The sequence below is a fragment of the Tyto alba genome, unplaced genomic scaffold (genome assembly GCF_018691265.1).
Source record: "Tyto alba isolate M040663 unplaced genomic scaffold, T.alba_DEE_v4.0 Super-Scaffold_27, whole genome shotgun sequence".
NCBI classification, from domain to species: domain Eukaryota; kingdom Metazoa; phylum Chordata; class Aves; order Strigiformes; family Tytonidae; genus Tyto; species Tyto alba.
Genome location: NW_024881301.1, coordinates 33496185 through 33640363, shown reverse-complemented (window position 1 = coordinate 33640363; position 144179 = coordinate 33496185). Strand labels below are relative to the sequence as shown.

Below are 144179 nucleotides of genomic sequence, written 5' to 3'. Positions count from 1 at the left end.
CCTCCCCTGAATCTTTTCCAGGGCTCCTCAACCCAGAAATCTATCTGCAAGGCTCTTGAGAATCACACCCTGAACTCCTGTCTCCTGTGGCTTCTCAGCTTCAAATTCACCAACTAACTTTTGTGCAACAAGGTGATATCCCAAACATTGTATTATCAGTATTTCTTGCCCTTGTAGGTTTGAATGTGTCCCTGGCCAGCTGGCAGTCTGGTCCACTGTCCAGCTGTCTGCTCATATTTTCAGCTGACAATCTAGGGCACTGAAGAGGGATTTGGGGAAAGAGCCTGAAATGCTGAAAATGACTGTTTCAGATGTTCCAAGTGGATTTTTAAAACAGTTTTACCCTGTAGAAAAGTTTGTGTTTTGAACTCTTCATTCTCAATCGTCTGAATTTTTACAAATGCAAAATCTCCTGGGAAATGAAATTCCAGGTACTGCATGGTAGCAAACAGCATCATGAACATAACACTGTTATAGCATGGTAGCATCTCCCAGTAAGAAATGCAGATGTAATGACAACTAGCATAACTAAAACTTCCTAACATTTCTTTTTTAGACTCACTTGCTAACGTATCAGTGTTTGATTAGTTTATTCATCCAAAGAAAAAGGCAGAAATAAGGGGGAGAAGGGAGGACAGAACAGAAATGGTAACACCCATGGTGCTGGATGCAGATAGGTAGGATGTAAAGCCAGGTGGCAAGTAACTTAAATGTTTCAAGGTTGAGCTAGCTGAGGGATGGTTCTCAGCAGCTATTTTTGAAATGTTACAGGAATTGTATGTTCAGTTAGGCAGCCTTGTAGGTTCCACATACCACGGAGAGTTGAGCCAGGTCTGAGCTTGCAGATGAATACCTGCCTACAGACAGCAGCTGAGGACAGTACATCAAGAGCCAGTCAATCGCTGGGAGTTTTTCTGAGTATAAAATCACAGAAACAGAATCATTTAGGTTGGAAGGGGGGGCCTCTGGAGGTCACCCAGTCCAAACCCCCACTCAAAGCGGGGCTAACTTCAAGGTTGGGCCAGTTTGCTCTGAGATTTGTCCAGATCAGTCTTGAAAATCTTTAAGGATGGTACTTGTGCCACCTCTCTGGTCAAGCTCTTCTAATCCTTAACCGTTCTCTGGGGAAGAAGCTTTTCCATATGTCCAGTTGGAGTTTTTCCTGCTGCATCTTCTGCCTGTTGCCTATTGTCTTACCACTAAGCTTCCTTGAGAAAAGTTTGCCTCCATCTTCTCTGCAACCACTTCTTGGGCTGTTGAAGAGAGCAGCTGAAACCCCCTTAACAGTCTTTTCTCTAGGCTACACAAACCCAGTGCTCTCCTCCCCTCCTCGTTCATCAAACACTGTTGCATCCTAACCATCTTGGTGGGCCTCTCCAGTTTGTTGGCAGATCTTCTAATGGGGGACCCATGCTGGACACAGTACTGCAGATCCAGCCTCACAAGTAATGAGTAGTAGAGAACACTCATTACCCTCGACTCTCTGGCTTCTTCATGGCTGTTTTAAATTTCAAGAAGTTTATGCTGCTACATTTATTCTAGAACTTTCTTGGTGATTTTTCATGCCTCATAACTTTGTTTTCATGTTCTGATTTTTCAAATTGCTTTTTTCTTGATGACAGAAAAAAATCTGTGCAGCTGTGCAAAATGTGCCAATTTACTGAACAAGAAGATATAACTAACTTTGCGAAGTTATCTTGCATACAAAAAGAAAATAAAATGAAATGCAAAGATTTTTCAGTAATCATTGCTTAAGGACTTCTTATGTGGTGAGACACATGATAATGTAAATTATTTTGAATGATGATTTTTTAAAATATCATATTTAATGTGTGGATCATCTTTAATGCAAAGATACATATCTTATTTTCTGACTTAAAGTACGTACCCCTTAATGCAAAAAGGGACTGGAACTTGTGGGAATGCCTCACAATCTCTATTCAGGGGAACAATAAATTGCTCTAGAAATATGGGTTATGGAGGTAGAAAATATGTTTCTCAGCTCTGTCTGCAGTACAGAATGAAACCAAAGGGCATGGCTACATTGTGGTAAAAAAAGGAACAGCCAGAAGCTCCCAGCTTCGTCCACTGCCTACTCACATATGTCCTGCAGGCAAAGAGGGTTTGAGTTTGAGTCTTGCTGACTGGTTCAGTGTATAATGGATCTGATCTTGGGAACAATCTCAAAATACTAGTGAAACAGCAGCACAAACTGCTTCTCATCTTCTCGCCTGAGGTCCTGTCTGAATTTCTGAGGGGGGCTCCCTGCCTTAGCTTGAAATCCTCTTAAACCTTCAGGTTAGGATTTTGGATATTAGCATTTCTGATCCCAAGGGGGGTTGAATCCAACTAACTTATTTCCCCTCCTAGAGAAAAAAAAAAAAAAAAAGAATAATGGAAAGGATAACTATGGTAGAAGGCTAGATGGAAGGTAATGTGTTTTCTTAGGTTTGGTCTGTTGCTAAGAGGCCTCTAGATAGCCAGGGTGGCCACAGTATGTGAAGCGTTTGATGTAAGGCCCTCACTATGCTAACAGTTCTCTCTTTGCAACAGGTTACCTACCACACCAATGAAAAAACTCTAAACTGTGGAGAAAGAGGAAATATTACTATCTTACTTCTTTGAGCTTTCACCTTCTCCCACAATTGTCATCTGGAGCTGCGTGTTAGTGGCCCATAATCAGATACCCAACTTTTCTGAAGAAACCTCCTTCTGTCTTCTGTAATGTCATTTCTTAGTGCCTGTAGGATCTTGAGCATAAATCCACAGAAACAATGAGTCGACACTTTCTTCCTGAATGGCTGTTTACAAGGGCAAAAAGAAGCCAACACCCCCACTTTCCAAAATGGTTGAGCATTGCTACTGTTCTTGTGCAACTTTAATTGCTACTATGGACATTTTAACACCACCTCGAGTTTTGCAGTCTCAGTCAGTCTGTTCTCTGTTTTTAAGCCTGTTATTTGCAGAGTTACAGACCTTATGGTGTTTATAGTAAACTTATTTTTTTATATATGTTTCTATATCCTATAATTTCCTAGCTTTGAATCTGAGGGTTTTTTTAGAAGTGTAGAGGGACAAGTGCACTCAGCAGATCTGAAGTGAACTACACCTTAGAAATATGTGTTCTTTTACACCTTAGTAATATATTTTCATGGGGAGAAAGGGGAGTTTAAATTGATTGCTGCAGAATCAGCTTAGATTATCTGGATTTATATTTTTTATTGTTATGGTAAAAATAATAACTTACAGCTTGTGAAAGGTGCCAGATTGGCAGCCTTGAAGTTAAACTGATTGTTCCATTATTTCCCAGCTGCTCTCTTTCAGCCTTTCAAAGACATCTGCTCTTTTCTAATCTCCCATAGCTCAGTTTTTCAGATGACTGCTAAGGCTTCTGAGGCAGTGAGAGCCACTTCTCTAGGCATCCTTAGATGATGCTTATCAGGCTTGCCTAATTTGAAGATGTCTAATTTATTTCATTAGGTCTAACTTATTTCATTACTCTATCTTGTTCTGTCTCTGGACCCTGAGACCTTTTCATTGATACTATGTGCATGAACAGCTTCATCTTTTTAAAGAGCTAGTTCATCTTTTTAGATACATTAATTACTATATAGAGAGGACAGATTGAAATGAAGTAATAGTCAATCCAGCTTGAAATCATCTGCTGATTAATTTCCCTTTAATATATTTATCAGTGTTTTATTTGGGCCATTCAGCAAGGTAAGAACAAAATGCAGAGAATGATTTCTTGTTATTCTGTAATTCTATTGCTAAACTGAATCTCATTTTGCACCTATTTCTTCCTTATACGCTTGGGTTTTTTTACAATCACTGTAGCAAACAGAAGATATTTCCACTCTTTCTATGAATCCTTTTTCTGCTTAAAAGTCCACCAGTGAAGGACCACCAACATGGTTAGGAGGCTGGAGCTCATGCACTGTGAAGAAAGGCTGGGTGAAATGGGTTTGTTCAGCCTGGAGAAGAAATGCTGGGTGAGATCTAATCGCTATCTTCCAATATCCAGCAATAGAAAAGACAAAGCCACTCCTCAGAACAAAGTGACTGGACTCACAGAAAAGGGTACCAGATGCAGCAAGAGAGATTCCAGTTGAGCATGAGGAAAAATTTATTTCCTACAAGAGGAGTTGAGCACTGCGGCAGGTTGCCCAGAGAGGTGGTAGATCTCCATCCTTAGAGATCTTCAAAATTTAGCTGAGTAAGGCCCTGAGCAAGCTCATCTACCCGGGAAGTTAGCCCTTCTTTGAGCAGGGGGTTGGACCAGCTAACCTCCAGAGCTAATTCAAACCATAGTCTTTTTGTGATTCTAGGATCACTCCCTGGATGAACGCCTTCAGCAATGTACAGACACTCACAGCCCCCTGAAACACTTCTGTTCAATACACCTTCAGCCACCCTCTGGCTATTCAGACATCAAAGTTTTGCATTTAGCAATTACGGAAGCATGTGCACATGCTTAACTCAAGTCAAACCAGACTGCAATGGTTTAACAACACAGTCACTGGATCCCCTACTATATACAGTAGTCTAGTATTGCTAATGCTTTTCATTTACTGTAATTCAAATTAATTCAGTGGAATCTGCCAAACTGCAGTAGGAATAACTTTATTGTTAATTCAACTATATCATAAATCAGAGGATAAGAGAGGACTGAGTTGAAACCGTTGATTAAATTGTTAATGTTAGTTTGCTATGGTAGAAACAAGCCTCCGCTTTGGCTTTGTCTATCACCACACCACATTGTTACCTCAGTAACACTACAGAAGGTACAAGGCTGGTGAATTGTGTCCTGTGTTTCAAAATGCTTTATGCCTAGCTGAAGGAAGCTGCAGTACATGAGTAATATGAGGCATCTACAAATCTGAATTGTTCATTTTCATTAAATTGTATGTTCAGCTGTAAATGTTACATTGTCTCTAGAGGCAGAGGATGAGTTGTACATAATGACTATGAATTTCAGATAGAAAAGGTAGATCTGAGCAATTTTAGAACACTTTTCATTTCCTGCAAAAACAAAACCAAAGCAAAACAAACAAAACAAACAAACAAACAAACAAACAAAAAACATGAAATGAGGGCAGGATTATCTGGTTACTAGACAGCACAGGAAAGCACATGTTCCCTTTGACTTTGGCCACGAGATGACCATCCACGCAAACAAGTGCCACCCCAGTACTGTGCCCAGGCCTGAGCTTTGACCAAAGGGAATATAAGACATTGCCAAATGTCATGTGATAAAATGAGGGGGTGCAGGAGATTCAGTTTCTCAGTTATCTCATTTCAGAAAAGAAGTGTCGGTACAAAAGGAACAACAGCCTGTGAGGCACTAATCCTGGCAGGACTGCAGTATGTTTCAAGGAGGTTATGAAGAAATACTGGTGTCTAGGGAAGAAATACTGGTGGAAGGCATTGATAGCAAGTGTTTGCATTGTTCTAGATGGCTCATGAGACCATCTCAAAAACAAATGGTCTATGGAGAGAAGTAATACATGCATGTGCTAATGAGCATCCAGTAGGTCCCATGTGATGTCAGTCACTCCCGTGGAGGTGTTTCTGATGCTCTAGAATGTCTTAAAAACAGTCAGAGTCGATGTTAAGGCAACTGAATCTTACTTCCCTGTGGGTGGGACTTCAGTATTTGGCTAATAGCAGAACCAATTCAGTTTCTTTCGGAAGTTTTCTTTCTGAAAAGTTGTTTGGTGGGGTTTTTTTAGCAAGGTATGCAACACTGGTATGCCTTGCACTAGAAAAAAAGGTGAGCTAAAGAAAAACCTAGAAAAAGTGTGTCAATTAACAACAGCAGTCATCACAACTGACAAACAATTTATTTGCTTCCTATGGAGAATCCAGTTATTCTGCTTTTCACATCCAAATAGGATTTGAATCCATGTTCAGTGTTCAGGAAAACTCACAGAATACCTCACTCAAAACCCTTAAATAAGAACTAACTCCTTAATGTTTCCTGTGACAAACTGCAACAGGTCATGGAAGTTACGTGCTTTATTAAGAACTGATGTCACACAAAATGATTTGCTGAGTTAAAATATGAAATCTCTGATCATGCTTTTACAAAGGCTGTGCTGTTGCCTCTGAGAAGAAATAGTAATGATAATGTAATACTAATGGTGAAAAATATTTTTTTTTCTGAGGAGTCTGAGCACAGGGCAAAGCATTAGCATTTTGTACTCCAGTCTGCCTTGGTACAGTGCTGCGATAACAGGGTAATGCTGTTGACCTTTGTGAACTACATTGAAAGGAAAGCCAAACTCAGCTTAATTCTTTCTTGAAGTTCATAGAAAAGCACATTAAATCAGATTTAATCTGAAAAGGTAAACATTACAAAATAGGGTATTTTCTGTGATATATTATTTGTAGCATTCCAACTGTCTACAAAAAGCTGATGTAATTTTCCATTTCTCTAGATTAATTTCCAGGGTATGCTCTGAGGCAAATGAGACTATGTTTCAAATTGACTCTGCCCACGAAACCGAGAACAAAGGACCATGGAAACAGTAGAACAAGTTGGGTTGGAAGGGACCTGGGGAGGTTGTTCAGTGCAGCCCCCCTGAACCATGAAGGGCCAGCTTCAAAGCTGGAGGGTCCAAGTGGGCCTTGGGAATGGCCCAGGGTGGAGGTCCACTGCCTCTCTGGGCAACTGCTCCAGTGCTTACCCACTTCTGCAGGGAAGGCATTCAGCAAAATGTAGTTAAACAGAAGTCGGCTGGCCCTTTACACAGCTGTATTGAAATACTGTATTGTCCTGAAATACAGTATATGTGTTTAACACAAAAACACACCCACAAAAAAAAAGACAGTAAATGGGAGGACAGAAAGGTCACAGTAGGAAATGTGTGATTACCAACAAATTACCATTGATCGGCGAGAATGTACAGAGATTTATACGAATGATACTTTTTGTCAGTCTAACTGTTGAAACTGCCAATGGAGGGGCCTTACTGTGCAAAAATGAACAACAGATGCTGATCATAAAAAGAAGTTAAAAGTTTCAAATAGCTGGTAGGACAACACTTGATTGTATGGTTGGTAGCACCAAGCAAAGCTGTCAGCTTGTTTCCAAGCAAGGTCTGGGGACAGGAATCTAATAAATGCATGATGATGACTGGAAATCCACTGTATTTGCCTCCAGACCTCCAACTGAGCTTGAAGGTCGCAGATAGAAAGATCGGCTCTAGCTCCAGAGCTGCTTACCCCGTTACATGTGGAAGATGTGTGCTAGAAGCAACAAATTGCTCTCATGCATGGCACATGTAAGAGATGGCCCAGAAACAACCTGTCCAAAGATGCTGAAGCATATACAGCCCATGATAACGGCTGCACAAGCTCTCATTATATAAATGTTCTTCAGAGGTGGGTGACCTTGTTTGACAAACTGTTTAAAGACACTGTCTCCCTGCACCCCTGAGGGATGTAGGATGGGTCTTCAGGAGCTCAGGATGCTGAAGAAGCACTTCAGAGTGGAGCAGTGTGCATGAGCAATGCTTCCTCAGAGGTGGATGAGCAGAACCATTGCAAAAGCCGTTTCCTCCAATAGGCACCCCTAAAGCACTTTCCTGGCTTAGGGGAAAAGCTTTTTTGACATGGCTATGAATGTACTCTTAAAAGCTCTGCCTGCTTCTTCTTGTGCAGATGTGTCCATTCACAAACCACTCTGTGCTTCCTATCAAGAAAGTGAAATGAGCTGTGAGCCCCCGGGGAGGCTGCAAGCGAGAGAAAGAATCAAAGAATCATAGAATACCAAGTTGGAAGGGACCTCAAGGAACATCTGGTCCAACCTTTCTTGGAAAAAGCCCGGTGTAGACAAGATGGCCCAGCACCCTGCCCAGCTGAATCTTAAAAGTGTCCAGTGTTGGGGAATCCACCACTTCCCTGGGAAGATTATTCCAATGGCTGATGGTTCACATTGTGAAAAATTTTCCTCTTGTGTCCAATGGGAATCTCCCCAGGAGTGACTTGTACCCATTACCCCTTGTCTTTTCCATGTGACTCGTTGTAAAAATGGAGTCTACATCTTCTTTCTAGCCACCCTTTAAACACTGGAACATGGTAATAAGGTCTCCCCTAAACCTTCTCAAGGCTGAGCAAACCCAGTTCTCTCAGCCTTTCCTCACCTGGCAGGCTTCCCAGTCCCTTGATCAACTTTGTGGCCCTTCTCTGGACACTCTCCAGCCTGTCCACATCTTTTCTGTCTAGCAGGGATCAAAACTGAACACAGTATTGCAGGTGTGGCCTGACAAGTGCTGAGTAGAGTGAGAAAATTACTTCCGTCTCTCTGCTGGTGATGCCCTTGTTGATGCAACCCAGCATCTGGCTGGCTTGCTTTGCCGCAGCAGCACGCTGTTCACTCATGTTGAGCTTGTTGTCCACCAGGACCCCCAGGTCCCTTTCCACAGAGCTGCTCCCCAGACAAGTAGATCCCAGTCCAGGAAAGCTTCAGGGAGAAGTGATGAACTGGGTGGGAAATGGAAGGGCAAAGGATAAGCACTAGGAGAAACTTGGGAATCTGGGGAAGATTGCTGTGAGAAATGGGAATCCTGCAACATGTAGAATAAGCAAATGAAGAAATTGCAGCTGGCTGTGGATGAGAGGAATGTTAGAAGGAATTTGAAGATCAAACATCCAATGTTAAAAGGAAAATATGCACTTGGGGCATTGTGTGTATGCATAGTGGCTTTCCAGGGTTGAACAACACATTTAAGCATTGATGCAGTACTGGTTCCAGCTCCTGACGGAAATGTGTTCACACAAGAGCTGATCTCTTGAGTGCTTAAAGGGAGCAATTAAGGCCATTACTTGCAAGCTACATGATTTCTTAATGGCAACTGCCTCTGCAGACAGTGTTGAAGACAGGCCAGTTCTGGGCTTGGGAGTAATGATGAAGTCTTATGAGGATGGGAAGTACCAGAACAAACTAGTGGACAAAATAGGAGGTGCCAAACCAAAATGTCACAGAAAAGAGCAGCCTGTTTCAATAGGCCCAGCTGTTGTGTGTTCAAGAGCTTGGAAAAGACATAAGCCTGACACCGAAGAGCTGCACATGAAATGGTGTTATAGTATATAACAAATCATAAATATTAATGCATTCTCTATATTCAGTGTTTATTAAATAGATGTACTGAAATTATTATTGATTTAAACTTATGTTAAATACTTATTTCATTTATACTTTAAATCTATTATTTTAAAATTTTACTTATATCCTTATTTATTAACTATATGTATTATGTATTATAAATTCTATCACATATACTATATACTTCATATGTATACTGTTATATATTTATATAAATTATAGCACATAATATATGCATATGTTAATATAATTATCTATTAATATACTATATATTGTTAAATTACATAATAGTTTAATATTACATATTTGATATTATGTTTTCTAGATTATATAATATAACGTAAACAGTTTTCCTAGACACATTTACATATATTGCATTATACATTCTATCTATATAAATATGCATTACATAAAGTATAAAAGAATATATATTACATATTAAAAATTTTAATTTCTCACTGAAACCTGATTTTGAGCTAGAGGGTTGAAGATATGCAAAATCCTGAGTGTCTCTTTCATTGTGGGGTTTGTTTTTTTTTTTTTCAGATTAGAAAAAAAAAGCTTTCTGGGTGATCCAGAGAATCAAGGGCCAGTAAACCTTTTTCCTGTAGCTGGCAAATAGGTTTAACTGATCATTTGAAACAAAAAACAAAAAACAACAACAACAAAAAAAACCAACAACAACAAAAAAAAAAAACTGATGATAAAGGACAGCATAATTAATCATTCAAAAAACTTCGAGGAAGTCCTTTCTTAGCAGCTATAAAAATGCAGAATCTTCTCATGGCTACAAATCTGGTCATCATACAGAAAACAGAGTAGGACTGAAAAATCAATTTTCAGCATGGCAAAAGATTAAAATCATCAAAAAGTTAAAAAACATTAAGCTTCAACATTTGATATGCATAACATTATTTAATGTTGGAAATTTGGAAAGAGGATGTGAACAGTGAATTAACAAAATCAACAGAGGCCACATGGCTATTTGTTTTAGTTAAAACCTGAGAATATTTCAAGGCAAATTGAATGAAGAAAGAACCTAATGAAAAACAAGTAAATGGAGGATACCATGACAAATGGCCCTCCATAGTGAATAGACAGCAAAGAGCACTAGAGAGAAAAGATAAAATTCTTCAAGCACTTTTTTGAATTTTAGATTGAGGACACCAAAATGGTGGTGAGATCTGGGCACCGCTGTTCACATCTCAGGGGAGACCTCTGCTTGATGGGTGATTCCAGGTGGATAGAACACTGGGAGGTCACGTTGGGACATGAACTGTGAAAATGTAACAATACTTTTCTCTCTTTTTGAACTGGTTTTATTTGCTTCTCTCAAATACGGGCTCCTCTCAGAGGTGTTCATGAAAGAAGACAAGAGCCAGCAGTCACGATACTCACCAGACAGGAGGAGTGGCTAAGCACTGGAACAGGCTGCCCAGAGAGAGGATGGGACGTCCACCTTGTGAGATACCTGGGACTCAGGTAGACAATGCTGTAAGCAGTCTGATCTGACCTTGAATTTGGCCTTTTTTGGAGCAAGGGTTTGAACGAGATCATATCCATTCAAGCCTGAATCATTTTGATCCCCAAGACAAGAGTCTGACACTTCCATCTGAGCCATCAGGATACAGGATTAGATGACAGTCTCATGGAGCTGGCCAACTCATTTGTACTCATCTCAACATTTCTATATTATATAAAAAATACAAACCAGATACCAGTTTCCAATCTGTCCTAGCACAAGATAAACCAGTTGTTTTTATTGCATGTCATGAACACAGAATGGAATTTGCAAGTAATATAGAAAGATTATGAGATATAATATATAAATATCATCAGGCATTATTTAGGCCTGTATATTTGTACAGCATGTTCAGAGTCTTTGAATGCCCTGGTAATAAAGTTACTGACTAGCCAAAGCTGTTATAACAATATGAAAACTAAGATTCCTTTTTGATCAGCTTTGAGCATGTTGAAGTTTCAAGTAGGATCAGGTACAATAATAGACAAAAATCAGAGTTAACTACAAACTGTGAAGATTTGGACACGAGTCAGCAATGTGCACTCACAGCCCAGAAAACCAACCATACCCTGGGCTGCATCAAGAGAAGTGTGGCCAGCAGGTCAAGGGAGGGGATTCTCCTCCTCTAGTCTGCTCTCGTGAGACCCCACCTGAAGTGCTGTGTCTAGCTGTGGGTCGTCAGCACAGAAAGGACATGGACCTGCTGGAGCAGGTCCAGAGGAGGGCCATAAAAATTATCAGAGGTATCAAACACCTCCCTTATGAGGACAGGCTGTGAGAGTTGGGGTTGTTCAGCCTGGAGAAGAGAAGGCTCCGGGGAGACCTTACTGCAGCCTTCCAGTACTTAAAGGGGGCCTACAGGAAAGGTGGGGACAAAGTTTTTATTAGGGGCTGTTGCAGTAGGGCAAGGGGTAATGGTTTTAAACTGAAAGAGTGTAGATTTAGACTAAATATAAGGAAGAAATGTTTTACGATGAGAGTGATGAAACATTGGAACAAGTTGCCCAGAGAGTTTACCACCTCTCTGATGCCCCATCCCTGGGAACAATCAAGGTCAGTTTTAATAGGGCTCTGAGCAACCTTATCTAGTTGAAGATGTCCCTGCTCATTGCAGGGAGGTTGAACTAGATGACCTTTAAAGATCCCTTTCAACCCAAACTATTGTATGATTACCATCCTTTTCAGTTGCTCCCTGAAGGAGTGCACAGGTCTGAGGCAATGCAAGTGCCTTTTGGCATCCTTCAGTCCAACAACCAGAATAAGAGCATTCAGAGCAATCTAGAGAAGCCATCATAGAAGCCTTCATATCGTCCAAATGATACGCCAATCCTGTTGAAACCCACAATTAATTCTGACTGATTTCCACAAGGCCACTTTCTACTTTCTGAAATAGTCGGATCCCTTTACAGTAAGTAAAATTTTATTTTTACTTGAGTAAAAAGCATGTTTCTGACTAGTGCTGATAAAATGGACGGGGTTTTTAAATTACTTTTCTCTCTGAAAATGGATGACAAGGTGAAACTTTCTTTTATGTAATTTCTCAGGTTCAATCCAAAGTGTTACATTGCTCAGGAAGGAAGAGACCGATGTATGAAGGGAGGGTGAGGTATTTCCTATGAGCTGAGATTTAATTGTGTGAGTCCCCTTTATGGATTTTTGCCTTACTGATAGAAACTGTCACCCAGTGAGAATACAGGAGTGAGGTGAGGTTGTCTGTCTCAGATGACTTCAATTTCTTGTCAGCTGATCTTCTGAATTTGCTCCCTTTGGCTAGATTGGTAACACCTTTGCTTGTTGCTTGGTGTTAACTCTGCTTTCCTTTCTGTGGAAAACATAGGCACGATTCATGTCAAAATAAAATATGGTGTGATAAGTGTGATTGTTGTACCCTGTGTGGGTCTGAAATGTTGTGTGATCACTATAACCTGTATAATAATTGTGATGAAAGTTGGAATCAAATCAAGAATATGCAAGAATAAAAGATAGATGAGTGTGCTTCTTGCTCGGAACAATGTAACCACTTCTTAGAAACTCCGCCTTGAGCTGATGCAACCTCTGCTGAGAACAGCCCGCCGAAAGACAAAACCCCGCCACTTTCAAAAGATCCGATAGGAGAACGCGCGCCAAGAGGCAGAGACCTCCAGACTTTCAAAGGACCCAAGAAGGGATGGCCGTGTACCCCAGCAACTCAAATGATCCAACGGAGGAAGAGCAGGACGACTGTCTGGTAAAGGGGGATTGGTCAAGACGCAGGTACAGGAGTATAAAAGGCACTGCTGTTAGAACTCGGGGTGCGTGTGGCAGAGCTGAGACTCCCCGCGCACCCAGCGCTGCTTTGCTTATTGCTTCTCACCCTAAATTGATTGAACCCAAATAAAATTGTATGCTTATTATGAAACTGGACTTCAGTCAATTAAATCATTTCCTCTTGCCTTATCTTGCCCTACTCTCCTCCCTCCATTTCTATCCCACCACAAGGAATCTGATAGGTTTTTTCCATTAGACAGCAGCAGATGATTTAGTTGGAGAAGGCAAGGAAAAAACTGAGAAGAAAAATCAAACTTTTCAATATGTAGTCCATAGACAAAGATCTCTCTGGTCAAGGAGCTGTGAAAAACAAACAAACAAACAAAAAAAAAAAAAACAAAACCAAAACCAAACAAAAATCAACCAACCAAACAAAACATCAAGAAAAACCCAACAACCACACAGTCTCCTATTGCTTATTTCCTGCTGAGGTCAAGAAGGTAAGACTTCATATTTTCTTACAAGTGGGTGGATTTCATCAAAGATACCTAAACGCTTCTCTTCCAGACTGAAAGAATTTAATTTAATTGAAATAATGCCTACAAAGGACTACCTTTTGACTAGTTACATGCATCAAAAAGGATAATCTCTTATGTTACTGTTGTTGACTAAACTTTGACAGCATTGTCATTTACTGAGCATTGGTATCCCTGGTTTGGCTGAGTCTGTCAGGGAGCCAAGGGCAGGACAGGTTTGTGGGATCTGAAAGCAATGCACAGTGGCAGGGGGGGTCTGTTTAAAAAAGACTGTTTGCCCTTAGAGTAAACTGTAAAAAGTTAAGTATGTTCCTAAGGATCCTTTGAAGATATTTTTCAATTGGAAACAAGGGAGTCCTATCCTTTTACTAATTTTTTCTTACACAGAGAAAAATCTGGCCAAACATTTAAAAAACCTTTGGTGCTTTGCCCTGTTCAGTTGAAGCTGGATATGCTAGCTGTTTAACTTCATGAGTTAATGAGTATACTTAAAATTTCATAATTTGTTTCACAGCATCAGTATTAGAGGACAAAGGGAAATAAAATGGGAAATAAAACACTGCTTAAATTTCTCTATTACATTAGAGCTATTGTTACGTCATGACAAAATCTCAGATCACTTGAAAAAGTGTCCTGACAAGAGATTTTATTTCTTGAAATTAATTTTAATGATAGAGATGTCATGACCAGGTTATAAACCAAGGGTGTCTACTCTTGGAGTCACACATTAGCTCTAACAGGAGATAGCTGTCACTATTGCTCTGATCCAGCTTTAAACCACACAAAGGCAGCAGCAATAATTATTTGTGCTCATGAAGCTAATAACACACAATTTATTTGTTACACTGGCATCTTCCCACTTTATTTCCAGCTGTTACATTACACAAAACTCACCTAAAAACATATTAAATCAGGTATAGAACTGCAAAGTAGATTGGAGTCATGCAAGTTACAGATGCCTGCTAGCTGATGAGAGAGGGAATACACAAATGTTTGTGAGTCCTTTCCCTCCTAGTAGCACTTGCACATTTTTATTTAACAGGAGTCCACACTGGCCCATGATGGTGTCAGTGACATGATCCCCTGGGTATGATCCACATCTACTCCAAATCTCTTGGGCAAACAGTGGGAAGGTGGAAAGGTATATTTAACCGAATGGCTGCTCCAGACATGTGAAATAACATAGGAGAAAGAAGTATAAAGAAGAATTTTCTGGTAGTCTTTCAAATTTTTAGGAGAGGTGACAGGCAACTCAACATAGATACACCTTGTTTGCAAGAGACCATGTAAAGTCTGGGCACTGCTGGTGCTCACTGAAATCAGCAAAACTGCTTTTGCAATGCTTAACATTCAAACCAACTGCACTTCCAGTATTACTCCATTTTGAGCAGTGCAGAGGATAAACGAGCTGAATGACACCACTGTTCACTGTTGCAATGTTAACAGCTGTGCTCTGGGGCTAGTCACTTTGAATACATTAGTCCTTTGTTCGAGCCCTTTGTTTTTCCAAGTGCTCTGACTGCCCTTGTGAGGGAGGGGTACTTGACAACACAACTTTATCTCAGAAACAGGGTCAAAATAAGTGCAATCAGAGAAAGCTTTCCTATCCAGAAACAGTGATGTGAAGCCTACCAGGGAGCAGGGAAGACAAATCCAGGCCCCTAGTCTGGGCGTCTTTGACTTTACAAGGTGGACAGGGGAAATATGTGTGTTGACCAGATTGGGATTTATTGTGCCGCAGAATGGGGACATCAAACGCAAGCAGATGAACTGCACTGTGATATATTCCATGTGAAAGTCCCTGACAGAAATGCCACCAAATTCCTTTTCGCCTCAGATGCTAATTTGCAGAATGATTAGAGGATGCAGGTAAAACCAGGGCAAGATTGAGAATGGAGACTTTGGCCCTAGGAATTCAAGAATAGCTCACCTTAGCAATCATGAAAGCCTTGCAGTGTGAGGCAACTTCAGTTACAGTAACTTGCTTTCCAGAATTCAGAGATTTTTCCTGCAGCAGATCCCATCTGTAAGCTCCAGGCTTGCATTACGTGTTTTCCTTCCTTCTCTCTACTGAGGAAAGTATTTTTGAATCTTGCATTGCATAGAAACAGACAACATGAAAAAACAGTTAAGCTTAAAGTTCTTCAGTGAAAAGAGAACTAAAAGTTCTCTGAAAACACCTGTTTACATGGAAAATATTTATAGCAGTGGACTGGTAGCTGGTGCATGGATACAAAAATTTTAATGTGGATATACTAATTAGTGACACCTTCAACAGGTGTTTGCACAACTTTATACACCTACATCCATGCAGTTAAGTTAGAGCATAGGGTGCTTTGGAAGGGGGTACTTTACATTAAGTATGGAGTCATGATCAGCTGGCCCTTCCTGGAGGTTAGCAGCTTTATGGATCAGGTAGAGCTTCAGAGGCATATTTTTGGCCATGAAATTTGTTTCCCCAATACCTCTGAATAGCAAACTTGTATAATAGAATCATAAAAATGTCTAGTTTGGAAGATACCTGTGGAGATATCTAGTCTAAACTCCTGCTCCAAGCAGGGCTAACTTCAAAGTTGGATCAGGTTACTAAGGGCATTATCCAGTTGAGTCCCAAAGATCTCCCACAATGGAGATTACTTTATTTCTGGGCAACTTACTATAGTGCTTGCCTGTTTGTAAGGTTAAGAGTTTCTTCCCTCCACCCAACTGGGACCTTGATTGATGCAACTTGTGTCTGCTGCCTCTTTCTCTTTCGCTCTTCAACTTGGAGTATGGCTTCATCTTCTCTGTAATCCCTTTCTAGGCTGTGGAAGACTGCAATGAGCCCCCTCTCAGCCTTCTCTCTCCAGGCTGAGCAGAACCTTCCCTCTCTCAGCCTCTTCATACACATCACAGGCTCCAGACTGCTAGCTGACTTGGTGTCCCTCCATAGGATTTCCTCCAATTTGTCAAAAAGTGCCATGTTCTGGGGGGACAAAACTGGACACAGAACTCCAGATGTCAACTCACCAGTGATGACTAGAGGAAAAGAATCGCTTTCCTTGACCAGTTGGCTATGCTTTTGATGGTGCAGCCCAGCATGTGGCTAGTCTTCATTAAGACAAGGGCACACTGTTGATCCCTTGTAAATTTGCTGTCCACCTAGGCCTCTAAGTCCTTTCCTTCAGAGCTACAAGCTAGCCACACAGCCCCAAGCCTCCACTGATGAATTGGGTGGCTCCATTCAAAGTACAAGGCTTAGCACCTGCCTTCACCAGCCTTCATGAAGTTCCAGTTGGCCCATTCCTTCACCTTCTCCCGGTCCCCCTGAATGTGAGCGCTGACTTCCAGGATATCAATCACTCCTCCCAGTTTGGTGGGATTGCCATAAATTCTAATAATACATTATAAAATTATATTTATGTAATAATTAAATAAGAACAATGTCATCCAGTATAAGGCATTATACTGTGTTTGTACTGTTATACATTCTCAGAACTAAATGATACTGGCATAAATGAATAAATGGTTTAAATTTCTTTTAAGGATAGACTGCTTTCATTCCCAAAATGCATGCTAATCCATATCAGCATGGATTTCGAGCTCAATTTGAAGTCTTGGTTTTGTTGAGAACTTCAGAAGGGGAATCTTTAGTAAAGTCTATGGATCTTGTTAATGCAAATGGCAAGTGAAGAACTCTTCTAAATCACACAGATAATTAAGATTTGGTTCAGTTACATTTCACTGATTTTGCCAAAAGGACCTGCAACATACTTCAAATATTTCTGTTAGTAAACCACAAATAATTTAAAACACATGAGGTCACTGAATTAGAAAACACAAGGATATTTGACAGCAAAAGATAATGAATGCTAAGTGTGGTGGCAAACACTACGTCTAAAATGCAAAGTTTTCAGAGTATAAGGAGTTATCTCTGATTCCCATTTGGTGTAACACAACTGCAATGAATATTTATTACCAACTTATTTAGCAGCATGAACAAAAGGAACTGTTACAAATAAGCAACACTATGGCAGTTTCACTGCTGTTAGCTTGATGTTCTTGTCTGAAGTCAATCAAAATGAAAGACAAAGCAATCAGGGAAAAGACTAAGTCAAACATCCAAATCACACAGTTTCTATTTTTGTGTTAACTACCACCATCACTGATTTGTCCAAGACTTATTAGTGTGAGGAAGCTGTTGGTGAAATTTGACAGGTGTCAACATGGCATTTGCATGCTTCAATTGGAATGCAGGCTTTAAATGTAAATTTACATGACTTGTTTTAATGTTTCCTTAGCATATCAGTAAAACTTTGAAGTGATCTGAAGGGGGATAAAATTTACAAAGCAGAGCAATATACATTTAGGATACAATTAAATAGTCAATAATGAGGGGGTGGGAGGGTGGAACAGAGAGGCAAGCTCTGTCTTTATATCTTCTTGCAATGTCCTCCTGGCTGCTTTTGCTGCAGTATCTCACTTCTACCTTTTGACGTGCAAACGAAACCACCTCTCCAGTGCAGTTGTGCTGATAATAGCAGGTGACTCACTTTCAACTTATTTGTCCTCAGACCTAGTTTGACAGCCACTTTAGTCTTCAGAGAGAGCAAAGCAAAACTTTAAGTGTGTCACTAACTCACACAAAAACCTCCAGTGCATATTTAGTAAACCATCTGCTCTGCAAATATAAACTCAGGTCAGAGATGTACTGAACCCTTTGATTCAATACAATAAATATATACGTTTGCAAAGTATTTGCAAGATCAGTAGATGAATACAAGACAGGATGTACATTGCCTAGGTAAGCTCAGAGGCTTGTTGCCCCCAGCTTCCCACAGCTGGCATGTCACAGGGCAGTGCATGCTCTTAGTGCATGTGCATATGCTTCTCCATCTCTCTCGTTCACTTAGATCAGGGCTGCATCCTCCCCCAAGGAATGCACCGGGGAAGACTGGAGGAGATACGTCCACAGGAGTTTTTCTTCAGCTTCTCTACTGTCATCTTCTGAAATGTGATGTCTGTAACAGACTATTTAATACAGGTTGTGCTCGTAAGGAAGGGGATATGTAACTGGAAAACTATATTGTATCAGCAGGTTGGCCTGCTTAATTCTGTTTGTATAGTACATAGTAGAGCTTGAGAGGAACCTTCTTCACCAGAAGTTACCTAATGAATGGAAGAGACAAACCTTTCACACTGACTCTGTGCAAATGCTTCCCCATGTAATTTCAGCTGAGTTTTCAGATGCCTAGGCACACATCACATCTGTTCATGTAACGCTAAAAAGTAAATCCTCAGTACATCAACCAAGCTCCACACCCAAGCATTCAGCTGGAAGATGGTTATTCTCTAAAAACTTAATGAACAAGAAGCGCGTTCATAATTGATGACCTCATTGGAGTAATGTAAATAACCACACTGGCTGTAATGCTAGTGTAAAACAAAGACACTATGGCTCTATGTCTGTGCCTGAAATTCTTGAGAAAATAAAAGTAAAATGTGGTGAAGAAAACCTTTAGATACAAATCCCAATTCCAGTTAGTTCTACAGTATTTTCTCTGTCCAGTCACCCTATCAAGAAAATATTTCTCTCTTTTGCAAGTCCCTGTGGAATGGAAAGTACACACACATCAGCACACTGGCCATCATAGCAATCACTGCTTGGCAGCTGTGACTCTGAATGTCTTGCTAAATGAGTTTTCTAAAAGTATATATATTACACAGTGATACCACATGTATTTATTATACTAGTAAGGCTTTGTCCCAACCCTGCTATTTATGCAAGAAGCTCCATTTTAGGATCTTATGTACAGCTTTGGACAAGGAAAATGAAGTGAGGTTTTTTTACATAATACAGTGTCATAGCACCAAATAAATAGACCATACCTATTATCTTTTTTTGGACTGGGGACTGAAGTTTAGGCTGGAATGAAGGAAGCACACTGCCTTTGGGAGAGAAAACAAGGCAAGTTCAAGAAGTCTTTAACTGCTGAGTTTTTGGTTGTTGAACTTTCAGGAACAATTTCTAAGGACACAGAAGTCCATTCCGATATAAATCATCATCTCTGTTCTTTGTGGAAATCTTTCAGTGTTTAGGTATCGAGACAGCTTTCTTCATTTAGCAAAAGCTTTCTTCATTCAACATCTGTATTCAGTCAAGTAGCTTTTTCAGATTCAAAGGAGGTCCTCCAAAAGGACATATTCTGAAAAAGACAGGGAGAAACTTCCTATATACACACCTCCCCAGATGCTAGTTTCAAATTAATCATCAGATCTGGGGCAGCAGATGGAAAATAATATTCCTGATAAAATGGGTCTAATGAGAGCTGGAGGACCTGTGCTCACTGCTAATTTTACACAAAGTCCTAATGCAATTTTTGATTGGATAAAGGTGGAATATGGATGTCTACTGTCTGCAGAAAAAATCCTCCCACTTCTTTGATATTGAGGAACTTTGACGAAGCAGATGACTGGCTGATCTATTTTGATTTTGGCCTCCTTGAGTTTAGGATCTGGGAATGACACTTGGTTTTATTTCCCAGTCACAGAAGTGAGGAGACGGCCTGATTTGAGTTCCACATCACAGCTCCAAAACTTAACATCTTTCTCAGCTGCCAGGAGTTCAGAACAAGGAGGAAGCACATATCACTTTCTAGGATACAAACACAAAAGACATTATAGGATCTTTTTCACTGAAGCTCCCTTAACAGAAAGGCATTTGGAGCAGCTCTGTAATCAATTCCGGCAGTAGGTCCTATCTGCTGTCCTTCAGCCCTCCTTGTTGCTTTTTCTGGTACTGCGTTGTTCTCCTTTGATCCCTCATTTTATACCTTTTCCTAATCAAGCCTTTTTTATCCTGTGTTTTAGCTGCCCAGTTATGTCCTCCCCAACCCATGCTTCTCTGTCTCTCAGGTTTTGCTCTCTTCCTTCCTCTCACACAACTTTCCCAGTTTTCTCATGAACTTTTTTAGGCTTGTCTGTTGCAGAGAATGTAGAACATGTCTAGCATATAGCTAAACAAAACCCATGAACTAATTTTCCCTAAAATAGATCAACCCTCTCTCTAAATCTCTTATTTAACAATGTTCCTAGCCATCTCCCTTCCGCCATGGTCAGAAGCATAATGATTCTGTGCTCCCTGCTGTCCCCTTTTTCCTGCATCTCCCCCAGCACAGGTTGCTCCTGCTATAAGCCGTCGTCTCTTCAATAGGAGCAGTCTTATTTTTGGTGCAGCAGGAACTTCATCCTGCCCTAGTTCACACAGTGTACTTTCCCTCTTTCTTCCTTGCACGATTTGTTGCTGCAGCTTATCACAAATGCTCTGCTCCCCTTCTGACAGCTTCAAAGCACTCCAGATTTTTTGATTTGCCTCTCCTACTTCTCTAAGACTCTGAGTGATACGGAGAACCTCCTAGAGCCAGAAAGCAACTGTGATTTTTAGCGACGATATTTGCTATAACTATTTAAAGCACACTTAAGAAGATACAGAATAAGTAGGTTTGAGGGAAGTGGTAGCAATCCACCCACTACGTGCCTTTTAGCTATCCCTTTTAATTAAATATTAAAGATTATGGTTCTAAGGAAGTTTTAAAATAACCCACTGACAGAAAAAAGAGGCAGGTTAAAAAACAGCAGAGGAAGAAATAATGCCCCCCAAAGAGTTACCATTCCTTCACACTGCTTTTAATATAATTTTACTGTGCTGATGAGGGAAAAGCTTTTCCAAAGGGAAATAATAAACCTTATGCTTTCTGGTGCTAGATCCCTCTCTATGTTCTCAGGGAGTCCCACTAGGGATTGCAAATTATTTGAAGTCTAACTAATCGTACTAGTTTCCTCTTTCACAACTGATAGCAAGAAAATGTTTATAAAACTGAGTAAATAAATTATTTGAAGTGTTATTCCTCACTCAAAAGACACATTCTGATGCTGGATGCACAGAACTGATACACAGTTTGAGCGAAAAAGTATATATACTGGTAGAGATGAGAAGTGTTAAGAAACCAGCCATGTCCACAAAACTGAGTGGCTCTGACCTGCACAACCATTTTGGTGAAAGCTTTGATTATTTTTCTCCCTAGCTAGCTGACAAACAGCTACACTGGCAAAGCATCTACAGGTAAACTGAGCAGTGTTTTTGCACAAATATCTGCTGTGCTGCTTCTTTACTTGCATTTGAACTCCTCTGTCCTTCATTACTCTTTTGCTCTTCTCCACTGTGTGTAGTTTTAAATCAAACTCCAAATCCCAAAACTCTCTGTAAGGTGTCCATTGTTACTGTTAATACAGAAACTACTTAACCATTTTGATTTGGTCTTGTGTTAGCCATAGAATGGAAAGCATTTTCAAACACATACCTTTTCCCCCCCTCCAAATTAGTCTCATAATCCATGTCCTGCTTTCAATTAAAGTATCTCCACAACAGATGTATCTATAAGGTGCCTAGAATTTCACAGTAGAAAAGTCATTTGAATACAGAAGTTGGCCAAAAAGATTGAATTCCCAAGGCAACAGAAACGATACTGGTGATTTTATTCAGCATGTGTCCCATACGATTTTCCATTCAGAATCCGCGTTTTTTTTAATATTTTTCTTATACCATTCTAAACATTACCTTCAGCTTTTATGGAGTCCCTTGGAAAGTTTTTTTCAATTTGTTTACCAGAAAACTTAAATCTTAATGATTAAATAATAGGACATTTATATACATCAGTGGGTTTTCTCCAATATTGGGCTCTAAGTACATACAATGTCTATTGAGTGAGAAGAAAAAAGAAAACTCCAGTCATGCAAATCATCTTATAAACCATGTTCCATTTGCCTTGAAAACTTTTACTCTGTTACTGGCATATCATTTAAAAATTAAGCAGATAATTTTTTAAGGTTGCTTTGTCCATTTCCATTCATTTGTTTTGCCATTTTGAAGAATTGACAGGCCACATGCTACTGCAGAAGGTACCAGCAGGGTAATAATGGTTCTGCTACCACCAACCAACCACTCTAAGCCCTGGTGTGGATGAGTTTAAAAAAACCACCTAACCTTCAGCTAACTGTACTGGGTTTATTTCCAAATAGCACATCACAATATCAGCATAGATAGCACATTGTAACCATTTGGGTGATTCCACTTAATTTTTCAACACTAGGACCTTTCAGCATTTTAATTCTGGTTTCATTTATGAATTAAAGGTCATATATAGAGCACAAATGAGGTCTAAATTTAGTCACAGCAGACCACAGTTCCACATAAAGACAAATCTTCAAGTTATGTTGACCTGCTAGGAGACAAAGATAAACAGCACAGCAAACATGTACCTGCAATGCACTGCTTCCCTATTAAATATTAACTGTTTCATTTACATTTAAATGAACTGAGCAGTAATGGATAAACTTTCCAGTACTGCTGTTTGGTGCTGCTGTCATGGAAAGAAGCTGAAGACAATGTGGGCTGTATGGGGGCAAATGACGCAATCTCAGCATCCGTTCAAGTGACTTCAATGATGACCATTCTCCAGTCTTGAAATGTAATCCTACACAGCATTTTTTTTTCTCTCCCTCTGTAAACACATCTGTTCATAAATAACTTAGATGTCTCCTTGACATTCATGGTATGTAATTGAAGCTGAAGTAGAAAAGGATGGATGGCGTACAGCACTGAGGAGACGTCACAGTACTTTTGTTCAGCATTTTTGTCAAGTGCAGGTTGCTAACATCAGCCATCAGAGACGGGTGGGGTGACCCACCCATATTTTTCATGGGTCTTCACCAAACTCTTAAATGTTGCTTCAGCTTCCTTTCGACTGAATGACTTTTTTGATTTGCCAGCTTTTCTGCAGATACGGCCCTGCACCAAACAAAAAAGAAAACTGTCATTAAACATGTGAACGCGCAGCTGGAAACCACAGCTCAACTTTTCAATGCATCAGGCCAAGTGGCATTCACTTACGGGTACCAGAAAGCAGGGTTTCCAAACTGGGGCAGACAAATGCAGTATTAGAGATGACTAAAATTATATGTAGTAAAGCAAAAAAAAAAAAAAAAAAAAAAAAGACATCTGCCTGGCTATTTCTTCCCAGCAACCAGTGGCTGCTGCTGTAGCCACAACACACAGCTCGCCTCCCTCTCTGCTGTGCAGGGAGCTCTGCAAACCAACGAAGGGACCTCCACCATGAAGCATGTGGTGTGCAGACCCTCATGTCCCCCCCTTATGGTCAGGGGTGCAGCCCCCAAGCAGACACAGACTGCAAGGAGCACACCAACATGCCACAGACACGGCGCCTCAGCACAGCTCTTCCCACCGGCTCCTGGGGACAGGTGGGTTTTGTGAGCACCCCTCGCAGCCCTTTTCAGCTGCAGGAGAGGAGAGGGTCCCCAGCAACCCCCTTCAACCCCAGTGTCCCCCCCTCAACACTCTCTGGTCCCCCAGGGCCAGTGGCTGTGGGTGGAGAAGGAGACAGGCTGCTGCAAGTGGTGCCAAGGTAGCAGCTTGGGGCTGAGGAGATGGAAAGAGGTTTCAAACCAGTTTTGATGCCACGGTCCTAATATAGTCCAAGGTATGAGTATCACGGAGTCAACAACCCTGGAGAACCATCATAAAAGCGGAGTGTTTCTGTGTGCTACGTCCCAGGGCTACCCGTATCTCACCCCCCACAGCCCATTGCCAATGCAAAGCGTCACTAAAAATTACATCCATCCCACAAAACACACTCCACTCTTTTTATAATCTGACCCATGAAAAATTAATAGCTATGGCATTTCCTGAAGGCAGAAGGCACCTTAAAACCAACTTGCTTCCAACCTACATAAAAAATTCTGCTTTGTTTATTACCCTTTCATGACAAGTTTGATAATAAATTAAATTATACACATTCAACATATTGCATCTTTGTTACTTTGCCATTAAATATTACCTCTAAATGCATGGCAGTATAAAATTTCAAATCCTTGTTTGGCAACAGAGACATTTACTGAGATATTAATAGCTTACCTTATTTTTCACATTGATCCATGTCAATTATCTACTAAGAGACACAAGAAAGAAATATAGCTGCAGATTCATCCCATTTTACAGCAATAATACCCTTTAAAGTTTTTACGCCTATTGGATTTGTCACAAAATAGAAGTTTACTAAAGTCACAAGTCTAATAATTTTAGTAACTGCTTGGTAGACTGCATTGAAAACCTTTTTTGGAATAAATGGTATTTGATAAGCAGATACCATATTACAGTGTCACAATTACTAAGAATCAAATTAGTACATTCTCATTTCTTCAATTTTTTTTCTCAAAATGATGCACCTGGCTGAATCTTTTACTGTCAATTTGTAATTTAAAAAAAAATTGTCATTTGTAATCACATGCAACAAATAATACTGAGAAAATAAATCAGGTATATGGAGGGAAAAAAAGGAAAAAAGAAAACAAACTCTGTCCTCAGAGTATCAAAATTATTTTTACAGGCTAAAATGAGTAAAATTAAATCTGCAGTGTGGACAAATCGTTTTGTTCTAGAAAGCTGTCACAATTTTGCACAGATACGCTCAGCGCCACTGCTATTATAACAAAACTACAGACACATGAGATAAAAAAGCTGTTTCCTACTCTTTTTTTAATAAGTCATTGTTTTTGTGTGGTTTGATTTCTTCAGAGCCTATCATAACTAAAGATTAGGAACAGCTTCTAATTCCCACCTCAATTTATTCACAGCCAATTTATACCCATTTGATTTGCACAAAAAGTAGCTATTTTACCTTTCAGTGCTTTTCCTCACCTCTCTCCCTAGTTACCATTTACAGACTAGCAATGTATTTTCTCTTTAAATACCCCTTGACTGAGAGTCTAACCAGCGAGACACCTTCCCCATCCCCATACTAATTGGGTAATTAATATTTCCCAAATAGGAATGATCTGAATGATACTCAATTTAACCCTGCTAATAAATTTTCTTAGAAAATGTTCCTTTTTAGTTGTGACAAAAGGAATCATTAAATAAAACTGGATAACACATGTTTAAAATCTCATTGATGCATTATCTTACATATCCTGCAGAAGTATGTTTGCTGTTACAAAACATGTTTTGTATTTTCTTCCTAATCTGAGCTTTTGTTGGAAACATACTTAGAGAAACACAGGAAAGGATAAAGCAAAGTGCAACAGAAGATGCAATCAGCACAGGAAATGCTATCCTCAACATCTCACCATCAAATACTTTTTAAAGTAAATATAAACTTACTCTACTACTTTATTTCTGGTTTAGGTCCATTTGCCATCTATTGTCTTATAGATACTATTTTTCACCATTTAAGGCTTTGATACCTTTCTGAATTGTGTGCATAGCACGTAGCACAGTATGATCCATGTCTTCCCAAGCTTTATTAAAGTATTAATACTAATCTGTACTTAGAAATAGGATCTTTGCATTGAGACCAGCTATTGCTCAAGTTCAGTCAGCTATGTTCTGCTTTTAAACAAGGAAAGTAAGAATTCTTTGGTGTTGCAGTAACACAGTGAATAACACCACATCATCTAAAATGGTACTGGAGCCACAGCAGATGAAATGAGAACTGTTCCATGAGTTTATTCTCGCATTTCTTTGCTATTAATGTAATGGATCATTAAATCCACTTCTAAAACGCATTCTGGTACCATATGCAGGTTGTATGCAAACTGCATCATCAAAGACCAGCTAATTCTACCCCATTGTATTCAATGTATTTCTATGTTTATACAGAAACTATGGGTGGCATGGTTAGCACTGTCTCTTATTAACCAATATCCCGCCAGCTGTTTATAATTTGGATAAAATTTAACCTCATGAACTGAAAGTTTCCCTTTTTGGTGCCTCATGTAAACCTGAGGTAAAAAGAAAAAAGGGTGGAATTTCAGTCAACTCAGTTCAGATGCTTTTGAGTCTATACTCAAGTGGTATCTACTGTCTTAATGATTTTTAGCTTTTTGCCATTCACACGAAACTCTTCCCAGCTTTAACAAAAAAATGGCATTTTGGACACAATTACAAAAGAAAGTATCAAACGTTTTAACAGGCACAATTACCAGCTGTGATTACAGTTTATTTTCAGACTGCTACTTAAACATGCAGTCATTTTAACTGTGGTCAGGAGACTATGAGCTGCTGCATTCTGTAAATATGGTAAATACAGTATGTAAACACAGTGCTGGCCACAGCTCAATTGCACACGACTGCATTTTGACCAGCCTCTAAACCACACTTGTCACTACCGCCATGGTAAGGAATATAGTCATTTGCACGGCCAGTGTTTTGATGTATCCAGCACCAAATCAAGAAAAGATATCAAGCCTATATTGAACAAGATCAAAACATTCCACAAAAGATTAAACACAACATAGAAAACCCAAGAGAGCCTTCCATAAAGATATTAATGTCGACTCTAGCTCTGAGAAGTCGCACCAGGAGCTTATTTAAATACTTGCAATACTTTCAGACACTCACAGAGTGCTTTTCATAAAGGGATAACTGCAAACCTAATTAAAATAAAGAGTTGGAGAGAACATTTCAGAATTTTCCATCTGCTGTGACTTCAATCCTTATCCAGATATAATTTTAACAAGCTAGAAATATATGAAAGGTGAAAGTAATGCCACAGTACTCAGCTGGTTTACCGAGCCATGCTGAAATGCAAGGGGACACAAGCTGCACTTGGCCTCCTCGCTCACTCGCATTCCTGCTGCGCCCAGTTTGTGCGGCATGGTGAGCAGTTGCATGCCACACATCTACTCTTTGCCCAGACTAATGAGTCTGAACAAACAGCTGATAAAGATCCAGTCTATAACTCTGAGAACTGCTAGGAGAAAGACCGCCTGGAGCACGCTCTGCTGTGGGTAGCCTTCTCAGGACCCTGGCCATACCTAGGGACCGCTCTCTCCCGCCACATTCACCAAAAGACCTGAGGTAAATCTCACACATGATTTGGCAAAGCTGGGTGCTTTTCTACTTCCCAGTGATGATGCAGTAGTCTCCACGTTCTTCCACAATCATGAACACACCAGCATATCCTCCCATTGAGAACACTATGTGACAGTGAAGAGCAGCCTCAAAAATACTCAGCATCTAGTAGCTCCTTAAAGTCCTTCAGTATCATTACCAGCAGTGTGCCATATCTCTTCTTCCTCAACAACAACATATCATGAAGTGGTCCAAAGACAGATTTAAGTCCTGTAGAGAGACCAAATATGAAACCTGAAGCTCTATATCCCTGTAATCCCACCACAGTCATGTATCTGCCCATGTCTGGCCTGTGTGTCATGAAAAACAGTCCTGACATTTTTTCTGGCATTTCCAGAATCAGGATGGCCACTAGGGGATTTCTTCAGCAGCAATGAAGGGATTTATCTCTCCTCAAACCAACTATAGTAGCTCCCAGACCAAAATCCAACAGTTTGGACATAGCACAAAGCATCAGGTGTGCTTCCATGCTGTATCACTTTTGGCACTACTTGGAAGGACAGGACTACATAATGGTGGAGGGTCTTTCACAGGATCACCAAAGTGCTGGCTGGAAAGGACCTATGGAGGTCTCTAAGTCCAACTTAGATACTTGGAGCTGAACTGTCAACACAGGTCAGCTGTGGCACTGCTTAGCCAGGTTGCAAATCCTTCAAGGTTGTTCTCAGTCTTCTCCTGATGCAAGTCCCTGGGTTACAAGGTCTCAAATTTTCAGAGATTTATTGCACACAGTCATCAGCCCTTACAGGACTGAGGTTACCCTGGACAGAGTGTAAGCCCCTGTGCTACACAACTCTGAGATGCCATAGCAAACCCTTCAGGCACATCCTGATTTTTATTTTTTCCTGGACTGGTTAACAAAAAGTTGTATTCATTGCAAGCAGTATACAGCCAACAGACTCAGAAGCTGGCAAGCCTTCATGTTGTTAGCACTGGTCTTAAGGCAAACTCCTCAGCCCTACATTCCTTTCATTAATCCTGGATATGCAAATAACTCAAGGTTGGTCTTCCAAGGGCAAATCACACTCGCCTTCCGCACATGGGGCTAAATCATTTAAGCCAGTATTTACCACTTCTAGGTAAATGTCAAGAGGTGGAAAACAAGCAAAGGGTTAGATAGGTACACAAAAGACTGTATGAAGTCACTGTGCCACACACTGCTTCTGTGGTGATGCCTCCAGGGACAGAAAGGCGTCCCACAAGGATACATCCATTTTCCAAGTCTGTTGTCCCAGGCTTCTCCATGGATGATGCAAAAACTGTGGATTTTATAAGAGCTGGAGCACACTATGAATCTTCAGTATGTAACATGTTCCACAAATATACCAGCGACTAATGGCTTTGGGCCTCAACTGTTCAAAGCTGTGTGCTTTGCAAACATACTCAAATCTTTTCTGATAAGTAACAGAGCAATACAGTGCTTAAGTGTGGACCAGTCTTATTTGAGAATATTTAAATGAGTTTTCAGAGAAAAATATTTCCACTGGCTTTAGAGAAGCATTCAAAAGTAGAACAATGCTAAACTGAGCTACTGTCATGCTTTCAGTGCAATGATTGCAATGTGTCACAACATCACTGTTAGAATGCAATACACAGAGTCTCTCCTCTCAATTACATGGTTTATAATTTGTTTCCTTCGAGTACTGATGAGGCACAGTTAATCATGTCTCAAAAACTGCACACAATTTATATTGCACTATATATAATTATTAGCTATCGCTAAAACAAAGCAGTATATAAAATGATGCAGACAAATATTGTTAATGTTGCAACATAAGTGAATTAAAAATGGGATGTTTTCCTGCAAATGTGTAATTTCTGAAGCAGTATTTCCACACCTTTTTTGGTCTCCTTTTTAAGAATAATCCATACAAAGAAGTGAAAACTCAGCAAGTTCCAGCTTTAAAGCATCCTATAAATTGCTCCTTCTGGGAGTGCGACTGTTCTTTGTCCAGGAAAAAAGAAATCTGAGTTCCAGCTGAGTAATTATTAACGCTCGCTCATCTGTGTGCAGCCTGCTGCATGTAGCTCTGAATTGAGATGAACACTTGCAGTCCCAATCCCTGTTTAACAGCTACAGAGCACTGCACTGCTCTTCCTCACTTTTCCCTAAAGTCAGCACAGAATCAGCAGCACGATTTCAGTACTGATGAGGGTTAAGAAACTCCCTTCCTGCATTTTACGGGTGGGACAAACTCTGTGTTGGCAAAAGAACAAGAAAATTTTAGCAGCTGACCACATTCTTGGAAAGTGCCTCTAGCATTTCCAGGGCTGAAGCTGCTGTCTCACAACATGGTGGACTTCTTTCAAAAAAGATGGTCCCTGTCCCCTGCCGTCAAACGGGCACCTGCTAGTCTAGATGACAAAAGGATGTTTCCTCTTTTAGTCTTCTGCTGAGCTCCCTGGACCACCTCTCTGTGGAATCAGGTACCAGCAGAGTTACAGAGGGCATGTCCAGGTGAAAAGGCTGGAAGTACGACAGCCTTTCTTTGCATCAGCCCACAGGCCCTCCACATCAGGAACCTGAAACCACCCAAGTTAAACACAGTCATGGGTGTAAACCCAAGCAAAGCAAAGCAAACCATCCTTTATGACTGGTAAAGACAAAGGAGCAACAACCCAGTTAACAATGTACATCTCCACATTTCCCTAAGTTTCACGATACTGAAAAAAAGAAAAAGCAGTAAAAAGCATACTACCTTTGGGAACATTTAATTGAGTTAAGACCAAATTCGGTAGGATTAGAGTCACAAACTGATGCACTTTTTCTCCAGCTCTTTATACAAATGTGTCAATCTCTTGACTATGATTTGTTTCATACTGAGGCACAGGGACGTCTACTCATAAAGCCCCCTCTTCTGAGTACTTGAAGTATGTATCCTCAAATGACCTTTGGAAAGAGGATTACATGTACTTCACAGGTGGGAAAGAGAAATACAGTGAAGTTATTTGACTTGCCCATGACTGTACCTGAAGTCAGTGGCAAAATCTAGAAGCTAAACTCGGATCACTTCTCCTCAGCCTAAGTGCTCTAACTTGAAATATTCTCCTCTCCCCAGTAATTATAGAACACTTCAATACTAGGTATATTTTAATAGAAGTAATCTTGTCAAATTTACAGAAATTAGTGGAAATTTTAAAAAATTTGTAACATCAATTTCCTCTGCTTTGTGATGCTTTAGCATTTTTTATAGACACGTATTATGGAAATAAGCCCTACACTTCTCACTGCAGCTGGGGGTTTGTTACCATTTGTAATACAAACCTAGAAACAGGAGAAATACCTAGTCATTCCATAGCTCGTAAAGCCTGACTATGAGAAGCATCTGAGCTCCAGGCCATTTCATAATGCAGGCTTACTCTGCCTTCCTCAGGTTTATTTTCACTCATCTTTGAATGCAGATTTGGGATTGTGACTGACTTGTAACTCTATCTAGGAGTCACTGCAGAAGTTCACGGCGTTTTGGAGAGCTTGTGCAGAAGAGGATTGAATCAATGAGGATTATCGATTTTAACAACATGCACAAAATCATGAAGCAGATAAAAAGACATTTTCCAAGGACAGACTCTGCATTTGCCCAGACTCTGCCACACACAGCTGAGGACAGGCACACTTGATGTAACACCCCTCATTTTGACTTTTAACTGGAATGGGGCAAATCAAATTGGCATCTTGGTCCTGTTTCAGAAGAGGAATCACCTGAATGTCTTAAGCGTGGTGCCCACTTACCTGTTTTGTGCAGACCAACAGGGACTGCAAATTCATTTTCATCAAAGCAAACCTATGCTTCTCCCTAGCTTACACTCTTTCAATTCCCAATGCAGTGCTGGTTTCACTGCCATGATAACAGCACCATGCTCTTCCCCTGCATCTTGTCCTACAACTTCCAGGATCTACTCAGTTACCGCTGGTTCCAGGCGGAGTTAAAGACCAACACTGTGGAGTGCTCAGCACCCTCTAGAAATGACTCTGTGCAGTATGATTCAGATTAGCCCCAAGCCACACGCTTTTCAGAAACAGGATGATATTCAACAGAAACCTGGAATTCCACTTACAAGCAAGACAACTGGACACCCATCCACATCAGATTTAACATGAGCCATTCAGATAGCATGATCACCGTAGCCCCTGAAGTTCTCCCCATTTAGCTGTGAAGTAATTGCACCTGGCAATCCTTCCATCTAATGTCAGCAGTACCTTTTTTGACAGTTACAGGAAAAGGTAACTTGTAAAATGGAAACTGCATGTGAAGGACTGGATACGTCAAGGAAAAGAAGAGATCTTCACTGACTCTCATCAGCCCAGAGGAGCTTAGATGGGAAAAAGAAACACAGCTAATACATTACTTAACCAATGTCCCACTCTGTGAGAGCAATGCCCACTCGAGGGACATGCCTTGGATCACACCTGGCAATAAGACTCCCACGATACGAGGACAAGAGTTACTGTGGAGTTACAAATCTTCGATCTGGAAGTCTCTGGTCATGCATGCAAATCCCTGGTCATTGTGTAGATGTTAGGAAATGGGCCCTTTTTTGAAGCTAGCCCGGATAAGGAAGAGTAAATCTTCCTCACAATAGAAAGTGAGTTATTTAGGTTACTCCTCCAGGAGGAGGACACAATGTTACCCCTCAGAACTAGGCTTTCTACATTTGAAAACATATAACTCTTCAACAAAGTATCTGATGAGACACCCAAATGCTACACAGTTCTTTCTATCTGAACACTTTCACTGAAGAAAATGAGGACTTCTTTTATAATCCAGGGAAGAAGAATCTTGCTCTTTTGAGCAAATTTTATTTTCTTATGATCCAAAGTGACAATTCTTTTAAATTCTTATTTAGGAGACCAGCCAAGCATTGCCAGGAAGAATTAGTTCTACCTGCCATAAAAGCATGTTTTAAAATAAGCAGTTTGTTTCAATTTAGTGATTTAACTTAATTGATGACTATTTTAACAGTAAGGATAATAGCTGAAAGTATTTAAAAATGTTCATTTTCATGCTCTGAAGAGGTAAAATGGAGATTATGTTCCCCCTGCTTTTTAAAAGAATTAAAACAGCCTCCTACTTCGATGAGTTGAAATCCCTGTGTCTTCTTTCCTCTCAGTAGAATATATTTGCATAATAATAGTGGATAGTCAGAACAGCAATATATCAAGAGTACACATGAACAATATTTTTTCCAGCCCATTCATCAGTTCCAGCATCTCAACATAGCAAATATATATGCTCCCACTTCAGCTTGAAAATCCTAGGTTTCTCAATTGCAATGACAGAAAAAACGTAGAAGGCAAACACACCTGATTTTCCTCTGTAGCTAAACAATATTCTGTTACCTCTTTGGACCAGAATTTATACTTTTTAATGGGGAACAAGCCCCATAATACCTTCTTTGTCTCTGCTGTCCTCTTTGTATATGAGTTGATGTGTTTTTCAACCATGGACCCAAAGCAACATTTCTTCCCTTGATGACAACTGGCACCATTTGCACAGGCAACTAATTGAAAGCAAAAATGAAGCGGTTTTATTTTTTAAGGTTCTAATACAATACAATGGATCCAACCAAATAATTCAAAGACCACTGTGTTCTCTGTAAATTACTGCAGCCTTTGAGATTAGCAGGTTTATTCATGGCTACAGTCCTCAAACCCAGAATCTGGAGTATGAAAACCCATGGATTTGCAATTAATTTCTACTATACCTATTTGAAAGACCTGGAGTCTGCTGACCTCCTGGACACCACACAAGTCCCATCTGCTATCTGCTCACTTATACTTTTGCTTCAAAGGATGAAGAGGGAGTAATTTAGACTATGATTAACAGCTACCTTCTGCATCTGTTTTTCATAAAATAAGCCCATTTCTGCTGTTTCAATCTGGTAGAAGTCAGCTGGGATACTCATATTTTAAAATGGAAAGATAAATCAGTCCAACAGTCATACAAGGCACATACCTCTTTAAGCAAACTAATGGGATTCCACTGAAGTATTTCTAACATTACAGTATGAGGGATGAAAGTACTATATACCAACAACTTTAATTTGAATTCAGGAAATTTTCCACTAGAAAATTAAATTATAATTATAAATTATATTTTGATCTTTATTTAAACATTATACAGAAGCCCACCACAGCAAGAATACTCGTAACTGGGGGTTCCCAGTTCTTATTTAGTATGTCCTTACAAAATTGTTATGCTCCTTCTTATTTACTGGAAGAATAAGGGACTATTTTCCTCAGAACGAAGAACTTTTTCCTTGACATAATCTGCAGAGTCACTAGTTACCTGACAGCTGTCTTTGGCTGGCAGTCCTGTCCCTAGCCTCCACGAAGAGAACAAGGGACTCATAAAAAGGAGGACAAGGCAGTTACTGGTCAGCACTACTGCAAGTTTAAGTCCTTTAAAGTTCTCAAGGCATTAGGTGCAGCTGTGTTAGTTCTCAAAAAAAAAAAAAAAAAATTCCTGATGCATTATTTAGACATTGGCATACATAGCTTTGTCCTCTTTTAAACTCCCACCAAATCAGCATCAAATCATTCCTCTCCAGTGAGAAACAACATGTCTACTGGACATAAAATCCCTTCCCACTTTTGGACAAAGTCTGCTCCTTCTCATTTGGGACCATATCATGCGCCATGTTTTCAAACGAGAAAGATGACTCATCCCTGAAACATGGGCACTGGCCTCAGCCATGTGCGTTACTTGGGGAAGGCCACGACAAACCTTCCGCTGCTTCATCACTTTCCTATGACTGGCACGGCTCCCCCGCTTCCTTCCTTCAGTTATTGACATTATCGCGACAATGGCACTGTTCTCAGGAAGTGGAGAGTAACACGCATTTCTAAATCTCTCTCTTAAATCATCAATAAACCTTTTCAAGGGGTGGTGCCAAGAAGGAGTAATGCTCAACAGGCAACTTCCACAGCCTGGATAGACAGACAGACATGGGAGGCTTCGCCTAGACAGGCGTGTCGAACAGTTGCCTCCAGGACAACAAACAACTGGTATTTAAATTATTTTGTTAGCATCACCCCACCTCCTTGGCTGACACCCAGCTCTGCAGCAGCTCATGGCTGCCATTTCGCTGGTTCGGCAGGGCCAAGCTTTCTCCCATGATGATGGGAGCCAGCAAGCAGCTGCCTTTGCAGGAAGCAAGTACAAAGTCATCCCCTTAAAACCAAGGCTACAGTTGAGTTAAGGACAACACCAAATTTTTTAAAATAAGATTCTGGATCCCAGACAGATAAACAGTCTTAGGCCTTTGATGCACTGAGAATTCCCCTCAAGATACTGACTAGAGCTGTGTGAATAATTGATTTTCTCAGCTGAATAGCTGAAGCAACCAACCAAACAAACCCCAACTTGTTTGTTAAATAACTCGTTTTTCCCTCCAAAACTGGAGGGAAAAAAAAAAAAAAAAAAAAGTGCAGTTTGGAACTGTTGAATTGTTCCATTCAAAGAGAAATTGTCTCTCTTCCATTTCAAACTTTTTTTCCAAACAAAATCTGAAAAGATATCTGAAAGTGCAATACTAAAACTAGATTCGTGATAGGAAGCAAGGATATGCATCCTCCCATAAGGTAGGTCATCTCTCAAGCAACATCACCTGAGGTGTATGGTTCCTGCTTGGTGAAATTTGGAGAAACAGCTGCCCTGCTTTAAAATCCAACCCCTGGGAGACATGCTCAGGTTTGGGAGCCTGGACCCAGGTTTCCCTGCATACAGGGACAATGCTGAAAAGTAACAGAAAAGTGCTACCCCTTAATTTCTGTGTTGCACACTTATGTCTCCTTATGGACATAACTCTTGAGTGAAATGCTTCACCTGTGAGATGTCACAATGACTTCTCTCCATTTTCCTTTTGCTCTGCTAAAGGGTCTGTGAAATCCATTAAAAAGAAATCTGAATTTGTCAAGAATCTTGACTGCCTGAAAGTGCATTTTCAGTGTTAGTATTGTCTGCTTTTTGATCACTCTGTCAAAAAACCCAAAGTCATATATGTTCATAAGTCACTATTAGCTCTGACAAAGTGCTGCGTTTCTCTCCAAAGAACCAGCAGAGAACAGCAGCGTTACAGTCAGCTTGGCAGAACGGGACTGATGAGGAACATTGAATGAAAACACCCACCTCGGCTCAATCACTCAAATTGCCAAAAGGAGGAACGTATGCGGGCGGGAGGTTCTGTCCTGTCTACTCACAACGGCGCCCTTCCAGATGCGTCACAGACACAAGTATTCACAGCGATTTCAGGCTACATCATGGCGCTGTGAACTGGCGACATTTCTCCAGAAGGTCCTGTTTACCCACTGGTGCAGGCAGCACACCATCTCCCGCTTGGCCTCGCAGCGGCCACCATTTACTCATGCAGGGTCATTCCGAGGCGCTTAGAGAATGGACCTCGGCCTCCCAGCCTTTCTGATTAATAGCGAGCGCGCTGAATATTTCATGCTATTGCAGGGTGCAGGCTGTTGACAGAAATTACACGATTAACCTGGTGTAAGCCATCGCTATTTGTTCAGGACGGCTCCTTGCGGGCACCGAGACTACCCACAGCACAGCCAGAGTTACCCAACACCAGCCCTGCAGATCCGCAGCTCTCTGCCTTGGCTCTCAACGTTTCGGCAGCAGGATTTTCATTTGTAAAAAAAAAGAGTAAGAAGTAGATTGCCTATAAAATGAAAAATGAAACGGGGGTACGGGAGCGCTGGTTGTATTTTGAGCCTGATTATGCAATGTAGTCAGGATTACATAACAAGGGGAGTGCAATTACAGAAACACAGCTCCCATGATGCGGAGCCCGGCTATGATGACAAGCTGGCAACCCATCATGGATTGCACCTCTGTAACCCACAAATTAAATTTAAATTATTGAAATGCGAATGTTATAACTATTTAACTATGAAGTTACTGGCAGCAATTTATTACTGCCTTTTTTTTTTTTTTTAATCCCACCTGCATTCTCTTTTCTTGTAATTAACTTCATAAACTTCTGGAAGAATGTTACTGGAACTCTTGCATTTTAAATGTGTTTATTAGTGATGCACATATAAACATACTCTGTTATCAGAAACTGCTACTACTTTCTGGAAATCTCTTAAGTGGTTTAGGGAAGAAAATCATCAGATTAGATAGCTTAATATTTATTACTAATAAAACAATTTAGTGGTTTTCTTCACTGAGACATTTTATGATCCTAGTAAATCTTAATTTAAGCCTTTTACATTCAACATCCAATACTGGAGAAAGATGCTGTTAAAAAAAAATGAGAGAATTTAGCACTGTCCTTTTCTAAATCCTTGTTTAAAATAAAGAGAACTACAACCTCTATAAAAAGAGATGGGTTAACAAATAGTGAGGTGTGGTAAGAGTAGCTACAGAACTTCAGCATACCCCAGGCTCAATGTCAATAATTAAGGCACTTTTTTATTACTATTATTACCCTGGTAGAAGTTTTTTATACCCCAAGGTGACCTAGGAAATGACCTCTTCAAATGAAGTGCAGAGAAAAGTATTATCAACTGATTAAGAAAAGGAGCAGTAGGCCCAAATCAAACAGAAAAAGGAGGAAAAGCCACTTACAAAAGAGTCTGTTAAATAATCAAAATTAATTTTCAGTCTTAAGAGAAACCAAGCATCTACTTCTGCTCATGCAAGTAGCTCCTTGGAGGCAAACAGGAGTAGCCTAATTTTTAAGCAAATGAAAAATATGTTATTATTTACTCTTTCCCCCCCTCCATGCCAAGATATGAATTTAAGAAGTTCCTTAGCATCATTTACTGACAGAGGTGGAGCTGTGCATGTCCCCTGGGTTCAAGGGCACTCATGAAGTGAACAGGAAAATCACCCTGCCACAGCCACATGTATATTTGCCACTATAATAACCATAAAGAAAGACTGGCTACGAGTTCCACCTTCAAGATTTACCCATTTATTAAAAATGTCTTATGAACTACTTTCCTTCTAAGTTTATTCGGAAGGAAGAAAAAAGAAAAAAAGAAAAAAAGAAAAAAAGAAAAAAAGAAAAAAAGAAAAAAAGAAAAAAAGAAAAAAAGAAAAAAAGAAAAAAAGAAAAAAAGAAAAAAAGAAAAAAAGAAAAAAAGAAAAAAAGAAAAAAAGAAAAAAAGAAAAAAAGAAAAAAAGAAAAAAGAAAAAAAGAAAAAAAGAAAAAAAGAAAAAAAGAAAAAAAGAAAAAAAGAAAAAAAAGAAAAAAAGAAAAAAAGAAAAAAAGAAAAAAAGAAAAAAAGAAAAAAAGAAAAAAAGAAAAAAAGAAAAAAAGAAAAAAAGAAAAAAGAAAAAAAGAAAAAAAGAAAAAAAGAAAAAAAGAAAAAAAGAAAAAAAAGAAAAAAAGAAAAAAAGAAAAAAAGAAAAAAAGAAAAAAAGAAAAAAGAAAAAAGAAAAAAAGAAAAAAAGAAAAAAAAAGAAAAAAAGAAAAAAAAGAAAAAAGAAAAAAAAGAAAAAAAGAAAAAAGAAAAAAAGAAAAAAGAAAAAAAAAAGAAAAAAAAGAAAAAAAGAAAAAAGAAAAAAAGAAAAAAAGAAAAAAAGAAAAAAAGAAAAAAAGAAAAAAAGAAAAAAAGAAAAAAAGAAAAAAAGAAAAAAAGAAAAAAAAGTACAAAATGCATTGATTCAGCTCAGACAAGATCCCGTGCCAGGGAAACGAGGCACCTCTCCCAGAGAGGAAAGCTGGCAGGAACCATCTAGCTGCTGTAACTGCAGTACATACCCGAAATTACTGGTTCCTTTGAGACAGGCAGATTTTAAACGGGTACAACTTTGCCAGCAGCTCAGGCAGCAGCTCCAGGTGTGAGCCGGTGCCACATCTCTGCCCTGGGCACCAAGCCCCTAACCCGGGAGCACAGGGGTCTCCCCTGCTCCCCCGAAGGATGCCACGCAGGACAGCACCAGACAAAGACCTTGGGGCAGCAGCCCCAGCATCGCGCCCTACGCCAGCAGCAGCGCTTCGCACAGGAGACCAGCAAGTATGGCCGACTAGTAGGTGAAGGGCAGGAGATGGAGGACTCGAATCCCAAACCGCACTGGAGCCCCTTTTGCTTTGGGGCCCCTCGGGGAGTGGTGGGCATGACATCTCGGTGCCACACGCAGCAGGGCCAAGCCCAAGGACAAAAGACGTGCAGGCGGACACATGGACACACGTGCTCCTTGACCCCTCCCCTCCCTCCCCCTCCCGAGCTGCCCCCGTACCTCTGCTGCACCTGCCTGAGAAGGGACCTCGGAGGAGAACACGTGTGTCCCTGTCTCCTCCCCACCAGTGACACCAGGTCCTCGGGGGGGCACACCTGTCACCCCGGCCTGGCCAAGGTCAGCCACAGGTGGGGCCTGACCCGCTGCCCTTTGGGGTTCCCATCCAAACACGCACACGGGTGCACCCCCCCACACCCACGAGAGCGAGAGCCCACGGAGCCCCTACCTGCCCCTTGACCAAGCTGGCCGCAAACTGCCTCATGACGGCCTCGACGGTGTAAGCGCTCGACCAGCCGCGGGGGGTGAGCAGCTCCATGCAGATGGCTCCGCCGTCGAGGACGTAGCCGTTCTCCAGGCGGGGGCTGAGCACCCTCATGAAGGGCGGCGAGAAGGGGAAGTTGTCGGGGAAAGTGAGGTTGAGCAGGATGTACTCCGTGTTGGTCTCCTTCATGTCCTGCCACAGCACCGAGTCCTTGTCCACCTGGTGCAGCTTCACGTTCCAGTCGAAGAGGCTCTCGTCCACCAGCTCCACCGAGATGAAGCGGTCGCTGAGCCGCGCGATGTCCTGCAGCTCCTTCATCAGCCGCCGGGTCCGCACCTGCGTGCAGTGCTGCTGCCGGCCCGCGGGGGCCAGCGGCCCCGACCCCGACGGCAGCGGCACCAGCGGTGCCGGCCCCGACCCGCACCCCGACCCGGGGCCGGGGCCGGAGCCGGGACCGGGCCGCTGCGCCGCCTCCTTACCGGCGCCAGGCTCCCGGGCCGCCTCCCGCGGCTTCTCCCTGCCGTCTCCCGAGCGCGGCTGCGGGGGCTGCTTGGCGAGCTCCGGCGCCTTCTTGTTCTTGTGGCCCCCGGGGCTGCTCTCGCTGCTGCTGCTGCTGCTGCTGCTGCTGCAGCCGCCGCCGCCGCCGGGGGGGCCCTGCGGCTGCGGCTTGTTGCTGCTGTTCTTCTGGTTGCCCCTGCCCCTCAGCGAGGAGCCCTGCTGGCTGCTGCTGCTGCGGTGGTGGTGGTGGTGGTGCTTGGGGTCCTCCGTGTCCCGGTTGTGCAGCCGGATCAGCCCGATTTTCCGCAGCAGAGTGGCCATGTTGTGCGCGGCTCTCCTCTCCCTTTATGCGTGGCGGCGGTGCGTGTGTGTGTGCGTGTGCTATTATTATTGTTAATTTAAAGCCCTGCTCGGCGGATTTGCTGTTCGCGGGCAGGGAGGCCGGCGGCGAGGGCCCTCTCCCGCCGGTGTAGGCGCAGGGGCCGGCGGGGAGGGAGAAGGCGGCGGCGGTGCCGCGGGGAGGGTGCGCGGCCGCCGGCCGCCGCTCAAACACCTCCCCTCGCTAGGGCTGCTGCGGGCAGCATTGCAGCAGCGGGGCTGCTCCCGGGGATATCACGGCCCCGCTGCCGTGGCCATGATCCCGCGAAAAGGGGGGGGGGTGAAAAAAAAAAAAAAAAGGAGCAAGGGGAAAAAAAAAAAAAAAAACAACAACAAAACCAACCACAAACCACCCGCAAGGGAGAGCCACCCTCCCACCACCACCACCGCCCAGAGCGGGCGAAATCGCCTGCGCTGCAGATGGCTTCCCCCACCACCTTCGGCTCCCACCCGGCCAAGCCAATCCCCGGCGGGCCGGTCCCCGCGCCGCGCCGCGCCGGGCACCTCCCCCCGCGGAAGGGGGAGGGTTTGGGGGGGGGGGTGGAGGGGGGAGGGGGAGGTCGGCCGCCACCGCCTCCGCGCTCCCCCGCGGCGGCGGAGCTCCGGACGGGGCGGCGTGGGGAGAGGGGCCGCTCAGGACGCCCCTGCCGTAGCCCCCCCTACGCGCTGGCTGCGCGCCCGGCGGCACCGCCGCGGCGGGGCGGGGCGGGGCGGGGCGACGGCCGGCCAGCGCGGCGGGGGGGGGGGGGGGGGGGGGGGGGGGGGGCCGGGCTGCTCCGCACCACGCTGCGGCAGCGCGGCCCTGGCGGGGGCGGGGACAGCCGCGCCTCGCCGCCGGGGGTGGGCCCGGGAGCGGGTAGCCGCCACCCCGGGAGGGACCCACGAGTGCTCAGGTAGGTATTGCACGCGCGCGCGCGCGTGTGTGTGTGTGTGTGTGTGTGTGTCGTCGCTCACATGGCCCGAAACTTGCACAGCGGCATACTTAAGACTTTAGCGCACATGTACGCGCGAGAATATAGCACATCTATGATGCAGGTGCCTAGAAACCGTAGGGTCATGTGTAAGGAAAGTAATTGCATTAAATGCATATGTGTATATATATTTACGGCACATACACCTACCCACCTAATCACATATCATCGTATATATAAAGCATATACCTATAAAAATCAATACGTGAACATGGTTGAAAAATAGATATTACTCCAGCGGAGACTTCAGCTGACACAAGAGGAAAATGTTTCACAGTAACAATCGGCCACTGGAATAATCTCCCCAGGGAAGTGGATGCCCCAGCGCTGGACATGTTTAAGATTCAGCTGGGCAGGGTGCTGGGTCATCTTGTCTAGACTGTGCTTTTGCCAAGAAAGGTTGGACCAGATGATCCTTAAGGTCCCTTCCAACCTGGCATTCTATAATTCTATGATATAAATACATACATGTGCATATATTTGTGCATGTGTGTATTTCTGTATTTTTTATGTTGCTAATGATGTGACGATCTTTGTTTCTTCAGCGCAGCAGGTACACATATCCCATCACTCTTATTCCTGCTCACCTCCAGACCAGGTAGGTCCATCCTCCTGGGACTCTCTAAAGCACAGGAAGGACAAGCTGATTCCAAAAACCTCTGCTTCCACAGCCCTCTTTATCTTCAGAGACTGGAAAATAAAAAGAAAGCGATAAGTGCTTTGAACTGGGGAGAGGTGAAGGCAAGGCCCAAAGCATGACTACATTTGTTGTGCAGAGGACATAAAACAATGGGCAGTGTGTGCATATAGCAGCATTATATTCCATAACACCTTTCCCAAGCAAATACCCCCTTTGCCAGGAGTGGCCTAAAACACCGTTTTCTATGATTTTTAAGAGTAGCCTGCGCTAGAAAAGGGCTGCTGCGCTCCTGTAAAGAGTTCCAGAGGAAAATGTCTGGGTTTCTTGAAAGCTATCTGCAAGGCACATTATGTTTTTACCAAAAAATTGGGTAACTGATTCGCTTCCAAAAAAATGTTGGGATCAGTTCACTTTTGAGCTTTTTTCCCCCTTTCTTCTTCCTGTTACTTAAACCACTTAGTTTTACCAACAGGTCCATATTCAGCAGGTGACCATTATGTCAAACTAGGCAGTGTGAAATGTAGTCTCTTTGCCAGGCTTTACAAATGGACCCAAATGATAGATCAGTCTGATTTACCATGGATTAAAAACCTCGCTGTTTTTAAAATCAGGATCCTAGAAGTATAATTATATTTGTTTTTCAAAGACGGCATTACTGAAGGTTCAAAATCATCTTAGTGAAATTATTGAGAAACCTTCTTACTAAAAGGTTGTTCGTAATTTCATTTATTTTCTCAGTTTGTGCAATGCACACAAAGAACAAAAATCAGTATTTATTTATTTAAAAATCTTACTTAATGATATAGCAAGAAAATGCACTGTACAAAATCTGTATTTGAGGAGATCACAACAAATGTAAACTGAATTACGGGCCACACAGCATAAATGAGGAGGAGGAGGAGGCAGAGCAGGGCTCCAGGGCCCAGGCAGGGCTGTGCTGATGGTGGTTGCACCACGATACCATGGGACTGGCAGGATGGCAGCACTGCTCTTCAGCTCCTTCAGGGCAGCAGTGTGTGGGGGAGCAGGGGGTGGAGGCCTCTCTTGCTCCCAGAAGACGCCATGGGGAAAGGTCAGGAGATACTAGTGGAGCTGACCCACGTGTGATACCTGCTGCCTCTCTCACTGGCTTGCTTTGAACAGAAAGAAAATGAAGAGCTATGAGCTAACTGGTGGCCCAGGAAGCACAGATGCCCCAACGCTGTCCCTGTTTGCTCCTGCCCTCCATGCCTCTAGGCTGCCCAGTCCAAAAGCCTGTGTGTTGCAGGAGATATTTGCTGATTTTCCTTCCCTGAGAACATCTGCAGGTGAAATACTGTTGACAAAATGTTTCCCAGGGGGTCAGAAGTCTTGGGGAATGTGATGTGGGTGGCTTAAAGCATCTGGGAATGGTCTGTCCATCTCATGTTCCTCTCCTACCTACCTTTTCTCTATAGCCCACTCTGCCTGAGCAAATGAGGAACTTCCAGTTTACAGGATATTGGAAAGTGTGTCCAAGCCTTCCCCCAGTAACCTTCTGGAGTCCCAGACATGCTGCCCCTCTTGAGCTATTGATGGCCCATCCCTGAAGCTGGGAAATTTCTGGAGTGCAGGCAAGCTGCATGCAGATATTTTGTGGTGCGTGATGCCTCCAGGTAACAATTAATCTGTGCTTCGATGGGCAAATGACTGGAGCAGGACTTGCAGGGGTAAAAGTGAAAGCACAGAAGGAAATTTCTCTTCCTCTTGCTAGTACATGGAGCAGGGCACAGAGAAACGTGATGGGGCAGGTCGGGAAGCTGCTCCTGCTCTGGTGCGAAAGCCTGAGGTCACAGGAACTTCACCGGCAGTGTCAGTCCTGGCGGGCAGTCGGGCCGAACAAGGCGGTCGGTGGTTGTCCCCGGTTGGATATCTAGGTCAAGACAGGGTGGTGGAGCACATATGCTGAACTGAACCAGAATGCCAATTAGCAACTCAAGCCTTTGCATTGGCTACATTAATGTTTTAAACTGAAAGGTCTCTGCATGGTGTTCCTGTGACAGTTGGCAGCAGGAGCTGCTATCATAAATTTAACATGATGAAAGTTATTTACCTGTCTCACACAACTGCTGAAGTATCTACCCAGCGGTGAAGCCATAAAAAAGAGCAAGGCCTCTGCAAAGGGAGACCAGAGCCAAGCAGCCCCTCCATGGCTTTGCACCATTGTTTTGTAAAATGGTACGAGATTAATGATGGAAGTGATGAGAAAGCTGTTTCAGTGATATGGAAGGTGTGCTAGGTGTGCCCGGCCGAACGGCGTCCTGCTGTGACAGGTGACTGCTCTGATCGTGCTGGAGGTAGGGAAATCTGGTACAATCTGTGTCTGTACCATCTGCAGGGTAAAAAAGCTGAAGTGATGTAGTGAACTCCTCTTTTTCATACCCAGACTTCCTCAGCAAGGGAATTAGTTGGTTAGTCCAGGGTGGACTATGGATGGCTGCAAGGCTAGGGCCTTGAAGCAAAACAGAGTAAAACAGGTTGCAGAGGAGACTCCTCCTTTATCATCTAAGCTGTCTTTATCCACATATTCATTGACTAACAAAAAACTCTGAACAAATTTTGTTTGTGATCTCTCTTTACAGATTCCTCATTAATGTCTGTGTCATAGTATCTTACATAATAGAAACATACCTATTACCCCTGTTCATTATTATACATTCCCACCAGTTTGCCAGGTGCAGGAGTCAAACAGAACTAGCCTGCAATCTCCCAAACACGGAGCTCCCATCTTTGCCTGGGAGCAGGACTGGCTGATCCACTTACAGTACATAAAAACATCCTAGAGTGATGCAATGACTTCAGAACCAGGGAGGTAAAAGGGCATCTGGGTATGAAAAACAGACTGACCTCTGGCAGATATTTCTCCTACATATTTAGCTGGAGAGCTGCTTTCGGGCTCAGCCATTGTACACTGGTTAGTGAAACAGGACAGTGTTCAAAGCTCAGGTCTAGCAGCAACCCTCAGCTTCATGCAGAGCATACTGCAGCTGATGAAGGGCATCTCAGACTTCTCTTGCATCAGAGAGGCATCCGTCACTAACTTGAGATTCAGAGCTCTGAACTCCTATTGCAATACCAGTTTGGTGTCGTTTGGGGCTACCAGGAAGGTGGTTTTTCTTCCAGCAGGATAATATTGGCCAGTGATTTTCTCATTTTTACTGAATTTGCAAAAAAGGAGTTACCTGGGGCTCAGCGAAAAGCTCAGATGTGTATTTGCTTCCACTTAAATGCAGCAGAATTTTAAGGCCTGTGTTAGATAATGTTACTTAAATTGAACAAGTGCAAATAATCATTTCTGTGACGAACAGGGGAGCAAAACACACATTTTAGGAGAATTAGAATATCTTGTCTTGTTCAGCATAGGCCAGCAAAGACTGAATAGGGGTGTGGTAACACTTTATAAATACATTTGAGAAGTAAATATCAGAGAGGGATATTGACTTAATCACAGGATCAAATGGCTGTACTGAGAGTAATCCTGAATACAGTTGGAAATCTAAAGGCTTCCAGCTATCTGATGAATGAAGGGCTCGAATACTCTCCTGAGCACTGGAAGCAGTAGTTTTCAGTCTTGTAGGATGGAGCCTGAGAAGCTTATGGACATAACTGTACAACACAACAGAATAGGAAAATGCCTGAAGATAGAAAATTAAACTTATATTATGAGTCCCTGGGCATCTGATATGTCAGTATCCCCAAATGTGTGAGAAAATAGATTAGATCACTGTCAATTTGCATTATACTTATAATAATTCCATGCCTCAGGGTTTCCACTGGAGTTGGGAAAGATTTTATTATATTCTTCTTGATGCATGATTTGTCCTCTACCAGTCTTTTTTGCCTTCATCTGCAGGTCTGCAGATAGATTGTTATAGGTGGCATTAAAATCTAATGTTTGTGTCCTTCTCATATACTCAGGATTAGGCCAGGCCCTAGACCTGGAACTCTAAAAGTTATTTACCTAGATCAGCTTGACAGGCACCAATGATTTCCATTATAACATGGGACAGAGCCTCCTTCCTAGAATCAAATGGAGTTTTATTCAGTGAATTCTTTGTAAACCTGCTAACACACACTTTTTCAACAAGCAAGCTATTTATTCATATCTCCCTCCTTTGCCTGACTGAGTTGTCCCAACATTTACCAGTATCTCCCTGGGCATCTCTGGTTATTCATCATTTGTCTGCCTCCTTTCATCCTCCAAAGTCACAACGTCAATTATTTTTAAAAGGATATTCAGAGGAAAGGCATTTCCAGCAACAAACGTGAATGAAGAAAGACACAAAAATGTTCACTCCTGGAATGTAAAAGCCTGTAGAGATGCATGTGCAGTCCCTATATTGCTGTTGACATATCCTCCAAAATTACCTTCCTCTCAATGTTGGAAGTCCATCTGGCATTTCTAATCTCTTTCAGTGAGTTAGATAAACAAAATACTTGAATTAACCTCCACTCCGTGGACATGATAAGCCCAGGTAAATGCAAAGGATACCCAGGTAGATGAATAAATGAGGTTAAAGAATAGCCGTTATATCACAGCAACAGCTTTTGAGAATGAGTGAGGTAAACAATATCCCTGGAGAATATGACTGTCTGTCTGCTTTTTAAATTTGCACAGCATTGGAAATGTTCAGGAAAGGCTTTTTGTGGTCCTGGTGTTCACCTTCATGTACTGCTACTTACTGACTAAGAGATTTGCATCCAAATTCTTGCATTCATAGACAAATGCAAGATATGGTCAGTAATCCTGAGAAAAGTCTTACTGTAAAGCACAGAAATCACTCATCAGTTTCTCCCAAAATAAAGGTACTTTACCTTGTTCTATCTTCAGCCTTGACATCTGGCCACATTTTCATCTTATGGTATCACCTTTACAGTCATTCTGTAGCTGCTCAGTAAGTAAGCTGTATCTCATGGAATGTCTGGAAGGAATGGTAACTATATGATGGTCACTCTACTCTGGATGCAAAAATTCTTGTTTGTCATTGCAGACAGTGACTTTCTGGATTTTCTGGCTAAAATTTCTAAAGGTCTGATATCATGAACATTTCTGGGCTCCTACATATAACCAGAGCCATCACTGAGGCCTTACAGCTCTCCTGCTTTTATCTGGGGGCAAATAATATGCATCTGAGCCCTAGGTAGCCCCTTTTTTTGCAGAGTCTCCAGCTAGCTAGACTCAGCTGCAGTCCGCTCCACCTGAAATTGAGGACTGTTGCCAGACCCATTTCACTGGTCAGTGCACAGCAGCTGAGCCTGGAAGCTGCACTCTGGGTGCTCCAGTACTCTGGGGCACAGCATCAAAGGGACACACAAATGTAGCTTATTATCAGCTCAGAGCACCAGGTTAACCCCCAGCTAGACAAAGGCACTAAGACTCTAGGTCACCTAAGTAACAGATGGATGTCAGTGTGAACCACACAAAGTTAACACAGGGAGACAGTCAAATCCATTGAGTCCAACATTGAAGGCAGAATGCTGTAATTTCAGTAATTCAGTCTCAAATACTTCATGGTGCCATCAAATAACTTTTGGCTCCTGAAGTTTTAAAACTGCATCACAGGCCTCTTGCTCACCTGAAGTGATACGAACAGGATAAAGTTCAATAGTACAAAGTGCAAGGCACAAAGTCATGTGCTGAGGGGCCAATGACAAGGAATTTTTACATAAATCTGGGGGAGCAAAGAAAGAAGAGATCAAGAAAGAAGAGTGTGTTGGTAAAAGTGATAAGAAGAATGTGCTGCCAGTGATGCAGCTTTAAAAAAATAAGTGATATAACTGAAGATGGCACTCAGTGAGGTACTTTTAGTAAAGATGGGGAAGTAATAGAACCTTTGTATAAGATGATGATAAGATCACATTTGTATCCCAGAACAGCACACTCTCATCTTTAATGCCTGCTAAACACTTTTGCTTTGACTCCAGTCAGTCCCTTACCTTTGTGTTCCCTTAAATCTCACCATATTCTCTCATTTTCATCTTTACAGCACACAGCCGTAAAAAAGGTCAGTTGCAACGCATTAATGGGTAATGAACTCTTCTTTGTCATCACAAGAGTAAGGGACGTGCTTTAGTTTTCTGCTTCTCAATGCCAATTATAAACCCAAGCTACTATGGAAAAAGTTCAAAAGGGGTGACAAAGGATTAGAGAAGCTAAATTCTTTAAAAAATAGCCATATTAGTTGCAAGATTACCGGCAATGGCTCAGTTCCTTAAAAGTGAGGAGTGTGTACTTACAGACATTGCCATACACTGTGCCAGGAACTGTGATCAAGTCCTCATACCCTGGTCTTGGAGAAGCTGCTGCTGCCACCAGCTGGTAGTTCATTGGTCCTTGGCTGGAGAGATGAATACACAGATTACTCGGAGAAGTCCCGGGAAGACAGGTAGGCCCTGAGGGAGTTCACATCTACAGAAAGTTACAGAAGCAATACTCCAGCCCAAAGTACATTTTGAAATTTGACAAAAGACAAGACCTGTATTATTGTGAACAGGACCAACCAGTGAGAACATTCACAGTCAGCAGTTGTCCGTGGGCATGGCTAGAACAGCAAGCATACTAAATACACAGCATCAGACATGCAACACTGGTCATTTTACAATTAGATGACATTCATCTGCTTCACCACTTAGGTTCCAGAAATACATTTTAGGGTGGCAGTTCCTTTGTACTCTGGAAGTAGAAATGGCAGTTCCTTGCATGCGTCACTGCTGCTTCTGCAGAGCCAATGTGAGGAGGAATCAACTGAGCACAGAAGTTTCTCACAGGGGCCACCAATGTAGCCCACTCCCTCACTACCAAAAACCCCCGCCCCACACACAAGCCCAACAGAATATACCACGCAAAGAACAAATGGTGTGTCACCCTGTGGCTGCAGTGATAGATGTCAGAGAAGGGGTTTTGCCCCACCTCTGAGATCAGTGCAGGCCAGTGTCCTTTCCTGCCCACTCTGTACACATGAAGATGCACACAGAGATCGTTTATTATTAGAAGCTGTACACATAGTTGTAGAACGGCTGCTGGGTTTGTCATTAGCAAGCTGAAAGATGGAGGCTTCTATCAGGTTCAGCAACAACATGCACTTTCTCCTGCAACGTGCTCTACAAGACGACAGTAGGAACTTGAGTCCTGGCAGCACCAGAAGGTACCACAGTCACTGGGCTGCTGTGCACTTCAGAAAATGTTCACCAGGACTGAGATGGCTGCACTACAGACCACATCTCAGCTGTCTGTTTCATACCTGGTTGTTTCCGTGAAAACGAGTATGTTGCAACTAACTGTATTAGAAGAAATAAGTAACTTCTTTGGTTTCTAAAGAATACTGCTTTATCTGGATGTCTGAGACAGAATGGATAACCCCAGACATCCTTGTTTCCAGACTAAGATATGGCAAATAGAAAAATAAAATCTTCTAGGGTTTAAGACATACCTTCATAGCAGATTAAATTAAGTCTTTTGTAGACCTAAACCACAAATACAACAGTGGTGATGGATAGTGCTTGTTCTAAACACAGCCACTGAGTCATAGGTGGCTATCACAGCAGAATTACATGCAACACTACTGCCTTCACGGTTCATAGGTGACTTATGATGCCTCAGTCTTTCTTTCCCAGTGAGCCCAAGCTCTCTTTCTCACCCATTGACATTAGCCTTCATGAGTTTTGAGTGTATCTATGCTGTACCAGGTGTTGCCTAGTCATTCATGGGGTGGCAATGCCCAGCAAACCCCCAATGTGTGCTTTATATTCCCACTGCATGCTTTATATTCACACTGCACCTTACACAAAAATGCTGTTTGGCCATTCCAGATTTTTTTTGTTATTGCAAGGTGTGCTTCTGCCACTTGTAATACCAAGCCTGGTACTACCATTGCTAGAGTTGCCAGATCGAGAGAGGCCACATGAGCACATCTGATGCCAAACCAGTGCTCAGCAGTTTAGCAGCAGTAATATAGCATAGGATTGACCTCCTTTCCCTCTTCTCTACTCCTAGTCTCTGTCTCCATACCTCTGTGACACCAATCACATATAAGATGCACAATCCTCCATTATCCCTTGTAAAACTGGTGCCTTTCCTACATAAGACAGATAGTCTCTTGAAAACTGTCACCATAATTTCTGGCTTTTACCTGCTTTCCTTCAGACCAAACAACATTTTCCCTCAGCTTCCCATGCCAGCCTCTGAGAGGCATCCACCCAGGACGTACACAGCAGGCTCTGGGAGCTAATGCCTAGCGTGGGGCTTGGCTCACAGGGATGTCCGGGCTGGGAAAGACATGACAGGCCCAGCACCATTATGACTGCATGGGTGGGCTGGATGCTCAAAAGTCATTCTCCCAGTGACCACAGGGGACCACGGGGAGGAGAAGGCAGGGCCTGGACCCTGAAGATAACTTCTTTCCTTCTCCAAGGATGGACCACTATATCAGCTTCCCAGCTTGGTCTTCTCTCACTCACTGCCAAACATGGACAGACATTTTCTAGTAGGGAGGAGGACTGCCAAGTGCAGGGTGTTTCCTTCACCTTCATGGCATATAGTCATAGCTACAGAGCTGGATAGTGGTTTAAATTTGGTCTTCATCTACCTGCACCCATCATTACAAATTTTGACACAAGAATCATACATATTCTTGGACTCTGAGCCAGTGGTGGCATTTGTATATGAAATGCAAAAGCAGAAAAATATGTGAAAACCAGAAGAGGATCTATCCAGGATTCTAGGTAAGGTATGTTTATTTTTAAAAGTGTCTTGAGTCTTGGCCAAGGCTTCATCCCAATACCTGCGGTACCCATCCAAGGAAGCTGGAAGCAAGTCTGTGGCTGTGGTTCTAGTGGCAAATGGAAGACAGAGAGTGGAAGGGTTGATATCAGCCCAGTAGCACCAAGGTCTTGAGCAGGCAGGGGACCAAACAATTCCTGAATCAGTATATCTTATTTGAATTCCTCTTTCTCTGAGAACAAATCGTCTCTTCCTCTTCCCTCAGGCTTTTTCTGGCACCAGGGCAGGCTGTTCCCTACCTGTGCATGATGAGTCTTCCCTGTCATGGCCCCTAGGACACTCAGTGTCTTCTGTTTCTCCATTCTCTGGCAAACAGTATGTGCCCACCAAGGTGAGATCAAGCAGAGCTTGCAGCTGCCTTTCAGAAGTGTCCATGGAGGGAAGAGAATCAGGTTCCCCAGCACTGACACACCACGGTGAACTGTTGTTCATACTGATTTTCTCTACCAACACCTTCATCTCTAGGCCACATTTTGTTTCAGGGGTGTTTTGCCTAAACTTACTGAAGCCACATCCCAGAACCGCTGGGCTGGGAGGGCCACCAGGCATTCCCCAGAGGGGTGGACATGGCAGTGCTCTGAGCTTTGTCTAAAGGCCTGTGCTGGGGAGCAGAAGATAAGCGGTAGGCAGAGAAGAGCCAAGCTATGTGGTCTATGAGATGGTCATCGCAAGAGAGGGCTTTTCCTGCTCTATCTTTTCAGCCTTCATAGTACAGAAAGCAGTCTGAGAGCATGTGCTACTACTACAGCTGCCCTCTTGGAAAGTGAGAGACACTGCATGACCATGAAAAATGGTGTTTTTATAATAAGATGATAAGGGTGTATGTGGTACAGCCCGAGCCAGGGCTTGTCGAGACATGCAGGGACACAAGGCCTGTTGGGATAATGTTGGACTAGTAGACTGAGCAAGGCAAATCTGACACAAACTCATCCATACAGTTTGTAAACAGAGGACCCTGGGGCAATCCCTTGTGGCAGGCTTCATCTGGAGTTTGTCTTGCATCAGGCTGGTCCAATTGCTCTGAAATCACCTTTGGGACCAGGTGATCTGCTCCCAGGGCTGCTCCTGAGTAAGATTTTATTTGGCAATATTGCCAGCAGAGTTCCACGGGGGGACTGCTGCTGGCATAATTTAATAGTTGTATTGATGACCTGGATGTAAATACAAAATTGCAAATAAAAGAAAAAGCATAGAGAAAGGCCAGTGAAGTGATAAATAGTGTGGAAGCAGACTAAATTGAATAGTTGTGTTTGTAAAATAAATGCATTTTAATAAAAACAATTTTCAAAGTCATCTTACTAGGAACAAATTGTGCAAGTTCATGTAACTGGAGACTATATTGCCTATAGGGGCAGACTTTAAAGGAAATTAGGGGTAGTAATGTACCAGATCAGCACAAGCTTCCCATGGAATCTTGTGGGAAAGAGGAATTTTGCAGTTCTGCAGTGCATCAACAGCAAAGGATACATGAGAAGCACACGGCATGGGAGAAAAGGGACCAATACCTCTGCAGAGATGAATACCAGATTTCGATGTGCAGGTCTTCTTCCATTTTCTGATGATATTGAAAAAATAGAAACATTGAAAAAACTGAAAGACATTAAAGAAAATGATGTAGAGTTCAGTGAGTTTAGTTTGTCATATAGAAGTCTGAGAGATGATTCAATATTTTGATTAAAGCACAGAATAGATACCTGAGAACAAAACTAATTGGACAATAAAGCATTTCTTCATCAGGTAGACAGAGGTGTGGAAAGAACCTATAGCTATAAATTAGAGTCTTCTTCATGTAACTTCTAGAAGTAATACCTATTTTAAGACAGAATGCTGGACATGAACGGTAAAGTATCTTTCCCAGCAATACAGGCAGATTGTAAAGAGGATGGCAAATGAACACATAATAGTGTGAAGAATGAGTTTAAAATTGAAGAGTTACTTGAACGCTCCCCAAAAGAATAGTAGAAAGAGCGTCTTTAGCTTGATGCCTGCCTGTCTCATAGTGCCTTTCAGGAAGGAATGCCTACCTACATGATAAGGAATACCAGTGAGCCAACTGGCCATAACTGTGTCCAAAGCATCCACACCACAAGACAGACTAAAGGAGCTACATGTTCAAGCCTTTTGTCCCACTGTGTCCTGAAGTCTACCCCAGCCTACAGCTGCCCATGCGCTTGTATACTGTGATCATTTTGAACCTGAGCAGTTCAGAAAGTGCCTTGGAAGACATGGTAGTTCCAGTTTGAACCGGAGGCAGCATGCAGGCTGTTCTGGTGAGCATGAGACCCTTTGTGCTGATCAGGCTTAACTCTGAGTGCTTGCCGATTCCAGCCTCTCTTGCACGGCATCCGCACAAGCCCCAGGACTACTCCCAGTCCCAAGGCAATGGTGCTGGTAGCTCCATACTGGTTCTAACCATGGCTCTGTCCAACTTGTTTTAAACACTTTTCACCACAGGGTATAACCGTGAATGCTAAGTAATTTTTCCGATTTTCTGTTTTGTCCTGGCTTGAACCCATTCCTTTTTCTTGTACACTGTGAATCTACCTTACAAAACCAAGAAGTGCCAGAGAAGGGCACAAACACAGGTACACAGGCATCCATGCTGTTTAACTGTTACAAAGGTACCCAGCCAGATTTTTCACCTGGACAACCAATACTCTTCCAAAATTGCTTTCAGGTGCATTTCAGGAGTTGGAATACAAATAAGGGTGGCTCCATGACAGTTGGACTCAGTGCTGGTGAGTGGTCCCAGGTCCATTTAATTTGCTAGCACACATGTGGTCTTGGAGTCTTAGTAAATCTTACTGCCTGGGATATTCCGATGCCTTCTTTCCTGCATCTCTGCTAGTGAAAAAAGTATTGGCTTTAAATACAGAGCACTCATTATTCTGAGTTACAGGGAAAAAAATAAAAAAGCACCAATAAGCAAATCAGCCTTACTTGTTGGTATTATGTAATGAAAAGAATATTTTTCTAAGAGTACAATAAATATATGCATTTCTCCCACCTGTGGGGGAAAAAAAAAATCATATGAAGCTACCTGATAAATATTGAAAGCAACTCGGTATTTCAGAAGAATAGATCTTAATTTTGCTTTAAATGGCATATGGCAGTAATATGGATGTAATATAAACTGAGTCTGATGAATAAGATTAATAATCTAGGGAATAATCCCAGACATATCTATTGATTTCTCAGCATATTTTAAAAAAAACCCCAAATTTAGAATTAATTCTTTATGAGATATTAAGGGAACTATGAAATAAAAGCTTTCAGTATTGTGGATCTAGATGAATTGTCATTATACTATGGAAATAATATTCCTGTCCTGAAACATATATATAAGGCCTTTGCTGTGTCTTGCTGACCTCCTTGTAGCCAGAGTTGTGAGAACAGACTGTCATCCAGTATCTTTTACCAACAATAGAAAGACTCTTATGGGGCTCAGTTATCTTTGGTTCAGGTCCCAGAACACCTCAAGCTCTACAAAGACATGAAAGAGCAAAAATTATTGTTTGAACACAACCCTGATCCTGCTGCTTCTTAGATAAATAAATTTAGATGATTTCAGCAAGACTGAGATCCAGCCATGATGCATAAATGCATCATCCTGCTAATTTGTGGTAAGACATGTATTATTTAAAGTCATTAATGAACAAGCTGTTAAATACCATGTCTGTATGGGAACTAATTACACCTCTTATTCAGCTGAATAATGGGATTTTAAAAATTGCTTATTTTATTGTATCACATTATTTTTACGCAGTAAAATGTGAAAATACAGCATGCTTCTGAGTGAGTCAAAAAACACCCTAAACATAAGTACCATCAGCCTGATATATCAAAAGCAGGTAAATGGTATTTTCTGCACTGATCACATCTATCTTCCCTGCTTCTCTTTTGCTTGTCACCTGTTGTAATTAAAACAAAGAAGAGTAGCTAGTTCATAAAATGGAATTCTTAGACAGGCAATGCTCCCAGTTAATGACCTGAAACTTCAACCTCCATTTTTGGGTCTGCAAGAATGAGGAAAAAGTGATCAGTGCATTACATACAAACATGCAGAATAAAATAGTAACAAAATCAAAGACAGAAAGTGAGAAAGACAGGAGAGAAAACTCACATCTTTGGAACTCCGTGTGTTTTATTTTCTTCATTCACTTTTTCCACTTTATTGGCCAGCAATAGAAAAGAGGAGCTGGGAGGAGAACCACAGTTCCAGGGATGGACAAACACATTATTTGTCACTTTTTGTATTTCTGAGAAGAAAAAGTGACTACATCAGCACTTTCAGTAATTAATCTTAAACACTGCATTGTGCCATATTATCCTGGAAAAGTCATTTATCTGGAGTATATATACCACCAGAGAAGAAGACAGTGAGCCGAGCTTTTTCAAGACCTGAAGGCCATATAAACAGTCTCAAACCAACCTTTTTATGCTCTGCTTGGTAAGGAACCACTATGCAATCTGTCTGCATCCTATGCAGCGGGGGCCATTCTTTGACAATTCAGGCAGGTAGGACCTCATAACAGTAACCACACAGATTCAGATAAAGGCTCTGTCTGGGCCAGTGTCCTGGGCTTGGCAGTATCCAGAAGCAAATGCTGAAGAGTGAGGACAAGAAAAGTACCTATGAGACCACTCCTGACTATTCTTTTGGGTTTGGACTATCTTCAGTTCACGGAATTTCCTGAGCCAGGTGTAGTTTGTCTACCTCTTTCTGACTCTCTACCAAGCATTTGTCCCATTTCCCCTTCAACCCAGCTAAACTTTTACTGTCCATAGCATCCATTGGCAAATGATTGTACAAGGTTGTTAAACTTTGCATGACAAAAATCACCTCTTTGTGCATGGTTTGAAGCTGTCTCCTGTTGGCTTTAATTTGATGGTCCCTAGTGTTTGTGCTGGAAGACAGTCTAGGCTCCAGAGCATTCATGGCTTTGTAGATACAGCAAAGTATCGGGTCATAGCTCTCATCAGTGGGCTCTCTCTCAAGCTGAAGAGTCATTTTGCATCGGCAGTCATCTTGGCAGCCCTTCTCTGACTCTTTTCCCCATCTACTCTAGGAAACCAGAACTGCACACAGTGTTCAAGATTGAGTTGAACTATGGATTCAAGCAGTTAGCACAATGACATTTTCTACTTTGTTCTCAAATTCCTGTCCTAATAATTCCTAACTCTCTATATGATTTCTGACCCCTGCTGAGCACTGAGCTAACATTTTCATGGAACTTTCTATTGTGATCCTTGAGTCTTGCTCCTACATGGGTTTGGTCAAGAAGCCAAAAATCTTCATGTGAAACGAGGATTATTTTTGCTCACTGTGTGCATCACTTTACATCATGTGAATTTCTGCTGACACTTTGTTGCCCAGCCACCAAGCCTTTTCAGATCCTTCTACAGTTTCCTATAACCTGTATTTGTTTTATCTTTACTCCACCAAATAACCTTCTCATAAGCCAGTTTTTTCATTGCGTCATCTGATCTGTTTTCTGGGTCATCTGTGAACACACTGAATGGCACAATTTTCAGCAGAGTTCTGTGTAGAACTCCTCTGGGAACGATTCTCCACTGCAAGAATTAAATGTTTGCCCCTACTCTGAATTTCCTGTCTGGCAATCAGTTCTTTATTCAGACTAGGATTTCTCCCCTTATTCCATTGCTTTAGTTCCTTAAAGGACTTTGGTTAAGGATTTCACCAAAAGCTGATGAGAAATTCAAGTAGATTGTATCAGTTAGATCACTCTAATCTACACGTTTGCTAACCCCTTGAAAAATTAATTAGAGTTTTACAAAACAAAATTTTATTTTACATAACCTGTGCTACTCTTCCCAAATGGGTCAGATTGAACCACATGGCCTCTCATTCTATCTTTTATTACAGACCCTACGTGGCTGCCCAGTGCAGATGTCCAGCTTGCAAGCCAGTAATTGCCTGCTTTCTGCATGGAAATCAGGGTACGATTGCAATATGGTTATTTACATCATGAACCATGAAATTTCCCTATAAATCTTTCTGTCTCTATATATCTATTGATCAACTGAGTTGTCAGACTGACTTTCCTTCTCTCTTCCTCTTATCTTCTCTGTATCTTTCATTGGAACACAAGTCTCTGTTTAACTTTTTTTCCCCTCAGCAGGAAAACACTGCCCAAGTTGGTGATCATAAGAAAAAATTAACAATTGGTAATATATTTATAGCTGGTTTTAATCTTAAAAGTACTGTACATATTTATCTAACAAAATTCATTAATCTAACCTAACCTAGTAAATATCTAGACTAATCTAATCTAGGTTAGTAAATATAGATTTAAGATGAGCTGGGTATCTCTACAGTCGATGTTCAACTTCCATTCTTTTTTTCTGTCAGATACTTTACCTGAGTTAGATGTGGTAATGGACATCTATCAGATTTCAGTCATCACAAGCAAGCTAGAAGCTATGTTTGCTCAGTTGCAACAGTCAAAGGCTTTCCCACAGAGAGGAAGTTTTAACAGTACTTCAAAGCCCATTTTTGTTACCGAATTTATTCTGCTCCTTACTTCTGCTGAATGTGTTTGCCCATATGCAAAGATGGATATAAAGTAACTCTTTTGTTTAAATCCCAACCTCTTGTGCCTGCAGAACCACGTCTGACACAATCGCATGTATTTAGACTGTTCTTTCAAAATTAGGCCACCCTGTTCCTCAAATTCAGATCTAATCTGGGAGGTACACCACATTCTACATTCTTCCTTCCCAAATATTAGAAAAACATGTTCTGTTCCTCAGACCAAGATCTCTCATCTGATCAGTGCAAAGTACTTGTATTAAAATCTTGTAATCCTGGGACTTCTGCTGTTCAGAAAACATTCTGCCAACTATGGAAAGAGGATGGTCAGCAACAATGGATTTATTTTATCATAGGATGACAATACTTGTCAAGGCCTAGAACTGATTAATTGCTTTCTGCAGCCTATAATTGTTTTTACAATTTCATATTTGCACAGCTCTATATTTTCCTTAATAGTTAGTGCTGTTTGCATTCACTTCCTTTTTTTTTTTTTTTTGGGGGGGGGGGGCGGGGGAGGGGAGTGGGCTTAGCATACTTAATCTTATGAACTCCTGAATAGTGTTTTATATTTAGCAAAGACCCAACTTTCTGTTACTGAACTAGTATGGTAACCCAAAATGGATACTGACCATTGGAGGGTTTTTTACATTTTTGTTGTTGCCATTGATATCATAAATGGAAAATAATACAACTAATAAAAAGATACATCCAAGAAATCAGTAGTTGCTAATTTTCATGGTCCTCACTGTGGAACCAAGATGGTCATGTCATGGCTACAAATGCACAAAATACATTAAATCTGTTGATTGAATATCGTATCTATTTTAGTTTAGTTCTTATTTCAGACATTCATTCAAATCCTTCATTGTGAATCAATGCATCAGATTCTTACCTGCTGATATTACTGGACAGATCTCAGATTCAACTCAAAACAGACATGCTAGAAATAAGCTATTTATAAAACATACAGTTATGGTGGTGTGCCACGGGAATTTAAGCATGTCAGATGATTTCCCACAGGGAAAATGATAGCTGGATTATGTAATATAGACTGATATTTTGTCATTCCTCAGATAATTCCACTGTGCTTTTTATTATCAAGCGAACCTCTGTCTGTTACCACTTCTATTTCTTACACAGTTTAGAAAAACACTCATAATTATCAGATGTAAGACAACTGGGGAAGATAATGAGCCCTCATCAGATTATCAGTCACTGGTTCCTCCATTTCTTTTTGTGTGGTATGCCAAACCCTGTACTCCCATTGCTCAAGCAGTGCTTAATTTTTGCACAAAGTAGAACAGCCACAGGGACTGAATGGACCCCTCTGCCAAATATATCCTAGCTTCTGAGGTCAAGGCTTTTTGTAGGTTCTGATCTTTGTGGATCAAAAAGAGAGATTGAAATCCAGGTATGCTGAATTCCAGGTGGGTATTTTCATTACCAGATGAAAGGCAAGTCTGAGGGCTCCCTTTGTGAGTGGGATCAGTCATGGGCTGAGTTATCTACTGATCAGACACGGGAAGTGAGACAGGCAGAAAGATTTATGCTCTTTAGATCTCCACAGTTCCCCATATCCCAGTCGTGTGTATGACCTTCACCCACAAGTTAGGTCCTTTTGTGCTAAGGACTTCACAGAGATGATCCCTAACCCAGAGCCTGTACTGGCAGGCAGCAGCTTGCCGCTGTGGATAACGAGGTGAGTAATTTAATTAGGATTTCGAGGGGATGCAGTGAAGTGATAGGATAGTCACAGGCAGCCCCACTTAACGGTCAAGGGCAGCATGGGGAAAAAAAGGCATGAAGCCACCTTTTGGACAAGCTTTCAAGAAGTGACCAGGCTCTGCACTGCAAATGGATCAGGACTAGAGTTCAACCCCTGGTACAGGGTGGGGGCTGCAAGAATTGGAGCCACACCTGAGTTCTGAATGGGCTTGAAAACGAGGAAAGATTTTACGTCTAGGCAACACAGGAAGGGAAACCACTCAAAACCAGAGAGATTCCCAATGGTGGTCTAAAAATATAAGCAATGTGCTAATATTTGATGAAGACAGAGAAAAGGATGATTGACAAAAAAAGCAGTGAGAGTCAATTATAGCATTTTTATAGGAGTGGAATGGCACGAAAGATTATATCTTCAAGAAGCCAAGAAGGGAGACACTTCAAGATGTAGATGCAGCAATCTGTCTGCTACGCCACAACAATTAGCAGTGAGTTTTCAGTTCTCACCATTTCAAAATGAGTACTTGCAATTTTTTTCAAAGATGTTATTTATCACATTGTGTGCTTCCCACTCCACCGGGATCTACTGAAAAATTCGTAGAGATGTTATATGGTAACAAAAGAAGAAAATGCAATGCTGACAGCTACTGAATGATCCAGCTTGTCAAAATTACCTGGCAGTTATAGAAGATGAGAATTATAATTTAGTATTGATTACCTTCAGGGTAAAAAATATTTCTCACGATTTGCAATCACATATTTGATACATCCGGAATGCCCCAAGCACATACCGACTTGCGCAACTAAAGGCTTATAAATCTTTTTGTCTCGAATTCATTTTCTGACCGCGGCGCAGCCGCTGAACCGAGCGCCCTGCTGTGCAGCGAGAAGCGTAATCAATACACGCCGTCAGAAGCGACAAGCGCTGCTGGAGCTCCAGGCTGGCTGCCCACCACTTTCGTACCGCCCCGCGCTGTTTGCGCGGCTGCGCAACGGCGGATTTTGCGCTGTCCCCCCCCGTCCCGCCGCTTCTGTCCGCGGCGGGGGCGTGGTCTCAACGGAGGGGGCGTGGTCTCAACGGAGGGGGCGTGTTTCGAGGGGACGGGCGTAGCGCGAGGTGGGAGCAACCCAGTCCCTCCGCCTGCCTCCTCCGCCGCGCATGCGTGGTAGGCCGGAAGTGGGGCGGGGCAAGGCAAGGCGGCGGCGGGCGATGGCGGAGAAGTTCGACTCCCTGGAGGAGCACCTGGAGAAGTTCGTGGAGAACATTCGGCAGCTCGGCATTATCGTCAGTGACTTCCAGCCCAGCAGCCAGGCTGGTCTCAACCAGAAACTGTGAGGGGACCTGCCGCTCCGCCACCCTTTTCCGTTAGCAGGCCCCGCCGCGGGGCCTTTGCCGGGGGCCTGAGGGGGCCGGTGGTCCTGGGCCCCAGGGGACTGGGGGCCAGTCACCTTCCGCCCTAGCGAGGCGCGGGAGGAGCGGCAGGGCGTTTCGCCGGGCTCTCCCTGGCTGGGTTTCACGGCTCTGGTCCCGCAGCCGGGGTTAGGCTTAGCGCAGTACGCCCCTTTTTGGTTAAAACCCGCCCGTTTGTCTTCTTACAGGAATTTCATGGTAACGGGCTTGCAGGATATCGACAAATGCCGACAGCAGCTTCACGATATCAGCGTGCCCTTGGAAGTTTTTGAGTAAGTAACTTTGCACCTGGAAGGGAAGGTGCTGCAGTTGGTGTGATTTGAGGTAGCGTGGGTGTTTTCCCTGAGGTCTCCTTGTATTAACTTAATGTATGTAGGCAGTAATACAAATTCTGCTGAATCCAGTGATTCAGTAAGCAAGCATTTGTTTTGGGAATATATTTTTACACTAGGTTAGAATCAGGATTTCAAGCTGCAGGTGAAAATAAGGGTGACAATAAATAAGGCTAGTCCTTAGGTGTTTCGTTTTGGTAGGGGCAGTCTTCCTGTTGGCAGAGAATTAGAAGGCTAAAAGCAAAATCATGAAAGTAGAGGGAGAGCTATGCAAGACAGCTTTTATGATATAGCTAACAAGTTACTTCACTAGTGTTTCTTGTAAGTTCAAATGTCACTGGTTTGTGATACTCTAATGTAATATTTGCTATACAGGACTTTCCTCAGTTGGGCTCTCTATCTGTAAGTCTGTGATGACAATCTTAAATGTGCTGCTTTCTTTATTCAGTGATTGAATTTTCCTTTGTTAGGCACTTACATTGCAAAGCAAAAATACACTTAGAGGTTTGCTGATACAGGTGTGTTGTATTTTTACTATGATCTGTGCACTTCCTCCTCACCCTTGAATTTCTGGGTACTGTATTCCTATGTGCTTAGTACTCACCGTGTATTAACTTAGCTACTTCATAGGTAGCACCCTTCCAATTGCTTGGAAAAGGACCATCTTTCTTCATGGATGTGTACCTAATGCCTGTGAGGAGCTAGGTAGTTATATTTCTTGTTTGCTTTCAGTAGTTTTTTTCAAAGCTTTGGGCTTTCTGGAAACAGATTTAAAACAGCATACCAAGGCAGCTGTTTGCTGGCCATGGCCTAGTCCTCCTTGAGCTGTCTTTCAAAACCAGCTGTGTTAAACTTTTTAAAAATGCATCTTTCAGAGAACAGTAGTAACAAAAAGACAGCAAGGTGAATAATTCTGTACCTTGGAGAACATCCTAGTAGGATTATGGTCATTTAGGTAGTATATTTTCTATTTTCAGATACATAGATCAAGGCCGCAATCCTCAGCTTTACACTAAAGAGTGTCTGGAGCGAGCTTTGGCTAAAAATGAACAAGTGAAAGGAAAAATTGACACAATGAAGGTAAAGCAGAAATAATGAAAGTACTTATGTATTTGATAAGTTTTTACTTTTCTGTAAATATGTGAGGGTTTTTCACTTGTGCAGTTATTGAATTCCCTTATTAGGTGACTTGTATTATGAATTGCTCTGCGTCCTTGTATCTTAATTGCCACTAATATAGCTTGTCCTGGAAAGGAAACTTGTAATTCATGCCACAGTTGGAGATGCAGATGTGGCTATGATTTTGTTTTTGCTAAAGTTGTATGTAGCATTACAGATTTATTTGTTTGTTTGTTTTCATTTTGAATATTAGCAAGTACCTCACACTGTTACAGATCTGTAACTGTGATGTATGTAAAATTAGGAATAAGCAAAATGGAAGGGGTATTTTTCCAGTCTTGAATGGATCTTAGATATTTAAATGTCAAATGTGCTATATAAGCATGAGTTAATCTTTATAAAATTACTTAAAATATATGCCAGTGTTTTGGGTTTTCTGAACTTTCATCTAGTATGAACCTAAATACTCTATTGTACTGGTTAGCTGATGGAATTACTGCTGAAAAACATGATCAGAAAAAGTTTAGTGACAATTGAGAAAGGGCTGTTTGTGTTTCAGAACATTCATTGACTGAACTTAAAATCAGTGTAGAGGATGGCAAAAAATGCTGCAGAATAGAGACACATCTCCATATGTTCTAAGCTTCTCTTTCTTTTGATATGCTCTGTGCTTGTAAAAGTTGTAGGAAGAATTGTGTATTTATAAGCCAGGTGTGAGTTCTTTTTTGGAGGTGGAGTGGTCTCCATATCAAATCAAGAGGCCATGTCCTTTATCAGTGTTGCTTAATAAGGTCAGATATTCAGGCACCAGCGTTTACCAGAGAGGTTCAACTACTTTGTATTTCTTAGGTGAAAATGCTAGTTAATTTATGGGAAATTAAAGGTGTGAATGTAACTTTCTGTGTTTGCGTGTTTGGTTTTGAAGGTTTTTTTGGGGTACCATTCTCTTAGGTCACTGAAATGTAGAACTATATTGTATGCTAACATTTCTGTTCATCAGATGATATTGCTTGATGAAATCTAAATAAATTGTGCCAATGGCATATATGCATTTTTTTTCCTTTTTCCAGAAATTTAAAAGTCTGTTAATTCAAGAACTGACAAAGGTGTTCCCAGAAGACATGGCAAAGTACAAAGCTATTCGAGGAGAAGATCCTCCTCCTTAGGCTGGCCTTTGATAGCACTAAAAATGTCAATCCATAAACTGACACCACTCTATAAAAACATTGATTAGAGAGAGGGGGAATCCAAGCTGTCATAACAACTGTAACTAAAAATGGCAGTGATGGACTGATTGCTAATGGGTCTGGTCTGAAGCTACTGAATATTTCTGAAGACTTTGAGTAAAAGATTGCAGTTGAAACTTTCTATGGGAATCTATTCTTTCCTGAAAGGCTTTGGAGATATAATTGTTTACAGGTCATCAATGCAAATCATTTCGCACAAAGTACATTTCCAGAGCAGAAAATCATGGGTTTTGTCTTCTGAAAAGTGTGCTCCGAGAGTGAGGGCTCACTTCTTTTTAAGGGAAGTGTATTTATTATACTTGATAATTTTTCATTTGTAAACTGCTTTTTTTCATTACTGTACAAACACTTGACTACTTTCATCTTGCTAAATTCTACTGAACAGGAGCCTGTCAAGGGCTGCAGTTCTCATGTGGCATAATGAATTGCATCCAAGAAAAACTTCAGCTATTCTTGTTTTGTTCTATGAGCTGCAGTGCAGATGGTTGAGGATATAGAAAGTGAGCATATTCGGGAACTAGCTCCTCAGCAATGTTAATATTTTGTTTAGTATTTAATGTAAGCTTTTGTTTAATTCTACCCATTTTCTGTAATCTGGTTGTTGAATAAAAATGTGAAAAAAAATCTAAATGCTAATGTTTTTCTGTTGCATGCTACTCTTTGGAGAATGAACTGAAAGCTGTGAAAAATAGCGTATTCTTCAGTCTCACAGTGATAGAAATAAAAGATATTAAAACTTTGCTATTAAAGCAATGTATCTGAAGATATTGTCAACCTGGTATTTTGGTTTTGTGGAGTAAACTTCTCTTTTAGTACCCGAAGCAGGAGATTTTGGGGATCAGTGATTGTCAGCTGAAGCACTTCAGATCAGCTGCAAACTCATCTGTGAGACCTCTGACTGTTCATGCGTAAGGGTTGTCCCGGTATCAACCCCCGTGTTGGGTGTAATGTGTGTGCAGAAGACTAGTTTTACAGGGGAAGCAAGAGGACCTCTTTTAATCTTGGAGATTGTTGAAACTTGAAACATTTGTGCTCACATTTGTCCTTCCAGATGTAACTGGACTTTTTTTGCATCAGTAAATGAATTTTTTACATTGTTAACTTACTTGCTAAACTTAGTGGTTTTGGGTAGGAGCTCCAAAACAGCGCTATATTTGTGTGCTCTATAGCAGATTGACCTAGTTCATGAACATACCTAAATCCCCATTAAGGTCTTTAAAGTTGTTGGTTTCCACAGCTGAAGTTCTGCCTATGCTGAGTCACCAAGCTGAAGCAAAGCCCATCCCTAGTGCCAACCAGTCCTATGCCCGATCCAGCTTTGGCATAATAAAAGGAAAAACAGAAAGTTAGGTGTTTCCCTGCATTAGTTAGTTAAGGCTTGTTACCTGGCAGTCTAAGTTAATCTAATTGCTGTTACATCCTCCCCCTCCCTGGTCTGCACACTTGCATTTCTTTGTACTTGCTCCTGCACTGATCACTCTTTTCCCTTCCAAGGTGACTGTAATAACTTGGCAGAAAGCAGCAATAAAGAAAAAGTGCACTGTGGTTGCCTTTTGCTCTGCTTGGGTTGCCAGGTCCCTGGGAGTTTTTGCTTGTGACTGGTGAGTGGGATGCATACAGGGCACAAGTAAAGAAAGTATTTTTCAAGTACGTAAAATGTGGGCAGCAGAGCTTGAGAGGAAAACTGTTGGCAGCAGGCAGGTGAAACTACATGTAAAAAGTAGTTGAAAGAGAATGCTTGTGGGACAAGAGGCCAGTAGATAATGGTCTGGATACTGGAGTACTCTGGCTCGTAGCGCTGACATCAGCTTGCGTGTCAGACTTGGTGGACTAGCACAGTTGAAAACTGGTGCTTCCAGGAAGTCTTATTTTTTTATTTTTATTCCAAAATATTTTACTCTGGCTGTGCAAATTCTCTTAGAATTAAAAGTCATCTAGATAGATTGTCCTTCCTATTTGAATTTTTGTATCTGTAAACTTTATATGGTGTTTCCTAATGCTTTAGAGCATCGTTGGTAGCTTTCATTTTCGTAACAGCAATTTAGGAAAAAAAAAATGAAAGCACTCTAGAAATTGAATGAAAACAAACCACATAAGATTCTGCTTATGTCAGCAAGCTGACATTTTGTTTGAATGTAGACAGGCTAACTGGGGAAGCACTGGAACAGGTTGACCAGACAGCTGGTAGAATCTCCAGCCACCTTCAGAGGTTTTTAAGACTCACCTGGACTAGGCCCTGAGCAGCCTGGTCTAACTTAGCAGTTGCTCTGCTCAGAGCAGGAGCCTGGCTAGGTGAACTAGAGGCTTTTTCCAATCAATATGATACTGCAAGACTATGATTCAAATAATACAGTCTGCAAGTATAAAAAGGATAAAGGGTAGAGGCTAAAATTGCTGAAAGAGAAATTAATATTAGGCATTAGAAAACAATCTTATTGTAAGGCTAGCAAAGCAGTGGTATAGTTTTCACATTGAGGAAGTGGAGTTTCCATCAGAAGAACATAATTCACAAAACACTGGTATAGTTTATCCTATCTTAAAGCAGGGAGAGAAACAAGATGACTTTATGAAGTTCATCCCAGCCCTTTTTTGACCATAGGATTATACCATTCAGGAAAAAAAAAAAAATCTGTATGAATTAGTGTAAAATATGTATTGAAAGAGAGCAGGGATGGAGAGCAAGGACGAGCGGCAGTGAATCTGAGTTGTAAGGAAGGAAATTTGATGGGCAGGAGGCGTAAGTTCTTCACTGAGACTGGTTTAGCACTAGAACAGGTTCTCAGAGTGGCTGCAGAATTGCTGTCCTAAGAGATTGTTTCATCTTGCGTGTACAAAGTTCTGAGCAATTGGACATAGTGTAAAAGTTAGCCCATCTGGGGGCAGGCAAGTGAACTAGATAACCTGCAGAGGTCCATTCCAACCATTTTTTTCCTGGTTTATATGATTCTATAATTTTACCTTCTCACAGTGAAAGGTTTTTGGCTATTCAGTCTCAACACTGATTTTTTTTTTTTTTTTTTTCGGTATGCTGCAGATGGTGATAGGTATTTAACTAGTGCAGGGACCTTTGCTTTTATGTAGCACAAATTGTGATTAGCACCTGTGCTTGTAGTTGAAGCACTGAAGAGGTGTTGCAAGCTTTATTTGCTTTTCAGTGCACTAGGTTGTGAGCAAAAATAGTTTTAAAGGTGTGTGGGATCAGAAACAGTTTAAAGTATATGCAGAGTGTAGTTTACTTTGAAATAAAGGTGAAGCTTCTGGAGGAACTGAACCCTCAAGGTAATCCTGTCTGTCTAGTGCATCTTTATTCATTTCTAAACCCGCTACATTTAGTGGACATCTCTGTACCTGTTCCCAATTTCTCACACTAACTATGATTTTCCTGTTGGTAACTTTAGAGACATTAATGTTATTACATAAGCGTAAGTTTTTCAACCAGGTAAGACCTTATCTTTTTGGTTCTTTAATAAAAAAATCAAATACTTAGTTTTACTTTCTGCTTCGTCTTTGATTCAACCCTTTGCTGTGATGCCATTCAATTTTCAAATTAGTTTTTACACGTATGGTTACTTTGAATTTTGAGCCTAGTGTACTAATTTATAACAGTATCACACAATGTCAGGCTGGTGCTGTGAAGATACTATCATGGGATTTATATTCTAGATGTTCTGTAGAGCTTAGCATCACATATGTCTTCACCAGTTTATATGCCAAGCAGCTCTGTGTTGATCAGCTCAGAGCTAATGTGTTTAATATGGTATAGCTTTTTTGTAGTGTATTCTTTTCATATCTATATTCCGTGCTATATATTCTGTAGAAACTAATAAGAAACTAATTAGATCTTATATTGTATGGGTTTACTCCTACTGCTGATAGGAAAAGATGGTGTGAGAAGGAGAGAGATACTCTTATAGATTTGCTGGAAAGAGGATTTATTCCTTGAATACAGAAACACTGAACAGAATTCAAAATTTAACCTTCTGAATATTAAATATTTTTGTGTTGAAAATATCCTTTGGTTAACAGAAAAAAACCCAAATTCTGTGTATTGTTTCAATGCATCACAGCTGCCCTCTGCCTGCTATGCATCTGAATCGTTTCTCCATAACCCAGTTACTTTCCATCTCTTAAGAGCACCAGCAGGGTTGGGTGAGATCAGATATTTTTGGCAGAGGATAGTGAAAGAGAAACTCTGTTCGTAGAATCTGGGAATTTTTTGTGCTTTGGTGGGTTTAGTGTGGGAAGCCCTTGAAATTAGTTGAATTGTCCCATAAGCATCCTTTCTGTCTCAGCTACAGCCTTCACATCACTCCACAGGAATGCCAATGTGATTTTGCATTAGGCAATCTCCTGTACCTTGTGGGAAAGGCTATTCATTTTGCTACTGTTACAACCCCATCATCCTTTTAGAAATGCTGTACCAAGGACTCAGACTAAATCTATGCATTTGATTTGTTTGTGAAGCATCATTCCATTTTGGTCATGTTCTAATATTGGCACGACATTATGGATGTGGTTGTGCCAGCTACGTAACACCTCAGCAAGGCCTTGTGTGTTCTCTCTTCTCACTGCTGTTAATGCTGTTACTGTAACGTTATTGTCATAGAATCACAGAATGGTTTGGGTTGGAGGGACCTTAAAGATCATCCAGTTCCAACCCCCCAGCCCCGGGCAGGGCCCCCTTCCCCCAGCCCAGGGGGCTCCCAGCCCCGTCCAACCTGGCCTTGAACCCTCCCAGGGAGGGGGCAGCCACAGCTGCTCTGGGCACCCTGGGCCAGAGCCTCACCATCCTCACAGTAAAGAATTTCTTCCTTAGATCTAATCCAAATCTGCCCTCTTTCAGTTTAAAACTGCTACCCTCGTCCTATCCCTACACCCCCTGATAAGGAGTCCCTCCCCACCTTTCCTGTAGCCCCCTTTAAGCACTGGCAGGCCGCTATAAGGTCTCTCTGGAGCCTTCTCTTCTCCAGGCTGAACAACACCAACTCTCAGCCTGTCCTCATAAGGGAGGTGCTTCAGACCCCTGATCATCTTTGTGGTTTCCTCTGAACCTGCTCAAGCAGGTCCGTGTCCTTCTTATATTGGGGGCCCCACAGCTGAACACACCACTCCAGGTGGGGTCTTGAGAGCAGAGGGGGAGAATCCCTTCCCTCGACCTGCTGGCCACACTTCTCTTGATACAGCCCAGGACACAGTTGGCTTCCTGGGCTGTCAGTGCACATTGCTGGCTCATAGTCAGTTTTCCACTCAGTAATACCCTAATATCTTAGGGCTGCTCTCAATCCACTCATCGCCGAGCCTGTGTTTGTGCTTGGGATTTCCCAGACCCCTGTGCAGGACCTTGCACTTTGAACGTCATAAGGTTTGCCCAGGCCCATCTCTCGAGCATGTTGAGGTCCCTCTGGATGTCATCCATTCCCTACAGCGTGTTAACTGCACTGCACAGCTTGGTGTCATTGACAAATTTGTTGAGGGTGCACTCAATCCCACTGTCCATGTCACCAACAAAGATATTAAACAGTGCTGGTCCCAATACTGAGGTACGAATGCCAATATTAGAATAGTTGAGTAAGTTGATTTTTGCAGAATGAAGAAGAGTGACAGAGGCTTCTAATAAATAACAACTATCATACTTCCAAAGCCAAAAGCACAGTAGCCTCTAGTGTCTATTTTATGAAAATACAATAGGATCTCTATTTTAAAATTTTATTCTATTGTTATCTCAAATAACAATGATTCTTCTATTCCGAATTCCAGTATTTAACAATCTATTTATAGTATAAAGGGTAATATTTTCCTCAGGCTGTGCATTTTCTTCTGCATCTTGCTTTTCTCTTCCATCCCATAAGAATTGCTACCCAATCATATTTAGTGGGCATTAATAAAGGATATTTTGCCAAAAAAAAAAAAAAAAAGTATTATTTTCTTTACACATTTTGTAATGTATGATTTTAAAAAATTGTTTTGTCCCTTTTGGCCAGTGCATTTTTTTAAACTGATTTTAGCCGTAGAAGTGTATCTGCATCTGGCTTCTCCATGGGTTATGAGACCTAGCTCCACAAGCTCCTCTTCTGCAAGGGAGACGGAGCAGAATGTGGAGCAAGGCAGATGGACCTAGGCTCCCACAAGCATGTGGGTATGGTCTCTGCAGCACGCAGTTGTGGTCTCTCCAGAATGACACCCCGGCCTGACAGGCTGGCTCTGGGTCAGGTCAGCCCTGGCCAGCTCCTCTTTGATGGCCTCAGTCAGCCCTAACCTTTGGTGGACAATAGGGGCTTGTTCTTCCCATGCAGTTTCTGTGGCCAGGTTTATAAAGCGACTTGTGCCTGTCAGCATCCAGCTGAGCCCTCTCCGCAGCTCCAGCAGCAGCCTCGGCCTCAGCTGAGCAATTGTGGCCCCCCCTAAAGCAGCTCTGATATAATGAGTAGGTCATCAGGGTGCTGGAGCAGGGTTCTGGTCATGGTGGTCCATACAGGGAGTGACAGGATTTGGAGGCTGCTGGTGAGACCCAGGGTATTTTAAGTGCCAAACAGCTAATGCCTGCTGCCTAAGTCCCTGAGTAGGCAGCGAAGGTGAGCTGCATCTTGTTGATAAATCACCACATTCCCGCCCAATCCCCTTGGAGCATTTTGGGGAGCAGGGGAGCCAGCATCACTCTGGGTGCAGCAGGTATTAAGAAGTCTAGAGGTCTGCAGTCTGCCTCTGCATGCTAGCCAGAGCTTCCCATAGGATTTGGAGATCAGCCTAGAGCAGTGGAGGAGCCGTGGGGAGCAGGCACTTCCACAGCCCTGAGGCCTTAAAAATGTGTGAAATGTCTTCTCTGTAAGTATATAATTTGTTATTCTTGTTGTTGGTTAATAAAATAAGTAAGTACCCAACACTGGCCACAATGAAGACAGTTACCCTCCTGACAGTGATGTCCATGCTTGCTGGTGGGAGGGAGGAAGGTCCCATGCTTCCCTGTCTGAGAGAGAGGTGATTTACAGACAACACATGGACTATATACTTCCCCTGGATATCCAGGTGGTCATGGTAAACCTAGTGACTGCGATAGTGGAGATGGAGGATTAGGGAACAGTATTCCTTATAGGTGACATCATCATAGGATCCCAGCAGGGTGTGTTTCGTGGGCAACATGTCTGTGTGAGAAAACATTTTTTTGGCTTGGTTACATCAGGAATGATAAAAAAACCCCACACTACAAAACAAAACAAACAGAAAAAACCCGCAAAACCATCAAGTTTCATGTTCTGCTCAGCTCCAGTTCTAAATCTGTGACACTTGCTTATTCTCCACTTGCTGTTTCTAGGCTGGGCATAGAAAATACTGCTATTGCTTCAATTTCCCAAAACAGTCCATATTTAGCGTAATATGGAAGAGAGGTAACTGTTATAATTTATGCATGTTTTAGAGAAGAAAAGGTAGCCAGAATAAGTGCATTTGAGTTTATAGTGTAGAACAAGAACTGCTAGAAATAACATGTTTTCCATTTCCAGTCTCATATGGAACACAAAAATCTAATCTAATTTTTCTCTAGTTTGTTAATTGGTTTTCATATGTATGAATCACACTGATGTATGCTCTAGTTACCTTATAAACTTCAAGACATTTGTTGAAGTAGAATGTTACATCTTTGCTCTTTGCCATTCTGTTACCTGATTTGCATGGTTAGAGGTGATCTGGAATTTTATTTAAAAATAACATCAAAATAACATCAGCCAGGCAACAAAGCATGTAAAATATTTGAAGGGCAACATAAATTTAGCTAAAAGGAAGGTGTGAAAGCCTATAAGCATTCAGAATTTCAAATGTAACTTTCAATTTTGGTAAGAGTTTGTAAATAATAGGGAATATGTAATTACAGATAATTGCTTCTTTTTTAAGACATTATCCTTATTATATACACTATGAAATGAAGAGATATTAAATAATGCTGCTGGGCATACACTTCTTTAAGATGGAGAGTGTGCTCCTATTCTCCATTTAGGACAAAGAAAGACAGTATAAAATTCATTTGTTCAGGCTTGAAAAGAAACTGATCAAAAAGTGCAAAGGATTTCACTTTAACCTGTCAAGATCCAGCATCCTCTCTGTCCCTTTCTCTACTGAAAGTAGCAGCAGTTGAGTGCCCAGCTTTCCCCCAACTTCTTTTGGCTTAAGCTTTCCTATGTAGAATGCCTAACATAAAGCTGTGAAATCTGACAGGCAAAGACATACCTGTTCCAGGAGTTACACGCTGCAGCTGATCACGTGTTTGCATATCTAGCCCATAGCTCTTTCTAGGCGTTTTCATGCAGTTTGAGGCACCTTGGTTGGTAGGCAGTTCTCAGGAAAAGATGAAGCACCAGTGTGCCTGAAGCAATCTGTTATTCTCATACCACTTGGAAGAGAGTTTCTTGATGCAAAAAATCATTCTAGGCAGAGCAGTTTGGTTTTCATTGGTTGACCTTTCTGATTCAGTTGGTTGATAAAGTGGTGGTAAGGGTTTGATGATTTCCCAGGTATTTTATAATGTATTATTTTTATAAATTACTTTATTTGATGAATGCATTTCCCAAGTGATTGAAAGTTCTTACTGTATGATTGCAATAATGTCATCCCAGGTACTTTGTAATCTCATCTTTGACTCTCCTATGATCATAGAAATAGAGAATATAAACCATGTAATCTACTTCTTTTTGCTCAGAATGGTCTTTGAAATTTTAACTAGATCAGTTAGAAACTACTAACTGATCTTGCAGTCTTACTGAAACCTCTCTAAATCAATGTATTTAAAGGGTAAATTATATAAAGAAAGACTTAAAAATTGTGTAAGAAGTGTTCCAAACACTAAGTTTAACAGCAACTTAATAAAAGAGAAATATCATTGCCAATAATATTTCTGGATTCTCATATTTCAACACAAAGTCATTTCCTACTTTACTATGATTAATAGCTGTAGCATTTCTGGGCAGCTGCCAGATGTCCTTCCAGCTCTGCAGAGCACATTGTCAAGGTGACACGAGTATCTGTCCTGCTCTGAGAACACTGTGTTTGCTGCATGTACTTCAATTGCTTCCATATGCTTAAGATCCTTCTGTATATTTTCTTAATTAAAATAATGGAGGAGCACACATTACAAGATACTTCTGTAATTGCTCTTGTAATACTATTAATTCAAATCATCAAGAATCTGTATTTTCTGTATTGTGACATATTTCATACTGAGAACTAGATTGCATTTAGTCTCAACAAGACATAATGTAGACAGTAAAAAAAACCCCATCTTTCTGCACAGTATGAAATTTATTAAAACTATTCCTTTTTTTCTCCTGAAAGAAAAGTCCCTTTATGTGCTAGGAAATTGCACATAATATTCCCATACCTAAAGATCTGACCTGAATCTAATATACTTGCTATTTGTAATTTGGTCATTATATCACACAAACTTCTCCAAATATTCCTCACAGGAAGGTGAAGCAACTTCTGTATATAATCTGGGAAAAAGTAATTCAAAATTATTGGCATATTGCATTATTTAACAAGTTACTTTGTGGGAATCTGAGCCGTATTTATATCACTTCTGCTGCAAAAATAATATTTACTCTCCATGTTAATTGTTGAAAATCATAAAGTTTTATTTGGAATGTTGCTAAGGATTCAAAATTCTTCTGTTAATATATTGATGCAATTATATCAAGTCACTTCTGTATCACCATGGAAATTTTCATTCCCCATTGGTAAACAAAAATAAACTTATCATTGTCTGTTCCCGAAATCACTGGTAATTGCCATTTTTGTAGGGAAAATGTTTTATCTATAGGTACCCTAGAAACACACTGTTGTAGTAAGTTATTATTATTTAAATATATAAAAAATTCCATCTTCAAGCTTATTATTTGTTTTATTTATTATTTGCTTTTATTTGTTTTGGTATTACTATCTTTTAAATAATAGACTATTATCTATTACTTTATTACATTCAACCAATACTTTTTCAAGAAGTTCTCTTATATGGTCAAAGTCCAAGACCCAAGAAGTGTCAGCAGACAAAATGGCTTTGAATAGATCTCTTATCAAACATGATATGTTACTCTATCTAAGATCAAATATACTTTCTGGTCATCACATATTAGGTTACAATACCTAAATGAATAATTGAATAGATATCTGGTACTCAATAAAACAACAGATAGATTCACTGATACAACAAATCTTATTTAAGAGAAGTATGTTAAAAAAATCAGCAAAATATTTTCTTTCAGAGCTCTTATTTCAAAATAAGAAACTTGAAAATCTTTCAAATCAATAAATGTTTTCAGAGCACAATAAGCATGAATTATGTGACAACTTTTTAAATTGCTTTTTGCTGAGCTTGAGAATTTCTTCTCTTATACAACACATTGCAGAAGACATATAGCTTCATAGATGTACTTTTTCCTTGGACAGATTTTCATCTTTTATGTAAATAAACTTCCTGAGGTTTCTCAGCATACATGTAAGCTCTGTCATCTCCAGAGGTTGATACTCATGGTTGCAGAGCATTAAGATTGCAATAAAAATAAAAATTGCTGCTCAGCAATAATGCTATTTTTTGATTAAGTGTAGGGGGAAGAACCATTATGATGTTGTAACTCACTGAGATTATGGTGAAAGCAAAAGAAAGGAAGCAATTAGTAAAAACACTCCTTTCTCTTGTTTGTTGGGCTCCAAATTTTACAAACCAATCAGTTACAAAGCTTGTCACAGAAATATTGCTGTTACCTTTATTATTATTTGAGGAACACAAACAGCTTGAAGAAACACAATAGACCTGTGTGAAGAGAGGATTCACAAACAGAGAAAATTGTGACTCAGAACAATGTAGCAGTACACAGGTGGCTGTCTGCATATGTTCCCCTCACCTCCACTGATTTAGCATGGAAGGACATCCTCATCCTGATGTATATTACCTTTGAGCTTTATAAGTCTCAATGGATGGGTTTTTTTCCTCAGTGAATTTGTTGGGCTGCACTTTGGACCCCATTAAACTTTAACATCTATAAAATCTCATGGCAAGGAGTTCCACAGTTCATATTTGTATTATGTGAAGAAGTGTCTGCTTCCATTTGTTTTGAATCAGCCCTCCAGTAATTTAATTCTTAGTTCTTGCACTAGAAAAGATAGGAAGCAGGCATCTCCTACCTCTCCTCTTTACATCACGCATGGTTATATAGATTACTGTAATATTCCCTTCCCAATCATCTTTTTTCCAGACTGAAGACTACTTTGTTTAGCTGCTCCTCATACGAAAGCTGTTTTGTACTTCAGATCATACTTATCACTCTTCTCTGAATTGTTTCCAGTTTTCATTTCTGTCTTTTTAAAACTTGAGATTCTTTAACATGGGATCCTGTTGAAGGCCATCAGGGAATCCAGAGTTCATCTTATGCATCACTGATATCCAAAACCTCATATGTACACCTTTAGAGAATTCCAACAGCCTTCCCTGTATTTATGCCTTCCCTCTACCAAATGCTGTGATAGTTATTCTCTAATTTCCCTAATATATAATCTTCCTTTTGCTGTTCCTGGGTGATTGAAAAGTTCTTTATCATTTCAGGATTAAAAATGTAGCTGGGCAAGTCAGATTCCTGTCCTACAAAGATTTCTGCACCCACTTTATTTATCCAGAACCGTGCAATTTAAGGAAAAGACAATGTACACAGATTTTAAACAAACATTTGCAAAAAGTGTATGCCAGTTCAGGGTTCATATATAAAATCCTCCAATATTTTTTCAGAGGATGAAATTATCTTTTGTCAACGTCAATAGAATGTTTTAAAATACTCTTTATACATGATGTCAAAGGACAAGTATCAGTTTCTTCTTATTTGCCACATCAGGTGTGCTTTTTAAGAATAAATATTAAACTGAGAGATATAAAGACATCCTCCTTTGCCCAGGGATCCTCCAGCATAAAATCACATTGCTTTGTCTAAGTCCTCTTACCATTGATATAAAATAAGTCTTACTTTGAAAACAGCTTAGTAGACTAAGTTTTAAAATTACATCATGTTAACTCATCACTGTAAACCACCTGGGAATTAAACCAAATATATTTTGAAAAAGATAGAAAAAAGAATGTGTATCTCACAGTTTTGTCATTTCCTTTTCTTATCTATACTGCACTCTGGGGCTGTTCAAGTAAGCACAGACACATCTAAATGAATATATAGAAGTTCAAACTAGCATGGCCTGTAGTTGTACAAACAATCATTTGAATAACCTCAGATGCATGTTAGCAATTATATGTAAATATATATAAAAATAGTATTTAAATATACAGGTATGCAGTCATCCAACTGCACACAACCAGGAAGTGTGCATTTTTCAGATTCTGATGAATTAACCTCCATACCCTACTGTACTGAAATTTACTCATGTAAGAACCTGGAAGCCTTTTTCTGAACTATAATTTTGTATTTTATAAAAATGTATATATTTATAGATTAATATATACTTTGTGCAGTAGTATTGCACATTCATCGGAAAGCTCTGGTCATATTGTAGCTCCCTTAGCTGTAACAGCTGCTTTCTTTACTCAGTTCTTTAGTAATTTCATACAGACTGAAGCTACAGCACAAGAGAGATAGTAAAAATTGAAGTGAATTATAACAGTTTTGCTAGCCTGTTTACTGCAAGTGATCTGGTACACTAAAGAGCTAAAAATTTGCAGAACACTTTCCATACAATTTTGTCCAGTTATCAGCAGAATAAGAGGAGGTTGAAGGCAGTTCTAATAATGAAATACATGGTTAATTGGATATGTATTCCCTTCAAAGAAAGCATCCTCAAGACTCATCAATAACTATGAATTGCTGCAAATTACTGGAGCTGATTTATCTTATGGGCATAGCAACAGCAAGAAGTATTGCACAGGCAGCAGTATTTTGGGAGAGGTGATATTAATTTGAAGGACAGGAAAAAAGGTTACTCTGATCCATTTTTAGAGTAGTCTTTGCAACAATTCTGAGGCAGCACCAGAAGGGGTGGGATGAAAGATTTAGACTTAGATTTTTTTGCCTGAAGAACTGACAATACTCTCCCATTGATCTGAATTGACTCTGTATGGTAGAATAAAAATCTTGTTTAATTTTGCAATTTTTGCAATAACTCTACAGCCCAGGGACCTGAGCGCAGGCATTGATTTCTTGTTTAGGTGCACTGACCAGCAAATTGCTTGCTAATTTCAAAGGACTAGTGTGTCTTAAAGGAAGATGCTGCTCCACTACTGCAGAGACACTATGCAAATTGATGGGATTTTTTTAAATACAGTTGTAGCTCTTAGTGCCAGTATTTAGTATTATTGTAACTAAGATAAAAAATTACAAAACCAGGGTGACTACAAACATTAAACCAAAAGAATTAGAAAGAATATAAAGAAGCTTTAAAAAAATGCTTAAATATAAGGCCAGGAGAGACTTACTACATTCTTGCAAAATTCTTAATATTGGAAACCATAAAGTTTCACTCAGTCATTCTTAGACTTAGTTAGAAAACTTGAGCTAGGTTAAAACATTTCATTAAAAATTGGGCAAAGTCCAAATGTAGGTGTAAGACACAGTGGTTCTGATGTAACTTGAAAACTAAACTTAACAACCCCCAAATTTTTGAGCAGGCTACACCTGGTATATACCTGATCTGAGCTACCAAGACAGTGATTCACCATATCCAATGTTTTCTCTGCAAGTGACTGATCCATGTTGCTAAAGGAAGACAGGAGCAAAGCCAAAACTGTAAGAGGGTAAATCTTCTTAATAGCATGCTGGGAATAGCCTGTGAGGGACAGTCCATCTTGATGTCCTTGTCAACATCCAGGGTAAACACTATCAGCTGCAAAGTATTCTACCGGCAGGTATGCATATGTAAAGCAAAGGTGCTGTGTGCAGGTATGTCAGGCTGGGTGCTAACTGAGGGGCCCCATAGTGGTCTTAAGGTCCTGCCTGCAGGTACATGTTCCCACCACATCTGCACCCTGTATCAGGAAGAGGCCCTGGTTTGGGCTGAGTCTGCCATACATATACCCTGAACAGTTTTTAAGAGTAAAAGTCTCCTTGGTGCTCATTTATGTGAAGCTGCGTTTCAAAATGGAATCCTACTGCATAAATAAACTACTAGCCCACTGTCATCAAGGAAATAACAGGAGTGAGGGTGGACCATCTCCAAAGAGCAGTGTAAATACTAATTTTCACAGTGTTCCTGTGGCAAGTGCAATTCAAGCTGCAGAATTTATAAAGTGAATCAGAAACATAAACATAGGCCACAGGTGGAGGAGATGTCAGAACCAGGCTCCAGCTGCCTCCATACCTGTTCCTCAGGTAGACTTGGAATGTTTCACACATACAGCACAGATAATCAAAAAACATGCCAGCCTTAAACTGAAAAAATGCTGAACTGATCAAGATGACAAAATATGTTGAAGCAGCATTATCTTGCAGAGCTGCTCAAATCCATTTCATTCAGGCTGTGTTATAATTAATTTTAGTGCATTTCAGCATGTATGTCGGAAGAATATTTAGGGTAGAAGTCCACTGATACGAGTAATTCACCTGACTCATAATGAACTGTTTTACAGTCTGCCTCATAAAACCAGCTTTTGTCTATTTAGCAAGATGACCCAGGAACAGATTTTCTGGAGCCATTGCAATCGCTTACCATGAAAATTACAGGTTGTGTTCAAGAAAGGGTAAACACCAGAAGAACCTTTGTGCATTTGCTCCACTTTCTCTGAGCAGCTTTGGCTGAAGCTTTCTGAGCATCATATCTCATTTACAAGGTGACCCAGAACACAAAACCATTTAATTAGCCTGAAAATCCAACCTGCTTTATATACATGCCTGTCAGCCCCCTTGCCTTCTGCTGCCCTTCGTTGCTATGGCAGCACTCTCCCAACAAAGGAGGATATCTTGCAGAAGAAGAAAAGCATAGCCAAAATGCTCAGAGCTTTTTCATGCAGCCAGATAAATATTCATGATGCAACTGTGTGCTTAAGAGCTGCTCTTTGAGTAAGTTCTAGGGCCCTTGTTCACTCTCAAATAACACCCAGAAGAAACTTTTCCTTATTAAAAAATAAACAAATCTCCAGGTAGACTGCAAATGTTTAATCACCTTCCTTCCCAAAATAGCAGTTGGGAAGTGCCAAGTAAAGAGATTTCTGTACAAAGAAAAATTAATCAGGTGCTTGACCAATATAAATCAATCTGATGAGATCTGTAAAACCTCTCCAGTTTTTACTAGTTGACAATTATCATTTGGCTCATTGTACTGATGGTACAATCAAAAGCAGAATAATTTTAACTGATGAGAAGTTATGTAATGGTTTATGTATTGCTATTAATTAAGTGGTACAGATTTAGTATGTGATACAAATCACAAAAGGACTTAAAAAGATACTTAGATCTGCAAGTGTATTAAGATTTTAAATAATTTCTCCTCATATCTTGTGTGACTTTCTCTATGGTATCTTCATGTCACTCAAATACTTTGTTTATCTTGAGGTGGTAAAGAAACCTTCAAAACATCTGAACACACTGTCATCTATTGTAGTGCTACAAACTGGGAATTGTAAATTATTTTAATATGTCATAATTTTTAAAAAAATAGTATTCTTAGATGGTTTCAACAGCATTTTTTAAAAATAGTTGTCTATCCTGACCAGGACTTATTTTAGTTCATAAATCTCATAAGCATCAAACAAGATGCTGTGCCTTCAGCAAGACACTGATTACTATAATACATCTTTATGTCATATACTGAGAGAGATAAAAATACAAATAAAGGAGGACTGGAATGGTAGAGGTGAGCTTCAGGTTTACTGACATTAAAACATCTCAAGGAAAGGGTAAAAACTGATGAAAGAAGGGTGCTTCTACCTGGGTATCCAAATTTGAATTAAGGATTTTATATTTCTTAACCAGTGTATGAAAATGTTACTGGCAGGTTACTGTAAAGTGAAAGAGTGAGAAGTACTATATCACTACAAAGCAAATTTTGGTTTCATCTAAATTTTACAGAGTAGACTGTAATTCATTCTTTGAATGACAAAATTTACTTAATTTCAAAATGAATAACTATTATATAGTTGCTTAGCAACTCAGACAATACTAACATCCTTGGCCAGCTGATACCGAGTTCCTTTTCTGAATTTCTGACAGTATCTTTCCATTCATTTAAAGCTCTGTAATAGTTTCCCTGCCTCTTATGCTTTAAATCCAAGACCATCCCCTTCCATTTCTCCGCACAAGAGAGAGCCCTGATTTAGGGGAAGTGAGTCCATAGAATTGAAAGCTGTCATGTATTTGATATATCTCTATGTCCCTATAGTCTTTTAGAACCAGGTATAAGGAAATACAGTTGAATTCTATTGTCATTAAGTAATCTGGCTAATAATTCACTTATTCACCTGGTCTTTTTCCTGAACCAGACACACTGCTAATGTGAATGGGATATGGTACAGGAGCAAACTTCCCTTTCATGCTGTGTTCCAGGAAGTCATGAAACCACTTGGAGTGAGCCTGGTGGAGGGCCACCAAGATGGTTGAGTGACTGGGGCTGGCCAGAGGGATGGATCTGGCTTATCCTGGAGAAGAAAATGCTAAGATAGATTCTAACTGCTGTCTTAGAGAAACTAAAACTGGGTGATAGAGAATATTGCATCAGACTGGTTGGATGTGCACAGTGAAATGACAAGAGGAAATTTTTCCAGCAACAAGGTGCAACGAGAAATGACAGTGATATGTAAGGAAACAATTCTTCCATGGTGAGAGTTAAGCACTGAAACAGATTGCCCAAAAAGATGGCGAATTTCATTCCTCGGCAATTCTCAAGAATCACCTGGATGACCTCCAGAAGTCCTTTCCAACCAGGTTTTCTGTGATTCCATGCAAGGGACACATTATTTATATATTTCTGTGATTTCTGCACTGGAACACAATATGGGTTATATTCCCCACTGAAATATGCAGGGAAATGACTAGGCCCCATCCTGAGGCCTGGATAACAGAACAGACCATGAGAAAATACTAAACATAACAAGAGAAATCGCCAAACATAACAAACAACAGAGTGAGCAGCTGACAAACATTACAGCATAACACCACAAGAAATGGCTGGATTTCACAGTTCATTATGGGAAACTATGTGAGAGAAGGACAAGCTCCACAGCAGGAGTACTGGGGACCTTTTGGGGAGTGCAATCTTGGAAGGAAAACAGTGTCCAGGTTACCATATCAATATGGATATCAATAGTATCATGTCAGGTTGAGATGTCACTGGTAACAGTATCAGAAATATCAGATGTGGTTATGGATGTAGCAAAACTAGGACCCATGGGGAAAAAGTAACTAGAGTGGTTTGTTTATTTTGGAGGAGACAAGAGTGGAAAAAGAGAGGGGTCAAGATGGCTGGAGGGAATCATAAGCACAGAAAATGGAGAGAAGTGGGATAAAAGAAGACAGTCACGTATAAGCAAGACTCTAGTCAATACCACTGTCTGCTCAAGTCCTGAATTGACTGCAGTGTCACTTATCTTCATACTAAATCCTATTCTTAACTACCTTTTCCTCTGTAATCTCACTCTCTAGACTGTGCTTGCGTGGAGAGACCTAAGTGTCAGCAACCAGAGAAGGGGCCGTGGGTCATAAGGGCCCATAATGCCAACAACAGGACAGCATGGCATGCAGACATCACCTAGCTAATTTTACCCCTGTGTGTGTGTGCAAACATGTATGTATACTTCACTTCAGGCTGGACTAGCTGGCAAGCAGAAGCCCTGTGTGTGGAAAGACTTAAGGCCTAAGATGACAGCTAGGTAAGGGGGCCCTGGCCTAAGCATGGGTATCAGGCAGGCTTAGAGCCTGTGCTAAAGTCTGAGGGATTAATGACTGTGCCGTGCTTGTGAGCCTAGAGACTGAAGGTGTGTGTAGGCTTTCACTGGTGAACTTTAAGCCTAATAAACTGGAGAGACGGAACAGGACCTGGCTACCTGTATTTACATTCATATGGGTGCCAGTAAAGGTGCTGTTTGCTCATGTAATGCCTATAAATTAAGGTAAAAATGAGGTTGGTGTTCAGGGCTGTGGCTCTAGAGAGCCACACATCTTCAACCTCCAATGGAGTCTGTCTCCCTGACATAGGTGTTTTTTGGCTCGGTTGGCTCATCCAGCATGAGGGAGTTTGGGAGGGAAGCCCAGTCCGGCCCAGAAAAGATGAGTCGCTAGCTCTGTGATGAGGGAAACGAGATTAGGGCTGCGGCCTATGAGCTGCATGTGTGAAGTGGAAGACTTGGTAAACCTGCTTCTGGGAAGAGTTGTTTTCTGATACCTGGTAGTTACAATACTTGTTCCTTAGTCCCCTCTCATCTCAGATTGGACAGGATCAGGCTGAATAACTATAGCTTCATCAGGAACAGAATTTTCAAGGGCTGGAGATAGTGTTTTACACTGTTAGATAACATGACTCTCTTAACCTTGGCACTTTCTGATCCAGACATCCTAGCATATATTACTAGCAAACAACAGAAAACCATAAGAGGGCTGAGGGAGAGAACTATGCAGCAATAAGCTGCTTGCTTATTCTTTTCTAAATTACTTAGCTGCCATGGAGATAAGAGTAGCACAGATACGAAGAGGAACTACTGTTATTTCTTCACATGCCATTCTATAGCACTGTGTACATTTATTAATTTAGGAATTCTGAACTTCATATCTGCAAACTGTATTGACTTTCAAGAGAAAAAGAAAACTTGAAAAAGCACAAGATTTGAGACCAAGAGCTGTCTCTCCGTATTTGAGGTTTTGAAATGAAGCTTGGAGAACAGGAATCTTGTCTGCGTGTTGCTATAATAATTTATTTTACTCTATGGGTTATGTTCTGTGTTTTATTTTCTTCTATTTCAGTAAGCCTTAAGTAGCTGAGCAAAAAGGGAGAGGTACTGGTAAATTAATAACACTTTATTTGATATTTGATTCTTCTTTCCATAGGGAACTCTTCCAAAAGGGGGATATCTACACTTGACATCTCTAGTCTAGTTCCATAGCTGGGAGGAGTATATCTGCATGTATAGACTTCTGTTTTGTTTGAATTAGTGCCTCCAGAAGGCTTTATAGGAATACATTTCTTTTGGAGACTGGACCTATCATGGCTTCCTAAAACCAGATGCCCTTGTTCCCTACTCACACTCTGTTCCCTACAGGTAAGAGTGCAGAAAGCACAGTGCCTTGAGAGCCTCTCCAGCTCATAACAAATGCTGAGGAGAGGTATATGCTTTATGTCCTGCTCTCAGTCTGTCATTATTTCACCCAGGTTGGAGAAAAACATCTAACCTGCCGTCAAGATTCATAACTTTGAATCACCTCTGGCCAGTTTTCCTTAGGAAATACAAAACTACCTCTGGGGTGCATAGGACCTACCCTGGCTTCCTTGGCTTCTTGAGAAAAATCTAAACACCCTGCAAAACCAATACTGTACTATTAGGATACCAGCTATTCTGAGAATAGGGGAAAGGTTACAGCCCCTTCTGACAGCAGTGCTCCACTTCACACTGAAATGGAAGCTGATGAACTGGTGAACTCATGCATTTATGCTGCACTGCTACTTGTGGCCAGTCTTGATTCCTCAGTCAAATAATGATAGGAAAGTCAGTCTACAGTTTCCAAAAATACATACAAATCTTTGAATAGCTGAATGTTTTGCTATCTCCAGCATTAGAGTTGTGGAGGAGGCGGAGGAAGATTATTCCAGGCAATACAGGGTTTAAACCTGGTGGTTTGCTCTCTTCTGCAGTAAGATGGCTCTGAATACTTGTCAGAGTGCAGGGAATCATCTTAAAGGCTAGTAAATGAAACAAAAAATTACTAAGGACACTGCATAGCATGCTTCAAATCTGGTTGCTCTTGCAACTGTACTCTCCCATTAAAATCAGTTTGTGAAGTTTGGTGATTATTTTTATCGTTTACTTGCTTCTAATTTAGTTTCTATAAACTAACTGCATAATAAATTCTCCACAATTAAATATTTGTGGACTACTGTGTTCATTTTATGAGTTATACCTGCTTTTAGGGGCTTTTCACACTTTTATGTTCTTTGCTAAATGAATAAGATAGGAAGATTTTAATTTGGATCCCTGCATGTGGGGCTGGCCATAAATAAGTCTCGTAAGAAAATTTTTTGAATCTACATAAACGTAGGAGAAACTTAAAGCAAGTAGATTTGTTCTTGAAATTTCCTGGCTTGCACAGAAGTCTTGTCTTCCCAATTTGTAGTATCACATGAACAAAAAAATAAAACGCTGCAGAGTTTATACAGATTGTGTTATTATTTTTAAAACCACAAGACCAGATTTATGGACTTTAAAAATAATTAATGCCTGATAGTGAAAGCAAAGTGTACAAAAACCTAAACAGTTCTCTCCCCACTAGAGCAGGCACAATTTTTTTTGAGGAAACAGGTCTGGTGCTGTCATGCCCCATGCACAGCAGCCACATCCAGTTCTGTTACTGGCTGTACTCTGATAACCTACAGATGCATTGGCTAGCATTATAATTCTGTTTTTACAGGAGACCTTAGATAACAACATTTACAATGTGTTAGGTTCTGTGATAAAGCCATGCCTGGCACCTGACCTGCGAGGTCTGTCTTCTATTCCCATTTATCTCCATTTCTAACTTCTCCTGGGTGCAGGGCTCTCTGCTCTGCATGCAGGTGTGTGTGGGTGGGTGGGTGGGGGGGTAGGGTGTCTCTGTGCAGCAGCTGGGGTACGGCCATGGGTCACAGGGGTTCCTGTGTCTGGGGTGCAGCAGCCAGAGCAGTGAGAGCATGTGCCGGTGTGCTCTCTTGCAGCTGCCTCCCAAGCAGTCTGCAATTCCTCTTGAAACAGCATACATTTCCAAAAGGCAAAAATGGGAAGTGGCACTCCTAATCCAAACCTTTCCTCCTTGTCCCTGTCTCTAGCTGCTGTGTCCTAAACAGCCTGTGGCCTAACAATTAGAAAACTTTCTGGGACAAGAAGCTACAGTCCTGATTCTTGCACTTTCAAGCAGAAGAAGGAATGAGCCTCAGTGCCAAATTATGAGGGAAATTTTCTACCCACTGTTCCAGAAGAACGATGGAATACTTTGCAGTGGCTTTTTTTTTTTTTTTTTTTTTTTTTTTTTTTGAGAGTGAACTCTGAAGTTTTGAAAGGAAGGATTTAGGATCATCTTCAACAGAGAATCCAACTTGAGGATCTTATGTAGAAGCCTCCTAAGAAGTATCTGAGAAGACTCAGATTTAAGTCGTATGTGTACTGAATATTCTCTGTCAGTTTACTCTAGCAGACTTTAACTATTCCAGGAGGATTCATTTGACCATGAGAAGATGTATACAATTTACATATTTACATCTGAGCTAACCACTTCAGGCTCCATTTCTAACGAGAAGAGAGATTTACTCATGTTAGTTTGAAGCAAATATTCACAACAGGATATCTGTCTGATCTGGCTGTTTAGAGTCACATTTGAATGCACCTTAACTCTCCTCGTTCTCTGTAGGGAGCCCAGAGAGCTCAAACATGCTCCTGAGCTCCACACTGGAAATCAGATACTGTCATTAGACTTGCACAACTAGTTTGGAGAATTTACCCATCTTTGTTTTCTGAAAGCAGACTGACATTAGTTGTGCACTCTTTGGGAAGATTGAATGCATGAAAATATTCAAGGCTGTGAGGAACTCAAATGTTACAGTTATGTTTTGAATAGCAGACCAGAGAATCAAGGAAACACTCTTTGGCCTGTGAATTTCAAGTAATTCTTGTCTAACAACTAGAAAAAGGTCACGTCATGCTACTGTAGTGATTTTTCTCTTCCTTCTCCTCTTTCCCTATTCCCTCCTCCCCCTGTCTCACCCCCAATATAATTCAGCTTCTGTCTGCATTTGCTATCTCATCTTAAAGGAGGTGAATGGAATAAATCTAGATATGTCTGTGTTGAAATCAGTTAAGTGTTGTTTTGTGGTATATATGTAGTTGCTGAAGAAGCCGTTTTACTGCTGCCTCAGAAAAGTTCTTCTCTTTACAATTTGTGTTTCTACATTGCCAGGCAAGAAAATAACTTTTTTTTTTTTTTTTTTTTAATGTTGTTAACTAAGTTTCCAAAAGATTATGCCGTAAGATTGTCTGCAACAGAGCAGGATATTGGACTATGAGATCCTATATTTTTAATCTTGTATTTCAAGAGAATGTCATGATTCAAAATATGGATAAAATGTCAATGCAAAGAATATTAACAACTTCAAATTTGTAATAACAGAAGTGGAACAGAGGCAGCAGATGAGACAGTTATACTTAAAATCATAATGATAAAAATAATAAAATATAAAACTGGCTTCTTCCCATACAGTTCAGGTTCCTGTTTTCTTGCATCTCTTTTTGTACTGTAGTTGCAAGTTACTATAACATTCACACTTCAAAAATTCTGCAAGCTCTTCCAAGAAGAAATCACCCCCAATTGCTTGACTGATAAAGCTGCTTATTCTGTTCAATAATGCTGTTCTGCTGAAGATGATTTGCATTTCTGGAAAGAGCTAATTCTGCAGTGGATTAATTATTTTTTAATTGCTGCTGAGAGGAAATGAACCTGCAGAGGGACAACTGACTTGCAAATTTCTTCTCTAAGGTTACTTAAGGTCTCAACATTAATTCTATGCAACTTGCCAATACAGAACAGATCAGTGTTTACTTAACTAAGCATACATTAAGCTAAGTTACTATGATTTTACTAAAATGGCAATGCATTAGTAAGCAAAATAACCAAATTCAGGTAAAAATTTAAATACAATCCATAAATCAGCAGTTTCAGTTAATCAATCACCATACAAATGCAGCAATCAATTGACCCAGTTGGTGAACAACAGAGATTGTATTGTGCCAGTTTTGTCTTGTAAAACTGCAGAGAGATTTCTTTTGGTACCCAGACATGGTGTCTTGGTTGATTTATGTCAGTAAACATCTGTGCTACTGTCAAAAGTGTTCGGCTCACTTTCCTCCACATGAAATCATGTGAGGCATAGGATTTAAGCACTAACCTTCAAGAAATTATTAGTTTCTGCACACATAATGGTGGCATGATGGTCTGTACACAGTTTCTGGACAGATAATGTAGGCATAGCATACTGAAATAGCTTTCAAATAAATCTGCTTTTGAATCAATGGCTACATTGACTGTTTAAACACTAAATTTACCTGTAGAAAATTGGTAAATTCTATGCCATATCTCTACTTCTAATTTATTGCCTTTAACAAATGGAAAGTACTTCATCACAGCTTGTAAGAGAAACAATGTGGTCTACCTTGTTAAGCTTCTGGCTGTTGGGGGTGTGTTTCTTCAATAACTTGAGTCTTTCATCTCCTCTTTCTTTACCAGACTTTCACAAACAGGGAAAGGCTTGGGGATTTATAGGTCTTTGAGGAAGAGAGAGATAGCTACTTTTCTTCTGCAGGATCTCTGCTTCTTCTTTGAGTGCCACTGTTTATTTTCATACTGTAGTGATACCTCTGTGCAAATGGTGTTAGAAATGTAATTTTTTACTTTAGTACTGCTATACACCTGCTCACCTTCTTAACTCTCAAAAAGTGGTTTAGAGTGCTCTTACTTCTCAACACTTCTTTTCAGCTTGTGCTCTTTTGGTGTCAAGTTGCCTTGTCTCACAGTTTAAAATTATTTTCTATGCTCTCTTTCGATACTTTCCCAAGCAATCTCTACAGATCTTTGACTTCAGTTATAAGACAGTCTTTTAAGTTATGTGCTGCTGATATGGCATCAGTCTTCCTACCTGCTTTCAGAATGCTTACAACTAGATCATATGGGGCAGCCTGGATAAGAAAACCATCCTAAAACTGTAAAAATGTTGTTTTAAAGGATGGCATCAGTCTTCCTACCTGCTTTCAGAATGCTTACAACTAGATCATATGGGGCAGCCTGGATAAGAAAACCATCCTAAAACTGTAAAAATGTTGTTTTAAAGGAACCTCTTGGGGTGTCTACTCCAATGTCCTGCTTGAATCAGAACTGTGGCTGTGCCAGATTAGGTCAGCTGTGGTTTTGTGTGATGCAGTCTTGAAAATCTCCAAAATCTGAGATTCCAGCCACCCTATGAATAATCTGTTTCAGTGCTGCACTACTTTCCTGGTGAACCTATCTTTTTATAATGTTCACCTTGAGCCTCCCAATCTACAACTCAAGTCCATTGCTACTTGTTTTATCACCAGCTTCTGCAAAGAAGAGTGTGGCTTATCAGCTTTTAGCTGCCATTTATATAGCTGTAGGCTGATGTTAGATCACCTCTTCACAAGACCAGCAAAGTCCAGCTCTTCACGTGTGCTCTGGGTCCCAGACTGTCTTAGCTGTTCTCTGATGGATCCTCTTCAGTTTCTCCATGGGTCTTTTAAACTTAGGGACCCACATCTGCACACAGATGGGGATTCATCAATAGTACCAAGTAGAGGAAGCTAATAACTCCCCTCAGTCTGCTTGCTATGATCTTAATGTGGCACAGTACATAATCTGCCTTATTTTTAATAAAACCTCACTGTTGGCTTATACTCAACCTGCCATCCCCTATTATCTTCAGGTCCTCCTCAGCAGGACTGCTGTTCATGCAGCCAGTTCCAGTGATGATTCAGTATTTTGCACTTCTTACTGAACTTCATATTTCTGTTCTGCCTAATGATTTGTTCAGTGTTGAAGTGCTAGACATTTGTCACAGTCATCAAAAATCTCCTTTTATAAAAATATCTAACAACTTGCTGAACACATTCACTTTATTATGCCTTCTTTTATGACATGCATACAAGCGTTCTTCAGCTTTCTGGGGCTTCTAGCAATAAAGCTTTTAGAATGCTAATAGAAATTAATGACTTGTCCTATTGGCTTGCACCTAAGATACCCTAGATAGTCCTGCTTCTGTATTCTGTCAGAATAAATTTTATGTCCAATTACATCACAACCATTTGCCTTGAGCTAGCTCAAAACTGTGTGCCTCACTGAAGTGTCTCTTCCCTAGTCTATTTTAGTCACATGAAATGTAGTGTTTCTGTTCAGCTCAAATACCAATGGACTAAGCAAAAAAACCCCTGTGATGTACTGATACACTTCCAAAGAAACAACTAAACATCTTCCTATTGATCCCTGTAGACAGCAGCAGTTTTCTGATGGTTCCCGAGGACATTCTGTCCTCAGTTCAAAGTGCCTCTTCATGACTCAACTACGTTTCAAACACATTAAGATTAATTTGAGCCCCATCTGCTACCTGGTTAGATGCGTCTGTAGGGGCCAAAGAAGTGACTCCCTATGACAACCTAGAAATATTTTCTCTGTTCTGTTTATGAGATGGTCATGTGAGTGTCAAAAGTGTTACTAAAGTGAAGATGTCACATAAACTATAGTTCATCATAGTGAACTGTTAGGAGAGTTTTCATTTTATAGAGATGCATGAACCTTGCTCTTCAAAAGTCCAGCAATGGTGCAAGAATGTTGGCTTTTAAAAATAGTTGTGGGTGTAAATACATTATCAAACTCTGATTGCAACTATTTAATTAATTGCAAATATTTAGTGCAGGTGTAAATGGAAAACAAGTGTTCTCTGCTGTTTAGACATCATCCCACTTTCCTGATTTCTGTTTTATTTGCTTTACGGTTATTATAATGGCTGCCACCAACCACTCCCACTTTAATGTGCTAACCATGACTCACATAAGTGCCTAATAAATTACATCAATGGTAAAGCAGATGAGCACATGAAGAGGAGATGCAAAACTCATTAGTCATGCAGTCTTCTTTTCTGGGGACTGAATTGCCTGACAGAAAAGCACTGTGAGTGGCTTGTGCATCTGTCAAGTCCACCAGATGCCAATCTTACTCTTGCAGTTTTTGTGAAAGCTATCAATATGCATTATTCATTATTGTAGAATCTTAATTAAGCAGACAATTAAAGCAAATGGAAAAAGGTAATCACCCAATACACAGTGAGTTTCTTCAGACAAAGAGAATAATGTAGATTTTGCCACTTGAAGCAGTATTTATATCACAATCCATTTCTTTTTCATACGTTATCTTGCATAATGATGCAGTTGAAGATAGGTATTCTGGAACAACAAAATGAAATAAAATATCTCTGTGTGCTAGATATTGATTTTGATCAATATGCATGAAATGAACTGTATCAGTGTGCTAGATCAAAATCAGAAAAGGACACAGTATTGTACTTTGTCTATATTGCTGGGGATGAGCCAGCATCTTCATTATAATCTGCGTGATTTCAGGGATTTATAGCATACCTATAATAATTCACCCAAGGCTGAATGTGTATAAAATCCCTGTATAGACTTCCAGGATTTTTTTCTTGGTTTATTTTCACAGAAGGGACCCAGGTACATTTACACAGGATCACAGTACATTTTGTTTTGTTTTGTTTTGTTTTGTTTTGTTTTGTTTTGTTTTAAAAAAGGAGAAGAAAAATCCAATTATTTTAACCTCAGCAGGTGCGAAGATGTTTTCTGTATGAAAGAGTCTCACTAAACTTCAGAGCAGAAAGGATTGCAGTCTACTACAGCCATTCTCATAAACTGATCTGTTGGTCAGATCAGACTATCATTTAGTGATAAAGTAAAAATGAAATCTGAAGATGGTACCAATACTAGCAAATGCCAAAGTGAATCTACACTATCCTTTAGCAAGGAAAAAAGAACTTGTGAGACCACTTATGGTGACCTAAAGAAATAAAATGATGAACATGAAGGTTTTAAAGGAACAGTAGCTAGAGTGCAGAAAACCCAAAACAGAACAGAAGAGCTGAGCCCCAGGAAGAGGTGTGACACACAGAAGTTTGTCTATCCTGAAGCCAGGTTGCTGAAGAGAGTGAGATGCAGGTTTTGATCCAATAACAAGAGTGCAAACTATATCTTTTTCTATATGAGGATGCATTGAGTCAGAAACATGTCTAATCTGTCCAAATGCTTGTTACTTTTATAACATAATATAAACATGCTTCCCCTTCTCCCAGCACTTGTCTGCACTCAGGCCAAATGCAAATATAAACCAGCTGAATCAGGTGTCAGGAGCAGGTCACTACGGCAGTTTCAAGAGTTCTCTTGTACCAATTTATCCAGTTATCTGACTTTACTTTGTAGCTGAGTTGTCTTGCTTACAGCTAACATGGTTATGTCAGTATTTCTTGGTCATAGTGCAGACGTATTCCAAAGGACAAAGACATTTCAGTCCACTTTTAAGCATGTATTGTTCAGATTAGTGCAGAAAGGTCTAACTTAAATGGACTGCAACACCTAGGCAGAACAAGAAAAAAGGTAAATAAACAGAAAGTGAGTTTTGCTTCTTGGTATCTTTTGATTCTCCAAAGTTTTCTCTTTACTTCATTTTTGTCTCATGTGCACACTCTTAAATTTGTCTCTGTAACTCAAGAATGGAATGTGCACAGAAAGCTTTGCAGGTTAAGATGCCCCTGTGTAAATCAGTCTTTTCTTGCATTCATTCCACTATTTTTCCAATGAGGACAGCAATTTATCTCCAGAAATTTGTCATAATTCTACTCCTCTTTGTAAGAAATTACATATAAAAAATTCAGTGGCTGAACCGCACACATCTGATTGTATCACTAGGAACACTCAAGAGAAATTCAACAGTAAAATAGAGTACTGCACAAGTTAATCCTACCATCACAATAATAATGATAATAAGAAAAAAGCTGTTGATGGGCAGGGAACTTCCTTAGTAATAATCAGCAAAGTATATTCATATTCTGCATATTTTATGAATCTGCTTTTGCCAAATAGATATGTTGACTGTTGTATGCCACAACAATTAATAATATACAGATTAACATCTTCCATCACTAAGAACTGAAAATGTAAAGTAAATTTAGCTGTCAGCTAAAACGTTTTCTTGGGAGGTGGGGTGTGCTGTTGTGAAAATGTTCACATCATATGTTGTTTACAGTGCTTATATGAAAAATATTCTTCCTCATGGTAACTGGAACTTGTAAGGAATTTTCAGTGAATAAAGCAGGATGCAGAAGGAATATTGCTGTGAATGTATAAATCTCTGTTTTCAAAACACTAAACAACATGAAAGCTTGATGAATACATACAGTTTAGGAGAGCTCAAATTTGTCCCAGTGTGGAGAAGCTGGGACCTGCTAAGGCCAGCAGAACCCTGGGCTGCATTAAGAGTAGCATCACCAGCAGGTTGAAGGAGATGATCCTTCCTTTCTACTCAGCACTTGTGAGGCATGTCTGGACTGCTGTGTCCCAGCTCTGGGCTCCCCATTACAAAAAATATGGAGTTACTGGAGCAAGTCCAACACAAGGCCACAAAGATCATGAAGGGACTGGAGCAACTTCAGCATGAAGAAAAGCTGAGACCTGGGGCTGTCCAGCCTAGAGGAGAGAAGGTTCAGGGGTATCTTATCAATACGTACAAATATCAGTTAGGAGGGAGTAAAGAAGACTGCTTTTCTGAGTGGCATCCAGTAACAGGACAAGAGAAAATAGGCACAAATTAAAATACAGGGAATTCCACTTGAATGTGAGAATTTTTTTTTTTTCTGTCAAGATGGTCAAATGCTCTCAAACAGGTTGCCCAGAGAGGTTGTAGAGTCTCCATCCTCGGAGAAGTTCAAAACCTGTCTGGACAAGGCTCTGAGCAACCTGCTCCAGTTTACCCTGCTTTGAGTGGGGGCAGTTGGACTAGCTGATTTCCAGTCGTCCCTTCCAGCCTCAACAGTTGTATGATTCTGTGAGTCAATAAAAAAAGCATATTCAGCACCCACATTCTAGTGCATCTAGGCACCTCTCACAGCACAGCTCTCCCCGAGGCGCACTTCCTGGTGACAGCCCGATACAACCCTCTGGCAGCAGCAGCAGGCAGCAATGACATCTTACAGCAATCTGTGAGGTCATGGGCATGCTTGAGACAGGCGTCCTGGGGTTGCTGGGCATTTCAGAAGGGCATTGGTGGTGAGGCACAGTATGCCTGTGTGAGACGATGGAGAAGGGATGTGGTCCTGAGCCCCAAGGAGAGCTGGGTGCTCTGCTTTCTGGACAGGGCTCTGACATGTTCTTTGCCCAGAAACTGGCATGTGCATTCAGGGCTTGCCTTTGAAACCCATGTAGGTGTGGCCTGAGAGTACAGACACATCCTGCATTTTTCAAGCCATGTTTAAAGCCAACAAAAGAGGAAGCAAAGATGAAAAGCCAGTAATTAGAATGTGTCAAAACCTCTTGATTATAAAAACTAAAGGTTCTGCTCTCAGTTTGATAAGCAAATCACTCTCACCTGTGTAACAGAGTTGTGGGCATTGGCAGCTATATCTAAGGCCTTCTCTGCATCCCAATCAGCCAGATTCTATAAAACCTGTATGCATACAGTTTTCATTTGATATAGGTCAAGCTATAGACTTTATATGAAATACTTGTTTGTTCTCATATAACTGGAAATGCTTAAATGGCTTAACCTTCATCCACTACACTGTCCTTCCACATTCATTTCACCTATCTGCCTGATCATAGCTTGTATAAGGAACTGAGAAAGCCTGGTCTCATGAAGCTGAGAGCAGGTGGACTGGATGTATGCGCTTTGCACAGCCTTTATAGACCATGGGATACCTGAGACACATGCCAACCTCTTGGCCCTAAGATACAGTTATTAGATATTGTGGGGTTTTCATTCAAAGTCTTCAGGACATCATGAAGAACTCTGCCACAGCTCATCAGAATTGTTGTTTCTATAATGTTGCTATAATGTATGGGCTTCTGCTCTGTACCATAGGTCCTTGTGTCAAGGTGTTTGAGTTTGGTGGAAAAAGCCAGCTCTGCCATGCTCTTATCCATATTTCCTATATCACGCAGTTGTGGGAACTGTATTTGCATTTTTCTCAGTGAAAACTGGTTGGGCTTACTCTAAGACAGTGCTTGGAAACAAATGAGTCTACATGGGTGTATGCATTTTGAATGATCAGGGAATTGGCATGGAGAAAACTCCTAGGTTATTTGACTGGAAAGATGTTCCCAGAAAATATTTCAGATTATCTAGAGAGTCATGATTCAACACATACTGGATCAGAGATTTGGGCCCAGGAACAAAAAAAATTTCTGAAACACCACAAATGTGGTTAACTTTGCTGATAGAGCTAAGCTACACTCTGGTCCCTTCTCCATTTAGCATAGTGTATTTGAAGAAGAGTTAGCACATTTACCCAGTGAAGCTGTCATTTCTAACAAATGGTCTTGCAGTGACTGATGTATATAGAGAAACAGCAGAGTAAACGCATGTGAGAAGCCAGGCCATTTTATACCAGATGTGAAAGAAAGCCTCAGACTATGATTTGCATAAAAGTCAGGCACAGGATACCTCAAATCTATAAAGAAAATCACAAACTGACTCTTAAAGCTTTCAGGCTTCTCTTTGGCTTTAGACTTCTGCCCCCATGCTGTGACTCATTTCTACTGCGTGCCACACCTTAAGCAAGCTCAGTTCATCTCCAGGGAAGGAGCAATCTCCTGTTCCCACCAGGAGGTCCTTTCACTTACTTTTGTAAGATCATAGTAAAAAAACAAGGCAGACTAAAAATCTAGATATTTCTGCCACATTTCCTCAAAAGAAATAATGCAGACATGCATATAAATCATTTAATGAGTTGAAAAACTTGTCTGAGAATGGTCTCTCTTTCTCAAGAGTTCTAACATTTTTGCTTTGGGTCAGAAAACCAGTTTTGTAGATGGCTGGACCTTTGTGGGTTTTTTTTGTATTTTTTTTTTGGTTGGTTGGTTGGTTTGTTTTTTGTTTGGTTGGGTTTTTTTTTGTTTGTTTTGTTTTGTCTTTAGTTTTTTTTTTTTCCATTTGTTTTGTTTGTTTGTTTGTTTGTTTGTTTGTTTCCTGAAACAAGAAGCAGTGAATATTGCACTAGCCTTTGCACACATTTCCAGCACACCAGTTTAGTCTCTGTAGTGGCCACTTCCATGATCCAGAGATGGCAGCAGTTTCACATTCCTCTCAGTGTACATTGCCTCCTGGCTTCATGGTTGAACTTGGGAAGACACTACAAAAAAATCAGCCCAGGTTTATACCCCATGAGCACTCCAGCCAGGTGCCAGTCAGGATGAGGGGCTGCTAAGCCCCTGACTGCACTGCAGGCTGCATCAGCAGGTAGGTGTGATTGCAGCCCTCCTCCCACACTTTATGAGCACTCCTGGCCCAGGAGTGCAGCCCACATTTCCCAGTGATTTCCTTACTGATAACCCAACAGTGGTGTACATCATTAAAGACAACTTCTGAGGGAAATTCTTAGAGGACTATCTGTGACAGAGATAGACAACTATAATTTCCTTCCTTTCTCCCACAGAGTCTTGTTACTCTCCACAACGCATATATCCATTGTGAGCCTTGCTGCCATTTGCTTTTGCTCAGGCTTATGTCCTGCTGCCGTTTAATTTCCTGGCATAGGCAGAGCCACAAATTAAGGAGACCATTACATACTGTTATATTGCTATTGCCAGCAAGAGTCTGTTACTATCTCTAGATCTGTAAATAAATCAGAGCCCACGGACACATTCAGGCACTGGCCTGTAGTTGTCTGTACCTCTAAACCGTCAGCAAAATCCCTGGCATGGTTCAGGGTCAGCAGCCAAATTTCACTGTCCCCCTGAGGCTAGAACCTGGAAGCAGCTGGCCACCCCTCTCCTCTAAGGTGTCTGTTTAGGTGCAAAATCATCTCTGAATAACAAGCATGAGGCCTTTCATCAGGCAGAGAGAAAAATATGATCCCTGCCCATGGGAGAGTTTAATGTCAGGGAAAGCAGACCATGGCAGTCAATATTGCTTCCTTCTGGCTCCCTGTTTGCTCTGTGGGTACTTCTCTGGTGTTTAAAAGGCTGAAGCAGGAGAGGAGGCAGGCAGCCTGCCTGGGGGTCTGCCCGCTTTGTCCTGGCAGCTGCCACTGCTGCATCTGGAGCTGTGCTGGGAAAGGGCTGCAGCACCTCCCCGAGCACTGGGATGGAGAAACGTTCTGGAGCACAAGTCGGGGGGGGCAGAGCCAGGGTGTCTCTGAGCACTCTGGCAGCTCAGGTTTTCTTAGAGGTCCTCTGGCATAACTTTGTCTGGACAATCAGCAGGGGGAAAGTTGTTTACAAAAGTTGTTTGCAGTTGTTCTAGATTATCTTGCCCAAAAGACTTGAATTTTCACTGTCAGCAAAATTGTTGTATTGTATTTTATGTCTTCACAAGACCTAACTTTAGAGATAGAAGGATCTTTGGATATTTTTGGTAGGATTATTTTAGGAAAGGTATAAGCAGACCTACCCCAAGGTTCTCGCCAATGTGATACCTCATCATCAAGGCAAATATATTGTAACAGGAGCTCAGAGGCCAGGACATGTAAAGAAAACCAGACTAGATCTGCATCCAAGGAGAAGGCTAATGAGTTCTGAGAGACAGGGTATCAGCACTTCGGAGAGAATGACACACAGAGAGCACCAGCCAAAATAAGGAAGGCCAGAAAAAGAAAAAAAAAAAGATAAAACACTGTGAAAGGAGTAAAATTGCTTGGGTTTCCACATTAAAATAGAAGTAGAAAAACTTAGTAAGATAAAAATGCAAGAAAAAAGTTCAGGTAGACACCATAGTTAAAGATAATTGTTATGGTAAACAACTGTATTCCATGGATATGTTTATAAAATATTTCTGGACACCTGTAGCAGTCCCAGCTTCCTATTTTGCTCTCTAAGCATTAACTCTTCACCAGAAAGGTTATAAAAGGGAGAAGAAAATAAGATTAGTTTGGAAGGCCATACCCAAGTAGATGATTCTGATATTAAATGTGAAGAATGATATGACTTCAGTATATTTTTTTTTTTTAACAGTTGTTTTTATCTCAGAATTGCAAACCACTACAGCATTTAGTCTCACACCAGCTAGGTGAATGTTTTATCAGTCTAGTTTTCATTTACTGCATGAAAAATGTAACATTCACTGCATCTGCAACACTGAATTAAGGAAATAATCATTCCAAGCTGATACAATGTTGGACATTAAAACAAATTCATGATACTATATAACCTGCACTGATATACCCAAGTTCATAGTCCCTGACTAACTTTCACTCTTTGCAGAAAGTCTGAGATCTTTGTAGTGTTCCTGGAAACCAACAGGTTAAGACTCAGTTTGCTGAAACAAGAAGGAATGTCCTACAAGCTACTGAAATCCAGGTACTGTCTATGGAGGCTTAGGGTCAGCTGAAGTAGTGAACTGCTATTTATCATCTATGTCCTACCTTGCAGTCTGACCACTGCTGTTCCCACTTTGTTGCCTGATTCTCAGAGACTTCAAGTGTCTTCCAGGTTCATATCAGTCATTTTACTGTATATCAGGATGAAAACAACTTGTCTTTCCCTTCTAGCTTGTGGCTTCCTATCAATAATCAAGAAACAGCGTGTGAGATATATACAAAATCCTACCAGAAGTTAGGAAAACCAACAGGATTTCTGTCCATGGACTTCATGTGGTTAACTGTAGCACACAGGCAAGTAATTTCTAAACATGTCGGGGAAGGTGAAGGGAAGGTGAAGGAAAGGTGTTCACAGACTAAAATATTCGAGCAGCTTGATAGCTTCCAGTGGTCAATGAAGGCAGTTGACAAATGTAGGTTTCATTTGCAGAGTAGATAAGAAACAAATTTCGGGTTCTAACACTTGAACAATTATTGTTTATGAGTACAAATAGTGAGAAGAAAATGGCAGTTAATTTCTAGAAAAGTTTTATTATGGAGGTAAAATGAAGCTCTGAGATAGTAATAGTTTGTGATGCATTCAAGTTTTTGTAGCAATATGATGAAATAAATCAACAGTACTGTTTGATAAGCTCAGACTGAATTGCTTGAATGTGTTTAACAGTGGACCTATCTCATATTCCTCTTGTTTATTTAATCTTTTCTTTGGGATAATGTCAGCATTAGCCAGCTCCCATTTGTTGATCTCATTTGCTGTCAGAAAGGACCTGGGAATCCTCATGGGCAGCATGTTGAGTCAGCAGTGTATCCCTGTGGTGAAGAAGGCCAAAGAATACCGAAACTGCATAAGCAAGAGTGAAACCAGTAGCTAGAGAGAAGCGTTTCCCTCCCTGCCCTGCCCCAGCACTGCTCAAATTGTACTGTGTCCAGTTTTGTGACTCCACTGCAAGAAAGACATTGGCATAATGGAGCAATTCCAGCAGAGGGTCACCAAGACCATTAGGGAGCTGAGTGCATCACATGCAAGGAACAGCTGAGCGAATTATTTGTGCTGTCTTCACATGTGAAGGATAAGAGAAGGATCTTGTTGCTTCCTTCAACTACTTAAAGGGAAGGTTTAGAAAAAATTGAAACAGATGCTTCTTAAGGGTAAAAATGGTAGGATGAGAGGCAATGGACAGAAGTTGCAACATGTGAAATTCTAATTAATTGTTAGGGAAAAAGTTGCAATTAATGAGACTGCTGGGAGACTTTGTCTAATGGCAAGCTTCAGAAATATTTGTATCTTAATTGGCTAAGGCCCTGAATAATGTGATCTAAGTTGGCTCTGCTTTGAGGTGGAGTTTGGGCCAGATGATACTCATGGGCCCCTTCCAACCTATAAAATTCTATAATTCTACAATCCTGCTAACTGATGCCTGTAGAAAAAATAAAATCCTAAATCCTTCCTCACCTCAGTGAGGATAGACTATTTAGAGATCAGTTTTTTTAAAGCAGTAGGTTAAATTCTCCAGTGATATGGCTGCATAAAAGAATGAAATTGTATTGAAAGTTCCTGAATTCTATGTAGATCAAGTACTGGTTTTATCAGTGGATAAATATTATGATGGAAAGTTATCTGTCTATGACAGTGTGATGTGGCACAGTTCCTTGTTTAGATAGTGTTTAAACCCTAGATGCATTTACTGTTTTTTGTTTTGGTTTGTTTTTGTTTTTTTTTTTTTTCCAAACAAGGTTTAAATATACTGGCAAAGTTGTGTTTAACCTGCTTTTGAATATAATTTCTTATGTATGTTATTGTAATAAGTCTGGATTGTGATATCTCAAAAAATTCTTTCAGAATTCAGAATGCAAAGTAAACTAATCTTCAATTTAGCCTCAAGCTCAGAAACAATAATGTACACACTTTTATTGCAATTGTTCTTCCATAATTTATAGTGAATGTAATTGGACTGAGACTCTCATAATAATGTGAACAGATGTCTTGACTTGTAATATGTTGTTCCATATTAGATGCTATTTTTATTACCACTGAAATGGGTCTTTATTGTGTATCTCCTTCCCTTGAACTATGAAACAATTTAGAAGTCCAGGAGCAGTATCCAGCAGATAAAACAAATACAGATAGGAAGCAGAAAAGTGTTATGTCTCCCACCAGAGAAAAAAGCCCTAACTTTATGAATAATGTGTTTTATGTTGAAGAATGCAGCTATCTCCTCAAGTTTTCTTGGACTTCCCTATTACAAAATCAACAGCACATTACAAGATAAAACAACCAAAAACCCAAGGGTTATCATTGTCCATTGTATGTTTTCCATTAATAATTTTTGACTTGACAGAAAATCCATTGTTTGTCATAAAAACTTTAGTGAAAAGGAAAAGACAAACAGTCATTTAAAAATGTTAATAAGACTTGAACACATACCTAAACACATTCAATATTGTTTGTTTCAAGGAGGGGAATTCATTAATCTATTTTAGAAGGTGTTGGCAGAAGAGATAGGGAAACAAGTAATTTCAGACTCTGCCTTCTACAGTGATGCATAGATTTACCTAAATCAGACAGGATTTGATGCCTGCTCCCCACTAGAGAATTCATAGTTGCAGTTTACCTCAGCATAATTAAATTCTTCCATTTGACAGGTCTACAGAGGTATTCTGTATTAGGTAAATGAGATCTCTGGATGCAGATGTAGATTCTTTCAAAAGCAGCACTGCATGAGTGCTCAGATGAATGCACTCCTCCGCTGCCCATAGCACTGCCAAGAACCAATGCACTCTTCATGTCTATGGGCCACCATCGCGCATCCTCCTAGCATCCGGTGAATTCTTTGTCTTGCAATACATTGCGATGGAAGGGAATTACTGACACACAGTGAGCTATTGCCAGAAGTAGTAAAACTGTTACTAGGTTTTTCATAGGGAAGCCCTTTGGGTACTGTTCTCAGAGAGATAAGAAGTTCAATTTAATTACTGAAATCACTTGTCCAAAACATGTTCGTATCTGTAGCACAGCAGAACTAGGCAAATGCTTATCTCCTGCTGTGGCAGCTCAGTGAATCAGAATGGTCAATCTCCGTACTCTCCATTGCTGTACATACTATCCATCCCCAAAGCTGTCACAACAAATCGGCATTAACAGGAATGGGGTAATTTGGAAAGAGATTGAGAGGGCTAGAAGAATGGCTGCATGGGCAAGGCACCAGAACTACTGAAAGCAAAATAATGACAGGGCGCTGACCCTGAGAAAGCACAATGAGCGTGCGTGCAGGGTGCCCCTGATAGAGCTCTGGACAGGTAAAATGCATACCAGGGACAATAGACTCTCTGCCTCTTCTTGATTTACCTGTGACCAAGATAAATATTAGCATTTCCATTTAAGAATCATGTACAGTTAACAAGGATGTGATTCATATGGCTGTTTTGAAAATGTATTAACTAGAGTTTGTACAGTGCTTTGAGTCTGTGAAGGATACAATTTCTCTTTGATCTGTTAATATTACAATTTAGTGGGAACAAGGAAGAAACATCTTTAGTGGTGTTGCCCTAGAGCTGGCAGAAGCACTCACCAGTATCTATGAACAGATGGCAAGCTCAATAAATAATATCAAAGCAAACTCAAGACAATGCAAAATTTTTAGGACAATGGTGTTCTGCTCCACTGCCTTTTCTCCAGCTTTACTTTTTTGACTTTCTTCATTCTTTTACTTTCATTTTATATCCCTCATGCTAGTTTTATTTGTTGCATTTTTTCTCCTCTGTCTCTTCTTCTTTTGCATATTTTCCCTTTTGGGAAACTGGGGGAGGATGGTACTTGGTGCTACAAATAAGGGAAAGAGCCAATAAGGACAGTGGCAGATGCTTAGAGAATACTCTTATAATCTCCCCCCAAATGAGAGTTGCCTATTTAAAAAATCCTTTAAAGAATGCTACCTGAGTGGTAAATAAAAATTATAATTAGGCACTGTGGCTGTTCACAAGCAACTGCTATTCACATTTTGGCACCCCAGGAGTCCTTTTCAAGTTACCCCTGCAGATGGTTATTTTACCCTGAGCTCCACTAGAAGTGGTGGTAAGGAGGTAAGCAGAGTGAAACATATTAAAGAAAAGATTGAAGCATAAAGAAAACGTTAAAGAAAAGAGTATTGTTTTAGGTATCCTGCCTCTCCTCCACTATGGTGTCTGTTGCAGTACACCCTCATGAACCTATAAATTGCTCTTAACCAATTTTGTCACTACATGCAGTTTTTGGTCTAGTGTGCTATATGTACTTCAGGATGTAGTTTTATTGTCACAAAATGCCCAGAGAAATACAGTCTGGTCACCTAAGCTTTAATGTCTAAACTGGTGTATAGCAACATAAACATTTGACATAGACTATCAAGATCATAACCGATATCCTGTAGCATGTAAGATCTTTAGTAGCATCTTTGCTTGTTCATACTGGCAAGCTAGAAACAAAGTCTGTTAGGAGGGGCTCAGTAAACAGAATGATGCAAAGTACAAAAGGAAAAGCAGAAATACTGCCAGCTCCTGTAGTCCTCTCAGAGTCACATGATTTTTGGCTGGAGCCGATACCAGTTCTGTGTGGAAAAATTGTCTTTTACAAAGGTCAGCCCTGATTTGCAGTTTCCTCTTAGCAGAGCTTTTCTACTCCCCTGAGCGGAGAACATTGACACATTTTCTCATGGAAAATAAGGTATCAGTCAGAGTTATTACAGTCTGATCTGAGGATACCACTGGGCTTTAGAAGAAGTTTTTTCTATAAGAAGTTTTTTCTAAGAAAGCAGTTAACTGGTCATTACTTTATTCATGGGATAGAGACCAACTCAGCTATCTTCTTTTCTGGCATTTATCCAAATATTTATGAGACAGAGGAGGCCTGGGAAAGTGGAAAAGTGGTGACAACTAAAGAAAAGGGATAGGAAACTCACAACTGGACAACACACAGTGGTTTGCAATACATAGTAATACTACAACAAATAAAGTTGCTAAAGCGGTAATCTCTTGATTCCTATATATATATATGCTGATTCTAATGGTTATTATATTATAAAGAAATGCAAATGACAACTATTTATATACTTTTCCAAATAAATAAAAAAAGAAAAATACATTTGAATTACATCTTACATTCCTACATTTTGTTTCTCAGTGTGTGCCTCTGTATTGCCAGTTACCAGAATGCTTTTCTAACTGTCTGAAAGGTAAAAACTGTTTTATCATTTACATGACTGCAAAGTTATTCTAAACTGAATACCTGAAGGAGGGAGCCTTCAGGCAGTCATCCCCTACCTAAGGGGTTGTTGTGAAGTATGGAGCTAGACTCTTCTCAGAGTTCCCACAGAAAGGCCATCAATCACAAATTGCAACAGGGAACATTTTGGTTGGCCATAAGAAAGAAAATCTTCAGGGGGAGTCCAGCTTAGCTGAGATTGTGCAGAGAGATAATACTGTCTTCATCCTTGGATATATTCCAAACTCACCAGCTAAACAACCCAATTTAGCTTTGAAGTTAGCTCTGTTTGGAGATCCCTTCCCATCCAAACCTTTGTGCAATCCTATTCAACACTATTTAATACACCAACAAGAAGAGAGGTTTAAATTGACCTTGCACAGGTATCTTCTCCTTTCAGCAACAAAAAGTCTGAAAGAGACTAGGGAGTGATAATAAACTGGAAAGCGTGCAGTGTGATGTGCCAAGTTTTATTTGGCACATGAAAAGGAACTACATTGTGCAGCAGGAAAAGAATAGGTATTCTTTAAGTGAGTCTTAAGCAACAATACTTTATGTGCTATTTTGTTTGGCCATTCTTGTTACCGAGTGTTGATATCCTGGAGAGATTTGAAAGTGGAGAAGTTAAAATGATCCCTCTTCTAAAAAGATACATGACAAAATAAAGCAATGACATCCCATGCGTGTTATTTAAAAGTCATGACTATATTCTGCAAGTAGTTCAAACACATTAACACAGAAAAAAAAAAAAAAAATAGAAGCATTAATAAGGATAAAAAAGATGTAATTAAAATAAGAGAAATTTAGATTGCTGTGCAGAAAACCGTTCTAGCAGTGAGATATAGTATCAGCTGACTTATTTTGTTTTAACTCTGACAGAATTTGAATAAATATGTAACTAGAGATGCTTTTTTTTTTTTTTTTTTTTTTTTTTTTTTTTGTTGGAGGGGGCCTAGAGTCATTTAACTACTTTCTAACAGTAGATTAATAGAATCATAAAATTGTATGGTTTGGAAAAGACCATTAAGATCATTGGGTCCAACCATTAACCTAACACTGCCAAGGCCACCACTAAACCAAATCCCTAAGCGCCACATCTACATGTCTTTTAAATACCTCCAGGGACAGTGACTCAACCACTTCCCTGGGCAGCCTGTTCCAATGTTTGACAACACTTTCAGTGAAGACATTTTTCTAATTTCCAATCTAAAATTCAATTAGTCAAATTAATTTTTAGTGCACTCCAAGCAATGGACTGCATAATACTCAATACCCCATCTCCTTTTGTAGGTTTCTGCATGAACTCTTCTGCTTCTTCAGAAATATGAGAATTTCTTTTTTTATGAACAAAAAATGCCTGAACACTAATAATTTTTTCTTAAAAAGCAAAATAAAGACACTTACAATATAATAATGATTAGTAAAAAGGGAAATACAATCTGGGATGTCTGTGTTCATTTTGAAATGCAGAAAACTGTAAAGAGATCATGGGTAGCTGATGATAGAATCATGTATAATATTCAGGGAAGTTCCTATATACTATTGAAAGCTGAACAACCATAAACTTCTGTCAGAAATATTTAGGCATATCAAGTTGTTTTTTTTTTTTTTTTTAAAAAAAACCTGATTTTTATTATATTTGGCAATGATATTACCTGGTTTATTCATTCCCAATAATTTTTAAACATATGAGTTCATATATTTTTAATGGCTGGGGTGGTGTTGTATTAGATGAAGACATACTACTTTTTTCTTGCATCAACTTGAACAGTTATCTCCTTGTCCATAGTACAAAGTTTTTAACCTTTGACTAACCATCTGACACCTAAATGGAAACTGGATGTGTTCAGCATTTCCCAGAATCAAAGCATATGGTTCTTATGCTCCTCTGACTGTCTCTCTCATTACATGAGCAGATAGAAAATACTGCGTGCTTGTAAGAATTATTAATAAATCTAATCTATGCTATATACTACCAAAGATATCTTGCACATTATTTTGACTACCTGTTATCCCATCATAATAAACAAAAATGTGTTTTTACCATGCATACAGAATTTACTTTTTCTTTATTTCAAATGTTTCAGTCTTCCTGGCTCCCCAAGTGTCTTTGCTACCTTAACAGAGTATTGCATTATTCTGTTCATCTTTCGATCTTTGAAAATGCAAAGTAAATATTAAGAAGTTTACAAGAAAAAAAGTTAGAATGATTCAATTTTTAGCATACAGACTACAATATAAACAAGCAAGGACACAATTACTGTAAAAATATTTTCTGACAGGAACGTTAAGTGATGCAGTCCTGTAGTGTTAATGATGTTCCATGTGCACATGCACATATTCATGTGTCATATGAAAAGCCATAGGTGTATTTTTGAAATCTGCTTTTTAGAGTTTCACAGAATGGAAATTAAAATTCTCACATGGGTGGAAATTCATATTATGGTTATAATCTAATTCAGTTGATTAGGATACTGCTTTGGCTGTAATAGCATTAATATCTTGTGTCACTATTAAATTAACACAAAAAGCAAGCTAAATGAAAATTTAATTTAATTAACATCAACACAGTTGAGACCCAACCCCCATTGCTGAATTATCCAGATGAGCTGTACTCCATTGATTTTAACCATTAATCACTGTCTGGCACATTTTTATTTTGTTATCTCAGGACTACATCCTTCTTTTAATCTCGTGAATTTTTATTCTGGAAACTTTTCTGCTGGTTCAGTTGCAGCATTCCAATCTTAAATTTTAGAACAATTTTATATCCCCAAATTGGATTCATGGTACAATTTCTTGATACTCCCTGTGTTAAGCTGGAAATGGTACAGAAATAATAAATTGGTGATAAGTAGTTTTCCTAGAGTTGTATTATTTTTTTCTCTGTCTCTTCTGTATGATCATCACTTACCGTTTCTGCTTATTCTCTCTTTGCCTTCCACTGACTAAAGCATTCAAAAAGGATTTATTGTTTTGGTGCCTTTTATAAATTGATACTCGTACACCATGTGGACAGTCTTAGGTTGCTTTTACATTTAATCTAACAGTATTGATTATTCTTCCTGTTTTCCTCATTTCTGAAGGATCATAGTGGTCCTTGCTTTTGCTTGTCTCTTTTACTCCACTGTTTGGCTATGCTAGCTCCTTTCCAGCCTTTCTGAAGTTATTTCCAGTAAGTGGCATGCATTCTGGATTCCCAATGTGATGTTCAGAATGCTCTCCATGCTGCCTGGGAGAGTGGTTTATTTCAATGATAGCCTCTTTTAAAAAAAAATCATAGACTCAGAGAAGGATTTAGGCTGGAAGCTCATCTTGTATAGTCACCTGCTCCAAGCAGAGCTAACTACAGAACTAGATCAGGTTAGCCAAAGCCTTGTCTTGGGCAGTTTTTAAATCTTCCAAGGATGGTGATTCTGTCATGTCTCTGGGCAGTGCTTAAACCTGCTTTTAGTAAATATTTCTTTCCCCCAGTCAAAATTTGTCCTTCTATTACTTGCTGCTCTTGTCTTCCATTCTTTTGCTGCACTCTGAGAAGTTCTCTTCTGTTGATGGCATCCCTCTTGAAACTGAATGGATGCAGTGAATATCTTTGTTGCTCCCCCACTGTGACTATGCTACAATTATTGTCATAGGATGACTCTTCAACAGTAGTATTCTGAACAAGGTCCTCAGGCACTACTCAGAACCAGGCCAAGAGATCTAAATATTAGTCGCAATCCATGACATTTAAGTAGTCTACTGTCTTTCCTGAGGGTGCTGATGACCCTTAGAGCACCAAGGTACAGTGTCTAGCCAATACATATTTGAACACAGTAATCCTCCCTCTAACTAAAACAAACACATAGCCCTTATTTAAAATAATTTCCTTTCACAGAAAAAAGCAATAATTCCTTAAAAGTAACCTTTCCCCCCTGTTTTTGCAAATGCAAGTATATTTATTGCGGTAGTGTAGGTGGTAAAAGCATCTGAAGAGAAGGACAACAGACCATATTTTAAACATCCAGAAATAAATAAGCTGGATCAATATACTGTAACAGATTGTTTTGCTCATTAGAAAGTAAAAATAAAAAGGAAACTTGTCAATCTACCAAAAATCTAGCCTTTCAATAAGGATATAATTGGAATGTGCTGTCAAAAACAACTTTGAAATTAAATTCACAGCAGCTGGTACTCAATACATTTCATGACAGGTCATCAAAGAGAAAAATTTACCTCTACATGTTACTTCTTTCATCTCTGTCAGATATTTCAAAATGTCCAGGATTTTTAAAGCAATATTAACTCTTTCAGGTTAGAATAACACAGAAATTGTGCCTTTATCTTAATTGGAGTGTTTTTCTTTGCATGAAAACCAGAAAAAGCTTCAATTAAGAGGAATACCTCACTCTAACATTTGCTACTGTGAGTCACAATCCTTTCGTAACCCACCCCTCATAGTCTTGACTAGTCCCTAGCTTTGTTGTAGCTTTTTAGTATCAAATTATCTCTTTAGTAATAGATGATTTACTTCTTTCACTATAAATAATATGCAATATTTAGCCATATTTTCTATCAATCAACAGACTGTGCATACTATCTTACGTCTGAATGTTTCTTAAGCACCCAAACATACAAATCCAGAGATATTTAGAAAGACAGAGGATAGTATTAACAATTAGATCTGATGAAGATCACTGCAATTCCGTTCTGCAGCTTACTATTAAAAAAAAAAATCACTTTTTTCATAATGACCTCATTGTAAAGGAACAACAAAAGATTGTTTCTTTTCCACCTAGAAAAGTCTCTTTTGATATTTCCTACCTCTCCAGAAATCTAGAATAGTATCAAATGCTTCAGGTGACTAGTTTCCTCATTTGAGATAATCTAGAATTTCATACAAAATCATGGGAAGCTGGAACTAGAGACGAAAGAAGTCCTGCTCCTCATGGATAGCATCTGTTAGAAGATTGCTAGAAGGCCATCTGATTAGGAGGTTTTCATACACTCCATTCTTCTATCATCAAGGTTGTTGAATGATTAAGACTTGCCTGATATATATTTTCTGATTCACACTCCTGTGTTTTGTACCCATCTCCATTTTGTGCTGCATCACCTTTATTGTTCCATTTTGTCATTTGCAAAAACCCCATAGTAGGGGGAAGGATATGTTACAAAAGTGGTTAAGAACGAGCGCTAGTAACTGAGGTCTGATTGGAACAGCAGACTCTACAAAACAAGGCCTCCAGAGGTCCTTTCTAGCATAAATCTTTCTACAATTCTATGAAAGTGTAGAAAACTATTTCAAAGAATTAGAGCAGGTCAGGACTCCAGACTGAACTTGCCACAACTCGTTACTCAAATTGGATGAGTGATATTACCATAAGTGCTGTCAATGATGCTTCTTTTATTTTTATTTATTTTTTTTTTAATTTTGAAAAATTCAAGTGGTTGCTTCAGTCACTACTGCCCTGTTATGTGAAAGAGTGAGAAGTAATGGGTAGGGCTAGAAAAATGTCATTGCAGCTGCACCTCCTGCACCCTTATTTGGTAGTCATGCCAGGGCATCAAGATTCATAAGAAAAGGTGTAATCTCAGAATTACTGTAGATATGTAAGCCTTCAGAAAAACTGAGGTCCTTACTAGTGAACTAGGGTCTCACTGCTCAGGCTCTTTTCATGAGTAAATTAGCAAAACCACAGTGCTATCAGAAGTTTGAGATCAATACAGCAAATGTCATGTTGCAAAGTCATCACTTGAGCTGTCTTAGCAATACTAGTTTCACTAATAAAAGATCCTAAATTAATTTAATTAGCATTTTAATTAATTAAAATTTATTTTTCAAAATACAGAATACTCAAGAGCTAAGCAAGCCTCTTGCCTTTATCATATTATGTTTTAAGAATAAGACTGTATTACACAATCCATCTAGTAGATGGGTAACATTTTATGGAAAGATCTGTTTCATCAGTATTGAAAGTAAAATATACTTTTCAGTGAACAATATTTAATTTTTGTCAGTTCCAGTTTATTAAATATGTATGCTACAGAATGAGATTTCCTCATCATTTTTCCCGTGAGTCCCTTTGCAGCTTTTTGTGGGCTGATTGAGAATTACAAAATTAAATACAGAGCTGTGTTCTTTTTACTTAAAATCTCTGACCTGTGAGATAAAGTGACATTGTTTTTGCTTGAGGACCAGCTCAGCTAATTGTTGAGTGATGGCTGTTACACAGCTGGTACATGATTTAGTTCCCAAGATAACTCTCCCATATGAAGTGATTCATAATCAGTCATTTGTTTGATAGGGATACTGGAGGTGCTATGTGCTGTGCATGGGGAAAATAGACATTTTTACTGAGAGGATCATCCTTTTATGAAAATACCTTTTCATCTCCTTTTGTGATGTAGACAGAACATTTTCAGTATTATAGCTGGAAGGAACATAATTATTTCAATAGGAAGGATACTCAGGAATTTATCCTTTGCATGAGTTCCCTGGGACTAACATGAACCTAAAAAGCTGTAATAAAACTGCAAAGAAATACCTTTTTATTTTCTCTTACCTTCAACAAAATCATACTGCCTTTCCCTGCACCCCCGCACCCAAGAGCATTGGTTCACAATTACAGTCAATAAGAGACCATCTTACTAAATATGAATGTTAGGCAGTTAGGACACAGTTCATCTCCCAGTGAAGCCTGCTGGATTTCTGTGCTTCCAGTCAGGGGAGCTGGACAGCATTTATACCACTGGAGTTATTGCTGCAGAAAGCAAGAACTTCTGTACAAACAATTACACATGCCTTCTTGTTCTTGAGACATCAGAAAAAAAAAAAAAAAAAAGAGGCAGAATTTATTCCTCTTACATGAATGAAGAAAGCCTAATTTTTCACATGTTTGAATGAGAAACACTTTTAAACACAGACACTAGTCCCAGATTATTAAGTATCTAAATAAAAGAAGAAATACTGCCTTCTTCAATGCATTAAGTTATCTGCAAGGCTGAGACAAAGACGTGGTCTTTGCACTGTTGCTCACTTTGCAGCTGTGCAAAACATTCCTTGATTTCCATGAGGTTTTATATGCAGGCAACTCCAGTCCCCCCATCCATCCCCCCCCCCCCCCCCCCCAGAATCTGGCTTATTTTTTTCTAAGGAAAAGTATAAAATTTTGGACATGGTACATTTCTAAGTTTGGTGAAAAATGAATTATTAAGAACTGCATGAAGAACAGCAATTATTTTCTCCCCGCTACCCCTACCCCTCCCCCCAGAATATCACAAAAGGTTTCTTCATTTATATTAAATCAGGACTTTTTAGCTCAGAGCTCTGAAGAAAATCTGTGACAGAATTTCGTGAAATTGTCTTTTCTCTTAAAGCTAATTCCTGTTTAATCCAGTCACAAACCAACATTAGCATAAATACCTCTGAGACAGAGGAGATCCTGTCAGATTAATTTAAAGCTCTGGCAAATCCCGTTCGCATTTACTACCATTTTACAAGTTTAAAAATTAGTGATGATTTTTGGCTGCTCTAATACTTGGTAATATTCCTTATAATTTCAATTACTTCCTTGACATTTTTTTTCTTGAAGGAAAGCCTTTTTTTCTTGAAGGTTCATGTAAAGGAGTGTGTGGGGGGGTTAGCCTTGGCTAACAGCCAAACTGCCACCCAGCCACTCACTCCCTCTGAAATGGGATGGGGGAGAAAATGGGAAAAACAGGAACAAGAAAGCTTGTGGGTGGAAATGAAGACAGGGAGATCACTTACCAATTATCTTTGTGGGCAGACCAGACTTGATCCGGGGAAAATCAGCTTAATTTCTAGCCAATTAAATTAAATATTTAATTATTAATTTGGTAGTGGGAAACAAAACGATAGACATTGAAACAACCCCTTTCCTCCCCTCTTTTCCGGGCTCAACTTCACTCCTTCAGTCCTGACTCCTCTCCCGCTAAGCGGTGGAAGGAGATGGGGAATGGGGACATGTTGTCAGTCTGCAGCAGCTCCTCTCCGCTGATCCTTCCTCCTCACAATGTCCCCTGCTCGGGTGTGGGTCCTTCCTGTGGGCTGCAGTCCTTCAGGATAAGCCTGCTCCCGTGTGGGTCCTTCACGGCCCACAGTTCCTTCAAGGCCTGCCGACCCGTTGTGGTGTGGGCTCCTCCGCAGGCTGCAGTGTGGGTATCTGCTCTGGCATGGCTCTTTCCAGGGACTGAAGGGAAACACCTACCCCACCAGTGTCTCTCCAGGGGCTGCAGAGGCATCTCTGCTGGGGCACCTCCTGCTCTCTCCTGGCTGTCTGCAGGGCTGGTTTTCACACTTCCCCATCCCCCTTACTCCTCTCTCTCAGAGCTGCTGCATAATGTTTTTACTCTTGCTTAAATAGGTTTTCCCAGAGGTACCACCAGCATTTCTGAGGGGCTCAGCCCTGCCCCACAGAGGGTCTGTCAGAGCCAGCTGGCACCGGGGCAGCCCCCGCGTCTTCTCCCCTGCAGCCCCCATGGCCGGCACCTGGGCACCAGGGCCTGGTGCTAGGTGTGATCAGTCTGGGTTCAAACATATATTCCTCTTAGTGACTGTGCTGCATTTGGATAAAAAAATAGATACTGAACGTCTTGTTTATAATAACAGAAAATCTATTATAATAATTGAAAGCCTCTCAAGATTTGACAGGTTGACCAGTGTGTGCAAATCCAGAAGCCTTTTGTTCCCTTGTATATCAAACTATTCTGCTTTTATTATTCTTGTGCAAGTTCATCTTCACCATATGTCCTTACAGACATAGTCAAATCTCATAGGGGTAGGAACCCTAAAGCAGAGGTAGCATGTTATCAGCTGAAGTCTCATGTGGCAGCACGCTGGTGGGGGGCAAAGGTGGGGAGCATAAGCTGCACAGATCTCAGAGACTTCTGCCCTCACCTCTGCCTCTCTCACAAGGTAGATCTTGCGGTAGGCTGGGTTTTATTAAGGTTGCCTGCATAGTAACATATCACATCAGACGAGTAGTGTCATTCTTGGTCTGGTTTACAGTTTACTGGACCTTTTGGCTCACTAAGAAGTTGATATTAAAAGACTTGCAATTCAGAAATTTGGTTCCTTTGATAATGATCTCATTTTAAGTTAGAGGCTCTGTAATTGTAATTCTGCACTTGCAGTTCTTGTATTTCCTTATTTGAAATAAAAGTTTATTACAACGTTTGTTTTTATTCACTAAAGTGAAAGTCCTGAATATAAAATAAAACAAAATTTTGTATTCAGTGGGATCAAAACACTGTCTGGAGATGACACATCTTTCACAATTAGGTTTACAAAATGTACTTGCAGTATATTTAAAAAAACAACCAGGATACGTAAAACACCAACCACCCTGGTTTAATATGGGACTCAGTCACAAATTCTAACATCTAACAATCATTTAAGTCAATAGATAGACTCATGTTGATTTCAATTAGCACAATTAGCAAGGCTCTGAAGGTTCAGAACAGAAGAGTCTATTGCTCTGAAACGCCCAAGAGCTACGACTTTACAGCCCATCCCAGCAGAGACAAGGTGGAGCCTTTAGCTGTGGAGAGGAATGGTGCCTCAGGGAGAGCAGCTGAGAGGCAGTTCAGTCCTACACACACTGCTATTAGGCTTGTGGCCATAACTGCCAGTAATACTACAGGAGGCTTGATTCACATGAATTTGAGGGTTAAATCTGAAGCACTTATATCTTGAAGAAGATTCTGAGCTTATTTTTATTGATACTCACCAAAATGAAGAAGCTCAACTATAGCCTGCATAGCAAACGAACCCCAGAGATTGAGGGGAGTGAGATGTTGGTTAGTAACAGTTCTCCTAAGAGTGAAGTTCTTGACACTTGACATTGTTGTTTAGTTTAGCTGTTTCCTATGTATCAACTCTAAGCAATGGTATACCAGAATTAATATATGCATTTATATATGAATTGATAATTGAAGTATTACTAATCCGTAATATTAAGTATTAATATTGATAATTAGATTACCATGAAAATGAATTAGTGTGTACATATAAAGTATACTGATTTTGTAGCAAAAATCTTTCTGTAGTTACTTGTCTAAGACTCTCAGGCATTTCTACTATTCCATGGACATAAGTGCTATCATTTTTTGTGAAAGTCCTAGGCTTTTGCAAAAAGCTATCTTAAGACAAAAGATTAAAGCATTTAACTCCTCATCCATTCCAGATGGATTTCTATATTAAAATCTTTTTGTCAATCTCAGTCTTGCTTCAGTCACTTATAAGGCTGTCTTGTGTTAGAATTAAATAATTATTTTCTAGGCTTTTCTTGTAATGGTATGTGTATGATTCTGACTACATTTTGGTTATGCTGAAGAGATCTAAAGATGCATTTTATCTATCTTTTGAATAGGCAAATCAAAAAGATGGGTGAAGTGAAATTCAGTAATGTGTTTCTATTATATGTCAACAGTCTCAATAGAAAAACAGAAGTTTTTTTTTAATTGACGAAAGTAATTGTCAACTGGCTTTTACTCCTCTTGCCCTTACAGGGCTTGTAATATTAAGATTAGGCCCATGATTCTGCAAAACCCTGCTGTGAATTCAGTATATCAGTAAACAAATCAGAACTGCAAAGTCTGTTCTATATTCTGGGCATCAGCACTACTTGTTTATTTCAAAACAACCCCAAATAGTATAGACTGGCTGAAATCCATAGGGCTGCACACTTTATGGATGGCTTAAGCCTGCAGAGATGTTACTACATTAATGAGGCCTGGCTCAAATGGAACTCCTATTGACTTAGGTTTATGACACTGGAAGTTAAAGCCTGTCACCACTACATTTTTTCCCAAATGCACAAAGAAAGCTAAGTTTTAAAAATAACCAATATGCAATTTTCAGCACATCTTTATAGGTCTTTATTTCCTACTTATTTATAAAATGGAACATTTTAATATAATTTACAAGTTCTAGAACATATTGATTGCTGAAAATTGGATTTTTATAGAGGAAGAAACAATTATAGATGTACAGAAGCACTGATATTGGCATGATAACATGAGAATCCCCATTATAAAGGACAAATTTTCTCAATACGCCACTCACTAGAGACATCACTCCTTTCACCTTCTTGATGTTTTTAAATGTCTTACATTTATTTTGTGTTGCCTTTTCTATCACCACATATGTATCATCTTATGTAGGCCCTATTATTAATTTCAACCTTTTTCCCAACACATTTGCTTCTTTCATCTCATATGTTATTTGCTAACTTTTTCATTTCTAGTAAATCTCATCTGTCTTGATTTAGAATATGGTCTGGCAAGTGCCAGCAACTGAAGTGATTTCTTCACCTCTTCTTCCCTCTGCCTCTGACATTCTTCACTGATGTTTATAGGACACATGTATGCATTTTAAAAGAAAAATATTTTTTTTTATGTTCTCAGAGAAAATGTTGTATTCTCAGATATTTATGTTCTTTAAAAAATCTGTTTTCATTCCTTCCTAGAAGAGAACCACAAAGTCAAAGCCATCTATTAGACATAGTAGTAAGTTAACACTGCACGTTTCAGACAACATGTATGTACACATTAGTTACTGCAAACAGTAAAAATATTATTCCTCAGCATAAAACAGTGACCTTGAGCAATTGCTGGCCATGGGCAAGTAACGTGAGTGTTAGGGTTGTTTTTTTTTTTTTTTTTTTTTTTTTTTTGTTTGTTTTGTTTTGTTTTGTTTTCATTCTCATTAACAAAAACTATTTCTTTTTACAAAGCTGACGAAAATTGAAATGTGGGCAATTTTCTGTGGTGTGTTAAGACTTTTTTTAACAATTGATGACTGGATCTGAAAATTGTCATGGATGGCTAAAGAAAATAGGAAATGGAACCATCAAATGAGTGTCTGTCTGATCAGTCATGTGGAAATTAAAATGCCATCACCCTATGCAATATCAATTGCATTTCAATATTTTGATCAAGCCATCAATAAATCACCAGACTGAAGGAGAAATTACAGTATCTTCAACTAAACTGAATCTTCATATATGCCTACTGAGAAGACTGCCCCGTTTTTCTTCTCTTTTTTCAGTGCTTCTATACATCCTGACCCTTTAATAGGGTCATTTAAAAAAAAGTAATAGATGTCCATGAATTTGGCTTTCAAGAGAGCAAGAGCTGTTAATTTCATCAGGTTCTTTAGCAAAGGCTGCACAGGCCCCATAACTTTGCTGTCTTTTTTTTACTCACTCTTGCAATATATTTTGTTGCAGCTCATGGCAGTTCAGTGTAAAGGGTCACGTATCAGGATTACCCAGGTAACTCAGCCTTAGACTGAATAGGAAGTTCAGTCAAAAGTCTTCAAAACTAAACATTTACTCAGAGCATTTCGCAGCTGATAGGATGCACTCATGTGAGCTTGTCATTGTCAATGCACTTTGCATTTTAGCAGAGCTAAAAAAGACAGCTTTGCTCAAAGGCAGAGAATTAGGGATGATTTAAAAGAAATAACAATTTTTTACTTCTAGATTTGAAAAATAGACTTTCCCCAATGTGGCTTCAAAAACAAACAGCTAATTTCTTGCTTGGGCCTTTGTTTTACCTTTATCTCTCTTCCTGCTCTCCTTGTCTTTGTTTAACATAAAACCCAAGCAAATCAATGCATTGATTTTCTGCAAAAGACTAGGTTTCTACCTGATGTTTCAGGTGCTTTTGAACTGGGAACTGTAGGACTTGATTATTTTTTTCTTTATTGAATTTTTCATGTAAATAAATCATAGCATTCTGTGGTGGTCTTGACTGTAAGGGAAAGTAAGCATATCCTTACCTTACAACGACATCAGCCAGCAACCTCAGCACTTGTGGGTGCATTCCATGAGGTCACATGGACTTTGATACCGTCCCGCATGACAACCTTGTCTGCAAATTAGAAAGACATGGATTTGATGGACAGACCACTTGATGCATAAGGAATGGGCTTGATGGTCACACTCAAAGAGTTGCAGTCAACAGCTCAGTATCCAAGTGGAGAGCAGTGACAAGTGGTGTTCCTCAGGGGTTGGTGTTGGGACAGGCTCTGTTCAACATCTTTGTTTGTGACATGGACAGTGGGATTGAGAACACCCTCAGCAAGCTCACTGATGACACCAATCTGTGTGGTGCAGCTGATATGCTGAAAGGAAGGGATGCCATCCAGAGGGACCTTGACAGGCTTAGCTTTGGGGGCCCCAACATCAGAAGGACATGGGCCTTCTTGAGAGGGTCCAGAGGAGTCCACAAAGATGATCAGGGAGCTGGAGCACCTCCCTTATGAGGACAGGCTTAGAGAGTTGGGGTTGTTTAGCCTAGAGAAGAGAAGGCTCTAGGGAGACTTTCTAGTGGCCTTCCACTACTTAAAGGGGGTTACAGGAAAGATGTGGAGGTAGTCTTTATCAAGGAGTGTAGGGATAAGACAGGGGGTAACAGTTTTAAACTGAAAGAGGGTAGATTTAGATTAAGATGTAAGGAAGAAATTCTTTACTCTAAGGGTGGTGAGACTGGAAGAGGCTGTCCAGAGAAGCCGTGACTGCCCCCTCCCTGGAAGTGTTCAAGTCTGGGTTGGACGGGGCTTTGAGCAACCTGATTTAGTGGAAGGCATCCCTGCCTGTGACAGGGGGGTTAGAACTATATCATCTTTAAGGCCCCTTCCAACCCAAACCACTCTATGATTCTATGACTTGTGTCTGTCCAGTTTGTTTAAATATTCCCTAACCTGATGACATCCTTGTACTATGTTCTTGTTTTAGTCAAAATCTCCACACTCGCTGCTGGATGCTTTTGCTTGAATTCCTGTATGTCAGGACGAACTATTCTTGAGCTTGAAGCCTAGGGTTGTGATCCTGAAATTTGTCTTTTTCCCTCCTGTCAGGATCCTGAACTCCACCATCTCATGGCCATGGCAGCTAAGGCTGTCCCTGACCTTCAAATCCACAAGAATATTGTGGAGCTTTCAAAGACCTGAGCTTTCAAAGCTCAGGCTACTCCTCCTGTGGAAGAGAAAGACTTAAATGCTGGTACAAATGGCCAAAATACAAGAAAAGGCCAAAGATGTTTCACAAGTATTGTAAAATCATGGGTTTACTTCTTTATCAGTCTCAAGATGCTATCACCCTTGGGACACACTAAGTAGATATAATCTTCAAGAGGGTTAAGATAAGTTATCTTCCCTGCAGACAAGTTTCCTGGCTTCATTATTAAAACTAACAGCTAATTTTCACTTATACACTTGCTATAAGATGTGCTTATATTTTGGTTTTCATTGTGTTGATATTGTTAATAAGAGCTACATTTTTCATTCTCACTTATTTGTGTTTATTTGACCAGAGTTCAGAGTTTAGCTTTAGGACTTCTTACTATTGCATTAAGAATGTCATGCCCCACAAGATATGATGCTCAGTTCTATTATAAAATCATTGTGACAAATGCAATTAGCAAAGATTTTTTGATGAATTAACCTTGCCATGGCAGAATATACACCACACCTGCTGTTCTGTTTTAGCACCAGACTTTCACCCTCCTACAGTTAAGTCCTAGGCTGTTTTGTGGATCCCTTTCAGCTCACTTTTTCTTCCTTGTGTTCAGAGGTCACTACCTCCAGATGTCCAATATTTTTCTGTCTCATTTATATGCATGATTGGCCTCTTCAGTTTGTTCTTTTACCATTCTCATTCCTCTCTTGTTGCAGAACTCTGCAACAGATGTTTGATTTTTCCCTTGTACCTAGCTTTACTTGCAAGGAGGCTTGCAAATGTTGTTGTTCCAGACAGGAGAGAAAGGCGGATCATTGCAGCCCATGAATGACTGAAACAGAAGGTTATTTAACAGTCTAGTTGGTGAAAGAGCATTAACAACTTTTAGTTTGATGCTTAAGGGATCTGATCCCTGGGGTAGCAAAAGTCCCCATTCCAGGTAACTGAAAAGCAGTGTTCTGATCTGGTGGTGATTTGCGGAGCCGTGGAGGAACGACACGCCGAGACAGACTCAATGTGGGTGATAGAGCATCATATATCGTATCTCTTTATTAGACCAGGGTACACATATTTATACAGACAACGCTAATTATTATGCCTACTAGTCACTAGCTGATTGACTTAAGCTCTAAAGGTCGTATTCACACGGTCCACCTACTTGCAGTTACCTAACAGCACAAGCTTCTCATAACACTAAGTTTCTCATGCCACTATTTCTAATTCCTCTTAACCTGTTTTTGACACACCACGGTACACAAGGCCAAAGCGTCCTTGACATTCTTCATGTATCAGCAGCTGCGAGCAGCTGCAGGTAAACCCTAGTGAGGCCCAGCATCAGCGAGGCAGCATCAGCCCCTAGAACAGGCTCTGATCGTACAACTGCTCGGTGGGCTCAGGACCCTTGTCTCTGAGCCATTCTCCAACAGTGATTCACATGTTCCCTCCACTTCTGGCAGTTACCTGTGAAGAAAAAGCACAGCAGAAGGAAAGAGTTTGCCTTTTCCGCATCTCCCTCACTGCCTGGAGGCACACAGTGGGACAATATGAGGAATACAGACTGAATCAGTGCCAGGGTAAATTTAAGAAGTCCATAATGGGCTTCAGGGAGGCTAGAGGCCTGAATTGCATATCTGGCATAACTTTTCATGATTGATCCTATTCTGCTAATCTTGCAAAACATTTGGTTGCGACATTGTTTCCTGCTTTTGGGTACTGAGGGTCTACAACACCTCCTATCCTCCTCATTCACCACTGTCCTTGGCCAGAATCCTGGCCCACAGCATCAAAGGTTGCCTCTTTTGGGGCTATTCCTCGGTGATCTGCTTTTGATGCAAGAGGAGTCACAGTTCTCCTGCTTCACCACCAGCACTAGAGGCATCTGCCTTGAGAACAGAGGCAGGTATAAGAAGTATCCTTTTCCCTCTTGTTGATAAGGGAGGGAAGAGGAGAAAACTTGGACTCGGTTCTGGGATCAGATGCTTCATGATACTGGGCAGCAAACACAGAGGTTTGAAGTGTGGACCATCTGTCATCTCTTCAGCTGACAGCCTGCCACAAAAAAAATCAAAGCATTAGTAGCTGGAGAGTAGGTTTTCATGGCAGATGGACTGCTGTCTTTCAAGTACAAGGAACACCACTGCAGCTAACACAACAGGGCCCACATGTCTCCTGATGAAGATCAGCTCTGGTGAAACATTAATCTGGTGTTCACAACTCCTGTCTCCTCCTCCTCCTCCCAATATGGCAGTCCCTCCATCTCCAGCCACCCATACTAGTTGCCCCAGACCAACCTAAGCAGAGTCCAATAGGCCCCTGACATACCAAGGAGGTGTATGTACAGACTTCATACCTGACCCTTAGGTTTGGTGGCATCTCCTGTCTACCTAGGAAAAGAAAGGAAAGGAAAAAGGAAACATGGCCTTATGCAGGAGAAACCTCTTTCAATACTAACAAGGATGAAAAAATTATTCTCCAGGATTTTGGACTTCTTATGGAGCATGGCATAGTGTCCAGACTCTCCATCAGGATGAAATGTACTTCACCTGCAGGAGGAACTCTGGTGCTGGTGCCCTAGGAAGGGCAGCCTGCGGTGATCACAGCAACCTTTACCGGCCCCCTCCTGGGTCTGGCCAGACAGCAGCATTGCACAAGCACGCCTACAGCAAATGGATACAATCTTCCCACATTTCAAAGACTCCCTGTGTTCCTGCACCTGAGTTATAAGCATTCCTTTCCTGCTCCCAATAAACCTGCCTGACAGCAGAGCCCTGGATGAGATCCACCAGGTATGCCCCAAAATGGTGGAGTCCGCGCAGACTGTGGACAGTGCTCAGTGACCACAAACCATCACTGACAAGTCACTGGAAGACAAGAGTTGCCCAAGAACTGAGGTGACCACCACGTGGTAAAGTGGAAGGGGACCCTTTCCTAGAGTTGAGGGAGACAGAAAAAAATGAGGAACTTGCAGCGGGGTTGTGGTTAACATTGGATATGGGTGCAGAGCTACTGTCATGACACTGCTTTACCCAAGTGGCACCATGCAAATCCAGCAGCATTTGTTGCTTTCCAGAGAACCTCTCTGAGGTCGCAATGAGTGATACCCCATTCTCTTCCAGGGCAAGGAAGTAGAATCATTTGGGTGCTGTGTCTACCAAGTTTGATCTTGTTTGGGAGATGCACATACCTAATCAAATTGTTTCTTAATAGTACTATGCATGAACTAGGAGGGAGGGATAGTGCCCTTTTGTTTGACATAACTGGTTGCTATGCAGCTGTATGCCTCTGCGGGCTATTGCTTTTACTGCTGCAGTTGCTATAGGAGACTATCAGATGAAGTGATGAAAGATTTCTCCCCTCACTCAGCATGGCATATTGCCTGGCTTTGTGTATACTGCATACCAAACATCTGATCTTAGCAAAAATCTATCCCTGCTTTCTTCCTTCTCCCCCACTGGAAACCATGGAAACCAAACTGACTTGATTCTGTCATGGACAAAGAATAGAGGGATGGCCCAGAGACAAGGCTCTTGTCAGCTTCACTGAGCTAACCCTGTTCTTGCCAGGAATGTTCTCACAATGTAGCCTATAGAAAAGAGTTAAGGCTTTATTTAATCACAGCTGCAACTTGGTAATACTGGTATTCTAATTTAAGATACCATTTAAGAATTTTCTTTGATATGTTACTTGCTTCTATATACTCACTGTCCTCACACCAGGCATCCCCAGCCACTGGCATGTAATATGTGGATTAAAACCACTCAGATCCATTGTGCTCCTTGAAGTTTTCAAGGCAATGTTTGTTTTTTAAATACACAGATGTTTGGCTGAGCCACATATACATCTCCTGATTGGCCTCTCATTTGGCCAGGGAGTTGCAAGGCTGGTACATTCCTACTCATGGAATGATTTGTTGAGCTGAAACATTTTCAGGGTTGCAGATAGGTGCGCACAGTTAGATTTCCTTTCTGGAGTGAGGGCCCTCAATCTGCCCGGTCAAAAATGAACTCGTTTTGTGGCCTCATAAGCAGTTACTAGCATTCAAGGGAATAGTGAAAGTCCCTCTCTTACATGCACTCCATGTGAGAGGTCATTGGGTGGTCACACATCTTTGTGGCATCCTCAGTCTCTTTTTCCCCTTCCAGCCCATTGGGCCAAGAAGAGCCCTAGCTGAAAAATGAGACCCTAAAAAGGAGCCACTGGATTCCAGCTTCAGTTGCCAATGACCAAAGGCTCTGTATTATCATCCAATCTGAGTATCTGTTGTAGTTTATCAAAGAATTGGGGATCCATGCTGAGCTACACCAGAACATGGGCTGCAATCTTGATCCTGTATATGCCTCATCTTAGAGATATATAACTTTTAATGACTGCCCATCCATGCGTAGCTTATCTCCCCCAGCTACTGAGCTAACTCTCTTTAGGTGTCAAGAAATACAACAACCAAATCTTTCTCCAAACCCTCATTCATATGGGAGATCTTAATGAAGAGAGACAATGGTTGCCATCTCCTTGGTGCACATAGCCCTCTGTTGTCCTTTGACTATGATGAGAACTAAGAAAGTGGCATTTCTCTGCTACAGTGCTAAGGCTGTGTTTGATGTGGCTCTAGGTGAAGTATAAATATGGAAGAGAGGCTGCAGTGTCAAGGTCAGCTGGGATAGGGTGAAAAACTGCTGGAGTGGCACGGCATTGTCCATGAAAAACTGCCAGTGGCACGGCATTGTCCATACCGCGTACTAGGATTGTTTCCACATCCAGACCATGACCAGGCATAGCTAATGAGTGTGCCAGTTGGTGCAGCTAAACACCTGCCACAGGGGCTTATTAAATATTAACCATTTTGGAGAATCCTGTATCACTATTAGATTATGTGCTTGGCACTGTTTAATTCGTGTTATGTCAATACACATAATCCTAGAGTCCATGTTAACACTCTGGCCAGAAGTTTACAAAAGAAAAAGTAAAGAGATTCTACTACACAAACAAATTTTCATACAGAGGCAGAATCAAAATGCTGTGCAATTATCCTATGTTAGATGAATAGAGTGACTTCATAAGTGGTATAAAAATGTTTGCACTGCAAAGCAAAACCACATAACAGTGATGCCCTGTTCTTGGTCACAGCAGTCCCAGTTGCAAGAAACAAATATTTTCTGGAAAAGGAGGCAGATAAGTGCATGTCAGGGAGCAGCAATAGCTGGCTGGTCCCTGAAGGATAGAGAGCCAAGAATCAAGAGCAATACCACAACTGACAGGGCAAGGGTCTCACCAGCCAGAGCCCAGTCCCACAGTACCTCATCAAGGCAAGCAGGTCAGGCCCCGTACCGGTGGGCAGGTTCAATCAAGGATCCAGACCCTCAGGCAAGTTCATGGTGAAGAGGCAGGTTCCAGGTCAAGGCAGGAGGTTAGTCTGCAGGACAGGGTCTGGATCAATGGGGGCTAGGGCTGAACTAGAGACCAACACTTCAATGACTCAGCTCAGGCAGGGAGTGAACAACCAGGGCTGAGCTTAAACAGACAGACCTCCTGGGCCTTGGGGCAGGGTGAGTAGGTGAGTCAGTGGAGGTTCCAGGTAGCACCGAGTCAGTGCCACTGAGGCTTATTTGTACTCCTAGAACTGAGATAGCGCAGACTGTGCCTAGACAGCAAGTACAAAGCATGCAGAAATCACACAATCTGCACAAAGACAGTCATCCACAGTCAAAAGGACTTCAAAAACAGGACAAAAATTTGCAGAAGAAACAGCAACAAGATTTCCCTGTGGAAACTGGTCAAAAGATAGTATGGGAAAGGAATATTACACTGAACTCTAACAAGTTTTTCTACCAGCAAATTAAATGTGCTCAGTAACATTCCCAGGCACTGAAGCCAACTGGCGTGGGATGCCCTGTCTCGGTACTTGTAAGCTGGATGGTACTCTGGGAATTTTTGAGCTTTGACTATTTAGCAGTGGGAGAGCTGTTTTTCCTGTCCCAAAGGCATCAAATGTCAAGAAAGTACCTGGTAGGTAGGACACCTACCAGTAAATGTGTATGACAAGAAGATGCTTGTATCTCCTGTCCAGGAGAGTGTCTGCCAATCAGAGTGACTTACCATTTTGCGTTTCAGAAGTGGGACAAGTTATGAGTTGTAGGAGCAGTTACAGCTCTCTCACTCTGCCTGAGCTCATGCAAAAGCCTCCGCAGTGTGCATCCTAACAAATCCTGAGCTAACATGGGCTGAACAGCCGAGTTCGTTCTGGGACATCTTATCCTTAATTTTGCTACTATCCAAGCTGAGTCTTTGGGCTGTGGAGTGCTACCCAGCCAGGTTGTGCTTGCTTTCTTACCAAGGAGAGTACTCCAAACTTGAGAACAGACCACAGAAAACACTGAATAATTTTTCACTTTTCCAAGGCCACTTAGGATTTTCCATATTTATGTCATCACCTTCTGTTATCTAATTTTTTTTCAGACTGAACTATTCCACATAATTTCTGCTCAGTGGAAGCCAATATATTCTGGTTATTCTTGTTTCTTCCTCTGTACCTTTAAGTTATGACTCATCTTTTTAAGACTGTGCAGTCAAAACCATATACAGTATTCTGGGATGAACTGTGAATTTGCACAGTAGAATGTTTTCAGTTTTGTTCTCTAATTCCTATCTTTTTTTTTTTTCTCTTTCATTTTCCTTGAGCACTAATGCTTACCAAGAATGACTGTCAGTTGTTCCTGTTTTTCCTCATTGTTTGTTCACTCTGGTTGCATTGTATAACTCCATTGTGGCCTGAGCAGTTAGCCTGTATGCACAACATTGCAGGCTCTTTCCATTAGAATGACAAATTGATTACAAGAGCCAGGTAATTCTTTGAAGTAATCTTGGTTTACTACAAACAAGTCCCATTTCTTGAAATACACTAAGATTGAACAAGAATCTGTTGCTTTGCTTATGATTCCAGATCTGCTTCCAGTCAGGTCAATGCTCAAAAAGTTCCTTCCCTTGACTTTCTTGGCCATTGTGTATTCATTTCATTTCTTGTACAATGGTTTTTGGGTTTGCTTTCTGCCTGTTTCCTCCCACTTTTCACTGTTTCATTCTAATCAATCCTCTGACCCTGCACGCTGGGTCAGAGAATCTGCTCCAATATTCATCTCAGGAGTAGCAATAGCTCATCATTACACATGGGCAGTCAGGGGTGTTTCCTGCTGCCTTTCCTGCAGCTTTGTGATTAGTAACATTGAACCTCCTCTGCTGTTTTATGACACAGTCATTTCAAATCCTATGATATTTTAAAAATATTTGGGATCAGCTTTAGTTTTGTCTGCTTTAAATAATTTTGGCTTCTCGTTATTCAATAACTTTTCTAGATAATTTATTAGTATGTTGAGCGTGCATCCCAGGGTATGTTCCTATTAATATAGGAGATCTGTTGTGAGAACTAGACATTTAGCCTCACCCTTTCTTTTCTCTCTTTTAAACAGGTTTGTTTTTTTTTTTTTTTTACAAGAGCACTTTTGATAACACAACTTTTTAAAAAAGTATACTTCCTTGTTTGCTGCCTAAAAAAAATCATCAGTTTGTGAGGGACAACTCTCAACAAAAACTCTGTTGACTTATTCTTGTTTAATCATTAACCATAGATCTATTAATTCTTTCTTCCATTACACTTTCACTCAATTTTCTGTGCATGAAAGACAGTCTACCTGGCTTGTAGCACCCAGAAGCACTTTTCAGAATTTTGCATGACATTTACCACTTTCTATTTCTCTGGTAGCAAAGTAGATTTAAGCAATAGATTGCACACTACACTATAGCTGTTCGGCAATCTGGTTTACAATCTGGCCACAACCTACTGATTCTGAAAGTTTTTTACTATTTTTCCCTCTTATTTGTGTTTTTGGAGATGTTTGTCTTTCCTCACCTTTCCAAGGGAAAATCTATTTGGGTTCCCAATTTCTAAAGCCATTTGTGCTTGTTGAAAGTGATAAAGAAACATTATGAAGAATGATCATGAAAACTCTTGGTCCCTAAAAATCTACATGTTTGAAGAGCATTACAGGAAGAGTTTGATCTACCTCTTTCATTTAGTTTGTTTTCACCCATGTTGTATGTAACCCTTCTACCAGATATTGATAGTAACCAAAAGAGCTGTGTTCAATGCACAATGAGTGATACTACGTAGTCTGTTCCTTTCCAAGCAGACTTTTTAAAACTAATAAAGACATAAGACATAAAGGCTTTTCTGTCAGAGCTTTCTACAAAATTCCTGTTAGTTTTTTAAACTTCAGTTGTATTGTATTCTACCCTTTAAATATATAGGTATAGGAGTAGAGTAGCAAATAGATATAAGGGTAGAGTATATATCTATATAAAGAGAGATACATCTCTAAATATATAGATAACAAATCAGGAATTTAGTTTTGCTATGACATTAGCAAAGTGTTCCTCCTTGCTTTTTGGTTATGATGTCTGCTATTTAAATTCTTAGGCATCTGATGATACACATCATCAAGTCTCTCTGTTCTTATTGATATACTGAAAATCTAGGAGTAAATGATAACTAGAAAATAGGGTGGAGATGCATAATCCTTGAGCCTACACTGTAAACAGACCCTAGCTACTCAAGTGTAACTCCCATAATAGGGGTTCATCCTGAGTGTAGGAAGTAATGAGCCATGAAAGCTCGCAGGTCCAGAATCACTGGGATGCTAGATGTGCACCACCCCACAGTGGAGCAGCAGGAACTGTGTTCCCAGCCACAGTGTTTCAGCTTTGTGAAAATGAGAGTGGAGAATATTTAGGCCTCAGAACTGAGTTGCATTACAAGTAGATTAATAAATGGATTGCTTGCTTAGGTGGAAAGGTCACAGTGACCTTGTTTATTGGAGAAAAATAAAAGATTTTATATTTTTATTGCTTTTGAATGTATGGGGTTAATTTTTTGGCTGTCAGTGATTTGCAGGTTAAGTTATTATAATAACATATCCATGGTAATAAAATAATAAGTGCTAATGTGAGCTTAATGAAAATTATTTGGGTAATTAATTTTACTAAATGTATTAGCTAAGGGCTCAAGTAAAACTAAGGGTGCAGATCTTTCTGGCTTTTCCTAATATAGTGTTTCTGGAAAACAAACTCCTCTGCTTCCAGCAGGGTAAGTCAAGATGAAGGACACAGGCTTCTGCTTTGATAGTAGCAAAAAAAGGTTGTGTTGCAGAGCATTTTAGTTTAGGTCAGGAGCAAGCTTCTCAAGCAACTTCTCAATCAAGTGTCCTGACCAACCCCCTTCCCCTGCTGCGGTACACATTATAGGGTGGTGTCACAGTATGAGGACCAGATTCCTTTGGGATGAAGCTAAACTAAAAAGTGTGTTTCAGCAGCACACCTAATGTGCTCCAACTTCAATCCATGACACCAGATCAAAGCTTGATCAAAATAAAGCTCCCCGAAATACATCTAGCCTGGACACTGGTTTCTCAGCACTAGATGTTTCACTACACCTAATATCTACATATCTGTACTATTCTTTAATGTAGACATAATCAAAAGATATTAACTCTGTTTTTTGATCTCTACTTAAGTAAGTTTTTGGCTTTGTGCAACAATTTTAATGTTAGATCAGAAGCTGAACTTAACAAGAGTTGCAAGTGTCAGCCAATCCTACCCACTGATAATAAAGTCTGATGGTTGACGAATCCACAGAGGTCTTTAAAATAATCTCAACTGGTTTTAACTCTCTAGTCTGAGTGATTTATTTCCTGTACATCTTTGATGTATATCCTGTACAACAATAGATGTTGGTGTCTTATACCTCTCAGCCTTATACATATTTTCCCATGTGGATAGTATGGTGGAAAAAGTTATCCATGCCTGGTGGAAGAGAATACAAAGCAGGAAGTGCAGTATTGTGGGTTACTTTTTGGCACTACCTATACAGAAGGTAAGAATGGGAAAAAAGGCCTTATAGAGAGAAGAAAAAGTGTTTCGTGCAGAAATTAGAAACAAAATTCAGGGACTAGTTGCTCCAGTGTAATTTGAGCACAGATACCTCATAGTCATGAGCTGAAATGATTCCCTGGTTCATGGGAATGGGATCATCAGGGTATCCCCAACCATGATGCATTAATGTTGCATCAAATTGATACAGGTATATGATGTGGTTTGAGCCTACTCAGCAGCTAAACGCCACGCAGTCACTCACCCACCCTACCCCAACTTGGGAATGGGGAGGGAATCGGAGGGGCAAAGGGAGACTCATGGGCTGAGATAAAAACAGTTTAATAACAGTAACAGAACAATACGGTGACAGCAGTATCAGCGGGTAATGTACAATACAGCCGCTCATCACCCGCCAACCGACACCCGCCTGCTCCTGGGCCGGTGATCCCAAACACAAAGGCCCCACAGCCACACTCCCGGAAGTGAGAGCCCCTCCCGGCCCGCTCCTGCCTTTATATAGTGAGCGCAATGTCACATGACATGGACTATCGGCCAATCCAGGCCCAGCCCTCCAGCTGTGCTCCCCCCGCCCCCCGCACACAGGTGAGGGCACTGGGACCTGGGGAGCCCCTGGGGTCTCAGGGGGCTGCAGCTCCTCCCGCTGCCAAACCAACAGGAACTCTATGCCAGCCCCAAACAGGACAATATATCTTAAGTTATACCTCCTGGAGAAGTTCCAAAAATAAAATAAAAAAACCCCACAAAACAACAAACCACTGAAAAATGAGGCAATGGCAGAAATAGTGATTTCATTAGAGGCATGGCTGTAGGAGTTTGTAGAACATTGGGCTGGGTATTCTCCATTTGTTTTGGAATAACAGATTTTGGACAACACCTACAGCTGCTGTGATGCTATGCAATCTGATGAATCACTGTTGCATATAAGCACGGGGTCCTTGCTGATTGAGACTGACTGTAGAACTTTGAATCCACAATTAAATTATAACTTAAAATCACTATATCTGAAAATGCAAAGGAAATCTTTCCTTTTTTTTAATCTTCAGCTATTAAAATTTTATGTGGCCATTCACATGGAATATGACTTAAGAACTGGTGCAAAAAAACATAATTTGTTCATGATCTTAGCAATCATGTAAACCATAGCATTTCCTCCCTTATGTATGAAAATAGTCTTTATTGATTCTATTATCATAAAATATTTACCTCTTTGTGCTGAGGTGTAGTGTGAGATTTTTCAGATGAAGAGTTCAAGTCTTTAAGTAATTCATACTATCATCTTCCACGTGTCCTCAAGAGAAACACAGGTGAAGAGGTAGGACAAATAATAATGACTAACATTAAAGTTACTAATGTAATTTTTTACATCTGTTTTTTTATGTCCATCTATTATCTTCCTTTAATCTGTTGCCTCATTTGTAATTTACCAATTCCTCTATCCACACTCCCTTTTTCATCTCTTCTCCTTACTGTTTATCTCCAGACTTCCCAACAGGTTACTCATATGGAGCAACTGGGAAGGATAGGGTCTCGCACTGGCGTGTTGTGTCATTCCTTGCTCTTCCAGGTCACTTACTAATTCTCATACATACTTTAAACCTGTATGGGAACAAAAGTTGTACTTACATCCTTAAGGAAGTACCTGTTCTTAAATTAGTGGTAGCATGATTTGAAGACACATGATGATCAGGGAGCTCTCCACATTCTACTGTAACGTCAGAAACCTTATACAAGAGGAAAAAAAAGCAGCAAAAAAAAAAAGGTCTCATGAAGAACTGCAGAAATCACTGATATTTAATGATCTGGAGACTAGACTAATATACTACAGTGATAAATGAAGGCTGTATATATCAGTAACCACAAGTCATTAAAAAAGCCATATATTTAAAATGGAAACACATAAATGCAGGGCTGAAAGGAGAACAAATCTATTTTCAAAGGACAAAAACATCTTCCATCTCCTTTCATTTGGACAGTAATGCATTAATAGCAGAATAAAATAGATTCAAGTTTCCAATACAAAACAGTTCATCATTATGACAAAGAAGGAGAAGAATTAGAGATAATTCAAGAGATGAGCAAGAAAAAGTGTTAAAAATCTAAATGGGAGACAGAAAAGTTTGATGTTAAATACAGGGTAGCTCAGTGATGTCTGAACATAACAGCTCTCTACAAACTTAGTAACTGATGGACTAGGGAATTAAAATGAGGATCACAGGATAATATTGGGAAACAACTCCCCCACAGCATCTTTTATGTGAGAAAGACTCTCCCACTAAAGTAAGTTGATAGAAAAAGTGAAGAGCAAAAATGTGATCCAGTGCTGCTTTAAAGTTTTGTGGGGCTACAAGACAGAAAGTTGAGAGTAACATCCTTTAGGTTAAACAGAGCCTAAATTATACCGGTCTGGACTGCAGAGATGAGTCATAGTCTAAGATTGGCCCCTGAAGATGAAGAGATGGGACTGCACATTTCTGTCCCAGAATCCTCATCCATGGAAACCCACCAGGCTCCGTACACTCTCCAGCCCTGTTCTACTTCCACACACAGTTGGTTTTAAAGTCTACATACAGAGGTTGTGAATGATCAGGCTAAACTGAATTGTATACAGTCTAGCCCAGAAAGTTGTTCTGGCCACCTTCATTCACCCAGGCAGAAACTGAGACAAGAATATTAGAGTTAGGATGACTATATTATGCTGAAACAACAATGCTTCATCGAGGGTCTCGGGAAATATATTTAAAAAAATAAATATTTATGTTAGGCTGACAGAAGGCTATTAAAATTAAAGACCCAGTTTTCAGAGGAATAATGCACCAAGTCTACAGCAGAAGGCCTGCACTCTGACAGCACAAGGATGTCAGCAGTTACAGCACACAGACTGTGCCATTTGTCACCCTGATATTCCAACAGGAAGACAGACTGCAGTCACAAGACATCCAAAATGAGGAAGTAAAAGAAAATAGGCACTTTTTCTAAGATTTAAGGAGGATGAAGCAAGCAATATTAGGAGGTGAAAGATGATGCCTAAGAGTCGCATAAATATAGATTCCTGAAAGATGTTGAAGTTCTACCTAAAAATCACTTGTCATCAATTAAAATGAAGCTGGAAGATGCAGGGAGGACTTAAGTCACATGTTGTGTTCCTTGTTGCATACAAGTGATCCTAGAGAGACCCCTTGTTTGCATGTTGGTGTGAGAGTGTGATTGAGTTGAGTTAATACTTAGAAATCAAAATAAAACCAAAATTATCTTCCTCTTCCATATGACCTTATCTTGAAATTCATTGCATGAATTCCTACATGACAAATGGGAAAGCCCCACTGTATCTGCAGGTGAAAAAAAAAAAAAAGAAATCTACTTCCAGAACTCCACAAGGCATTTTGATGTTGGCCTTAAAAAGTTCTTGAAAGAATTTTGGCTGGCCTGAGTATGTCTGCTTTGCAAAATCTGTAGCCAACAGCTTCTGCATGGTGGATTTGGAGGGTGTTGGTTAACACATACTTGGTGTTCAGACTGATGGTATTTTTCCTCAGTGGAAGAAATTTTGGGCTATCTGTATGACATCAAGTTTCCTGTGATCCTCAGATTCCATACTTTCTGTACTTACACATGGCTTTTCATCTTCTTCCCATTTGCTAGCAGAGTTTATCAAATCACCTAAAGATAACCATACTTTCTGATGTCTGGAAATTAGCAAAAGGATACCCTTCCACAGAAAAAATAAACAAGAAGTTGACAAGTAATCCTTTGTACAGAAGTTGTAAGCGACAGTATTTTTGAGCATGGCAGCACAGCAGACAATATCCACACCACATTCTTTTTTTTTTTTTTTTTTTTTTCCCAAGTTCACTGTTACTATACTTTTTAAGCTCAAAAACTAAGACAGAGAACAGGTGCTTCTAATGCATATCTGTCTTCTAAAACAGTTGGGGAGAAATAATTTTCTCTGGTAACCAACCTTTCTGATTAGGTATTTAAGTGCTATTTTCCTCATTTCTCCCTGTTTTTTCCTTCTGCATGGTTGATATACTTGGTGCCTCTCTTTTTCTAAGATCAATTTTCCCAGCTGCACTACAGTTGTGGAGAATCATCTCTTTTTATACAGTCAAAAGAGATTTCTTTATCCCTTCAGTTTGTAGCATTCAGAATAATGCCTTTGACTCTCATCCAGGCCTCCTGCCCCTCCAACAACTTGTAAATTTTTGGTCTTGTGAACACAAATATGATATGTTGGTGATCCAGGTGCTACCACAGGGGTATCTCTTAAAATATGGATCTGAGGAGGGCTCCGCTAACCCTCTGACACAGAAATACCACAGAAGCTGATCCAGGTTTGTATAATTCTGAACAAATATAAGCAGTGGAAAATAGCCTTCTAAAACACACGTGTTTCTGACAAATGCGCAACACTCTTTGTCACATTTACAAGATGCATGTCATTTCACCATTGAATAAATCAGAGGATGAAACCAGTCATTCTGAGAGGAGAAGAGTGAAAAAAAAAAAATCAGGATCTCTCACAGCACTGGAATGGTAAAGGCTTGGTTTTTGACTAAGTCTGCTGCACAGATTTAACAACATTTTTGCAGTTCACTCATCAGGCAAAGTTATCCATTACTATGTGCTGTAATAAGGATAAGTACAGGACTGTTCCTGTTCCTGTAGTATGTGCTACTTTTCTGTATTTATCCAGTGTCATGTAAATGCACACCTCATTTTTGGTGGAGCTTCTCTTTTTCCCTTTCATCTCAAGCACTCTTCCACATAAGAAATCCCAAGCCCTCTTCTTTGCTGTCTGAGATGTAATTCTACCGAGTCAGAAAAAGCAAGGATAGCTTTCTCTCCAAAATGGTAGGCGGTGCTGACTACGCTCACACTCCTCCCCATTTATACCCAGCATGATCTGTTTCCCAAATGAGCCCTAAGCCTCCCCAGTCAGTGTGGCTGTACATCTCCTCTTGCCACCATTCCCTGTCCGAGCAGCACAGAGGGATGCAGCTCTGAGAGCTGAGATACATTTAGCAAAGCTCTCTACCCAGCTGCAGCACAGCGTTCCTGATGTATCCTGCAGTAAACTTCTAGCTAATTAATATATTCAATCTTCTTCTATATCTGGTAATAAAGAAAATAGTAATTTTTTTTCATATTAAACACTCCATTATGTTTCACAATAGCTGGAGCAAAAATCCTGGGAAACAGTTGTATTCAGAGGTGTCCTGTTGGTAACTGTGTGACTTCAAAAGAGTAAGAGCCTTCTTTTAATTCCCCTCCCATGATCTATGACAAACCTCAAGGTTTCTTTTGCAAGGTATCTGTCTACCACTGTATCAATGGGACTGGCTATCTCTTTGACTGCATTAGCTGCCTGCAGGGAGAAACAGCATGTCTTATGCCTTAATACCACAAACCTGTATATAGCCATGCAGCTGGCAGGGTTACAGATTGGGAAAGACCTGTATGCCATTTTGCTTTCTCAGTTCTATTCCCTCTTTGTGACAGTGGGCTGCTCTGCCATCTCTTTCCCATATGTAGTTCAGGTTGATCTTAAAGTTTTAGCACCTCACCAGCAATAAGCATAAACGTTTTTTCTGAAAGGTAAAAGTCTTAGTTGCGTTCTGATGATTTTTGAATAAAACTTCAGCTTGTCCCTGAGCTTCATTCCATCAAAGTCTTCTGTAAATGTCAACAAAATGCACAATTTTAAGCAGATTATTAAAAAAAAAGGGGGGTGAAAGTAGGGAAGGAAATAGTCTTTAGAGCATTCAAACCCTATAACCTGATGGAGTTTGTTAAATCTTATACTAAAAATGCAAAGGAACTGTTAATCCAGAAGCTTTGCTTTTATGCACATCAGACTCTGAGTGATCAGATTTACCTCCTCCTTCAGCAGCTACTTGTTATAAAATAGCCCTTGCAACTTCTGAAAATGTTTCCTGCTTCCCCAAATTTTGTGCCCATAGGTCTCTTAACAGAGGCTTTTTTTACTCTTAAGCTCTCAATATTTCTCCAGCTCCAGACTCATCACAGAACTCTATTTGGTTACATATCTTCCTGTCTCAAACATGTATTCAGAATCATTACAAAGGTTGTTTTCTTGAGTCTTCCAGGTCTGTAATTTGGAGACTGACACACAAATGATTATTCATGCCAAAGAGCAGAAAATAACAGTCATTATATTGCTTTCTTTTGCCTTTGTGATTCCTGCCTATATAAGAGTGGCAGTAGCACACCGGGTTTTAAATTGGTACTCAGCATAGTTCTTACTGATCCACAGCTGCGTGTGTGTTTAAGTGCTTTTTTGAACAAATATACTACAATTAGGCCAATTCAAAGACTACTCACCCGAAGCTGTCTGCACATACTGCACTCAAATAAACAAAACAGAAAACAGCAAGAGGGTTATGACCACCTGATGTCTAGCCAGAAATTTCTCTCTCTGGCAAGTTATTCACATCCAGAACACCATGGTAACTATAAAACTGTAGCACAGCAAAACACATCTGAATACACCGGAGTGTCATGCACTTTGAAAACATCCCAGACCTTTTCTCACTGCCTGGAACCCCCTGAGTAATAACTGGCAAATATTTTCCCAAATCCATCACATCATTTAGCTCCTTTTGATCAGACCACCTTATACCTTGTTTTTTGCCGCTGCTAATAGTTTTGCACCTGTACAGTCCCCAGTGGACATGAAGTAAACCACACAATAGATTATTGCCTGTATCACTCACACCTAAAATTATAACTCTGAGTGTCCACAGCCTGTGCTCTTTAACTGCATGCCCGCTGTATCTGTGTGTGTTTGCTATAGGAACCAGAAAGGGGAAAAAAGGTATTTTGGACATAGGGGATGCAGGGAAATCCTCCCTCCTGGCTTGTGAGGGCAGAGGCCCTGGGTCTTCCTCCAGCCCCAGGTGGTAGTGCCAGGATGGGGTGGTTCCCTGCTTATAGGTGGAGCTCACAGAGAGATTGGGTGCATGTTCTCAATACATACACAGACTCCCCATGCAACCCCCAAAACCTTTCACATAACTCCCCCCCTACCTGTCTGTGAAAGCCAGACGTCCCTCACAGTGATATCTGTAGCTTTTGTCTGCTTCCCACTCTGACACTTGTTATGTCCATAAATTTCTAATGTCATGTTCAGCGGTTTATCATGTTCAGTTCTGTTACTTTCAGCTCAGGCCAGGGCTCTAGCATTTGCATGCATACTTCAAGAGGAACAGTACAGATTACTGAAGCGATTTAAAAAGTAGTCATCAACAGATGGATAAACCCAATTCATTTGTTTGTAATGAAAAGTATCAATCACATCACACTCCTGCAAACTTTCCCAGGTATCCCTCCACTCCCCTTCCCCCCTACAAAGGACTAGCAAGGACTCCTGAGGAAGCTGACACATCCTAATGGCTAAGTACCTCAGAAGCCAAGTCATCAGATACACACTTCAGAGTAACAAAGCAGAATGCCTTTGAATATATTCTCCCTTCTTAAAACCCAACATGGCTTGAATCCATCACTTTCATGTCACACACGTTTTGGGCAGAGTCCTTTTTGACCTTCGGTTTACTAATTAAACAGAAACTCACATTTCCCCTTATTTAGCTCTGTTCCCAACCATTATGCTATAGACTCAGTCCAGGGTATAAATACTAATGAGGGACAACTGAAAGCATAACACAGATACCAAAATCATGTGGACACAAACAGGAAATCCAAAGTTTATTCCTAGCTAAGATTCTGAGAACAGTTATCTATTGGAAATAATCACATATTTTAGAAAGTACTTTGAACCAGAGAAGTTCCAGACAGATTCCTAATCTGCCTGAGAGAAAGCTTCCAGTAACAATGGCCATTTCCACCCCTTCTCTACAAGGCTGTTGATCTCAGTCAAAAAAAAAATAATGTGAAATAATGTGAACTAGGGAAAGAAGTATAATATTTTGAATATAAACTTCAAATTCATGATTCCACCAGAAGCTACATGGATATCTGAATCTGAGGTGAAAGAATTTCCCAAATATTACAGATTAAGATGTTGCAACTGTGCCCTGGAAAATACAGATATCAGACATATTAAGATCAACTGGAGGGATGAGGAAGTCTTCAATGCAGAAGAAACAGAAGTCAATGTGTTTGAATGTACACATTACAGTCAATATATTCTGTTGAAAAGTAACACTGAATTATATTGACAGGAACACAGTGGGGAAATGTAGAACCGAAAATGCTAATAAAAACTATTTGTGTTCATGTTCAAGCTATTGGCAGGTGTTAAAGTATCTCAGCGAGGAAGCATCTTGCAGCTTACTGAAAGTAATTAGCATATGGAATATGCAAGTTTTCTAATGACTCTATATGTTGAAGATCTGAGCTTCAAAAGCATGAATATACTGGAATGGTATTGAGCTTATATTAGTGCTGTAGATGAAAAGAAAGAAGTGTTAGTTACATGCAAAATTGCTACTTTTGGCAAGGATTTTCTGAGATCAGAGGAAGCAAAACAATCAATCTTTAAAATCCCTTGAGAAGTGTGATTATGTAAGTCCTCAAAACATTCTCTGGTACAATTAACATTGAAAGGAAAGGAGATTTATCAAACTGTGTAACACCTTATGTTGGTGTCGCAAAATTACTGTAATAAAAGTTAATCAGAAAATGTAATGAAATTCTGCACAGCACTGCCTAATTTTATTGCAAAGCATTGATGCAGACATCAGTTCATATACTGGCCAATCAAAGACCATGAAGTGATGACAATCCATGTTAATAATAACACAGAGATCATTAAGAGGTGGCATGATTTTAATACAAATGAGAAAATAATATTATACTTGCCTATAGCATGTCTTCTAATGGAAAAAAAAGCATCCACTCATCATCACATAAGGTATTTACTGCTTTATAATGTTAACATTAGCAATCTCATTCTAGAAACACACCCATTTGGTGGATTCATATTCTATATTTCCTCTATTACTAACTGTAGGATTCTTTCACACCGTATATGTTACACCCACTCCTCTCCTTCTGGTTAACAAAGGTATTTCTCAACACATGACCATAAAGGATGTGCCCACCAGGTAGTCTCTTTAAGCTACACAGAAACTAAATTCTGTTGGGGCTTAGGTTGAAGGCTTGGTCCTAACTGACTTGTGGCCTATTCAGATTCATTTATTCTTTTTGCAGCATTATATTTTTCTATTTTTTTTTCTTCTCTCTTCCTCCTGATGTAATAGCCTATTCTGATGTATTTCAGAAGAGCCTCTGTACCCAGTTACCTCTCTAAACAAGCCAACCCCTGATCCTCTCACCAGCTTACTATATATTACCTATTTTGTTGGACATGATGTGTGGTGATATCCCTTTGGTGTTCTATCACACAATTTGAACAAATAAACTTTTCCCAGTTCCATTGGGAATCCAGCAGCCCAAGAGAGGTGAGGTTCCTGCAGCGTCATGCCCCAGGTCCAACATATAGCAAGGCTGAGCTTGTATTCCCAGTAAGCACGCACACACATACACACACACAGAGCATACCTAGGTACATATATACATGGCTGGCCACACAGATCAGCAAAAACAGACACACTCAGCACACACACAAACACAAACAGCACCAACAGCCTCACCCTGCTCTCCCCTCTGGCTGACCAGGATGAAGGTCCATTAGTGGGATACACAAAAAGACACACATACAAGGTGGTTCACTCCAGCAGCTGGGCTCAGGCACTCCATCTGACCAGTAGATGTACACCAGGCCCCTGTGACCCATGGCCGTACCCAAGCTGCTGCACGCAGACCCCCATGCACACACACACACACACACTTGAACACAGAATAGGGAGCCTTGCACCCAGGAAAAGAGTTAGAAATGGATTTAAATGGGAAGACAGGACAGACTGCGCTAGTCAGGCATAGGTCATGGCCAGGCAAGCATGCTGACCAGCAGCCTGTTTAAACACAATCAGCCTCATTTATCTCTTTACCCCTCTCTTTTCCCATGCTTGTTTCTCCCCAAACCACCAAAATCCCTCCCTTCCCCTACCTTTGGTTCCTCTCCTCAATATCCCACAGTAAGTCTTGGGCAGCTCTGAAACATTCTACCCCTGCATCCCACAATGTGTCTCATGCTCCTATAAGCAGTGACCCCTCTCAGCCTGTAAAGTGATGGTGACAGCCTCTCTTGACTTGTGGTGCTGAGATCATGGGGCTGAGGGTCCCCTGGGACAGCCCTGTCAGGAACCGGGGCAGCATGTCCATTCCTCTGACTGGGTTATTGGGGTTCCCCCACCTACCATTGCGCATCACTGCCTCTTGGTGTGTCTGGAGATGAGCTTTTTAAACATATATTGTATCATTTCTTTGATTCTGTGACCTCACAGTTCTGTGATAAGATCATTATGAAAAAAAAAAATATTCTTCAAAGCTCTCTGCTAGTAATCTTCTTCTAGCCTCTTTCATATGCACTACTTTCCATGCCTCCTGCAAGTCTTCTTCGGCTTTCCTCTTAGCTTTCTTTGAAGTTATATTCATGTCATGAATTAACTTTGCAAATCTGTGCTTAAAATATGGTTTAAGGTAGGCTTTTACATTCCTATTTCTAAGGATTTATTCCTTAAATGGAATCAACGTTTCTGAATGGAGACAATTTCTTTGTATGCAGTATGGATTGAAGCCAAACAACTAGGTTTTAATTTTACTTTAATTCATTCCTAGTTGCATCATCCTAACAAGATGACTTGATTCTGAACGCTGCTTTTGACAAAGTAAGGAGATAGGGGCTATGGAAGGGGCTTTTGTTTATTTATGTCATCTCAAACTTGCAGATAACATTGTAGAAATCAGATAGAAGTCAGAGTATTATACAGCTTTTGGTTCTCAGTAAACAAAGGAGGAAAAACATCCTTTACGTGTTAAGCCTGCACAAACCATGTTATCACTAGATGCTAACTAATGGCATAGAGTAATGGTTGAATAAACCCTTCAATAAACTTGTAATTCATAAAGTAATTTTTAATATTGTATTATTCCCATTATGAAGTGAAATAGAAGCATCAGGTGAGATTTAGGAAAACTCTGCTTAACAGCTGGTGTTTTGTGGGTAAAATACACTTGTGCTTGCTTGCCTTTTTGTTTTTGGGTGCACACACATCAATTTTTCTGTGTAACACTGGTCTGAAGTAATACTGGTCTGAAGTGACCTTTTGTTAGCTTGTTTAATTCTGTAGAAAAAGGAGGAAATAAAAATCACACACTGTACAGTACAAAAAGTCTTGATATCAAGTTATCTGGCAATATCTCAGCCTTTTTCCTTGCAATACTTCATTTGTTCTGAGCAGGCTTGAATGTGCAGAACACCAGGTAGGAGAGATTTGTTTAGAAGTTACTAAAATTGTAGTAGAGAAATTCCTGCTCAAAATCAGAAAGAGACATCAGGGATTGTCTTTTGGGAATGAAAGGTTATAGCAGGAAATTACAGAAGATAAATAGCCTCCTTCCCAATTTCTAAAATTTAGAAGGCAGAATATTCTGTTCCTGGTGTATACTTGATTTTATTGCAAAAAGATATTGCTAAAATGTTGAGTCTGGCAGAGAGTTTTAAAATGGAAGAGGCTCCCAATTTGTACTCATTTATTATGAAAACCTATCAAAATCTGAAAGGTATACTACGTTCTGAGAATAATTGTAGAATCTAAAAGGCATTCCTAGAGCTCAGATGAAAACCCAGCATAACTTAATCATGACTACCTTGTTACAGGAGGGTGAATACTGTAAGAACAGTGACTTCAGAGCACTTGATCAAAGTACTTGGGGGAAAAGAAAACAGCTTGAAGGGAAAATGCAGCTCTCCATCTTGTGTATGCTCTGAATAGTATTCTTTCACAAGAAAATGCAGGTAGGTTGCTTTCAAACAACGAAATGGCTTTGAAGTGCTTAGTCAGAAAACAAGTTTCCCATCCTGTGCTTCTCTCACTTGTCCTTCACAGTGAACCACAACCACTTCCTCCACATCACCTTCCAGTTTGTGTTAGGTCGAGATACATTTGGGATATACCATAATGCCTTGACTTCCAGCTTCCAGACTGGAATTTGTTAACTCCTAGATCTTGTTGCACTCTGTGACCAATTGGAAGCACTTAGCATAGTTCAACTTTCAACCATCCAGAATTTTTCAGCACTTGAAGATGAACAAACACTCAATGACATCAAGTAAAAAGGGTAGATGATAGGAGAATCCTGCCCAGAAGGGAGTCATCTCTTTGACAGATTAATATCTATTGGAGATTCAGTAAGAATAACAGAAATCTTATGCACAAACAATGAGAAACAGGTAGGGAAGAAACATTCAAAGAAACTGGTATTTGTTTTACATACTGATCACCAAGCACCTACATTGTCCTGGGTTGAGTGAGTGGTGGAGTTTTTGGGTGGCAGGGGAGGGGGCTATCGGGGCGGCCCCCTGTGAGAAGCTTCTTGCAGCTCCCCCAGCTCCAAGCCAGCTCCACTTCTGTTTGAGAAATTGAGCCAATCGGCTGCTCCTCTGCGATAACGTATTTAAGAAGGGACGTGGTGACGAGCAGTGGGACTGGTGAGGAGGAGTTGCTGCAGCTGCGTGAACACCAAGGTCAGTGGAGGAACGGAGGAAGAAAGGAGGGGGGAGGTGTGCCGGAGCAGAGACCCCCCTGTATCCTGTGGGGAGACGGCAGGGCGGCCCCCCCCTGTCACCCATGAAGATCTGCAGTGGAGCAGACATTGATTTATGGCCTGTGGCTTCCGCTGGCTTCATCAAGGTGCTGTGCCCGAAGAAGGCCAGGGTCTTGTGGGAAAAGCTAGACTCCACTGCTGTAATTCAGCGCTGGGAGGATTGCAGCATGCGGGGGAGTCCCACACTGGAGCAGCTCGGGAAGGGCTGCAGCCGTGGGAGGCAATCCAGTCGGAGGAAGTTAGTGACCCATGACGGAGCTGTGTGGGGAACGCTGCGGCCCATGGGAGGAACTCATGTCGGAGAAAGTTTGTGGAGGACTGTCTCCTGTGAGAGGGAGACCACGATGGAGCAGGAGGAACAAGTTCCGGAAACTCCTCTCACCGAAGATAAGGGGAGTGGCAGTGCTGACTGCACCCCCCATTCCCTGCCCCTGCGCCGCTGGGGGAGGAGGTAGAGATATCGGGAGCAGAGCTGAGCCCGGGAAGAAGGGAGGGGTGGGGGGAAGGTGTTCTCAAGATGTGGCAATGCTTCTCACTGTCCTACTCTGTTATGTGTTGTTAGTGTCTGTAATAAATGTATGTTCTTTTTTTTCTTCCCCTAACGAGTCTGCCTTTTGCTCGTGAACATAAAGGGGGATTTTTCCCCACCCCAGTCTTATCTTGAACCCCAAGCCTGGCTCTCTGTCCCTTCTTATTGCCGGAGGGGAAGGGAGAGAGAGCTGCTGCATTGTGGTTGGCTGCCAACCAGGCCTAAACCACGACAACATTTATGAAGCTAGCTAACTTGTTAGGTTTCCAGACTGTACCAAGCTGTATTTTTAAGCAAGCCAAGGTATAAGAACAATTTTTCTAACTGGAAGGACAAAACATGAGCTATTAACACACACATAATTCAGTGACCTTTTAGAAAAGGGTCTGAAGGCTTGAGCCCTTAAGGAAAGGCAGTCAAAGCATTTGACATCTTGTTTTCTTACCAGATGATCTTTAACATTTTCTGTGTTATGGCCAAGACCCACCAAATACAAGTGACATAAAGGATTGACAGAGATATTGTTCTTTCACACCTTTTTTGTTTAATAAAGGCTATTTTAAAAAAGAGAGCTGTATACATATGTTTACAGTACCTGCTTGGGGAAATTTTTTCCCCTTAAACTGATGTTCTAAGGACATTGATGTTACTATGTATTTTTTTTACACTCTTACCCATTGCTTGAAACTTCTTACAGCACAAAAATGAACTGAAGCGGACAGCCCAGTCACAATATTCATGGCTTCTGACATCATCAGTATAGCAGTTTGGAATGCCAATGGAGGAAGGGAGAAGAAAGGAATCAGGAAGAACTTGTGATATAGAGGGGACAGGACATTATTTTAAAAGCAGACAGATATGTTAGGATAAAGATGACCAAGTAGAACATGATAGGGATTTGAGAGAGAGGAGATATATTTCCCCATATCATACCCAACCCATTGTTTTGTTTCCAAAGTCTTCCAAAGATGGCCATATGATGTTGCATCAGCAACATTTGCACCCATCTGTCATGTTCTCCAAGAGCAGAAATAAAGACAGATTAGGATCTTCTGACCACTTGGTTCTAACAGGAGTTAGTAAAGCTGTTTGGAAGTATTTTTGCCAAAAGTTCCATTGAAAAGATGGATATTTCTACAGGAAGTGAAAAATAAACAGTTTCTATCTTTTACATACAACTCTATTCAGTGAAAATTTGTTCAACTTCCACATTGGAAAGAGGCATCATGCATATTTTAAGACTATTTCTTACATGGTTTGACTGATACCATGCTTATGCTGAAGTGGAGCTTGCCTGAACCAAACTTATGTTTAGAAGAAACATCATATGACTCTGCCTGGGTGCAAAGCAAGGACACAAACCATCTTATTGCTATTGTTTAGATTCACATGCTGAGGCTTTAAAGTAAAACAGATACTCCTAGGTTAAGTAAATTAAGCTTAATACTAAAAATAGACACCTGTTATTCCTCTCTTTGATTGCCTTTCAATTTTTTTTACAGCTCAGTTAAAAAAGTACTGGTTCAGAGAATGAAATGAGAAAAAAGTTTTTATGTATGACTAGTCCAGTGATCAGTTCAAAGTCTATATGGGCAACAGGCTTCCAGTCCTTGCTCCAGTGAACAACTTCATATCTGATTACAAAATATCTAGGTGGCTATGATGTGCTGCTGAGGACTTAAGAAGCTCTATCCGAAATAAAGCGGAAAAGGCATCTGAGATTGGGTCTTCCGTAATTAAGCTGAGTTCTTCCAACAGCTGAGTACAGCGGACTGATTGCTACCACCCTCAGGCTGTTTTTTATGAAGGTGAGAGGCTTAGGCACTATCTCTGAACCAGTTCTCTTGTGTTGAGTCACCTGTATGAATTAACAAGATAAATCCCAAATGTGTATTGGCATTCCTTCAGTTCTGCACAGCCCACACAGAAGCAATCCTGCACGTGCATGCCAACAAATGTGTAGAGAGAGCAAGGAAGCCCTGTTTTTTGAAGATCCAGTCATTTTATTTGAACGGTTACTAAGGCAGTCAGGTATACAAATCCTCCTAGGGAATCTAAACTTGTTTTTGCTTCCAGAAACACACATTTAGAACATGTAGTCTAGTGCTTGTTTCATGAACTCAAGAGGAAGAGATTTCACTGACCCAAGTATCTCCGATGAATTTGCTCCAAGATAGCTTTACTTAAGAATAATTCACTAGAACAGAGCACTCACTCATGTCTTATATCTTCCTGATGTACTTTATTCAAGCAGAGGCTTGGCTGTGTAAGCTATTTTAATTAACACTTTAAGCTAAGCCTTCACCATCTGCTCTCCTTTATAATTACAAATGTAAAGGGAATCTCATTCTCAGTAGTATCATTAAAATTTAAGATATTAAAGAAAAGACATAAATGCATGCCATTTTATTATATTAGAATCAAGGGCACTAATTTGCGGTGTTCCTTTTTACTGTTTTTGTCTCTTCTAGGACTCAAAGGACAGAGCAATTGCTAAATGGTGCCAAAATATTTCCTTGACTAAGCTCCTGGGACTGCCTTTGAAATCATGGATGACTCACATGAGCTTCTGAATCACAGAAAGAAACATGTGCTGTAGCAATATTATTCTAGGCCAATAAAAATTTGCTTTCAGGAAATTTTATAGAATTTTTCTATATCAAATTCGCCAGCTTTATCTGTTATGGGGGGAAAGGATCAAGAACATAGAAATAAAACCAAGAGTCATACTAGCAAAAGATGCAAAAAATGAACAGAAGTAAATAGGTTTCCTTGAAGTACTGTATTATTTAAAGTTATTATTTCCATTCTCTGGGTACTTTGAAACCTACTCCGTTATGACTTCTGCCCTGCATTGACCCAGCAACTTTCAGAGCAATTTAACAATGCTTTCCACCAGCATGGTCAGCAGGGAAAATATTCTCAGCTAGCTTCCTTAGAAATGCCCCAGTGCCTCCTTACAGTATCAAACAGCCATAAGCACTTGTTATCAGATGTACACCAAAGATAAAGCTGAGTCAACAGCCAATAAATGGCTAGAACTGTGGGGGAAGAGTCCTTTCAGCAGTATTGATCAGGAAGATTTTGTGTAATAAACAGGGAAACTCTTAGTAGTTAGTTTCCATTATATTCAGGAGAAGTTTTGTGCTGGGTTTCTGTGGCACGGTTTTTGGTAACAGGGTAGGGGGTTACAGCACTGGCCCCTGTGAGAAGCTTCTCGAAGCTCCCCCGGCTCCAAGTGGGACCCGCCTCTGGCCAGGGCCGAGCCCATCAGCTGCACCTCTGCGATAATGTATTTAAGAAAGGGAACCTGGGCGGGGGTGGGGACTTGTGAGGGGGAGTTGGGAGAGGGATGGACACTGAGATGAGTGGAAGGAAGGAGGAAGAAGGGGAGGAGGTGTGTGGGAATAGAGACCCCTGTGTCCTGGGGGAGACGGCAGGGCCACACCCTCTCCCCCCCCCCCCCCCGCCACCTGTGGAGGTCCGTGGTGGATTAGGGGCCAACCTGAAGCCTGAGGAGAAAACCACTCCAGGACAGGCGTCTGTGCTTAAAGGAGGCCAGGACTCTGAGGGAAGAAGCAGCGCCCGCTGTTGTGGTTTGGCACTGAGAGGACTGGAACATGCAGGGGTGACCCACTGCAGAGCAGCTCCAGAACGGCTGCGGCCCGTGGGGAGGACTCACGCTGGAGAAGGTTTGTGGAGGACTGTCTGCAGTGAGAGGGGGGGAATGTGCAGCGATCCCCCCAGCTCCCGAGCAGGAGGGAGCAGCGAGTGGCTGTAACCCCCATCCCCTGCCCCCTGCACTGCTGGGGGAGGAGGTAGACAGATGGGAGCAGAGCTGAGCCAGGGAAGAAGGGAGGAGTGGGGGAAGGTGTGTTTAGATGTGGTGGTGCTTCTCACTGTCCCCACCTTGTCTGTGAAGTGTTGTCTTTGTTAGCATCTGAATTAAAGTAATGCTTTATTTTTCCTCCCCTAATGAGTCTGTCTTTTGCTGGTGACCATAATGGTGATCTACTCCTCCGGATCCTTAGATAGATTCTTTGGGCCATATCCTGCCCCATCTGATGAGGGAAGGAGTGAATGAGCAGCTGTGTGGTGCTTAGTTGCCCTCTGGGCCTAAACAATGGCAAGTTTGTATTTTGAACTGTCTTTACTGATAAAGAAGAGTATGTGAAAGAAGTGATTCTATCATCTGTTTCTCTTGCTAATGGAAACCCAACACAAGACTGTGAATAATAATTAATCTCTTGGCTCCCCAAAGTCCCTCTGAAAGACCTTTTCCCTGACTTCTACATCCAAAGAGATCCTCTAGAGATTTTTTCCTACTGTTCAAGTACACAGACAGATAAGGTTCCTTTGCAGAAAGGGCATAATTGATATTTTGAATGAAAAGAGTTGTACTTGCTATTAAATTACTGCTATTTTTAGATGTAAACACAGAAGACATCATGCTATAAATTATTCAACAGCTGTTAAATAGAAACATAAGGACTCACAGAGGTTTTAACTTGCGCAGAATTGGAGTCTGATTTGTTTCCAAATGCAGAAGAAGCAGAAACAGTATTTTTAAAATTAATTCAGATACAAAATTATTCAAAGAATATATTAATCTTAGATTTATAGCTCATAATCCCAGCAGTTTCTTCATTCTTTCAGAATTTCATACTAAGATTGACTTTCTTTTGTAGTTGTTGGCAGTTAATATTAAACATTCTTAATTCATTAATGTATCTAATATTTAGACTCATGGAATCATTTCGGCTTCTTTTGGCTCATATAATTCATTGGCCCATTTAGAACTGATCATTCCTGATATAAACACATTCCATTGTTAGCGGTCACAATCACAAATAGAACTTATCTACACAAGGCAGATAAGCAGGTACTTCTTTATTCCAGCGCTGGGGAACACGGGGGAGAGCTCCTCCAAAAAAACATGTTCCCCGACAGGTACAAAGCACAACATACTTATACACTTTTTCAGCAGAGTCATGGTTACATAAGATCAACAAAATTCATAAAGTTTAGTTTGACCTTAATAATGATTGGCTTTCAGTTACCTCACCTCACCTATATTCCTATTCTATAGAAATCATTGGTCATCTTTACTGATTGATTTGAATAGAATGAGGGGAGGGTAATGATCAGCATATTCATGTTATTTCCTGGAAATCATTATCATATTCAAATGTCTCTAACACATGCGTGGTTATACTGGACGGGGGTCCTCTGGCGGTCGTCGATAGTCTTCATCACTGTGTCGGCTGATTGAACTCCATCCTTGCGCATGCTCAATTCTTCTTGGCCGATGCTCATTTCTTCTTTGGCTGATCTTCCAAACCAAACCCAGTATCTTCTTGTATCAATTATTTTGACTCAAGCTCCATAACCAGTACCCATTGTTTTCATTCAGAGTCCATAACGATTCGTACAGTGTTCAAAGCACACACCATACTAGCTACCTATTCCTAAGGGCCTTGGTGTGCTTTATATTCTCATAGCTGCTATAACTCCATTTTAAAATCAAAATCATATTCTAAACTAAAATCAAAATAATATTCTAGGATTCAAGCTGTTAAGGTAATTGCAACACCATTAATCAAGCTAAAAGTGAGATATATGCAATGTCAGTAAAAATTTAGATATATTATCTCTTTAGTCACAGCAACTGATTTCTAGTCTGTTTACACAATATTTATTTTTATTTTTTCATTTCAGTGTGCTAGAGTAAGTAGGAAAATATGTAATGTAATCCTAAATTTCCTTAGAAAATTAGATGAATACCACTCCTGATTTTCTGCCTTGTAACTTGAGGATCTCCTTCATATAAAACATGTTGAAGTTACATGAAACTTAACTTTGAAATCCTTCTGCTCACAACAGAACTTGGGACAAGATGTATTTCAGAGATGCCCTCCAAATGTCTGGCTGTGGTGGTTTTATCAGTGAAAAAAAGCCATTCTAATGTGATGCTCAAATCTATGCTGATAAAATG

The 144179-nt window shown here is 40.5% G+C and overlaps 2 protein-coding genes across 3 annotated transcripts; one reads left to right on the top strand and one right to left on the bottom strand.

Moving 5' to 3' along the window:
- Window positions 1–21911: 21911 nt before the first annotated feature.
- On the bottom strand, window positions 21912–40420 carry UBE2QL1 (ubiquitin conjugating enzyme E2 Q family like 1). The gene is made up of 2 exons (XM_032988335.2): window positions 38808–40420; window positions 21912–23240 (listed from the first exon to the last, which is right to left on the bottom strand). Exons 1-2 carry the CDS (start codon window positions 39660–39662, stop codon window positions 23109–23111), a joined length of 987 nt encoding a protein of 328 aa, XP_032844226.2. The 5' UTR covers window positions 39663–40420; the 3' UTR covers window positions 21912–23108.
- Window positions 40421–59572: 19152 nt separating this feature from the next.
- On the top strand, window positions 59573–140889 carry MED10 (mediator complex subunit 10). Of its 2 annotated transcripts, none has more exons than XM_032988337.2 (4): window positions 59573–59737; window positions 60005–60088; window positions 61126–61228; window positions 140656–140889. In XM_032988337.2, the coding sequence occupies exons 1-4, from the start codon at window positions 59616–59618 to the stop codon at window positions 140755–140757; spliced, it is 411 nt and encodes a 136-aa protein (XP_032844228.1). In that variant the 5' UTR covers window positions 59573–59615; the 3' UTR covers window positions 140758–140889. The 2 variants fall into 2 exon arrangements, with proteins under 2 accessions (XP_032844228.1, XP_032844229.1); XM_032988338.2 differs by lacking the exon at window positions 140656–140889 and adding an exon at window positions 62338–63263.
- Window positions 140890–144179: the final 3290 nt, after the last annotated feature.

Bases quoted from the DNA above. Each gene is read 5' to 3' on its own strand.
- UBE2QL1 (XM_032988335.2), bottom strand. From the start codon at position 39,662: ATGGCCACTCTGCTGCGGAAAATCGGGCTGATCCGGCTGCACAACCGG. The intron at 23,241-38,807 runs GTAGGGGCTCCG...TGTTTGGTGCAG, and splicing joins CCAGCTTGGTCAAGGGGCAG to GGCCGTATCTGCAGAAAAGC.
- MED10 (XM_032988337.2), top strand. From the start codon at position 59,616: ATGGCGGAGAAGTTCGACTCCCTGGAGGAGCACCTGGAGAAGTTCGTG. The intron at 59,738-60,004 runs GTGAGGGGACCT...GTCTTCTTACAG, and splicing joins GCTGGTCTCAACCAGAAACT to GAATTTCATGGTAACGGGCT. The intron at 61,229-140,655 runs GTAAAGCAGAAA...TGTCTCTTCTAG, and splicing joins GAAAAATTGACACAATGAAG to GACTCAAAGGACAGAGCAAT.